Here is a 136,302-nt window from a genome sequence, read left to right on the forward strand (position 1 = left end):
GGCTTGCGGTATGTTTTGAAAGGCGACAGGCGACGATGAGTTACTGCCCAGAGAGCAATCACTTTAACTAGCGTACTTTCCACTTCATTACTGGCCCCATGCATCTGCTAAATTGATTTCGACCGTTGACTGTGTTTGTTGTTGACAGCCTGCAGTAGAGGTTATCACATTTATAAGAATGTAATTGAATGTGAATGCTGAAATAATATTAATAAAATGGTGGCCCTGTTGTTATTTCAGTAAAATATTGATGGGTGGTCAAGATATCAACACGGCAGTGATATTTTGTAAAAGTTACCGAAAAAGTTGATTGATTAAAAATTGGGCAAAGAAACACACGCCGGCCACGGTGGTCTCGCGGTTCTAGGCGCTCAGTCCGGAACCGCGCGACTGCTACGGTCGCAGGTTCGCCTCCTGCCTCGGGCATGGGTGTGTGTGATGTCCTTGGGTTAGTTAGGTTTAATTAGTTCTAAGTTCTAGGCGACTGATGACCACAGATGTTATGTCGCATAGTGCTCAGAGCCATTTCAACCACTTGAAACACACGTTGAGCGTGCTGACAATGCAGAACATGAACTGATGGCAGCACAAATATGTAAAAAACAGTTAACACTCCCCTGTATGGCGGGTGGTTGACAAAGACTAACGTTTATCTGACAGCACTATTTACTATGCCTCAAAATATGGATAACGCAACGTGAAATTATAGAGCAGACTTTGATGGATTTATTCAACACAGAAGTTGGTGCAGCTAAGAACAAGTTGTTTGCTCTAACAAGCCGGAGCAGCCATACAATACCGCTTTTCTCGATGTGCGCCGCTGTCACAGGTGACGTCATCTGTTAGGTCGCAATCACTCTCTAATGAAGCCCTGCAACCTTGACAGGTTCTAGCGTGTGATACTCCCGTTCGCCGGTCATACCATGGAACGGCAGTGTGCATAAGGAGATCAAAGGTCATGGCGGCAGACCTGTCATGAAAAACATTGCACTCGGTCCAGAGAATTGTACGAGAAGACTGACGTCTAAATTGTCGGTACAGCTAAGTCCGCACCACGAGCTCCCCTGTCAAGACCTGTGCTAGTGCCAAGCCACACTATGCACATAAGTCAAGACCACAATCCTCTCCAGTCTGGAGTCGGGATCAGAAGACCCATTCCAGTCCGAGTCTGATTCGGAAGACCAAGTTTTCCTCCCCTCATTTTCCATCAAACCTCAGTAAACACCACAAAAGAACTCCCGCAACATCCCTCACGGCGGCTTCTAACAGTCACAAGCCTCCATGGCTCCCAGCTAACTCGTCTGCTTTATTCATTGGGAAATTCTGATCAAGCGTAACAATATTTTTCTCTTTTCAGGAGAAGCTGCCAGTTCCTGACTCACAAATTCCCACGAAGAGAGGTGGAGATGTTGTGGTCCTGACTTGTTTTTTATAAGTCCACTTTAGGCAGCGTGTGTTCAGTTTCTGTACAGATATAACGTGAACAACACATTTATCATGGATATCATTATCAGGATAGCCTGGGCGTTACTGCATATCTGACCAGAACCCCAGATAAACTAAGAGAAGTGCTTTTGTGTCCCAACATAATCATTTCAGGACCGCCATAAATGTTGCGTCCCTTCTAAAATTAATTTGAAGGCTTGATGTTTCCCAAAAAAAACTCTGCGGGCCGACGGACGGCACCACCTGATGGCTTTCTCCATAGCTTACAGTCCATGCTGAACATGGAAACGCCAGCCGCTGTGGTCGAGCGGTTCTACGCGCTTCAGTCCGGAACCGCGCTGCAGATACGGTCGCAGGTTCAAATACTGCCTCGGGCATGGATGTGTGTGACGTCCTTACGTTAGTTAGGTTTAAGCAGTTCTATCCTTGGGTAAAAGAAGAAATATTGAATTTAATTGATGAAAGGAGGAAATATAAAAATGCAGTAAATGAAGCAGGCAAAAAGGAATACAAACATTTCAAAAATGAGATCGACAGGAAGTGCAAAATGGCTAAAAAGGGATGGCTAGAGGACAAATGTCAGGATGTAGAAGCTTATCTCACTAGGGGTAAGATAGATACTGCCTACAGGAAAGTTAGAGAGACCTTTGGAGAGAAGTGAACCACTTGTATGAATATCAAGAACTCAGATGGCAACACAGTTCTAAGCAAAGAATGGAAGGCAGAAAGGTGGAAGGAATATATAGAGGGTATATACAATGGCGATGTACTTGAGCACAATATTATGGAAATGGAAGAGGATGTAGATGAAGATGAAATGGGAGATATGATACTGCGTGAAGAGTTTGACAGAGCACTGAAAGACCTGAGTCGAAACAAGGCCCCGGGAGTAGACAACATTCCATTAGAACTACTGACCGCCTTAGTAGAGCCAGTCATGACAAAACTCTACCAGCTGGTGAGCAAGATGTATGAGACAGGCGAAATACCCTCAGATTTCAAGAAGAATATAATAATTCCAATCCCAAAGAAAGCAGGTGCTGACAGATGTGAAAATTACCGAACTATCAGTTTAATAAGTCACAGCTGCAAACTACTAACACGAATTCTTTACAGACGAATAGAAAAACTGGTAGATGCGGACCTCTGGGAGGATCTGTTTGGATTCCGTAGAAATGTTGGAACCCGTGAGGCAATACTGACCTTACGACTTATCTTAGAAGAAAGATTAAGGAAAGGCAAACCTACGTTTCTAGCATTTGTAGACTCAGAGAAAGCTTTTGACAATGTTGACTGGAATACTCTCTTTCAATTTTTGAAGGTGGCAGGGGTAAAATACAGGGAGCGAAAGGCTATTTACAATTTGTACAGAAACCAGATGGCAGTTATAAGAGTCGAGGGGCATGAAAGGGAAGCAGTGGTTGGGAAAGAAGTGAGACAGGGTTTTAGCCTCTCCCCGATGTTATTCAATCTGTATATTGAGCAAGCAGTAAAGGAAACAAAAGAAAAATTCGGAGTAGGTATTAACATTCATGGAGAAGAATTTACTTCTTCTTTGAGGTTCGCCGATGACATTGTAATTCTGTTAGAGACAGCAAAGGACCTGGAAGAGCAGTTGAATGGAATGGACAGTGTCTTGAAAGGAGGATATAAGATGAACATCAACAAAAGCAAAACGAGGATAATGGAATGTAGTCAAATTAAATCGGGTGATTCTGAGGGAATTAGATTAGGAAATGAGACACTTACAGTAGTAAAGGAGTTTTGCTATTTAGGAAGTAAAATAACTGATGATGGTGGAAGGAGAGAGGATATAAAATGTAGACGGGCAATGGCAAGGAAAGTGTTTCTGAAGAAGAGAAATTTGTTAACATCGAGTATAGATTTATGTATAATTAAGTCGTTTCTGCAAGTATTTGTATGGAGTGTAGCCATGTATGGAAGTGAAACATGGACTGGAAACATAACTGGTTTGGGCAAGAAGAGAATGGAAGCTTTCGAAATGTGGTGCTACAGAAGGATGCTGAAGATAAGGTAAATGATCACGTAACTAATGAGGAGGTATTGAATAGGATTGGGAGAAGAGAAGTTTGTGGCACAACTTGACTATAAGAAGGGATCGGTTGATAGGACATGTCCTGAGGCATCACGGGATCACAAATTTAGCATTGGAGTTCAGCGTGGAGGGTAAAAATCGTAGAGGGAGACCAAGAGATGAATACACTAAGCACATTCAGAAGGATGTAGATTGCAGTAGGTACTGGGAGATGAAGAAGCTAGCACAGGACAGAGTAGCATGGAGAGCTGCATCAAACCAGTCTCAGGACTGATGACAACAACAACAAGTCTAGGGGACTGATAACCTCAGATGATAAGTTCCAGAGTGCTTAGAGCCTTTTTGAACATGGAAACTCGCGAATTTTTATGAGCGCCGTTGCTGTTCATAAAGGGCATTTACAATAAACAGAGAGTTAGTTTTGAGACCTATATTTCTGTCGTATTCCTTGCCCCTGTTCTGGCAAGAGGCGCCTTACATGTAAGGCCAGGTAGGCCGTTTTTCGCCTCTTCTACGAACGCATTGTCTGCACAGTGGTGCTAGACATTCTTGCGTCCAGTACTCTGTCCCCAGTAAGTACTTCGAGATGTTCCTTTCCCTAACAGCTGCACATGGTTTTCAACAACCAAACGTCCATTGCAAGATTTACTGCTAAATGACCAAACTGCTTGCTTGTTCTCAACACCAGGAAAATACTTTTTGAAGGACAGCCACCATAAAGAGCCCACACACATTAACAACATACACGTTCCCATATGTGTCTGTACATGATGATAAACTTCTGGTCGTTTCACATCACACAATGTCTTGGGTGAAAATTTAACATTAAATCGTGCTATTGAGTATGTAAAATAGTGAGCGTCTGACTCGTCATGTACCTGCCAGAAATTTAATTTGTGCTGGTATCGTTGGAGGAGTGATAAAAAGTTTTGATAACAGCGTATTTCACCCATTTATGATATGCAGAAAAATTTAAAGAAGCCTAGTAAAGTTAGATTTTTCTTCTTTCGGAACTGTACTTATGAATGCTACTATAATTTAGAACAAACTTCATGAGACAAAGCGTGTCCTTTGCTGCTGTAATTAAAACACCTAATTCTTTAAACTACACTCCTGGAAATGGAAAAAAGAACACATTGACACCGGTGTGTCAGACCCACCATACTTGCTCCGGACACTGCGAGAGGGCTGTACAAGCAATGATCACACGCACGGCACAGCGGACACACCAGGAACCGCGGTGTTGGCCGTCGAATGGCGGTAGCTGAGCAGCATTTGTGCACCTCCGCCGTCAGTGTCAGCCACTTTGCCGTGGCATACGGAGCTCCATCGCAGTCTTTAACACTGGTATCATGCCGCGACAGCGTGGACGTGAACCGTATGTGCAGTTGACGGACTTTGAGCGAGGGCGTATAGTGGGCATGCGGGAGGCCGGGTGGACGTACCACCGAATTGCTCAACACGTGGGGCGTGAGGTCTCCACAGTACATCGATGTTGTCGCCAGTGGTCGGCGGAAGGTGCACGTGCCCGTCGACTTGGGACCGGACCGCAGCGACGCACGGATGCACGCCAAGACCGTAGGATCCTACGCAGTGCCGTATGGGACCGCACCGCCACTTCCCAGCAAGTTAGGGACACTGTTGCTCCTTGGGAATCGGCGAGGAGCATTCGAAACCGTCTCCATGAAGCTGGGCTATGGTCCCGCACACCGTTAGGCCGTCTTCCGCTCACGCCCCAACATCGTGCAGCCCGCCTCCAGTGGTGTCGCGTCAGGCGTGAATGGAGGGACGAATGGAGACGTGTCGTCTTCAGTGATGAGAGTCGCTTCTGCCTTGGTGCCAATGATGGTCGTATGCGTGTTTGGCGCCGTGCAGGTGAGCGCCACAATCAGGACTGCATACAACCGAGGCACACAGGCCCAACACCCGGCATCATGGTGTGGGGAGCGATCTCCTACACTGGCCGTACACCTCTGGTGATCGTCGAGGGGACACTGAATAGTGCACGGTACATCCAAACCGTCATCGAACCCATCGTTCTACCATTCCTAGACCGGCAAGGGAACTTGCTGTTCCAACAGGACAATGCACGTCCGCATGTATCCCGTGCCACCCAACGTGCTCTAGAAGGTGTAAGTCAACTACCCTGGCCAGCAAGATCTCCGGATCTGTCCCCCATTGAGCATGTTTGGGACTGGATGAAGCGTCGTCTCACGCGGTCTGCACGTCCAGCACGAACGCTGGTCCAACTGAGGCGCCTTGTGGAAATGGCATGTCAAGCAGTTCCACAGGATTACATCCAGCATCTCTACAATCGTCTCCATGGGAGAATAGCAGCCTGCATTGCTGCGAAAGGTGGATATACACTGTACTAGTGCCGACATTGTGCATGCTCTGTTGCCTGTGTGTATGTGCCTGTGGTTCTGTCAGTATGATCGTGTGATGTATCTGACCCCAGAAATGTGTCAATAAAGTGTCCCCTTCCTTGGACAATGAATTCACGGTGTTCTTATTTCAATTTCTAGGAGTGTATTATGTACACGGTGATAGAGAGTACGTGTTACTCTTTTGATATGCTTGTCTCAAATGCTATCTTTCTTAAATATCAGTTAGCTCAGCAAACAATTTGATTTAATATTAATAAATGAAACTAAGAAAACATTGTTAACTTAATGGCTGGTCGCTATCCAAGTCTTACACTAATACGAAGAACAAAAGTGACACAACTTGTTTATATTTATGTATATTTCTTTTTTTAATTTAAATTCTCGTCTGTATGTGTTCTCAATCGTTTTTGGTTTTTGTCTTCATTTGTAGCTCGTGCTCCCACTTTAGATTTTACACTGGTGTTGTACCATCAGATGTGCAGGAACGGAATATACTTTGGTTTCTTAAAGTTCAGATGGGTCATTTGCTGAAAAACAGCCAGTAAACCATCTATCCATATTATATGCAGCTTCCTCCATCATGCTCTGTCTATTAGGATTGGTTATAATACCTGTGTCATCTGAAAGAAGCACTGACTCTATACCATGTGTAATTAATGGAGGTTCAATAGCTGAACGGAGGAGAAACAGAGGAATATTGTACTTGGAATAAAAATTTCAGTACCAACAATAATTAATGTAGATCATCAGGTTACCTTCCAATAGGAAAGCGGTTGCATTCAACGACTGTTACGTACTATATAAATGATAGAGCGCAGCAATCAGTCGTCTTTTTTTTCCTCAGGTTTTATTACGCAAATCCAGATTTTGGCTAGTGCCCAGCCATTATCAATGCACTATTTTTTAATGTCGATGCATGTTAGTTCCCTGTTGTTCGTGCGTCAGTCACAGTTCTTTGAAAAAAATAAAAAGGACGACTTATTGCTGCGCTCTGTCATTTATAAATTAATGTTGAATTGCCATATTTCTAGAATATATTTGTCTAGGCAGCATATTAAAGTGATTAAGGTCACAGGTTAATGTAAGTGCGAAATAATCATTGCAAATATGGAATGCTGGCACATTAATAAGCGATGTAACCACCAGAATGTAGAATGCAAACTTGCATACATGCATGCATTGTGTTATATAGGTACCGGATGTCAGTTTGTGGGATGGCGTTCCATACCTGTTGCACTTGGTCGTTCGGTGCTGGGACGTTTAATACTGTTTGTGGTAGACGCTGGTATTCTCGTCCGACCATCTCCCATGTATGATCGACTGGAGACAGATTTGGTGATCGAGCAGGCCATAGCAACATGTCGACACTCTACAGAGAATGTTGGGTTGCAACAGCGGTATTTAGACTAGCGGCATCGTGTGGGAAAACACTCCTTGGAATGCTGTTCATGAACGGGAGCAGAACAGATCGAATCCGCAGACTGAAGTACACATTTGCAGTCACGATTCGCAGGATAGTCACAAGAGCGCTCCCGATGTCACACGAAATTGCACCACAAACCACAACAGCAGATGCAGGTCCAGTCCAGGCAGACAGATTAGTTTTGGCCCTTCAATTACCCTCCTTCAAACCAACACACGGCCGCCACTGACACCGAGGCAGAACCAACTTTCATCAGAAAACACAAAGACCTCCACTGTGACTTCCAATGAGCTCTCGCTTGACACCACTAAAGTCGCAAATGGCGGTGGTTTCGGGTCAGTGGAATGCATGCTACAGGGCATGTGGCCCGGAACTGTCCCTGAAGTAACCGAGTTATAACAGTTCGTAGTGTCAATGTGGCGCCATGTTGCTGGTCAGCTGCTGCAACAGATGCAGTGCGACGCGCCAGAGCTAAACGCCGAACGCGAAGGTTTTCCCTCTCGTCAATGCCATGTAGCCGTCTGGAGCCCGGTCTTCTTGCGACCAGTACTGCCAGCAATCATGTGCAGTTTCTGCATTCCTGCCATGTAATTCTGCAGTATCGCAAAAGGAACATCCGGTTTCTCCTTGCCCTATTACACGATCTCGTTTCAACTCAGCGAGGCGTTGATAATAGCGTCTGAGTCGCCTTAAGGGCATTCTTGACTAACATTAACACAACACGACCAATCTCAAGGATAACTAACGCCAACGACCATTAAAACGTGGATTTAAGGCAAATATCATTCGTATCCTCATAGTAGCGGTAACAGCGTCTCCCTTAAGCAAATGGTGTGAGATTTGAATAGATATCATCTTTCAGATGTAGAAGCATACCCACCATGTTTCGTTTATGTTGCATAACTCCTTTTTTGTCGTGCGTTTTTTTTTTTCATATGAATAAGTACCATGTCTGCAGTTTATCAATGACACAGTACCTCTTTCTGCTCTCTTTTTGGTAAGCATGAGAACAGCCACATACTATTTGTACCGTCAGTTCCATAAAAACTGGTTTATGTAACTTGTGATGTACACAATCAAATATTCTGTATATGCAGCAAAATATACCGACTGGTACTGTTTTGGCATTTAATCATTGTAAAATTTTGTGAATCAATGCTACAATTTTATTACGTCTTTGTATACCGAATCAATTAATCAACGATGTTTCATTCAAATACTATCTACTCGTCGTTCACAAGCCGTTGCTGAACTTAGGATAACCGGGCAAGTAATGTGTGGATATATGAGGCATATGGCGACATTTTAAAAGTACTTGTAAGTAATGTCTTCATTAAATATTAATAAGTATTACAATTAGATCGTTTAATAAATTTAAGGATTTGGCATTTGAAGAAAAGTGTAAATTAGATGTTTTCGCGAGTGGGGAGATAGCATGATGTGTTGCGAGAAACAATTACTACTCTTTTACAGCGATCTCAGCCTCGAAGATTGACGTCAGCCGTTGAAAAGGTCAGTTAATGTATTTGTAAACATACAGGGTACGTTCCGAAAGTAATGCAATTGAATTTCCCGCGCCGCTCCTAGTAGTCGGAGTGGGAGCGGGCCACATGGAGTAGGTGGGGGGGACGCTAAGCTTTGCCGCGAAACCGGTTTCAGTGCTCTCCGAGCTGTGGAAGCGGCAGGACGTCTGTTATTGTAAACCTCTGCGCGCCGACCGTGTCACGGAAAAAATGGAATCGACGATCGAGCAACGTTACGCGATTAAGTTTTGTGCTAAACTGAACAAATCTTTTGAGGAGACTAACAAAATGATTCGTGAGGCTTACGGGGACTCTGCTCTGTCCTACTCACAAGTTTCGAGGTGGTTAAAGGCCTTTAAGGAAGGCCGGGAAGAGGTTCACGACGAACGACGCTCTGGGCGGCCGTCAACCAGCAAGTCCGACAACAATGTGGCAAAGGAGTGGTCCATAAGGTGTTTGTTCCTCAAGGACAGACAGTTAACGCTGCCTACTACGTGGATGTGCTGGAAAGACTCCGCAAAAGGGTCGTCAGGACGAGAAAGGACATCTCCGCTACCTGGCAACTCCATCACGACAACGCGCCTTGCCACAACGCGCTACGAGTCCGCGAGTTCCTGGCCAAACACCAGGTGCCAACGCTGCCCCCCCCCCCCCCCCTATAGTCCTGACCTCGCCCCAGCTGACTTCTTTTTGTTTCCTAGGATTAAGTCAGCCCTGACAGGAACCCGTTTTTCGTCCATAGACGAGATCCAATCCGCCGTGACGAAGACCTTGCGAGAGGTCCCAGAAGACGCCTTCCAGGGCGCGTACCGGTCATGGCAGAGTCGCTGGAAAAAATGTGTAGAGGCCCAAGGACAGTACTTTGAAGAATTTTAAGTGTTTGTACAAATCTGTTCAATAAATTACTTAAAAAAAATAATTGCATTACTTTCGGAACGCACCCTGTATAACATTTGTGAATTGAGAGGGAAATGCATAACAACGGTCTTCAAATTGCATTAAAATTTCACTGCAACCCGAAATGTTGCCAGAAGTGGAAGAATACCTTTAAGGAAATACTCTAATTTTACCATCATCTCAGCATTTATAAGTTTGTAAATTAAAATAAAGAAGAAGAGAACGAATCAGCTGGAATCATATGGCGGTAAATGTAAGCTTTTATTAAAGTGAGATTGGTGAAAACCGTTTCGTGGTCCGAGTGAAGGATCACGAAATATTTGAATTTTAATTGTGCTGAATGATCAACATTCATGGAAGCTGCTAGCACCCACTCATAGCCATTTCCATGGAGATGGGCAAGTGAGCATGGTGAGAATTCAAACTTAGGTGTCAGGAAGGTCGAAGGCTGATGTCACAATACTAATGGTGACTGAAATATAAAGAGAGTTTTCAGGGGCGGACATCCCTCTGCTGCGACCTGGTCAAACAGTCCAAGGGATTGCAGAAGGCGAAAAGAGAATAAATCTATGATAAAACAACGGACTGTCGTAATTAGGGGATACGAGAAATCATATCACGTACGATTTTGCTAGTGTGTCTACTGCAGCCATCGATGGAAGCTAATATAACAGAAGCGATAATATTTCTGAAGTGGACGGTCTGCCATCATTGCAGCCCAGTATGGGTAGCTTAAGTTGGGGTGTGGGAATCGGAGCGGGGGCTAAAGCGTCCTTATTAGAGACAAGCCGGCTGTTACTGGGAAAAGTCGGACGTGCGGCGACCATCAGCTCTACCTCTGTGCCATAATAGGCTTTGCTTTTGCTGATGATGAGTTACCAAAGCCTAATCAAGTACAGTCCCAAAGACAATGAATTTGATTGGTGTTGACAAAGTATATTTTGTATTCCATAATTAACTGCCTCGGCGTCGTGATTTTTTCGTCACTGATGAACACTCGGTCATGATGATTGAATGTATTATTTTTGTGCGTTGGAGAAATCGTGTTATTTATTGCCAACAAATCCCAAACTATACCGGCGCTGTGGTTTGAAAAGCCGCGTGAAAGGTATCTTAAATCATATATCGCACAGCATGCTAGAGTTGTGGCAGCTTATAATTATAAATTCTTACGCGAGTCATGTTTTCTTTCGTATCGGTGGTGTGGATAGAAGAACTTGTATCTTCGTGAAAGTGATGCCATTACTGTGCACCTACAAAACTGAAGGACATTGGACCTCAACAATATATTAAGAGTTTACCACATTCTGCTTGTAGGAGTAACAATCTCACCCAGAATGGTGTTGTCTTAGAGCAATTCATCATCTAAGTTCATATGTTGAAACACGAAATACCCGTAGTTGCACTGCTGGTATGGTCAGGTAAAGGTCGAGGATGTGCTGATGCACATGGAAGACGCAGGTCCAACAGTCTGCGAATCAGTTGTGTCACGCACCATTTCAGACATCGGCCATCTTATACAGGCAATTGGTCCATGGTACGTTCTTTTTTAGGGCCTGAACATCCGCTGTTTTCACTTAACGTAAAATGATGTGTTTTAGTCGATTAGCGCCAAAGTGGATACATCGAATGAACGGCAAGTACGAGGGGAACTAACAGAGATGTTTCAAACATACGCATCTTATTTCTCACAATGTGCACGAATATAAAGTCAATTTGCAGGATGTAAATATTGAACCAAGTAACACCGTTAAAATAGTATACGATTTTCAATACAGCTGCAGCAAAATACACTGTAATCCAGGAAATCGTTTATGCCTATATCTCAGGCACAGACGACAATATTTTACGTAGAAAATTACATTATTTCCACTTATTTTTTCTTCCGCTTCACGTAAGCTTATTCTGAGACTCATACGAAAAATGTGAAGTACACTTTACAATAGGTCTATGGAAAATATTTGATTATGCCAAGTGTGTTCTATCTTCACTGGATATACTCGTCCTTATGCTTATTTCAGTGTGTACTTTTCCAACAACTGCAGCGTAGTCTTCCAACAAATATACCCCATTAGTGCAGTTTTGTGTGTGGATAATGCTACCAGCAGCTTATTAGTAGTCGCTATCAACAATGTTCTGTATTTATACCACTGAATGAGTGCATTTTTCGTGTGCTTGTAGCAACTGTTCCTTTGTGTCATTGTAGCTCCCGACCAGCAGCCTTCCACAAAGCATTGTTAAGGCTGCTAGGGCCATACCCAAATAGTAACAGGCATTGTTTGAGTCTAATCAAACATAATTTAAGATGCATTTGCTGATTTGTGTCCAACTAATTAATAAACACAGAGGACTCGTGGAATAAGCAAAATGGCAGTTTTATATGCGAGCAACAACTAAAAGAGCCTTAAGCTATTCATTGGTCTGATGTTCACTTTTAGGTGATGGAACAGTAATCGCTACAACAGTTTTTGTGTGACAACTCTCTACATCGGGTGGTTGTTTTGTTATTCCAGATAAGAGAATTCTTTTATGGTTGTTTTACTCTCGAGAACTGTACAATAGTCGGCCGGAGTGGCCGTGCGGTTCTAGGCGCTACAGTCTGGAACCGAGCGACCGCTACGGTCGCAGGTTCGAATCCTGCCTCGGGCATGGATGTGTGTGGTGTCCTTAGGTTAGTTAGGTGTAACTAGTTCTAAGTTCTAGGCGACTGATGACCTCAGAAGTTAAGTCGCATAGTGCTCAGAGCCATTTTTGAACTGTACAATAATACCTTATGTTAATAGTCACTTTTAGTAGGCACAGTTGTAAATTCGTGTAGTAGAAGTCTTTAAGTATAATTACTAAAATATGGTCATTTAAGATTTGAGGGGACACTTTTGCTTTTTGCTGTACCTGCTGTTTGCCCATTCTAAGATCAGGACATCTCGTCAGGTGAGAAAAGGATTGTTAAGTACAAAATAAAAAAGGTAATGAAATAGTAGGGCTAATACTAAATGAAAAAAAGGAATACGGATATGCTTATAAGAAGAACTTAGTGAATGCATTATGGTGACTAATATAGTGTGGAGTGAAACTGAATTCTGAAGCACAGTCGAGTTTTGTCCCTCCATGCAGGACATAGCGGTGCTGCTGCAGCCCTCGCAGTTTCTACAGAAGGCGCAGTTCGACGCGTTTGAGTCACAAAAACGAGATTATCTGGGGTGGCGCGACATGGGGGTGGGCAGTCAGCTTCATCGCATAGTAACCACAACACCATCTCTAGGATAACACTGCCAGTAGTTGAGAGGTATGACACAGTAACGTGGAGTCATATGCACCAATGGGTAACCACAAGATCATCTGGAAGACAACGCTGGCGTCAGATGAGATGGCGTGACAGGGGAGTATGGAACCAGATTCATTATGTGGTAACCACAGCATCATCTGAAGGCCAGCGTGGCCATCATCTGAGATAGCGTGACTGAGGAGTGGAAAGTAGTGTGACAAGGGCGTGGGAAGTCAATAACACTAGGTGGTAGTCACAATATCATCTGGAGGCTCGAACTGCCTTCAGCTGACATGCCATGTGTATTGGAAAGTAAGCTGGTTTACCTATATGGGTGTATGCCTGTAATCCTTTGAAGAAGAAAGAGATTTAAGCAGAACAGACTGGATGCCATAACACTGTCTTCAAAGAAAAAGAGGAGGTAAATAACTTTAAGTCTTGAACTATCATCTAATAATCCAGTCCAATGATGTTTGGAAAGTGCCTCGCAGGGCATACACTAGCTGACACCCACGCTTCCAAGCCAACTCACTATTATTGTGCCTCATGTGCGGCTTTAGAAAATTTCTATCGTAATTATTATTCTCAAATTGTTAATCAATCACTAGATATGACATTTTAATGGGAATCAGATGCAATGAGTAGTGACAACAACATCATTTGCAAATCAATGCTGCTATCAGCTAACATGATGTGACAGGGGTGTGGGTAGTCTTTTGTAGCGAGTGGTAACTACAGCATCATCTAGAGGACAGCACTGCTGTCACCAAGATTAGGACGAGATGGGAGTCCACAGTGAGCTCAACGAATGGCATCCATAGTACCATCTGGAGGCCAGTGCTGATATCTAGTGGGCAGATGAATACAGGAATGTGCAGTCAGTCGTGTTAACCACAAGATCGACTGATGCCAATGTTGCGATCAGCTTGGCTTTCATGAAAAAGGAGTGTGGTTTCATCTGCACCAAACAGAAACCATAACATTATGTGAATGTAAGCGTTGCCATTAGCTGAGGTGGCGTGACCTAACAGAGGAGAGTCAGCTGCTCCGAGCACTAACCACAACTCCTTGTTGAGAACAGCACTGCTGTGAGCTGCAGTAGCATGATGGGATACAGTTAGCCACTTTCATCAAGGCGAAACTACAACTTAATCTGGACCACAGCACTACTCTCAGAGGCTGTGACATGACACAGGAGTATGGACATAGATGCCTCAGTGGTAACCACAATATCAACTGGAGGCCAGCACTGCCAACAGGTTACGTGGTGGACAGGAGTAGGAGGTCAGCTGCACTGAGTGGTAACCACGATATCAACTGGAGGCCAGCACTGCCAACAGGTGACATGATGGACGGGAGCTGGAGGTCAGGTGCCCTAAGTTGTATGAACAAAATCATCTGGAGGCCAGCTCTGCCGTCAGATGGGTTGGCGTGACGTGAGAGTCAGCTGCACCGACTGGTAACCTCAGAAACATCTGAAGATCACAGTTTCCCTGAGCTGATTTAGAGTGTTGGAGAAGTGGGGTGGAAATTTCATGGAGTAGCATCTGCAGAAACCTCAGCAGGGGAGAAGTGCTGTTAGCTGGTTTAGCGTGACATGAGTGTGAAGAGGGAGCTGGATTAAGTGCCGTCCACAACATCATGTGCAGCAAGAGCTACCATCAGTTGAGATGGTGTGACCGAGTGAGAACCACGTCATCACGTGGAGGTGACACAGGCTTCAACTGGAGTGAAATGATGTAGGAATGGGGAGGCAGTTGCACCTAATTGTGACCACATTATCTTGATGCTAGTGGTGCTGTCAGCTAAGAAGGTGTGCTGTGAGGTTAGCAGTCAGATGTACTGAAGAGCAACCATAACATAATCTTGAGGCCGGCTCTGCATCAGCTCAGATATAGTTACAAGGGGCTGGAGAGACTGGTTACCTGAGTGGTAACCTCAACAACCAGTGTATGCCATTGCTGATGTAAGCTTAAATGGCATGAAAAGCGAGTGGATAGTTAGCTGCACCAAATGATAACCGCAATATCATTTGGAGGCCAACGCTGTCGCCATCTGGGATGGTATGACAGGGAATGGGAACAAAGCTTCACTGACTGATAAACATCACATCGTCAGTAGGGCAACACCATTGTCTGTTGGGATGGCACGAAAGGGGAGGGTGAATCAGTTGCAATGAGTGATAACCGCCATTATCTGGAGGCCAGCACTGCATTAGCTGGTGTGGTGCAACATGGGAGTGTGGGGTCAGCTGCCCCAAGTAGTATCGTCCACATCATGTGGAGTCCATAGCTGCTGTTCGCTGAGATAGCGTAATGATGGGTTGTTGAGTCAGCTGCACTCACTGTAACCACAATATTATCTACAGGTCACCACTGCCGACAGCTAGAGAGGCATGTCATTGGATTGGGCATTCAGCTGCACTGAGGGATAACCACAACATCATCTAGAGGCCAGTGTTGAAGTCAGCTGAGGCGGTATGATATGAGGTGTTTGAAGTGTCTGGCGATGACTTGCTCCACCCCAGGGCCAGATGCAGAGACTCGAGTTCCAGAACCATAAGGTATAGCTGGTTGCTGAATGATCAGCAATTATCCGATAGTGCTGCCTAGTGAGGGCGAAGCTGCTCGGCCGAACATTAGACTTTCAGCTGACATGGAGTCCAGAAAACAGTTTAAGGTCAAGGACACGATGTGCTGATGGCTGAGCGACAAGCACTTACGCGAAATGTTCTGCCCACTTGTGTTGGAGGAGCCCGTTTCTTGTCACGTATGTAGCTACAGCAGTGCAGCGTTGAGTCATGGCACATAGCCACTAGAGCAGACTGCGGCATTACAGAATGCTGCACCAACAGTATTTTAGCACCCAGCCGGAAAATGTGACAGGTGCCTCACCCTAACAATCCTCAACAAGTTGCGAACTGTGGTATGTGTCTGATGCAACACCACCTAATTTACACTCTACTGCCTCCACTATTCCATCTCTCAAGACCACTCATTTGTCTTCTATAGTGTTATTTGCATCACTCCAAGTCAATTGTGGCCTAATGCTCCCTTCGAAAGCTTCAATAATCTCTGGTTCTTTCAAATTACCAAAGTTCCGTTTCTCCTGTAACCCACCTTTCAACAAATTCATCAGTTCTGATCTGCAATTCATTGACAACAATTTATGGCTAGAGGCCAAAATAGTTTCTGAAATGTTTTGCAGTTCAAAATCTGGTTTTGAAATCTCTGTTTTACCATTGTTGTTGTTGTGATTGTTGTTGGTATTGTTGTGTGGATTGAATAAGTATTGAAACTTGCTTCCTTCTGAATCTGCTTATTTTATTTGTCTCCTGGTCTCCCTCCATGATTTCTACGCCCTTCCCTCCCCCAGCCTAGTTACCTCCAACACTAATTTGGTGATCCCGTGATGACTCAGAATGTATTATGTCAACTGAAGCCTTCCTCTAATCAGGTTGTGTCACAAATTTATTTTCTCCCAGTTGTGTTCAATACCTCTTCATTATGCGATCCAACCATATATTCTTCAGCATTCTTCTGTAGCACCAAATTTCAAAAGATTCTGTTCTCCTTTTATCTAAACTGCTTATCGTCCACATTCTATACACAGACTTTCACAAAAGACTTCTAAACACTTAAATCTATTTTCGGTGTTAACAAGTTTCTATTCTTCATAAACGTTTTTTTATCGTTACCAGTCTCAATTTCATATAATCTCTTCTTCAGTTATGTTACTGCCCAGATAGCAAACCTCATCTCCTACTCTAAGTGTCTCGTTTCCTGATACATTAACTTGGTATTAAAATTTGATTTAAATGTTGAACGCGAATCAATAGCACATTTAGCAAGCAATGGAACATTTGTTTGTCATTAATAATAAACGTGGTATTTATAAACGTTTAGGTACTAAACTGACTCACAGGGATTGATGGCGTAGTTATTTTCTCTGTACCTACATTTTGTTTAAACGTTGAGTATCCTACTCTGAAAATCACGTGTAGTATCTCAGAACGAAGACTGATTGAAACCTTAAGAAATCTACTACTCCACAATAGTAACTAAACACTGTTAGAGCATGAATTTATTTTTGCAGTTCAATAAATTAGGATACTTTGAAATGTTGCAGCACTAGGAAAACGATCCTGTACTAGTACAATGACTAAGGATTAATTAAGGTTTTCCACAAGTGCAGATGAAGCAATTAAATGTGCCCTGCTAGGTTACAGTACTCAACTTCAACTTGACTTTACGATAAAGTTGGTGGCTGCGGCGAGCATCTACAGCTAAGATAAAGGCGGCAAACGTATTCATGGCTCTTGAAGTATAAAAGGCTCTGAACGTTATCTTCTTGGAGCGAGCTTTTTGTGATTCAAAACTAGCCAATAAATGCCATGAATAATTACCCAGTAATCTTCCACATCTGAGACATTATTGTTCAGTTTAGCCGCTTTCCTTGTGTCACTCAGCATACTTGACCTTTCACTGAAGATTTTACTTTCAGTCTGAGCGCGAGAATAACAATTATGAAAAATTGTTACTTCCACCAAATGGATGCTTTTGGCTGCGTGAATTTTTACGCAGTCCGGCAGATCAACACAAACACTATTTACAATAAGCAAATTTTTCTGGCAATCTATTTGAAACACGATTATTGCTATGTTCACTTAGCAGAAGAATGATCGTAGAGATGCCCATTTCCAGTGTTGGCAGTCTCTTATGCCCCTTTCACTATTTACTTTTTTACTTATAAAGCTGTATCTCATTATCTAATGCAGTCCTTTCGGTACCATTCCATTTTATGAAACATCTACTTCATTACATACACAATTAGATCATTAAGAATCTGTAACTTACAGATTCATGTTAGTAAAATAACAAGTCTTCAAAACAGTGTAATATGAAGCTACAAAAACAAATGTTCGTGAGAATAAAACATTTTACAATATTTTTCTCAATATTTTGGTCAGGTTTCCGAACAGTGTCAGCCATTGTGAGGCTAGCTGAGGAGCTACTTGACAGAAGTAGTGGTTCCGGTCGCTAAAACTGACAACGGTCTGAAGAGCAGTCTGATGATCACGTGCTCCTCCATATCCGCATCCTGTGACGCCTATTGGCTGAGTACGACACGGCGGCCTGTCGATACCAGTGGACCTTGTTAGACCTGTTTGGATGGGTTTAACTTACTTCCAAACAGTACTCCGTTTTATTCTGTTCTGTAGACGTATTACTTCTAATCCACTATTTTGCAGACACCTAGTGGTTTCTTTAATTTTGGGTGCATCATAAGATGCGATACTGTGAGTTCTCTGCACTTCAAACTAATTATTGAAAATATATTTAAATTTGAAAACAAACTTTCCCCACACCTTCTATTATTATATTTAGTGTAATTAAATTTTCCTGATAACACGTCTTGAAGATTTCTAATTTCATCACTGGGGATTTTGTGTATATATGTACGGAGTTTATTTGGCTTTTGATGTGAAAGTCTTTCATCGTCCGGTGGTCTTTCTTCCTCAGTTCCCTGTTCACTTGTGCGTTTTGTTTTGAAAGACAAGGTACAAGACAATTTTTCGTTACGTCCTTATTTATTACTATCGCTTCGATACATTCTTCATCCAAGCTATCTTCAGAATCCGACCATACTTGAATGCTGTATGGTTTTAACAGAAACGCTTTGCTCAGACAGATTTCAAATACCTCCTCTGATTTTTAGCATATCTTAAATATTCAGGGTAGCGGTTTTCCCCTCTTGCTATCACTCGTCGTCAGAGCTGCCAATCTCGTCTGTTCCAATGATGTCAGCTTTTGCTTCCTATTCTGTGTAGCCGTCGTCGACTTCGGTAATTCGTAAGCAATTGTCAGAGTTCATCTCTTCTAGGCTACTGACAACAGTTTGTTGTGTAGGCGTTTCGTCAGTTAGGCATCCTTCGTGTCTTGAACTCTGATTTCAATTTCCTCCATTCTTCTCCTCTTTGCAACTGCACTTATGCCCCTACTCTTGATCTGCATGTTATTGGCAGCTCACGTACATCGAGCAGCACCATTTTATTCACTATTTACCATCTCTTTAGTATATGCCGCTTGCGGTGCAAGGTCGTGCGGCGTTAATTCTTTTAAAAATCTCCTTCTCGCATTGCCTTAGACCTTTGTACGGATAGTCGGTCTGTTCGGCCAATTTCCAATTCCTAATAGCTCATTTTTACAAATTTTTTGATTATTTAAATTGTTGTCGGCCCAAGAACGTGCTCGTATTTTCTCCTGCTGGGGTATCATTAGCTATCGAATCAAGCTCATTGCTGTCAAATGTGACGTCATCACTCTGTTTTGCTGCCATTTCTAAGGCTTCTGCATTGACAGCTGATCGGTCGGATTTTTCTGTAGCTGACAAGCGCTCTGTTCTCAAGCTCGGGGTTCGTTCCGTTGCCTGGGTGATAGACTCATCCATGGTCACACCCGTCGCTACTCTGGTTGTGGACTGCAATGCTTCGCAGTGTCTTATCTTGTGTATAGAATTCATAACGTTTATTTCTGTGTTGCTTCTTATGTTCGAGCCGTGAAAACCTGTCAGCTTCAGTTTGGCCCGCAACATACGCCGTCCTTAATTTCCACGTCGTTGCTGTCTTGTTAATGTCGCGATATAAATTCTCTGACGCCAGCGGCTGAAGTACCTCGACCCCTGCCGCTTCCGCATTGAGTCGTGTTAACTTGATATTTATCGCTGTTGTTGTCCACTGCCATTGTGGTTACCACGACTGCTGTTACTATTCTTGTGATAATCACGATTACCTCGCTAATGATCTTGATCAATTCTTTCCAGATATTCAAAAAACCTTTAATGATTGTCTCCCACGTATCTCTTCAGATCCTCTGGCAGGTTTTTCCATAGCTTCTAAATAATCTCAGAATCGGACTGTCTGCTTCTTAAGCGAGTCAGTTGTCGGTACCAGGATCGGCAGAAACCTTTTATGGAGTTTCTGCCCCTATTGTCATACATTCTGGCCATAATGAATTCACATCAAAAGCAGTCTTGTTTCTGATCTGATGATTTTTCTTCGGTAAACTTTAGTTTGAAATCACTAAAAGCAATCTGATCGGTGTTCAGCTTTAGACCCTCTCTCTTAGCATCACCCGCTAAGGCACTGATTACCACAAACAGCTTTTCGCGATTAGTCATATCTTCAGGAAAAATCCTTTCGCCATTTTGAGGAAGGCGGCAAATGTGCTCATGGATCTTGATTTACAGAAAGAAGGAAGGAAGGAAGATTGGGTTTACCGTCCCAACGACATCGAGTTCATTAGAGACAGAGCACAAGCTCTGATTGTGTCAAGGATGGGGAAGGAAATCGACCGTGCTCTTTGAAAGGAAACATCTCGGAATTTACTTGGAGCGATTTAGGGAAATTACGGAAAACCTAAATCTGGGTGGCCGGGCGCAGGTTTGAACCGTCGTCTTCTGCAATGTAAGTCCAGTGTGCTAACCACTGCGTCATCTCTCTGTCTGATGCATAGAAGGCTCTGAATGTTATATTCTTTGTGCCGGATTTTTGTGACTCAGAGTCTGTCAATTAATACCATGAATAATCAGTCAGCAATCGTCCACATCCGAGGCGTTATTGTTGAAGGTAGCAGATATCTTTGTCTCATTCAGCACATTTAATGTGAATATTTTGCATGTTAGCCACTAACTGTTTGTGACTCTCTGTGCCCCACATAGACTCCTTACTCTTGTACCACCTATTTTACGTTTTCTGCTCCCACCAAGCGAGTTTTGTTGCGGAGGGACTTTCCTCAAGGTTTTACATTAATAAACACTGAAGAGCCAAAGAAACTAGTACACCTGCCTAATATCGTGTAGGGCCCCCGCGAGCACGCAGAAACATCGCATCACGACGTGGTATGGATTCGACTAATGTCGGAAGTAGTGCTGGAGGGAACTTACACCACCAATCCTACAAGGCTGTCCATAAATTCCTAAGAGTACGCGGGGGTGGAGGTCTCTTCTGAACTACACGTTGCAGGGCATCCCAGATATGCTCAACAAAGTACAAGTCTGGGGAGTTTAGTGGCCAGTGGAAGTATTTAAAGTCACAAGCGTGTCCCTGGAGACACTCTGTAGCAATGCTGGACGTGTGGGGTGTCGCATTGTCCTGCTGGAATTGTCCAAGTCCGTCGGAATGCACAATGGACATGAGTGGATGCAGGTGGTCACACAGGATGCTTGCGTACGTGTCATCTGTCGGAGTCGTATATAGACGTAACAGGGGTCCATATCACTACAACTTCACACGCCTCACACCATTCCAGAGCATCAAACAACTTTAACAGTTTCCTGCTGGCATGCAGGGTCCATGTATTTATGAGGTTATCTCCATACCCGTACTCGTCCACCCGCTCGATACAATTTGAAACGAGACTTGTCCAGGAGATATGATTCCAGTCATCAACAGTACAAGGGTATAACAGTGGCCTTCGCCTCCGAAAGCCCGTATCGATGATATTTCGATTAATAGTTTGCAAGCTGACACTTGTTGATGGCCCAGCATGGAAATGTGCAGCAATTTGCGGAAGGGTTGCACTTCTGTTACGTTGAACGAGTCACTTGAATCGTCGTTGTCCCGTTCTTGCAGGGTCATTTTCCGGCCGCAGCGATGTCGGAGATTTGGTGTTTTACCAGATTCCTGATATTCACTGTACACTCGCGAAGTGGTCGTTAGGGAAAATCTCCACTTTATCTCGGGGACGCTGTTTCCATCGCTCGTGCGTTCACTACAACATCACCTTCAAACTCACTTAAATCTTGATAACATACAATTGTAACAGCACTAACCGATGTAACAACCTCGCCAGATAACTGTTGTCTCACGTAGGCGTTGCCGACCGCAGCGTCATATTCTACCTGTTTACATAAACTCCAGGAAATGGAAAAAAGAACACATTGACACCGGTGTGTCAGACCCACCATACTTGCTCCGGACACTGCGAGAGGGCTGTACAAGCAGTGATCACACGCACGGCACAGCGGACACACCAGGAACCGCGTTGTTGGCCGTCGAATGGCGCTAGCTGCGCAGCATTTGTGCACCGCCACCGTCAGTGTCAGCCACTTTGCCGTGGCATACGGAGCTCCATCGCAGTCTTTAACACTGGTAGCATGCCGCGACAGCGTGGACGTGAACCGTATGTGCAGTTGACGGACTTTGAGCGAGGGCGTATAGTGGGCATGCGGGAGGCCGGGTGGACGTACCGCCGAATAACTCAACACGTGGAGCGTGAGGTCTCCACAGTACATCGATGTTGTCGCCAGTGGTCGGCGGAAGGTGCACGTGCCCGTCGACCTGGGACCGGACCGCAGCGACGCACGGATGCACGCCAAGACCGTAGGATCCTACGCAGTGCCGTAGGGGACCGCACCGCCACTTCCCAGCAAGTTAGGGACACTGTTGCTCCTTGGGAATCGGCGAGGAGCATTCGCAACCGTTTCCATGAAGCTGGGCTACGGTCCCGCACACAGTTAGGCCGTCTTCCGCTCACGCCCCAACATCGTGCAGCCCGCCTCCAGTGGTGTCGCGACAGGCGTGAATGGAGGGACGAATGGAGACGTGTCGTCTTCAGTGATGAGAGTCGCTTCTGCCTTGGTGCCAATGATGGTCGTATGCGTGTTTGGCGCCGTGCAGGTGAGCGCCACAATCAGGACTGCATACAACCGAGGCACACAGGCCCAACACCCGGCATCATGGTGTGGGGAGCGATCTCCTACACTGGCCGTACACCTCTGGTGATCGTCGAGGGGACACTGAATAGTGCACGGTACATTCAAATCGTCATCGAACCCATCGTTCTACCATTCCTAGACCGGCAAGGGAACTTGCTGTTCCAACAGGACAATGCACGTCCGCATGTATCCCGTGCCACCCAACGTGTTCTAGAAGGTGTAAGTCAACTACCCTGGCCAGCAAGATCTCCGGATCTGTCCCTCATTGAGCATGTTTGGGACTGGATGAAGCGTCGTCTCACGCGGTCTGCACGTCCATCACGAACGCTGGTCCACCTGAGGCGCCAGGTGGAAATGGCATGGCAAGCCGTTCCACAGGACTACATCCAGCATCTCTACGATCGTCTCCATGGGAGAATAGCAGCCTGCATTGCTGCGAAAGGTGGATATACACTGTACTAGTGCCAACATTGTGCATGCTCTGTTGCCTGTGTGTATGTGCCTGTGGTTCTGTCAGTGTGATCATGTGATGTATCTGACCCCAGGAATGTGTCAATAAGGTTTCCCCTTCCTGGTACAATGAATTCACGGTGTTCTTATTTCAATTTCCAGGAGTGTATCTCTGCATTTGAATACGCATGCCTATACCAGTTTATTTGGCACTTCAGTATACATTTGCGGTCTCGGTGCGCGAGCCAGTTCTAAGGATATTATTTTAACATGTCAGGGCATTTACGTACATTAACAACATTGATATAAATTGATGAGAAATGCAAATAAAAACTTACAAATCAATTGCACCGAAGGACAGGGTGAAACGCATGTCATATTGAGCGGAAGTAGATATAGAAGTTACACTACTGGCCATTAAAATTGCTACACTAAGAAGATGACGTGCTACAGAAGCGAAATTTAACCGACAGGAAGAAGATGCTATGATATGCAAATGATTAGCTTTTCAGAGCATTAACACAAGGTTGGCGCCGGTGGCGACACCTAACACGTGCTGACATGAGGAAAGTTTGCAACCGATTTCTCATACACAAGAAGCAGTTGAGCGGCATTGCCTGGTGAAACGTTATTGTGATGCCTCGTCTAAGGAGGAGAAATGCGTACCATCACGATTCCGACTTTGATAAAGGTCGGATTGCAGCCTATCTCGATTGCAGTTTATCGTATCGCGACATTGCTGCTCGCGTTGGTCGAGATCCAATGACAGCACAATATGGAGTTGGTGGGTTCAGGAGGGTAATACGGAACGCCGTGCTGCATCCCAACGGCCTCGTATCACTAGCAGTCGACATGACAGGCATCTTATCCGCATGGCTGTAACGGATAGCTCAGCCACTTCTCGATCCCTGAGTTAACAGATGGTGACGTTTACAAGACAACAACCATCTGCACGAACAGTTCGACGACGTTTGCAGCAGCATGGACTATCAGGTCGGAGACCGGGGCTGCGGTTAAGCTTGACGCTGCATCACAGACAGGAACGCCTGCAATGGTGTACTCAACGGCGGATGAATCCAGGTTCTGTTTACAGCATCATGATGGTCGCATCCGTGTTTGGCGACGTCGCGGTGAACGCACATTGGAAGCGTGTATGCGTCATTGGCGTATCACCCAGCGTGATGGTATGGGTGCCATTGGTTACACGTCTCTGTCACCTCTTGTTCGCATTGATGGCACTTTGAACAGCGGGTGTTACATTTCAGATGTTACGACCCTTGGCTCTACCCTTCATTCGATCACTGCGAAACCCTACATTTCAGCAGGATAATCCACGACCGTATGTTGCAGGTCCTGTACGGGCCTTTCTGGATACAGAAAATGTTCGACTGCTGCCTTGACCAGCACATTCTAGAGATCTCTTACCAATCGAAAACGTCTGGCCGAGCAACTGGCTCGTCACGATACGCCAGTCATTACTCATGATGAACTGTGATATCGTGTTGAAGCTGTACCTGTACACCCCATCCAAGCTCTGTGTGACTCAATGCCCAGGCGTATCAAGGCCGTTATTACGGCCAGATGTGATTGTACTGGGTAATGATTTCTCAGGATTGGTACACCCAAATTGCGTGATAATGTAATCACATGTCCGCTCAAGTATAATATATTTGTCCAATGAATACCCGTTTATCATCTGCATTTCTTCTTGGTGTAGTAATTTTAGCGGATAGTAGTGTACTTGAGATAGGTACAGGTGATATCGGCATGACTGTTACAGATTCAGCCAGTCGTACTGCGTCATTCTGGACAGAGGACTAGGAGCGGAAGGCTGACCAATGGTGAAATCACTGCTCTGGCCGAGCGCCCACATCGTGCTAAGAAATTTGCACCCCTTACGGAAAAGCAAGAATGTTACGTGTGCTTTCCCCGGAATTTCATGAACTTAGCAACAATTCTCACACATCAAGTTGGCAACAGCATCCCCTCCGAGCAGGTTTTTTGAAGTCAGCATGTGGTAGACGATGAACTGGCGTTGTGTTCCGAGTCGTCGAATGGACAGCAATACCTGCGACATCTGTACGATAGTGGATAATGTTCGCTAGCTGCTTATGCGGGTGTAAGTAGTACAATTGCGTTCAAAATCTATATCCTGCACGGATCGGTACTTACTTACTTCGCCACACAACTTGTACTGCTCATTTTGATGTTATTTGTGGCTGCTTGTTGAACTTTATCCTCTGTTACGAAAGCTGCCCATATAAGCAGATCTTGTGCACTAGCTCCATGTTGTCTCTGTGATGTGCGCGATCCCTTAGCCAACGATAAATACATTTTTACCTCACACAGGTCGATGGTAGGCAAAATCGACTGTCAGACGCGACTAGCGCTAAGTGGAGTCTGGGAAGAGCTTGAGTTTGTAGTCCATCGAGTTTGGATGGAGGATTGAGCTATGCACTGTGTCATACCAGCTGAGTGAGTCCGCACAGCTGCGGATTCGACTTCGGCAAAACATTATTGATTAATGACATATGGTATTTCTGACCAGTGTTTATAATGGTTTTGGTTCTAGTGTTTGTCGTATATTTGCTTTCGTGTCAACCGCGCCAGCGACCCACTGAACTGCATTGGTGATTGTGTGTGATAACCATTGTTACAGCGTGTGACCCAATACTAAAATATACCGGTTTGTGATAAGATTAACGGTAATTAGAAATGGGTGACGAAAGTAGTGTCTGCTTCATATTATGTCTACACGGAATATATCACTCAAACAGTGTAAAACATATTGGCGTTAGTCACTGCAGAACCTTATGTATTATGTTGAACATTTATGAGTAGCCGCACCCTGATTAGAACCTACTCCCGAAGTAGCTAAATCCGATTAGCATTTACCTCTTAGGCCATGGTCACATCAAAATTAGACTTAGCCTGTTGTTTCTGTTAACAACAGTCGACGTCTTATTAATTGGGAGTGCAAGTCTTCCACAATTTTTTGGTACCTCCCACTGTGTTAGCATCACTTTGTCATATAATTTTAACTATACATAAATTTGCTATCTGTTAATCTCGTTGTCATTCATGTCAATGATTAGAGCAACTAATCTCAGTCTTGGCTTAGTTTTCAAGATTCTTCGACTTGTCCTACAAGATGTCCAATATGTCCTGGTCAAGTGAATTTTGAAAAATATTTACAACCAGTTGTATTGAAACGCATCAGGCAGAGACCAGACAGTCGATACACTGTGGTTATGATTGACTTATCCATCAGTCATGTGACAGTTAGGACTTTTTTCTCAGTAATTCAAACTTTGATATCAAATTGAGTGAGACATATGATAAGAGAGGTCAGTTCATCCCTCTGTAAAGTAGATATGGTTAACTCGGCGTATTTATTGTGCATATTGTACTGGGCTGGAGAATTTGGCCGAGGCTTGCAGAGCCACACAGCTAGGAAATACTTGTTAGCGAGGGCCAAGGAGGTGCCCCCAAGAAACTACTTAACCTGTGATCTAAGAGACACACGCGCAGTGCAGAGCAGCGCCCTGTAGCAACACCGACTCAAAGGAAGTCTCGGCGCTTGTTGGTGACGTCACGTAAGCTAGGCACTGCGAACGCCAGAACTGTTGCAAGCAGAAACGCCTGGGCGTGCTTATCACTATAAATCTCTTATTTTTGGACAAAATGTTTGGTATTGTTTTGGATTCTGCAGTTTTATTTAGATGAAAGATTTTCTTACTATCGTAAAACTACATATGAAGATCATAGTTCTGTATTACTGAATTCTGTCGAAACAAACGTAGATCAATATGAGAAGATGCTTTGCCCCATTGCAAGCTTCGGAAATTTTACATTCAAGTAATTATATTTACCTGATCCATTTTGCTATCGAAACTTACGCCAACCCCTTACAATGAACTTGTTTCTTTTATTTATTTTCGTTTTATATCGTCACTGCAAATGTGAACTTATTTACGTGTTTAAATGTCCAACTGGTGCCAGTCATTAGATTACAGTCGTTTTCAACGAAAGGAATTCTAAACAGGGAACAAAATATCTTCATACATCGAAAATACTGCTGAGTTTAAACTTTTTTAAACATGCACATTAGAAAAGATAAATATTCCCCTTTTGAAACTGAAAGGAGAAACTTTATAAGATAAAAAAAATTTATTTGATAAAACAAGTATCTCTCTTTTGCCTCTTCCTCTGTCCCCCACCCCCTCCCCCAACGTGTACAATCGCAAGATATTTCATTAACATTCAGTGCTCCTCACCCCATAGTCAACCAAGATACATAAAGAAAAGCACCAATATGTTCACAGTTTCTTGTGAAAGCAACCCAGTACAAACGTAACTTCCTCAGATTTACAAATAAGGTAAAGAAGCACGAATGCCGTTGCTGCTGGACCATGAAGTTGTTTTTGTATGTCAGTCCTTAAAACAGGTGGAAATTTAAGTTCAGGAGTACACTATTTGTCAAGAAGTGCAATGAATTGAACAATTAATTGATTGCCGAAATCTCTCAGAACAATGTGTGTTGGTCAACTACCGCCAATAGTTTCTCATTTTCTTGTGTCAGCGAGGGAGACACCACCATCATGAGTGTGCCTGCAACAGACCTGGCGTTCGCGGTGCCTAGCTGACGTGACGTCACGAACAAGCGCCGAGGCCCTCCTTTGAGTCGGTGTTGCTTGCAGTGACTTGCCCCCTAGGCAGGCGGTCACCGGAACAATGCTATTATGTGCCCGTTGTTGAGGTGGGAAAGGACGCTGGCTGTTTGGAGAAACTGCAGAGAGAACTGGTGGACGGACCCCACCGAAGAGCCCTTGGCAAGGGACACTAAAGAAAGAACTAGGATAGTTTAATAAGAATTGTGTATTTTGTTTGTGTGCTGCCCCATTCAGCTAGACCGGATGTTCCTCATTACAGGATGGCGTTACGGTGCTCGGGAAGGTACACAGCGTCGTATTTGGCTCGTGAAAGAACACAATTCGTGTTTTGGAATGGAATGTAGGGTGCTATGTAAAGACCCGGTTTGCCGTCACTCTATCACCAGTCAATGGAATTGGTTGACCGTAGCACTGCAGAAAATAGTGGGAAGAAATATGATTGAACAGTGCTAAAACGAGGAGCTTGAGTAAGGGATCAGACGCCGTCTACAAAGAAAATACGGCCCAACTGCTGCTCCCTATGACTAGCGCAGAAACTTTTCTCAGGATTGGGAGACGGCTGCTAAATTGTTAATTCTTCGCTTACGTGAGAAAACAAGAGATTTATAGTGATAAGGGCTAGTCTGGTCTTAAGGTTTACTATCTGAAGAAGACCTAAAAAACTTTGTTACGGGAAGGCGAGTCTGTTTTGTCCAGGCTTAAGTGAAAAACTGGGAGCGGATAGGATTTTTCAGACACGTAGGCGTTGGCTTCTAGACTTCGCTTTGGGCTTTTGGACAAGGAAGTAGCGACCTGTTTGAGAAAGGCTTCAATTTCGTTTAGCTCTTATCTTTTAGAGGAAGAAGTATCGGGGCAGTGGAGAGAGGCACATTCGAAAACTGCAGTTTTGAGATGGGGCTCACATAGCACATCTAAAACTCAGACGTGAGTGGCAAGATGGCGTATGCAGTCCACATCGAGGTGGAAGGGAACAACGTAAGATCTCTTTGCAAAGATGAATGGGAGACGAGATAGGTTAGGAATTTGTAGGTGTGTATCAATAAATTAATGATACCTTATTTCAAAATTGTACTGAGTAATTGGTGGATCACTAACGATTCAGGTACTTTAGGGTCATGCTTGTGAAACTCTTTACCTGCCGCTCCAAATCCTCAACGGAATCGTGTACTTCTTTGTTTGTCTCGTGAATTCTGAGTTAATAATCCGAGTCTTTCCTTTACCCAGTCCCCTTCGTTTTGTCGTACCACTTCCGCATCTCATTGAGCTTGTTTGGAGATTTTATGCTTCAACTGCCGTTTATTTCCCATTATTCGGGGCCGTGCGGGAGAACTGTGCGGTCTAGGCGCCTTGCCACGGTTCGCAAGGCTACCCCCGTCGGAGGTTCGAGTCCTCCCTCGGGTATGAGTGTGTGTGTTGTCCTTAGCGTAAGTTAGTTTAAGTTACATTAAATAGTGTGGCAACCTAGGGACCGATGACCTTATCAGTTTTGTCACATAGGAACTTACGACAAATTTCAAATTACCCATTATTCGGAATTAATACTGTACTATTATCAAGCCACGTTTCTTTCCTTGACTGAACTTACGATTATAATAACTTTGGATTACTTTGGACCACTTTTTAATTTCAGTAGCCACATAACCCATTTCTTACTATTGGACCACACCCTGGAATCATTTGTTACGGCTGTTGGTCTTGTAACACTTCACATTTGACACTGCTGGGAGTTATCGGCACCTCGGTAGGGCCCAGTCGATGCAGGTAAGAGTGGCAACTGCCAACCGGCTTGGACCTTAAAATATTCCAAATTAGTTCACTTCGCTGCGACGGCCTTGTCCTTGTGCACCGTGATCCACAGTTAGGATTACTATTCTCTCAAAGCAACGATCACTGCAGTCATCCGCCTTGTGTCTGTACGATTTAGTTGCTGCAGGTATTCTATATTCCTACATAATTGTAAGCAGTGTAACCATAATATAACTTAAATATTTCACACTTCATCAACGAAGCCATAATCACAGTACATAAAATTTTTCTTCAAGAAACTCCGTTTTTAAAGAAAAAATTTATGTACTATGACTATCCTTCACTATTGTAATGTCAAATAAACATTTAACCTGCAGGTATTATTTTGCCCAAGAAACGAGCATTGCATTCGCTCGTCTTATATCAGAATAAGATAATTTCAGCTGATAGTGTCAAAGAAGAATTGCACTCGCTCTTTCTCCATCAATCGGCTGCACTATAGAGTTTTGTTGCGTGACAGCTACGAGCATTGAACGATTATGCAAAGAAACTACCAATGTGTTTCGTTCGGGAAGGTCGCTTAATGTAGCGTAGAAAAGCGTCTGGGACCTGGAGCGACTCATATTATTGGTAGTTGCCCTTATTTATTGTTTACTCAGTTATTACTTTGCTGTTTACAGAGTAGTCGGTAACCCAGAGCACGCATCAGTTAAAGGCCCGTGCGACACAGACAGCTGTGAGGGGCACCAATAACACAAAATGTGTAGACAGGCTCTATCATAATAAGCTGCGAAAGCTGAAACGGTTGAAGGTATACGGTAATACAAAATAACACGCTCAAGTCAACATGGGTCTGAAACGGATCCTTTTACGACATAACTGCTAGTGTGTGGTTATGAGCGGCCCTTAACTTCACTGTCACTTATTGTCATAATAGTTTTAATCTAACTCAGATGTAAACTTTTCGACTTCCTCTGATCTGATCGACCGCAAATCTCACGCAAGGCTCACCTTAAACAGAAACACAGTACTTCTTTAGAGCATTACATGGAAATGGAAATGCTGTGTGGCTAGGGCCTACCGTCGGGTAGAGGATTCGCCTGGTGCAAGACTTTCGATATAACGCCACTTCGCGACTTGCGTTTCAATGGGTATGAAATGTCGATGATAAGGACAACACAACATCCAGTTCCTGAGCGGAGAAAATCTCCGACCCACCCGGGAATCGAACCCGGGCCGTTAGGTATGACGTTTTGTCGCACTGAACGCTTAGCTACCAGGGGCGGACAGAACATTACATGTTACAGTGGTATATACATGTCGTCTTGACATAACTGTTAACATCTTTACCACACACAAATTTATGTTTTACTTTTCAGTTGCCTAAACAGTTATTCCCAACACTTTTATCAATTTTCAAGTGGTTCTGTCATCAATTCCTGAAAATTGACTTACTAGGGATATTTTTTTCAAATGTAAAATACAGGTAATGTAGCTCAAAACTGTCTCACATCTAACAAGCGTATATAAAATTTGATGATGTTTCTTGTGTTTTGTCCTACTTTCCCCAGATTAAAAGGAAATCAATGGCACATTATGAAATGAAAATATGCCACCACCAAAGCAAAGAAAATATCAGAAATTTCATATATTCATTTCGCCCCCCCCCCCCCCCCAGTTTAACAGCTAGTATCTTTTTATTGATACTTGAAGAATAGAATAGGCCTAGTGCTTCCCGATTTTACTAGAAGTTTTTAAAAACATTATGAAAACCCTTAAATGCAAATAGTCCCTCCTGTTAATGTTTAGGAGCATATATGCCACTTGAAACGTCGAACGAATATTTGTACCACAGCTAGGATTCAAATCCAGGTGTCCTGCACACTATGCAGATGCGCTCCTAGTTCTCATCCACATCTCAATCCACTTTGTACTCCCCTTCATGTGGAATAGCATTACTTAGATGTCTGAGATTTGAAAATTTGAGAATGTCTCTGGAAGCATATCGTTTCTTTTGGTTTAATGTTTAGGTGTAGAAGACGATTAAAAATTTTTTTCTGTTACAAGAGATTGTCTATGGAGTACTTATAGAAGAATAATTCTTTTTTATGCTCACCAGATTTAGAATTATTTCTGTGGATCTTACCAGAAGCACCAGGAAAGATACCTAATGTCTCAAGAAAGGGCTGAGCGGGCGGGGTATGATCGAAAAATATACCAACTCTGTGAAAAAATATTCTCGAAACAGGGCTCCACTGTCCTTGCATTCATGTTGGCTTAAGAAGAGTAAAAACGTCACCACCCTCCCACTGACTGTAGAGGTAATTTGGCTTAGGTGACTTTGTACTTGGTAGACTTAATTTTGATGATAACGTGGTTGTGTTCGTAGTAATCTAACATCTCCACGACCAGTATGTGTTGAGAAACAGTATTTAATAAGAAGTAAATATATTTTTAGTATTGAAGTAATATGTTACTGAGTGTGTACAGTAACATTAATTATGAAAACGCTGTCGGCCATGTTACACATAGGAATTATTTTCATTGTCTAATCAAATCAATGTGTTTAGTCTGACAACTTCAGGTTACTGTTAATTCCCTTGACATGTTTGAAGGGTTATTGTGGGGATGGATCTGGTAGTATTTTGAATAAGAAATGCTCCCTGATACAGAATTTCGCTACTTGTGATAAAAATGTGGAAAACAGTATATTCGACGTTTCCTCATATGATGGGAGAAGGAATTGCAGTAACTGAACGTGACTGCATTAACTGTACTGGTGAGAGACCATTATAAATGTTCTTAAAGGTACATACTACTCCAGTAGCGAAAGAAGAATTGAAGATCAATGTAAAAGGAGGTCATCAAATGTGTAAATTCACCTTTGAGTACAAAATCATACATTTTCCTTTTACATCTAATTAGTGAGTTGTAAACAAGTGTTGAAAATATTAGGTACACACTCAGTTTCTGAGTTTCTGAAGGTGGCAGTGACCGTTCTGCTGGGGTGCATGTTAGCAAACTACTTTATGGTAATTATATTTATTCATTATAAAATAACTGTTATTCTGAGTACCATTTTCAATTGATAACAAATAAAAGAGATTCAGTGTGCCAACAGCCGTAATCTAGCGGTGAAAAAAGAGTGGATTAAACAAGATTTGTTTTATTTCCATAGAATATATGTATTTTGTTCAACGATTATTTTTATTGAGTTATCCTCTACAACACACAATAGAAGGAGTTACTACATTTGTGCCAGGAACTAATACGAGAAGGGAAACAATCGTTTGTGCACTGTCTCAGAAATAATTACTTGATATCTTTCGAAGTGCGGGAAAATGCAAAGAGACAAATAGCACATTGGCAGCTGTACTCTTACCTGATTGTTTTGGTGCACATGAGGTGCTGGTCGGTGGTGAGTCGGCAGCGGAAGACTGAGGCGATAACATCCTCTGAGTGCTTTGGTGGCAGTAGCAAGTGGCTGCAAGTTGACCGCGCGTCTACTGGCTATTGATTACTGGCAGTAATCCTCATAAACAGACTTTCATGACATAATTGGCAGGCGTTGTTGATGCATTTTCCGCACTGAGAGACTCCCTCCACCAGTATTCTACAATATTTGCTATATGCATGTCCGTACCTCTGACTGGACAGCTCTGATTCTTCGCCTGTCGGTCCATTGCTACCTCTTTTCTCGGGTCAAAAGTAAAACAGATTCGATAAGAAAGATCGTTTTCCACACAATTTCTGAAAACTCCATGTCCCGTTGAGTTATAAATTTGTCGTCTCCGTTCCATTGTACTACCATGTTGAGCTAGAGATGAAAACAAATACTGGATGCCTCTTCTCCGCAAAATTACAAGTATGTAATCTTGAAACTTCAGCTGTCGTCAAGTAACAGCGTAAACGAACTTCTATTTGCAGTACGACACTGGAGATACTTTTATTCTTCCTCCGCCAAGATGAAGATGTTCCTGCTGTTACTACTTCCATAGCAATGTTGTAAAACAGTGTGGTCTTGTCGACTTCAAGAAATCTTTTCTGGTTTGCATACACTGGCACTGCATAATCTTAGTGTAGGTTTTGCTAAAACATTTCCAGCTGAAGTTCTCTTTAGTTTAATCTTATATACCGCAATATTTTCTCTGTAAAGTGTGCTTATTCGTTATGGAACTTAATCACATTACAGAAGATTCCATTGTAAATTTCCATACAGCAAAGAACTTCGGCTATAGAACACGGCGCTTCATTTATTTGTAGAAACTGAAAATCAAGAACTTATTAAAATATAAAAATATGAAGTGGGTTAGGAAGTAAACTGCATGAGCACTTAAATTTTCTAAAGAAATCTCGATATGGACAATGCACATCTCAATATTCTTTAATCGTTATCGCTCAGAGATTATACAGGATTAATTTCTTGTAACTACAAACTACAATGTATGACAATATTTCACAGGAGACGCTCATGAAATTGTTAGTAGACTTACATGTCTCACAGGGCTTGTAAAAAAGCGGAAAATAAAACTAGAAGTAAAACGAGAATAAATTCGACTTCGGTCCTATGTTACACGGTTTTCGAACATCTGTGGTACCTGTCTTAAGTTTGTTCAGGTGATTTCAGGTATACGTTGTTTATGTTGAGAGTGTTCTCTCTCTATCTACCACGTATCGTAACTTCCTGTGGTACAAGTGTCGTTCTTCAAACAACTGCTGTCAAAACAGAGGTGTTTAACTAAGAGGGAGCAGGTCGTGCCAGAATTTCATATACGGACCAAACACATTAGTGCCGTTTTTAAGAGGTGATGTTATCTCTAAGCAGAACTGAGACGATTCATCGTACTCTTTCCACGTCTGTGTTAGAAGTGATTTCTGTTCCGGCGTTGGATCGCTGAAATAACAATAAATATATCAGTTAGGCAAACATATTCTGAAACTTAACTTAATTGCAGAAAAACTATTCCACATGCTATACATGAACACATTGATAATAGCAGTTCTATTCAGGAGCTTGGTTACGTACTCAATACAAATAAGCAAGTTTGGTCTTTTATTCCAATTTCTGAAAGCGTTTAACTAAGATAGGAAACATTTTCGTTGGTGCATCACCGTCTACAAATTTTACTTGCTGCATATTGCATGCTTACGAATACGGCTAATAAGAGAGAGATATTCATCAGTGTAAGCAACATATAAAGACAGAAATGTGGGCTAACTTCGCCAAATATAGGTAAGTGTCACACTTATTTTATTTTATATTTACTATCTTGCACATCGGAATTTAACGGTAACAATCAAATATTTTCTTTTGTATGCTTAAAAAGAGGCTTCACAACTAATGACACTTAAGTGTCATTCACTAAATTTCTTATATTCCACACAGAAGTAGGCAGTTAAACTCGGGCACTTTGCTTATCATGAATACTACTTTCCCTTAACATATCTCACTAGACTGGCTATCGGTTACATGTTTATCTAAATGTGATTTTAAGCATACAAAAGAAAATATTTGATTGTTACCGTTAAATTCCGATGTGCAAGATAGTAAATATAAAATAAGTGTGACACTTACCTATATTTGGCGAAGTTAGCCCACATTTCTGTCATTTGAGCCTGGATTATGCCTGAAGGAGAATCGGGTTCCACCTCATTACTCGCGAACAGGTATTGTAGATCATCTCCATGCGCCGCTCCTACACACAAAACATGTATTATAAATTGGGCTGAATTGTTCCGATAATCAAGTCCAGATTGCTCAGTGCCAAAGTTTGTTTTCGCTGTGGAGCAGAATAAAAATAATGCAGAAGATTAGTTTTTATAAAAGTTGCCATTTTAATTTAGATATTTGAAAATAAATACATACATCCACTAGGAGTATCCGAGCTCTAATAAGACAATGTTTCTTAAACTATGTTTAAGTTTGTACTTTACAAGAAATCGTTTCTACATTTTTTTACTTTAGATTGCACTTTGTTAATAAACCAAACTTTAAATTAATTTACTGTATTGTATAACTCATGTTAATTACTTAATTTTTTAGTTTGGAATATATATGTAAGTAATCAAATTCTGTGCATTCTGTTCTCTAATATCGTTACAACAATGCTACCATAAAGAGAAGTGAAAAGTAAATCAGCCTGATCGGTTTGAACGACACCTGTTTACAACTGGCTGCAAAGATTTCCAGTGATCATACCATCAGACAAATGCAAATGGACCATTAAGTCAGATGACAACTACATCTGCGTTTATTATTTGTTATCGACCTTAGAAGTTCTGCCTGATAAACAAATCAAGGGTACTCATCCCCACAAAAGAAAGCTTGTGCCACATGACTTCAGCTAAATTTCAAGAATCTTTCTCTTTTAATAAGAGCAGTACTTTGCCTCGACTTAAAGAAAAATCTGAATGAAAATGTATACTTTAAGAGGGAAGATTTTGTTTCACCTACCATCAAATGATTAATCCGAATCATTAACTTATCTGTGGTTAATTATGTTTTTGACTACTTCTCACAGCTCTACCTTCCCCATTAAGGTAAATACCGAAATACGATGCCTGCTCAATAAGTAATGAAACACTTATTTTTTCTCGGGCGATTTTGGTTGAGAAAATGCGGAATTTGTTTGCGACATCGTAGAATATTACCGTTTCAGCCCCTATATTTTCATGGTTTCGACAGCTGGTGGCGCTATATATGCAACTTTAAAGTGACGTCTATAACGGAGGTGCGTACCATGGAGAGAGTGTCATTACGTTTCTTTCGGCGGTAAACATCGTTGATATTCTTAGGCTCTTGCAGAATGTCTACGGAGGCCTGGTAATAAACAAATGCATGGTGAGTCATTGGGCGAGGCGTCCGTCATCATTGCAACGAAGTCGCGCAAACCAGTCCCATCTCCCGCTTTGCGGCCGCTCGCACACAGGTGCGGCTCCTGCAAAGCTAAGACGTGCGGACACTCTCATACAAGGTTACCGACGGATCGAAATCAACCGTCTGGCTGTTCGCCTGAACGCCTCTGTTAGTAGTGCTTACACACGCAACCACCAGTTGTGATAGGTACCTGGATGATGTTGAAGTTACTGATTTAGCAAGACGTTGACTCCGACGTCGACCAGTAGACCGGTCTCACGCGAAGATACACGCTCTGCCAGTGAGGTGGAAGGTGGTGTAATGCCGTCACAATGAACGAGGTTATGTTGAAAATAAGGTTTTGTAGCTGAAATAATGTCGAATAACATATTGCACTGGAATCCCGAATAAAACTAGCCTGCTTTCTGAAGAAAAATGTGTTGCATTACTTATGGAACGCTGCCCTTGTACTTCCCCGTTTCTCTCTACACCTTAGATGTTTTCCAACCTTACCACATTTGACATGATTCCGGAATGTTGTTCATGTAGCATGAAACTATTAAAGCTAGTTACTTTGTTGATATTTTTTCTCGTGAAAAATATACTTCTGCTAATTATAACTATGTTTGTAATTGTTAATGTAATGTTTTTATACCCATGAAAGGACTGTAGGAAAACACACAAAATTAAAATTTGAACAAATTGTAAGTAAGCTGTAACAGAAATACTGGGATGGTGTGTTAAGCAAGTAGCATGGGGAGAAAATTATTTATTTGTTTCACACTATCCTTCCTCGCATATATGTGACAAGTAATCATGACCCAAATTAAATCTAACACATCCAACCTTCTTATGAAAATAAACAGCTACACATATAATGGTTGGTGCCTAAGTTTTCAGTAATTTTAATAAACACGACATATGCACATAGCAGCGACTTTATTCATCAATGATGTATTCTATATACATTCCCGGTCACCATTTACATCAGTGTGCCAACGCGGAGGTGACCTTCCGATTTCGCGCCTGTGGAAATCACCTGGTTGTGAGGCGGAGAAGTTGTCGGGCCATGTTCCGACAGCAGTTTCATCCGGAAAAGAGGTTCCTTGAAGGTTTTTCGACTAAGAGCAGAAAAAATGAAAATCTGAGGACTCAAGGTCAGTTGAATAAGGTAGAGATGGAATCACTTCCTAACCCAATTGCTGATGAGTAAGTTATCTGCAGATTTTTGTGATTTTTGCTTCGGGTGTGTGATACCCGTAGACCCTACTTCGTAACCAACCTTCCCCACTGCATGAAAATGTCGCACGATAGCGGAATGATCACAGCTCGTCACATTTGCCAGTTCACAAATAAACTGACACGGATCATTTTGGATTAATGCGTCTGAACGTCCTTCACCAAGACCCGGAAGCCTTCCTTCTGAAACTGATCTTGCGCCACCTGATTTGCTTAACGCTATGTTTCATGTTCGTCTGATTGTCTGTCTTGAAAGGAACAGTCGTATTCCGTGCATGAAAAACGAAGAGCAATGTTAGAACAGGCCCATTAACATGGTCACCTTGACCTGTGTAGAGAGCATGATGTTTATTTCACCAAGATCGCGTTGGTAACTGCGAAAATGATCCATCAATATTACAGCACACTACATTACATTCCACTTTACGTTTTACGCCATTTTATAGCAGTCTGAAGTTTTGCTAAAACCGACAACAATTAAAGTATACTATTCTGACGTAACATAATAGGCTTTATCATCCTCTGCAAATTGATTACTTAATTAATGAGAAAGTATTAAAGAGTGATTAAAGAAGAGAAACGCAGAAATTTTCGTCCTGCACTGTTTGCGTCACTTACCTGCACCGCCAGGGTATGAGCTGAGAGGGCCGTTGAATGAGAACAGGTAGTAGTAGACAGGCTCTGTGGAGTAGCGGGCCACACTTCTCACCATGGCGTCGACACCTTCCACGAAGAAGAGGTGCGAATCAAACTGTAAAACGTAATAGAGAATGTGGCGCACAAAATAATAAGAACGATTATACGCAGCGAATTACGTTTCATCTGGCATTTGTTAGATGGCTACCGTCTAAAAAAGTGTCGTTTAAAGTGTTATGCGGAACAAAATCCTATCTCATGATTTACCTCCTGAATATGAAGTAACACAATAAGTGTTTTATGAATGCTAAGTTGGCATAACAACGTCACCGGTAGTGACAGCTGCCTATGCCATTATGCTCACACAGTTCTCGATACATAACTGTGCACTTTGATGACTAAGATGAGGGTTCAGTTCCATTTACAGAATGCAACTTTATGTAAAAATATTTTGGCATCTATTCACTCATTTATCCTTTACTTTATAGTCTTCGGTTCATCTTTAAATTTCCGGTTCATGCCAGTTCCCATAATGTCAGCGAATAGCTGCAGGGAACTGTTACTAGAGGCTGTAGTGCGTGTGGACTCACCAGTGCTGTGGTGTAGCTGTCCTCCAAGGTGATGTCACTGCCACTGTAATAGGACTGTTTGACAGAATTAGCGGCGTCCAATTGCTCTTGCCTCGTCGGAAGTCTGATATCGCAACCCACGATCGTGTCAAAGTTCTCGTTTAAATTGCCCACTTGTTCCTCTGTGGATAACACTCCGTTTCCTGTCAGAATGGAAAAGTTGAAATATGAGAGAGCACAGCATACGCAGATATTGAAGCAAAACAGGAAGAGAAAAGGAAAGAAAGGAGAAAATTTGATTTCTCTGAGATATACGGAAGTAAACCACTACGGGAATTCGTTTTGTTATATGTTACACATGTGTTAAAACATGTTTCTTCTCTAGAAGAAAATTTGATGCAAAGTTATTCGGCTATTACATGATTGGGAATGGGAGATATTTAACATGACTATAAGATAACACTCTTATCGAGGCATGTCTGTAAAGCTAATAATGCGTTCTGCGCGCAACCATTGAGAGATTTAAGAACGCACTCACTTCTGATTCGATGACATGCCACTTAATGTTCTTAGGGCTGGCTCTTGGCTCTGAGCACTATGGGACTTAACAGCTGTGGTCAACAGTTCCCTAGAAGTTAGAAGTACTTAAACCTAACTAACCTAAGGACATCACACACATCCATGCCCGAGGCAGGATTCGAACCTGCGACCGTAGCAGTCGCGCGGTTCCGGACTGAGCGCCTAGAACCGCTAGACCACCGCGGCCGGCAGTGTTCTTAGGAAAGATGATCTTTATTACGATCTGACTTCATACATCATGATACAATGGTGGGCAGTAGCTAACGCTCTTGCTTGTGTGCTCTAGGGGAGGAATGGTGGTAAGCTTTACCTGCATTCAAAATAATACGGTGCTGACTTAAACGATTGCAGTAAAAGCATACGGGGACTGATGGCCGAGGGAAGCGCGATTTTTTTCGCGAAAACTAAGGGAAAACATTTCTGGACTGCCGCCTTCCACGGTCTCATTGTGCAGACACGTTTGGATGATGCCGGTCGGTCAGCGGTCACGTCCAGGTAGGCTGACTAGCGCCGAGGAGATGCTTCCGCAATGGCCAAAGTTTTGAAGACCGGCAATAAAGCAGAGGATGGGCCCTGGTTAGGCAAGAAGTCGATGAGACGACTATGAGGGTTCTGTGAGTTTCTGTGGGACAGGTCACTGGCACCCATACGTCCACTCTCTGTTACAAAAACATACTTTGGAAGGCAAGAGGCTTTTAGCGAGTTTGCAGCTGTTCTTTGGAAACTTCGAAATGGACGCGACAGGAGAGATAACAATCTTTTTATGGAGGGCTGTGGTTCCATCCTGGTCATGTTGTTAGCAAAATACATGGCGTAAAAGCGTGAGATAGAGGCCGTGACGCTGAATCTTTTTTTTTTCTTTTCTCCCAATTGACTTTAAAGTTTCTAATTGGTATATGCAGAGCAAGGAACAATCTACCATCTTCGAATGCAGCACTCCAGCTCGTGATTGGCTTGTGCTAAAGTGAGAGTAGTCTAAGATACAAATTGGCTTTGTTACTGAACTGGCGAGGAAAGCAGAGAGAAAGAGAAGAGGTCACTCTTGTACTGGTGCTTCGATAGTAAAGAATTGCAGGTCTCTACCTAAACAGTGAGACTAGTCTCGTTTGCTAGTGTGCCGCTTAGAACCTGTGCCAGTCACTTTCTGAACCATCAGAGGTACTACTTCTAGCATCACGCACACAACGAGTGATATTGGGTGTACTTATTTGTCTTGAGTCGGCTGTCTAAACATTTGACCTATTCTGTCACATATAATCGTAGGACGGAGTCAAATTGGTTTAGCAGACCAGCAAAGAGGTCCACCTGCACACTGGAATCCTCCAGGGTTTCAGAGACTCATGGGGAAGTACCTGCGTTCAGAATTATCTGAACGTGAGACCGTGTACTTGCAGTTTTCGGTCGCGCGCCATTAATAACAGGTTGCTGCTGTCCATGACTTCAGTCGCCGAACGCATTGTGGTGTGCCGCCCTGATAGCAGAAGGTTAAAGTATTCGCTGCTGCCACGTAGCTCTCTAATATATGTCTCTCAGCACTCTGTTCTTTCGAACCATATTTTTCTTTTCAGTAGAGTATATAAGTTTGATGGTGGCGTAGTTTTTGTGCCGTAACCCGGATTCACGTGTATGAAGTCAGATAGAGTGATTAGTGTTCTAGTAGGGTCGTGTGTCGATCCTCAGCTGATCACTTTGTCTACCATAGGCCCCATATTAGTGAAAGCGCTTGCCAAACGAAAATGTTTGTGTGACGTTTCTTTAGTCATTTTTTGTCTTATGATGTTAAGAATGAATAAATCTATTATTATATAGATCACACCTCCTTCCTGTGTTCTGATGAACAGTACCTTGCCACTTCTATTAAAGTACATATTATAAAAGAAAGTAGCAAGCTTGCACCATCCTAAAACTGAGGCACTAAGAGGCTTAAGAGCCTAAAGGAAACCGTTACCGATTTTCAGAATGTACCATGTATCTATGCTCCTGACATCTTTTATTCTTATGGTGAACCAACATTATGTGTATCTGTAGCCCCATACTGCAGATATGAATGCTCACGAAAGCCAGGTTTCGAGAGGGTGCGTTTAAGGATGAGGTATCGAATATATTACTTCCCCTACTTATACCTCCTGAGGAGATCACGAACGTAATATTAGAGAGATTCGAGCGCGCCACGGAGGCTTTCAAACAGTCGTTCTTCCCGCGAACCATACGCGTCTGGAACAGAAAAGGGAGGTGATGACAGTGGCACGTAAAGTGCCCTCCGCCACACACCGTCGGGTGGCTTGCGGAGTATAAATGTAGATGTAGATGTAACTGCCATCTGGTTTCTGTAAAAATTGTAAATAGCCTTTCGCTCCCTGTATTTTACCCCTGCCACCTTCAGAATTTGAAAAGGGATTCCAGTCAACATTGTCAAAAGCTTTCTCTGAGTCTAGAAACGTAGGTTTGCCTTTACGTAATCTAGCTTCTAAGATAAGTCGTAGGATCAGTATTGATTCACATGTTCCGATATTTCTGCAGAATCCAAACTGATCTTCCCCGAGGTCGGCTTCTAGTAGTTTTTCCATTCGTCTGTAAAGAATTCGCATTAGTATTTTGCAGACGTGACTTTTTAAACTGATAGTTCGGTAATTTTCACATCTGTCAACACCTGCTTTCTTTGGGATTGGCATTATTATATTCTTCTTGAAGTCTGAGGGTATTTCGCCTGTCTCATACATCTTGCTCACCAGATGGTAGACTTTTGTCAGGACTGGCTCTCCCAAGGCCGTCAGTAGTTCTAATGGAATGTTATCTACTCCCGGGACCTTGTTTCGACTCAGGTCATTCAGTGATCTGTCAAACTCTTTACGCAGTATCATATCTCCCTTTTCATCTTCATCTAAATCCTCTCCATTTTCATAATATTGTCCTCAAGTACATCGCCCTTGTATAGACACTCTATATACCCCTTCCACATTTCTGCTTTCCCTTCTTTGTTTAGAACTGGGTTTCCATCTGAACTCTTGACATTCATACAAGTGGCTCTCTTTTCTGCAGAGGTCTCTTTAATTTTCCTGTAGACAGTATCTATCTTACACCTAGTGAGATAAACCTCTATATCCTTACATTTGTCCTCTAGCCATCCCTGCTTAGCCATTTTGCACTTCCTGTCGATTTCATTTTTGAGACGTTTGTATTCTTTTTTTGCCTGCTTCATTTACTGCATTTTTATATTTTCTCCTTCCATCAATTACATTCAACATTTCTTCTGTTAGCCAAGGATTTCTACTAGCCCTCGTCTTTTTACCTACTCGATCCTCTGCTGCCTTCACTACTTCATCCCCTTAAGTTACCCATCCTTCATCTACTGCATTTCTTTCCCCCATTCCTGTCACTTGCTCCCTTATGCTCTCCCTGAAACTCTGTACAATCTCTGGTTTAGTCAGTTTATCCAGGTCCCATCTCCTTAATTTCCCACCTTTTTGCAGTTTCTTCAGTTTTAATCTACAGTTCATAACCAATAGATTGTGGTCAGAGGCCACGTGTGCCCCTGGAAATGTCTTACAACTAAATCTTTGATTTACCATTTTATAACGTATCTGAAACCTGTCAGTATCTCCAGGCTTCTTCCATGTAGACAACCTTCTTTCATGACTCTTAAATCAATTGTTAGCTATGATAAAATTGTGCTCTGTGCATATTTCTACCAGGCGGCTTCCTCTTCCATTTCTTATTCCCAATCCATATTCACCTACTACGTTTCCTTCTCTCCCTTTTCCTACTGCCGAATTCCAGTCACCCATGATATTTCTTTTATTTCACCATACATTTCTTCAATTTCTTCGTCATCTGCAGAGCTAGTAGGAATATAAATTTGTGCTACTGTAGTAAGCGTGGGCTTCGTGTCTCTCTTGGCCACAATAATGCGTTCACTGTGCTGTTTGTAGTAGTTTACACGCACTCCTTTTTTTATTCATTATTAAACCGACTCCTGCATTACCCCTATTTGCTTTTGTATTTATAACCCTGTATTCGCCTGACCAAAAGTCTTGTTCCTCCGCCGGCCCAGGTGACCTAGTGGTTAAAGGCGCTACAGTCGGGAACTGCGCGACTGCTACAGTCGCAAGTTCGAATCCTGCCTCAGGCATGGATGTGTTTGATGTCCTTAGGTTAGTTAGGTTTAAGTATTTCTAAGTACTAGGGGACTGATGACCTTAGAAGTTAAGTCCCATAGTGCTCAGAGCCATTTTTCTTGTTCCTCCTGCCACCGAACGTCACTAATTCCCACTATATCTAATTTCAACCTATCCATTTCCCTTTTTAAATTTCATAATCCACCTGCCCGATCAAGGGATCTGACATTCCACGATCCGATCCGTAGAATGCCAGTTTTCTTTCTCTTGATAACGACATAAGTCCGTAAAAGTACGACGGGGTGGAGATCTCTCCTGAACAGCACTTAGGAAGCATCCCAGGTATGCTCAATAATGTTCATGTCTGTGGAGTTTGGTTGTCAGCCGAAGTGTTTAAATTCAGTAGAGTGTTCCTGGAGTTTATAGCAATTCTGAACTTGTGGGGTGTCGCATTGTACTGCTGGAACTGCCCAAGTCTGTCGGAATGCTGAATGGACATGAGTGGATACAGGTCATTAGACAGCATGCTTACGTACGTGTCTCGTGTCGGAGTCGTATCTAGACGTATCATGGTTCTCATCTCACTCCATCTGCACACACACCATACCATTACAGAGACTCCACCAGCGTGAACAGTCCCCTGCCGATATGCAGGGCTCATAGATTCATGAGGTTGTTTCCATACCCGTACACGTCCATCCCCTCGATACAATTTGAAACGAGACTCGTCCGACCGGGCAACATGTTTCCAGTCATAAACAGTCCAATGTTAGTTTTGACGTGCCCAGCCAAAGCGTAAAGCTTTGTATCGTCCAGTCACCAAGGGTACACGTGTGGGCCATCGGCTCCGAGAGCCCACATCGCTGATGTGTTCGTTGAATGTTTCGCACGCAGACACTTGTTGATGGCCCAGCATTGAAATCTGAAGCAATTTACGGAAGGGTTGCTCTTTTGTCACGTTGAACGATTCTCTTAAGTCGCCGTTTGTCCCCTTCTTGCAGGGTCTTTTTACGACCGCAATGATGTCGAGATTTGATGTTTCACCGGATTTCTGATATTCACGTTATCCCGTGAATTGGCCGTACAGGGAAATCCCCACTTCAGCGCTACCTGATACATCTACTTGCTGTGACCCATTGATCGTGCGCCGACTGTAACACCACGCTCAGCCCCTCCTAAACCTTGATAACCTTACATTTTTGAAGCAGTAAGCGATCTAACAACTGCACAAGACACTTGTCTTATACAGGCGTTACCATTCCAGAGCGCAGTGTTGTACAAATCTCTGTATTTGCATACGCATGCCTATACCAGTTTCTTCGGCGCTTCAGTGTACAACACTAAAAAACATCAACTATAGTATGTCTTTATCTATTATTTTATTATAATGACTCGAAGCTAAAACGAAGCGTTTCCAAGGAATTTTCCATTTTCTGGTTCTTTGCAACAGCTTATATTCGTACCAAGTCCTATACGAGAAAGAAAACCCACCCAATACGAGGGTTAACGCCATACAATCTGGCGGCTCCGATGTTCTGCTTCTGGCGAAATACGACGTCGTATCTCATTTTCCACGTTCCTCTCCACGAGAGAAAAATCTTACGTTCCGTATCCTTCATTTCACGTTCCTCAATGTAGTGGAACGTAGAAATTCCGCACTGTGACGTCACCAGCACCTTGTCCACGTGCGTTTCGAAGCCCCCGTCAGAGGACGCCATGAAGCACTCTCTGACTGCGACGGTGGTAGGCTATAGAAAGGTGACAAATGGAATTTGTATCTACTAGTTTGTCTGTGGCGGCACATCTCAACACTCCAGTAAAGGATTTTCTTAGTACCTGAGTTTTCTGTTCTGTCACAGAGCAATTGATGGAAGTTCTTCAGTTTCTCCATGTTGGCAATATCAGCGCCTTGCAAGAAGATTTTTTCAAAATCACTCTGAGCACTATGGGACTTAACACCTATGGTCATCAGTCCGCTAGAACTTAGAACTACTTAAACATAACTAACCTAAGGACAGCACACAACACCCAGTCATCACGAGGCAGAGAAACTCCCTGACACCGCCGGGAATCGAACCCGGGCGTCGGAAGCGAGAACGCTACCGCACAACCACGAGCTGCGGACATTTTTTCAAAAGCTAGCTATGTAATAAATGATCATGGTACTCCTTTAATACAAAAATTGTTGAAAAGATTTTGTTCGTAAATATAGCACATTTTTTGAAAATATCGATTTGTAGCTTCCAAAGGATGTCGTTGTCCAAATTAATGAAGATTAATTCCAATACTTTAAAGTTATTATGCTAAAGTGAAAAAGTCACCATAAAGTCGTACGGTACTTACGCTGCGTTTGTCTCAGCTGCTCGAGGTCAAGTGCTCCTGCGAGGTAGGGATCTTTATTGAAGCGACCCTCAGCCACAATTTTCTGCGGCTCTTCAGTCAAAAATGCGGAATCGTTTTCTTGTTCAACACTAGGTGCCCATACGCAGCTGAACAAACTTACACTATCCTGTCAGAGGAAATTACTAATTTATTACTCTGTTAATGGGCGTACATTTATTCTTAATTGCATATATAACGTAAAAATAGTTGACATTATTGAAAAAGCAGTAATCCAAAATTACTGTAAAGTAGATTAAATTTTTTTCCAATTTAATGATTTGTTGTTACTCAGACGTTTCTTAATATTCCGCTATTACAAACTCCGATTACTTATTTTGGACAAGACACGTTAATGGGCTGAGCTAATAAGCTAATTATCGGGATTAATCATTTTTCTATTTGGGATGAGATGCCACTTCAGCAACTAGAAATAACTGTTGTCAAAACAACATAATCCAGTATACTTTTTTTTACAAGACACGAACTGTTAAAGCCTCATACATTTGCAGGTGACATGACTCGACAAGTGTAGTCAAATGAACAACGCTAAGACTTGACTTTAGGTTATGTGCTCTATCCACCTGTCGCGCTGTCTTAGAGACACAGAGGTGAGTCAGACGTGTATTCGATTTGTGTCCTCGGTGCACCGACGACACCGACTTAAGGATGTAGATAAATGTCAAAATTCCTCTAGGCAAATGTCTGAACATTCCTCACATTCGTCTTACGAAACTCGACATACAACTATTTAAAATATTATAATGCATGTAGACATTGACTGAATACTAGTGATGGATCGGCGCGCTATATGTCTGATGGTAACATAGTGTGTCTTATATATTCAAACACATTTACTCAACAACATTTCTAATTACGTCACAAGAGCATAAAAAGCTTCGTTGATGCAATTGATTTTTAATTGCTGATAAATGTGAAGACATTTTCATAGCAGATCAGCACTTCATTAGCCCCTATGCCCAGGGAAAAAGTACTGAAACTGTAAAGGTTTTCAAAATCGTTCTTACATATCATCATAACGGCAAAATGAAATCAGTAAACAATGTTATAAAATATTAAACGCCGTTTTTTTAAAGTAAATAAACGGTGTAGTTTACTGAAGATTCATTTTACTTTTATGGCGTGTTTGAAAAGTTCGGTAATACTTGAAGAAATTTGTTGTAGCCGAATGATTAGCATTACAAATTAACAATATACATAATTTCTTTTTTTCATTGCAGGTGTGACGTGTAGTTCCATGTATGGCCACAAGGTAGTATCACATTCGAAATGGCGCTTTTTGAAGCTGACAAGGCTTTCTGATTTTACAAGAAAATGAGTGCAATGGGTGTCCAAGGAAAATTTAAGATGAAGTACGGGAAATCAGCAGAAAGGCAATCTACAGCTGACATGTAAAGCTAGTTTGTGTGGCCGGAAGAGAAGTGGTCGACCATATGTGAATGCAAATGATACTGAACGAGTGAGAGAAGACAAGGGACGTATCAAAATCTCTACGCTGAGCCTCTAGTGAGTTGTAAAGTCAACTATTACTCAAATTAAACATGAAACTAATACAGACTACAGTCAGTGCAAAATTTATATCGGAAAATCAAAGACAGTGATTCCAGTTTTTTTGTGCATTGCTGGTCGAAGGAGCCTTACAATGAGCAGAATAAAGGGTTTTAGTTAACTATTACATTTGGGTTGCATTCCAAATGTATCATCGGAGGTGGGGGTATCATCTGGAGTGTCACAGGTAAGTGTGGTAGGTCCGCTGTTGTTTTCTATCTACATAAATGATCTTTTGGATAGGTTAGATAGCAATGTGCGGCTGTTTGCTGATGATGCTGTGGTGTTCGGGAAGGTGTCGTCGTTGAGTGACTGTAGGAGGATACAAGATGACTTGGACACGATTTGTGATTGGTATAAAGAATGGCAGCTAACTCTAAATACAGATAAATGTAAATTAAGGCAGATGAATAGGAAAAAGAATCCTGTAATGTTTTAATACTCCATTAGTAGTGTAACGCTTGACACAGTCACATCGATTAAATATTTGGGCGTAACACTGCAGAGCGATATGAAGTGGGACAAGCATGTAATGGCAGTTGTGGGGAAGGCGGATAGTCGTCTTCGGTTCATTGGTAGAATTTTGGGAAGATGCGGTTCATCTGTTAAGGTGACCGCTTATAAAACACTAATACGACCTATTCTTGAGTACTGCTCGAGCGTTTGGGATCCCGATCTGGTCGGATTGAGGGAGGACATAGAAGCAATTCAGAGGCGGGCTGCTAGATTTGTTACTGGTAGGTTTGATCATCACGCGGGTGTTATGGAAATGCTTCAAGAACTCGGGTGGGAGTCTATAGAGGAAAGGAGGCGTTCTTTTCGTGAATCGCTACTGAGGAAATTTAGAGAACCAGTATTTGAGACTGAATGCAGTACAATTTTACTGCCGGCAACTTAAATTTCGCGGAAAGATCACAAAGATAAGAGAGATTAGGGCTCGTACAGAGACATATAGGCAGTCATTATTCCCTCGTTCTGTTCGGGAGTGGAACAGGGAGAGAAGATGCTAGTCGTGGTACGAGGTACCCTCTGCCACGCACCGTATGGTGGATTGCGGAGTATGTATGTAGATCTAGATGTAGCTGATGATTTTGTGAATTCGGTATTTTTTTTCGGGAGAGGCAACACTGCATACAAATTGGAAAGTAAACAGTCACTATTGTGATTTCTTTATATAGGGTTATGTAAAGGGCCTTGTCTACGTCCCTTCTCTTCCAGGTGACGTTACGGAATTGAAAAGGATGGTTTACTTTTTCAAATTATGTATAGTGTTATTCTGAAATTATATTCGTTCGGCTACAATAAAAATGTTCCCAGGTTTTGATATACATTGTGTAATATTTTATGCTTGAGCACTTACTTATTCAAAGAAACAAAGCAATAGACTGATACATACCTCTTCCGATAGAGCCGAGGTTGCATTTACTACTAGTGCTCTTGCCTCAAAAATTTTCAGAAAATCTACAAGTTCAGTGGAAGTTGTTCCGTTGTATCCCAAAGTTTTGGCATATCGTATAGCTCTGTCAGTTGCGTTTTTAGAGAATGTCCAAGGGTTTAACGCTGATCCGCTCATTGATATAGCATTCTTGTACAGTCCTAGTGGAGAGTGGGGTATCTGATTAGCTGTAGCGATCACCAACAGCACAACTGTATTATAAAGTTCACAGCCAAATTTTATATTGGAAATTAAAGTCTATGTGTAACACAAGTGATGGATTTTAGACTGTTTCTAATTATATAGTTAAATATTGTAAAATTGGTATATAATGTCTACAACTTTGCTTTTGCTTTTTGCAATAGATGGCAGTAGCGATAAGTGGCATTACTGATAGTACGTCGTAAGTGTCGTACAGTAAGTTTTGCCGGTTGTAAACATAGCCCCATCAAAATATTAAACGATTTGGCATTGCATCATAAAGTTATTCTCGACTGAATATGTCAACTTAAGAACCCAGTTTTCGTTATTTAGTTTTATTTTTATGCACTAGAAGGAGAAACCTAAGGCTGAGGGTCTTAAAAATCTGGGTAAGATCTGCGGTGAGGCAACGTCTGGATAATGATTTCAACACTTCAATGACGGTGATTTTGATTTAGAAAACAGGAATAGCAGTGCAAAAGAGGTTTTCGAAGTTATGGAAACCGACGGAAACAATCCCAGGCGATCGTTATCGAAAGCAGCTGATGCGTTTGAGCCGAGAAGTAAAAGACAAACGACCATACTAAAGCGACAGACACGAATCGATGCTGCATGACAAAACATACTTGAAAACGAGCATTTAAACACGGTCTGAGTGACCAGCACTTCCGGTCATATGAACAAATTCAAAAGTGTATCGATTCATGGATCTCCTCAAAAGACGCCCAGTTCTTTCCTTGCTGAAATGTGTAGAGGCACCTGTATTTAAGAGGTAGAAGTCGAGTTGTGGCAGTAAATTTTCAACATCCGTGCTTTGGTCAGTAAGCATGGTGCCACCCCACAAGTGGTTATGAGCCTTAAAATCTCCCAAAAGTAGGAAATGTTTATGGAGATGATCAATCAGTGCACCCAATGCGTTCAGGGGTACTGCAAACTCTGGAGGAAGATATATGTTGCAGACAGTTATTTCCTGCGTTGTCCTTATCCTGACAGACACAGCTACAAGAGGGGTTTCAAGGGGCACAAATTCACTGCATACTGAATTCAGGACAGAGACACAAACACCACTTGACGCTGTTATAGTCACAACAGTTCTAGTAATATCTCCTATAGCCGTTGAGGGCAGGGGTCTGCATTTCCGGGAACCAGGTTTCCTGAATGGCAATGCAGTAAGCAGGTGTAATGCTTAATATTTGCTATAGCTCAGCCAGGTGGTGGAAAAAAAGCTGCAATTCCATTGGATGGTGACGTTATTCTGAGGCTGGGGAGGCGTGAAGTGCACAAGGGGGCTGGTTATGCCTCAGGGTCACCTGCTGCCATCGATGGAGTATTTGTAGCCATTTCTATGGTAGATGAAATAGCAGTGAGATCCAGGTCAGCAGGGGACGCTATGATCTCCACTGCATCCTCAGATGCAGAATTGATAGGGAACGGTGGTGTTGGGGCGACCAGACGGCCCTGTTTCTTAGCAGACTTCTTTTTAGTTTGCATGCTCTCTCACTTCTCTTTAGCGGCTTGCTGGAAAGATTTCTCCAAAGCAGCTTCAGGCACAGAGGAAGACCATGAAGCTCATCATCCAGCAGCTTTTGGCTCCTTGAGCCACTGGCGAGTGTCCGCCTTTGCATTAGTGGAGACCTTGGAAGAGAGTGCCACGAGGGACCCATTCTGCATAAGAGGAGCCAGAGGAGGGTATTACTTCTCCGGCAAGGGGGAGGAGACCGACGTCCCCTGCATTTGGAGGTCTTGCTACTAAAGGGAGCAGCGGAGGAAGACCTGCCGCCTACCACCAAGGGGGCAGATATATTCTGGTGGCCCAGAGGACCCACTGTTTGTGGCACTGACTGAGAAACAACTGGCACTTGGGACGACGGTGGTGACATAGCTGCAGCATATGTCGACGTCAACCGAATGGGGTGTAATCTTTCAAAATTACGTTTAGCCTCTGTATAAGTTAACCAGTCCAGAGTCTTGTACTTCATGATTTTCCGCCTCTTATGGAGTACTGGGCAGCCTGGTCAGCAGGGGGAGTGGTGCTCTCCACAGCTGATGCAAGTGGAAGGAGGCGCATATGAAGTATCTGGATTCAGTGGACGTCCACAGTCTCGACATGTGGCGCTGCAAGTGCAGCAGGAACTGAAAGAACTTCCAGAAATTAATATTTGTGTTAAGATTTTATTGGTCCAAACTGCTGAGGTCTTCGGGTCCCTAAGCTTACACACTACTTAATCTAACTTAAACTAACTTACGTGAAGTACAATACACACATGGGACTCGAACCTCCAATGGGGGCAGCCGTGTGGATCTTGACATGGCACTCCAGACCACACGGCTACACCATGCAGTTAAAAGGACCACATAGGGGGAGGGATGTATGGTTTAACGTCGCAGCGGTAAGTCGTCACCTTGATATATTCAGGCAATGAATCACCCTCAAAGGCCAAGATGAAGGCACCAGTAGCAACCCTGTTGTCTTCGAGTCCCATGTAAGGGCGCCAGATGAAACGAACACTCTGCCGTTCTAAATTGGCAACAGGAGATCACGATGGATAATGATCCCCTGTACCATGTTGAAACTTTTATGGGGTGTGATGGAAACAGGAACATCACCCACCTTGTCACGGGCGAGCAACGTTCAGGATTGGGCTGGGGATGATGTCTGAACCAAGACCGCGCTGTTTCACATCTTGGACAGCGCTATCACTTCTCCAAACGTATCTCAAGGTTTTCAATGAAAAACGGAGGATTTGTAGGTAGGAAGGAAACCTCATCAGTTCTGCTACAGACTAAAAACCGAGGCACATACGTCTCTCTGCGTTCTGTAGCCCTACCTTCCTCCCATGGTCTAGCGAAAGAGGGAGACAATTTTGGGTCATACCTGTCGTAAATGTATTCGATCTTGCTCTTCTTAGGGACTGTTGGTTCCCGACGGTCACCGGCAAGAAATGACTTAGTCCGCATCGTTGCGGGTCTTTCGCCCTGATGCCACCAACTTCGATCAGGGGCTCTCCCCACTGGCGCCACCCAGCCACACCAAAGAGCAACTGGCATGATGGCTGTCGCAGGGAGTCCAGATGCCTCAGGCAGACAGGCATCTACTCCTTGGCATACGTGGGGAGTTTACAGCTCAGACATCAGCAGTGCGATCTCTGTGTTGTCAGAGGGCTACCACCAAATGGACACATTACAGCCCCTCCACAACGGACTAGCTACCGTGCTGGATATTGAGCGCAGAGAAAGCCAGTATTGTCATGGGGGCGAGAGGGACAGGAGACAACGAAAGAAGATGACATAGCCCGGAAAATGTCTTCACCCAAATAGTTGAATCGCAGGTGGAGATGCAAAGCCATGACAGGATATTCAGGAGATCGAATCTAAGAGCACTAGCTTGCCGTTGTGGCCGAGCGGTTCTAGGCGCTACAGTCTGGAATCGTGCGACCGCTACGGTCGCAGGTTCAAATCCTGCCTCGGCCATGGATGTGTGTGATGTCCTTAGGTTAGTTAGATTTAAGTGGTTCTAAGTTCTAGGGGACTGATGACCTCAGAAGTTTAATCTCATAGTGCTTAGAGCCATTTGAACCATTATGTAAGGGCACTGTTGATAACTCGTGCACCACGTTATATGTCCTTCGCCATATGGCCCTCACTTCTGCATAATTTTGAAAGTGGCATATCAAACCATAGAATTGGACCTCAACTCATAGGGCCGAAAAGTGTGATACTCCTTTTAGTCGCCACTTACGATAGGCAGTAATACTTTAGGCCTATTCTAACCCCCGGACCCGCAGGGGAAGTAAATGAGGATAATGTGTATGTTCACTGGTGCCACGAAGGATTGTCATGGACATAAGTTGCAATTATTGAGCATAGTGCTTCACCATTTTTAACGATTACATGGAGAGAGCGTCGCCAGGTATGGTACAGTTTGTCACCCATCAACAATCAGACTGTTACCATGCTGCGTTCTAAGCAGTCTTACTGTTAATAAATATACAGTTACATTGACTGAATGTTAGTGGCTCATTGTCGTCACAAAATAGACGTGTCATCTAACCCCAATTGTTCAGAGTAAGGTATTATCAAATAGATTATTTTGTAACGTACAGCTAGTAAGGATTTATAAACATCTATATTCAGTTTAGTATTACTATGTGTCAAAAAATTAACTTTTTTGTTCGTACTTGTTCCAGATCATAGAACTGTAAACAACTACCAACTGTTTCCTTTTTATGTCATCTCTGCCTATTTGTGCCTTTACGTATGACCTGATGTCGTTTATTTCAAATTTATTGTTATGTTCATGTAGCTAATTGTTGGAGCGTTCAGATAGCGCAAATTATTTCTTTTTCACAGCTGCTAAATATCATCAATGTTTGTTTTCATTCTGAGGTTCGTTCTGAATCAATATTTCTTAGTCAATTACTGCATTTCTTTGACTTTTCGGGTAGTACCGGCAATCATTGCAACTCAGGTTTGTTTGATTTACATAAATTGTTAAGGGTTTCCTTCTATTGTATTTGTTCTTCATTACCTTACATCAATAGGAGAGATGATCTGCAGTGACGTCTGCAGTAATGAGCCAGGTTTCTTCACCTGAGTAACGATTTACGCTGAAGTAATAAAAGTCACGGGGTACCTCCTAATTTCGGGTCGGACCTCCTTTTGCTCGGCGTAGTGCAGCAATTTGCTGTGGCGTAAACTCAGCAAGTGGATTGAAGTCTCATGCAGATATATTGAGCCACTTTGCCTCTATAGCCGGAAATAATTGCTAAGGTGTTGCCGGTGTAGGATTTTGTGCACTAACTTACTTCATGCCTAATAAATGTTTGATGTGATTCATGTCCGGTAATTTGGCTGACCAAATCATTCGCTTTAATTGTCCAGAATGTTCTTCAAAACAATGGCAACTCGGTACATAGCGCCTTGTCATCCACAAAGTTTCCATCGTTGTTTGGAATCATGAAGTCCGTGAATGGCTGCAAATGGTGTCCGAGTAGCTGTACAGAAATATTTCCAGTAAATAATTGGTTCAGTAGGACCGGGGGACCAAGTTCACTCTCCGTAAATACTTTCCACACCATTGTGGAGCCTCCACCAGATTATACGTTATTTCACGCAGTGGTACTTGTCTGTTAGCGCTGACAACTGTACTCAAACGGTGCAGCTCTTGATCGTTAAGCGAAGGACGTTGGCCACTGCTTTGTCCGTGATGAGTGGTAATCTCTGAAATTTTGGTACTCTTGGGACATCCTTGACACTGTGAATGTCTGAACACTGAATCCCTCACGATTTCCGAAATGGATTGTCCCTTGCGTCTAGCCATAACTTCTGTTCCGCGTTCGAATTCTGTTAATTCCCGTTGTGCGGTCATAACTACGTCGCAAACCTTCTGACGTGGATCACCTAAGTACAAATGGCAACTACGCCAATGCACTGCGCTTTTATATCTCGTGTTCGCGATACTACCGCTGTTTGCGTACGTGAGTATCTCTCATGACCTTTGTCGCCTCAGTATATTTAATTTACTGTTAATCATGAGTTTAACTATCTACGTGTTTTAGTAAAATCTATAAATAGATGACGACTGATTTCGTCACGCATTACAAAGGGACTTCCTCTTCAGCAGCTGGAGGAATAGTAGCAGTGTAGGCTACCCGCGACAATGAGGCAGGCAGTACATCGTGAAAACATTCGTACGAAATGTGTTCACTCGTCTCATCGGTAACCTCAGCGTTTACTAACATATTAACATAAGATCACAAATTATATAAATTTTCTTTCTCCTTTTCTTCATACCTGTGATTTAGCAAAGGATTAAAATAGCTACATGTTGACTTCCAGTCGTAGCTTGAAGCTTATACTCTAGGCTGAAGAAACAGATCACATTGAAGTACCACTCAGCTGAGATAGCTTTGCTCAGTGGAGACATGAGGTGGTACTGAATGGATGCTCCTCCGGCGCTTTGGCCAAGTAAGGTCTCCCGCTGCGGGTCGCCGCCGAACGCCGCGATGTTTCTCTGCACCCAGCGAAGGGCCTCCGTCTGATCCTTTAGACCCATGTTTCCAGGAACGACTTCATCACCAGTGCTTAAGAAACCTACAAAAAAATGCCACTGATTAACATTGCGTGCCACAATATATATGCAGTTAACATTACACAAAACAATATATGAGTGGGTGATACATGATTCGTGAGCGTTACCATTTATTTAAGAGGTATTCCTATGCAGTGAACTGAAATATGACCTTCTCATATATTAACGGTCGTTATAAACCATGACAGCAGTGTATCTACCAGAAAGAAAACACGCACTTTAATAACTTTTCTGAGGAACTGACCACACTATTGATTATTTCCTAAACCACCTTGCGATATCCGTCATTTTCAAAGGCTACATAAAACAATACAAAACTGGTATCAGAAAATGTGATAATATGTTACATTTGACCATTGTTTAGAGACAAAGTATACGTTTTCCCCATATCTCCGATAATATTCCGTTGCAATTATGACCAGTGGTGTTATTTCTTTATCGTTTTGAAGGTTTAACTTTGGTTATAATCAACCTTAACTTGTTGTTATGGTCTTCAGGCCTGAGACTGGTTTGATGCAGCTCTCCATGCTACCCTATCCTGTGCAAGTTTCTTCATCTCCCAGTACTTACTGCAACCTACATCCTTCTGAGCCAGCTTAATGTACTCATCTCTTGGTCTCCCTCTACGATTTTTACCCTCCACACTGCCTTCCAATGCTAAATTTGTGACTTCTTGATGCCTCAGAACATGTCCTACCAACCGATCCCTTCTTCTCGTCAAGTTGTGCCACAACCTCCCCTTCTCCCCAGTTCTAGTCAATACCTCCTCATTAGTTATGTGATCTACCCATCTAATCTTCAACATTTCGAAAGCTTCTATTCTCTTCCTGTCCAAACTATTTATCGTCCATGTTTCACCTCCATACATGGCTACACTCCATACAAATACTTTCAGAAACGACTTCCTGACACTTAGATCTATACTCGATATTAACAAATTTCTCTTCCTCAGAAACGCTGTCCTTGCCATTGCCAGCCTACATTTTATGTCTTCTCTACTTCGACCATCATCAGTTATTTTGCTCCCCAAATAGCAAAACTCCTTTACTATTTTAAGTGTCTCATTTCCTTATCTAATTCTCTTAGCATCACCCGACTTAATTCGACTACATTCCATTATCCTCGTTTTGCTTTTGTTGATTTTCATCTTTTATTCTCCTTTCAAGACACTGTGCATTCGGTTCAACTGCTCTTCCAAGTTCTTTGCTGTCTCTGACAGAATTACAATGTCATCGTCGAACCTCAAAGTTTTTATTTCTTCTCCACGGATTTTAATACCTACTCCGAAATTTTCTTTTGTTTCCTTTACTGCTTATTCAATATACAGATTGAATAACAGTGGGGAGAGGCTACAAACCTGTCTCACTCCCTTCCCAACCGCTGCTTCCCTTTCATGCTCCTCGCTTCTTATAACTGCTATCTGGTTTCTGTACAAATTGTAAATAGCCTTTCGCTCCCTGTATTTTACCCCTGACATCTTTAGAATTTGGAAAAGAGTATTCCATTCAACATTGTCAAAAGCTTTCTGTAAGTCTACAAATGCTATAAACGTAGGTTTGCCTTTCCCTAATCTTTCTTCTAAGTTGAGTCGTAAGGTCAGTATTGCCTCACGTGTTCCAATATTTCTACGGAATCCAAACTGATCTTCCCTGATGTTGGCTTCTACCAGTTTTTCCATTCGTCTGTAAAGAATTCGTGTTAGTATTTTGCAGCTGTGACTTATTAAACTGATAGTTCGGTAATTTTCACATCTGTCAACATCTGCTTTCTTTGAGATTGGAATTATTATATTCTTGTTGACATCTGAGGGTACTTCGCCTGTCTCATACATCTTGCTCACCAGATGGTAGAGTTTTGTCAGGACTGGCTGTCCCAAGGCCGTCTGTAGTCCCGGGGCTTTGTTTCGGCTCAGGTCTTATAGTGCTCTGGCAAACTCTTCACGCAGTATCGTATCTCCCATTTCATCTTCATCTACATTCTCTTCGATTTTTATAATATTATCCTCAAGTATATCGCTCTTGTATAGACCCTCTATATACTCCTTCCATCTTTCTGCTTTCCCTTCTTTGTTTAGAACTGGGTTTCCATCTGAGTTCTTGACATTCATACAAGTGGCTCTCTTTTCTCCAAAGGTCTCTTTAATTTTCCTATAGGCAGTATCTGTCTTACCCCTTGAGAGATAAGCCTCTACATCCTTACATTTGTCCTCTAGCCATCCCTGCTTAGCCATTTTGCCCTTCCTGTCGATCTCATTTTTGAGACGTTTGTATTCTTTTTTGCCTGCTTCATTTACTGCATTTTTATATTTTCTCCTTTCATCAATTACATTCAATATTTCTTCTGTTAGCCAAGGATTTCTACTAGCCCTCGTCTTTTTACCTACTTGATCCTCTGCTGCTTTCACTACTTCATCCCTCAGAGCAACCCATTCTTCTTCTACTGTACTTCTTTCCCCCACTGCTGTCAATTGTTCCCTTATGCTCTGCCTGAAACTTTGTACAAACTCTGTTTTAGTCAGTTTATCCAGGTCCCATCTCTTTAAATTACCACATTATTGCAGTTTCTTGAAGTTTAATCTGCAGTTCATAACCCTTAACTTACAGCGCATAAATTAATAGCATCAGTGAAAGTTCTCAGAAGCCAATTGATAAAATTGTTTTATTAGGTGTACCGATGAAAACACAGTTGTAATCAAACAAACGCAGGGTATGTCGCGTATCCAGACCAGCCTAACGGTTTGGTCCACTTGGCTTCCAATTCGTCCCTTGGCCGCAGTCTGAACTCGTCTCAAGACTAAGAATGTTGACGATGTACAATGTATCTAATCAACATTTGTATATGATTGACATACATCTACATCTACTTGGATACCCTGCAAATCACATTCAAGTGCCTGACAGAGGTTTCATCGAACAACCTTCACAATTCTCTATTATTCCAATCTCGTATAGCGCGTGGAAAGAATGAACACCTATATCCTTCTGTACGACCTCTGATTTCCTTTATTTTATCGTAGTGATCGTTCCTCCCTGTGTAGGTCGGTGTCAAAAAAATATTATCGCATTCGGAGAAGGTTCGGATTGGAATTTCGTGAGATTCCGTCGCAACGATAAACGCCTTTCTTTTAATGATTTCCAACCCAAACCCTGTATCATTACTGTGACACTCTCTCCCATATTTCGCGATAATACAAAACGTGCTGCCTTTCTCTGAACTTTTTCGATGTACTACGTCAGTCCTATCTGGTAAGTATCCCACACCGCGCAGCAGTATTCTAAAAGAGGACGGACAAGCGTAGTGTAGGCAGTCTCCTTAGTAGGTCAGTTACATTTTCCAATTGTCCTGCCAATAAAACGCAGTCTTTGGTTAGCCTTCCCCACAGCTCTCATATGGATGACCTTACACTTCTCGTTATTTACGGTCCACTTCCAATTTTCGCACCATTCTGATATCTTTTCTAAATAGTTTTACAATTTGTTTTGATCTTCTGATGACTTTATTAGTAGATAAACGACAGCGTCATCTGCAAACAACCGAAGACAGCTGCTCAGAAGGTCTCCAAATTCGTTTATATAGATAAGGAACAGCAAAGGGCATATAACACTACCTTGTGGAACGCCAGATAACTTCTGTTTTACTAGATGACTTTCCGTCAATTACTATGAACTGTGACTCTCTGACAGGAAATCAAATATTCAGTCACATAACTGACACTATATTCCATAAGCTCGCAATTTCACTACGAGCCGTTTGTGTGGTACAGTGTCAAAAGCTTTTGGGAAATCCAGTAATAAGTAATGGATCTGAAACCCCTTGTCAATAGTACTCAACACTTCATGGGAATAAAGAGCTAGTTGTGTTTCACAGAAACGATATTTTCTAAACCCATGTTGACTGTGTGTCAATAGACCTTTTACTTCGAGGTAATTCATAATGTTGGAACACAATATATGTTCTAAAATCCTGCTGCATATCTACGTTAACTACGTGGGCCTATTATTTATTGGATTACTTGTACTACCTTTCTTGAATATTGGTGTGACCTGTGCAACTTTCCAGTCTTTGGGTACGGATCTTCCGTCGAAAGAACGGATGTATATGATAAGTTTGGAGCTAATGGGGGGATTGGGGTTGTTTGGGGGAAGAGACCAAACAGCGAGGTCATCGGTCACATCGGACTAGGCAAGGTTGGGGAAGGCAGTCGGTCGTGCCCTTTCAAAGGAACCATCACGGCATTTGCCTGGAGCGATTTAGGGAAATCACAGAAAACCACTGACTGGAAATGGAAGGATATGGAACTCGTACTGATGTTCACAATGTTGAGCGTCCATCAAATGAACTTCATCACCACCATCTACTGTACAGAAAACACAATGCGGTAAAATATGGTAATGTTTTTCCATTTTTAAAATTTTCTTATGCACAGTAATGGGACCACACCCTATACTCCGCTCTTCACAGATGGCCGTACACATGATAGGAGGTCACGGTCTCCAAGTATTTACCAAACTCCAATCGTTGCATAAGACTGCCACAGGTTATAACATGATTCATCACTCGAAATCACTGCTTTCCCGTCATCAGCTGTCCAGTAGCTGCGCTGGAACACTATTTAAAGTATCACGTAGCACATATTACAGGAATGTACGGCTTATGAGCAGCTGTTCGATCATTGTATCCCATTCCATTAACTTCCTATGCGGAATAATTATTCTAGATGAACTGCTGGTGGCACTTTGCAACTAACGAGTGATTCCTTCTGCTGATTTCACGCGACTTTTTACATCCACCATTCTGCATCGTTCGACGGTTCGTGTCCATCAGTATATGAGCTCTGCCTGTCTAGGTTTACCAGCGACTGTTCCCTCGCGCTTCCACTTCACAGTCATATCACCAACAGCTATCTTGAGCAACTTTACACGGGTTGAACCCGATTCGACTGAATTATTCCCACGTAACAGTCACCAACAATTTCACGTTCGAAGACACAGAGTCATGCTGACCGACCCAGTCTGCTGTTTACGCTTCGCACTTGACATAATTCTCCTCGCGTTCTTTTATACTTGCGGACTCGCCTATCGTGACATATAGTGTCCACCTTCTCTGTACATAAAGGTTTCAGGATACTTTTTATCACATAGTGTACGTCAGTCACGGCAAACATCGGTATCTAAAAATTAGTGTTTATGTAGTAAATTGATATTGCTACACCAATAAGAAACGCAGATTGTAAACGGGTATTCACTGGACAAATACATTATACTAGAACTGACATGTGATTACATTTCCACGCATTTTAGAGTGTACAGATCCTGAGAAATCAGTACCCAGAAGAACCACCTCTGGCCTTAATAACTGCCTTGTTACGCCTGGGCATTGAGTCAAACAGAGCTTGGATGGCGTGTACAGGTACAGCTGCCCATGCAGCTTCAACACGATATCACAGTTCATCAAGAGCAGTCACTGGCGTATTGTGACGAGCCAGTTGCTCGGCCACCATTGACCAGACGTTTTCAATTGCTGAGAGATCTGGAGAATGTGTTGGCCAGCGCAGCAGTCGAACATTTTTTGTATCTAGAAAGGCCCGTACAGGACCTGCAACATGCGGTCGTGTATTATCCTGCTGAAATGTAGGGTTTCCCAGGGATCTAATGAAGGGTAGAGCCACGGGTCGTAACACATCTGAAATGTAATGTCCACTGTTCAAGTGCCGTCAATGCGAACAAGAGGTGACCGAGACGTGTAACCAGTGGCACCCCATACCATCACGCTGGGTGATAGGCCAGTATGGCGATAACGCACACACGCTTCCAACGTGCGTTCACCGCGATGTCGACAAACACGGATGCGACCATAATGATTCTGTAAATAGTACCTGGATTCATCCGAAAAAATGACGTTTTTCCATTCGTGCACCCGGGTTCGTCGTTGAGTGCACCACCGCAGGCGCTCCTGTCTGTGATGCAGCGTCAAGGGTAACCGCATCCATGGTCTCCGACCTGATAGTCCACGGTGCTGCAAACGTCGTCGAACTGTTCGTGCAGATGGTTGTTGTCTTGCAAACGTCCCCATTTGTTGACTCAGGGATTGACATGTGCCTGCAGGATCCATTACAGCCATGCGGATAAGATGCCTTGTCATCTCGACTGCTAGCGTTAAGAGGCCGTTGAGATCCAGCACCGCGTTCCGTATTACCCTCCTGAACCCACCGATTCCACATTCTGCTAACAGTCATTGGATGTCGACCAACGCTAGCAGCAATGTCACGATACGTTAAACCGCAATTGCGATAGGCTACAGTGCGACCTTTATCAAAGTCGAAAACGTGGTGGTACACATTTCTCCTCCTTACACGAGACATCACGACAATGTTTCACCAGGCAACGCTCTTTGTGTATGAGAAATCGGTTGGAAACTTTCCTCATGTCAGTACGTTGTAGGTGTTGCCACCGGCACCAACCTTGTGTGAATGCTCTGAAAAGCTAATCATTTGCATATCACAGCATCTTCTTCCTGTCGGTTAAATTTCGTGTCTGTAGCACGTCATCTTCGTCGTGTAGCAATTTTAATGACCAGTAGTGAACTTGCGGACTCGCCTATCGTGACATGTAGTGTCCAACGTCTATGTACATAAAGGTTTCAGGATACTTTTCATCACCTAGTGTATGTCAGTCACGGCAAACATCGGTAACCATTACAAGGTTACTAAGAATTAGCGTTTATGTTGTAAATTCATATTGATTACTTCCAATTTTACTTGCATTTCACCCTCACTGTATACACGTATTTCATATATGACCGTTATCATGAATTCTATTATGTGTTTCTTTAATTACAGTAGTAAAACGTTGGAGATTGTTCTAGCGAAGTATCGGGGCATTTTTCTGTAGTGATTTATAGGAAAACCTAAATCCCAGTAGCCGAATACAGGCGTGACATCATAATTTTGAGACGTTATTGCTGTATGCTGGTATTCTTCCACCTGTTTCGAATTTCGTATATCTCTTTGGCTTGTTTTCAACAGTTTGATATGAGAGACATACATTCTTATATGAGCAATGTGAGCCACTTACCTGGAAACGAAGATCTTTCGAGGGTGGTTTTGCATATGGGACGCCTTCGAACTTGAACATGGGCTTCCCTGTGTACGTCTCTGTCATGAGGCCCCTGAGGGTGCCTTCTTGTGTGTCCACTGTTACATACTCTTGGGCCTGAAATCAAGAAGAGGGAAACATTAGCACAAAAAGAACGTAACAATACTGATAAGCAAATAAAGTAAAGGAAAATTGAAATTACGTGCAATACTTCGAAAACATTGTCATTAACAATCCCATACTACTAGAAAAACAAAACAAAATTACTTCAACAGAATTTAAAGAATGAAAAATAATAAGGCTTCATACTTTAATTCAGCAATAACACAACTATGGATCATATTTCAGGAGAAAAATAAGAGTCGTCCCTAAGGCCATATTCAATACACAGGGTAAACCGCCTAAAACTTGCACCGCAAATATTGCGGAAATGCAATGCACTATCGATGTTCGGCTTACACAGAATGGATTGGTTGTGTGGGGCTCGTATTGTTAACAAATCAACAGATACTAATAATAGTTAGGAAGTGAAATTTTTGTGGAGCCATACAATTTTTAAATGGAACAATACCTATTGCCACTAACAGATGAAAAGTACAGTAAATTAGAACGTCAGTGGTGTTTGTTGCAGGACTGAAGGTGCGAGTTGCTTACGAGATAGCGTATTCTGAAAAGTTCGCACACCGACACTTGTGAAATAGCTTTGATAGCCAACACTAAAGAATACCACAATTGTATACACTAGTTATATGCATTCTGACCAGTAACGAGACGACTGACCATCACAGGTTGCGTTAAAAATGAACGCCGCAGCGGCAATACACGCATCCAATCTGATACGGAACGACTAATGTACATGTGCTAGCATTTCAGCGGAGATGTCAGAGCAAACTGTACTAAAATCGACGGGTGTAGTTGGTATGTACTTGTAGTCAGCGTCTTTCAGCTTTCACCACAGAGAAAAAGGGTACAGACCTCAACTAAGGGGAATAGACCGGCCAAAGTACAGGTCCTCTGTGTCCACTCCAAAGATTTGGAAACAGTTCGTGAAGACATGCTGTGGTAGTTCGTGCACTATGGACTGGGCAGCCATCATGTTGGTACTACAGGTACACCACATGTTAACACTCCGTGGACGTTTACATTCCACCTGACAAAGCCTATGTGGATTCTCAACAGACCAATAGCGCTTGTTACGGCGGTTTACCTAACCACGACTGATAAATGTGGCTTCACCACTAAACAAGACACACGATACATCTCGAATATCATTTCGTAATGTCCATGTACATAAATTAGAACGATACTCTTAATCGTTTCCATGCTGCTTTTGATGGAGAAAGATGTATAGGGATGGAATCTATGCCGATGGAGAATGCACAGGACACTAGCCCAACTCATGCCACTTCCTCTGCTATTGCGAGGGAATTAATATGCTAATCAACTGCTGTGGTAGCAAGAACAAGAACATTAGTTATCCCCTTTTATGTGTCGATTGTTTGCTTCTGTTATGTTATCGAAGTGTTGCACCATCGCTTTCACGTTGATAAATAATTGATGATGACGTCTGTTGGGATATCTTATTGTGTACGCCTTACAAGAACGTAGTGCATTCTTCCTACACACTCCGTACGCCATGAACATGTCGGCTTTTTCTGCATCGGTAAATCCTATCGTCCATTCATGACCTACTGCTTGGACTGTCACACACTGAATAGCAAGTCGCATTGCACTTGAGGAACACAGAAGCACAAATGTAAATAATCATAACAAAGCCATACATAGTGGCTACACAGGTTTAATGGCACAAACATGCGTCATCGTGGGAACTTGTCAAGATGCAATATCTCGTAAATGTTTCCCACGTGACTCCTTGAACAACACTAGTGACATTATAATTTACCCTACTGCCAGTTCTATAATGTCAATAGGCAGTGTTCTGCTTGAAAAAGTACATGTTGCCACGCAGAAATACACCTAAGTATTACTACAATCTGTGTGTTGGCTAACAGTACTGGCCCCGAGGTACCAATCCTTTCTGTGAAAATCGAACGTCAATAGCACTTTCCGCAACATTTGGGATGCAAGTTTTAGGTGAATCACCCTGTGTAGCAGAAAGATCAGCTACAGGAGGATTGGGGGCTAGAGGAGAGGAAAGGCAAAACGGGTAAACGACAAGATCGTTGTATAGCAGAGTAATTTAACTGTACGTGTTAACTCTACTACGTGAGCTCAGTTCAGAGAAGGTTAGTTATGGTAGACGAAGTCTAGACAATACATATCGCCAATGTAGCAGACGGTGGGACAAGATGCAAGCATTGTCACACAACCTCGGAGCGAGGCAGGCAGAAATGCACACGTTGCATTGTGGTACAGCGAGATAACACTACTTAACTTCAACACCCAAGCACAACGACAAAATCTAGTGTAGGAAGAATGAACTACACTAATTACTGAGTTACCACAGCGAGGCAAGGAGCGCTGGCGGGTGTGCTACACGATGGCAGATGCACTAATAGATGCAGGCTGAGCCCTATAGATAACGAAGCTTTCGGAGCTCAAGGACAGATTCCGTCATGCTGCCATTCTATCTTGTCGCTAAGGCCGGAGAGAATAATAGTCTATTGAGTTTCATTGAAACAGCAACAAGCTCGTAAATGACGGTCTACTACAGAACTGAGATGCAGCCAGCCTGATTATACAGGAGCTGTGTATACTGCTGCTGCCTACTGGGGCATCGCACATGAAAAGAACGGCAGACAGCCAGCTGTCATCCACTATTGGTCATGGGGAATGATATGGATACCGATCAGGTACTGTGCGTCTGCACAGACTCCTGGCCGACTCTTGAATATCGGCTGAAGGCTTGGTCGATCCGTCGATCTGTAATGAGTGACCAGAGCCTAGTCTTCACGGCAGCTGCCATCCTGGACCAGAGTCTGCAGTTTCCACCTGAGCACATTGACACGTTGTCTTCGAGAGCGCTGAGGTGGAAGCCACACCATGTGATGGAATGTTTCGGCGGGTGATGCCTCCTTCTCCCGTAGTCACCAGCGGAACACTTGAGCGTGTCACTGATCTGTGGGGTGACTCACGAGTTCACGATAAATGAATTTATGTCTGGTCGCCAAGCACAGCTCTGAAGATCTTATAACTCCGTGTATGTTACACGATAAATAAATGTTGTATCAGATGTCACTTGCACCTCCAGTCATGAACTGGACTACTTATCTACACTCCATGCTCATCTTCCTCTCCGCTTCCCGCGTCACAATGTTGGTGCCAGGAAATAGTCGCAACATTTGTGTCAGAATTGGCTGTCACCTAAAGACTTCCATGGCAGTGAGGCTATGTCTGCAGCATCGAATGTGGTCTGGCAATACCAGCAGAGTGTGGTGTACTGAGTGAACTATTTCTTTGCTGAATGCGTTTTCACTGATATGTGTATCTAATTTAGGTCATGTGAGATTGCAGAGACATCAGCAGCAGCCTTAACGTTCACTTGTTAACCCTCAAGAGCCTATGTATTTGTTATTGTGTAGCGGTGCGTTAAGGAACAACAGGGTGGTGTAAGTTTTGTAACCTGCCAGAGCATGAATTGTGTCATTCATGTACAATACTAGACTATTTGGGCGTTTGCCACAGGAATGTTCTGGGTCCCTTTGAGAAACGATACGCCGAAAGTATTAATGTGTTTTTGCTAAAGATATGCATCGTCTGCGTTTCACAGTGTCTGAATGGCACTACATAATGTTCTTCGGACATGCATGCATGACCGAAGGAACAGACATTGCAGACGATATACAGTGATTTTATAATGAAGCAATGTATTCGTAAATTTCGGGTATGATTATACATCTCCTGTGCAAATGATTAGTAACTTATGAAAATTTCTGCCAAACTAGGACTCGTATCCCAATTGCCCATGTAGCGCGAGCTGTCACGTTAACGGAATGTTTCAGAAAATATCGTTCTTGTTGTGAAACGCAACTAGCTCTTTATACTCATGAAATAATAAGCGCTTTCAACAGGGGATGTCAAATTGATTTCATATTTTTAGATTTCCAGAAGGCTTTCGGCACCGTTCCTCACAATCGTCTTCTAATCAAACTGCATGCCTACGGACTATCGCCTCAGTTGTGCGACTATCGTGATTTACTGTCAGAAAGGTCACAGTTCATAGTAATAGACGGAAAGTCATCGTGTAAAACAGAAGTAATATCCGGCATTCGCCAAGGAAGTGTTGTTGGCCCTCTATTGTTCCTGATGTATATCAACGACATAGGAGACAAACAGAGTAGCCGTCTTAGATTGTTTGCAGACGAAATTCGCTAAATTTCAGTCACACAAATCTGAAGGCTGTAAATTCAACTAAATACTCGGGGATTACAATTACAAATAAACTAAGTTGGAACTATCACATTGATAATATTGTGGGTAGGGCCAACCACAGACTGTGATTCATTGGCAGAACACTTAGAAGGTTCCACAGGTCTACTAAACAGACTGCTTACACCACATTTATCCGCCCTATGCTGGAGTGTTGCTGTGCGCTGTGGGATCTGCATCAGATGGGACTGTCGGATTACATCGAAAAAGCACAAAGAAGGGCAGGTCGTTTTGTATTATCGCGAAATAGGGGCGATACTGTCACAGATATGACACGTCAATTTGAAAGCCAATCATTGAAACAAAGGCGTTTTTCGTTGCGACGGGATCTTCTCATGAATTTTCAATCACCAGTTTTCTCCTCCGATTGCGAAAACATTCTGTTGGTACCCACCTACATGGGGAGAATTGATCATCAAGATAAAATAAGAGAAATCAGGACTCGCACAGAAAAAATTAAGTGCTCCTTTTTCCCGCGTGCCGTTCGAGAGTGGAACGTTAGAGAGACTGCTTGTAGGTGGTTGATTGAAAGCTCTGCCAGGCACTTTATTGTGAATAGTAATCACGTAGATAGATGTAGGTTATCTGTACACGGCTTCTGGACTGACCCAAACCTACATGTATCACAGTGTGCACATCCTATACGCGCATACTTCTCATGTGAGACCAACTTGGCGAGAGAAAGTATAATTCTTGGCTTGTTAGCTTTCCTCGGCATACAGTACAAGTCTACAATGTCTGCATTTTTGAATGGTACTGTACAGTGTCCTTCATACATATATAAATGCATACTTTAATTTCAGCAATTTTCAATGTCTCAGTTGTACTATACAATGTTCTTCGGATATGCATGCATGTCCAAAGAACATTCTGTAGTACTATTCAGACACAATTAAATGCAGACTGCAAACCTGTATTACGTGCCCAACGAAGTACACATGATGGGAATTACAGTTTTAATTGTTAGAAAGCGTTCTGTAATTGAAGCAGAGGTGCAATCGGTATAAAATCCAATAAAAACAGTATCGCTAGCTTTTCTATTCGGTAATACCCGGTTTCGGCCCTTTCCTCAGACTACCTTCGGGCTTTTCCCCGCCATTGCGGCAGCCGATGACTGCACATGCAGTGGGATCCGTAGAAGAAAGGATGTAATCATTTGTACGTCTAATGTGTAATCATATTCGCCATCTGCGAATAAGCTTCTTCAGTGTATAATTATTCTTTATGTGTTTGGAGTGCAGTTTCTCTATTTTTAGTTACTGTTGTAAAATGGTAGTTGTAGAGTACGAAAACTCCACTCACACTGCAGATAGTGTCAGGAATGAATTGCCACGAAGAGCAAAAATGGTTCAAATGGCTCTGAGCACTATGGGACTCAACTGCTGTGGTCATTAGTCCCCTAGAACTTAGAACTACTTAAACCTAACTAACCTAAGGACATCACACACATCCATGCCCGAGGCAGGATTCGAACCTGCGACCGTAGCAGTCGCACGGTTCCGGACTGCGCGCCTAGAACCGCGAGACCACCGCGGCCGGCCCACGAAGAGCAGGAACAAGAGGAACTACATAGGCAGGTAAAGGTTTTACAAGCTGTGGTTCAGCAGTTGCAAGCGGGATATTGGGAGGCCCCTCTTTCGATCCATCGGCAGCTACCTTAGTAACAGACTCTTCTGACAAGTCAACAGAGGACGTAATTGCGTTCGTTGACAATTCTGAGGTTACCGCAAAAATGAGTGGTTGGTCAGACGAGATTATTCTCTGTATGGCTATGATTGAAAGGCGAATAAAAGTCGTACGTGCTGTACTCCGAGGTTCTCAGTAAGGCGCTGCAGTGTGGAGCCGCGCAACCTGCTACAGTCGCATGTTCGAATCCTGCCTCGGGCATGGATGTTTGTGATGTCCTCAGGTTAGTTAGGTTTAAGTAGTTCTAAGTTCTAGGGAACTGATGACCACAGATGTTGATTCTCATATTACTCAGAGCTATTTGAACCATTTTCACAGTAAGGCCGAAACATTCCAGCAGTTTGCTGTCGTTTAATGGTAACATTATCAGAAACGGGACACCGGGTAAAGCATTGTGGGGAATATAGATGGAGAAAACATCAGAAGCAGCCGTTAAAAGCAAAAGGGAGTGGTTGAATCATAGGAAGGAATTCTCAATAGATGTAACACTCCACAAATGGATGCACAGACCAAATGCTGCTTTTCAGGCTTTGTGAGAGGCGAGGAACACAAATTTCTGGTTGAAACAGACGCGCAGTTGTCAGCCGTCAGTGTGGACCTCGTAGGCAGAAGGAGACTGGGAACCCCCCTCATAAATCGGGGGCAGCGGGTGATGGGAGGGTTGCCCACAAAGTAATGCACCGCATATTTTTCTCAGTCCAAAACAATGCTTCGAATGCGAAAAGTGACGTATGTAGTGTATGACGTCTCCTGAGAGAGCACGCCATGATTCCGTCTCTTACAACAGATAATGTAGCTGCAGGACCGTTTCAAAATGGCGACTGTAAATGGTGTATAGTAGAAGCAATATGCCGTCATTGAATTTCTCACTGCAGAGAAACATGGTGTGGGAATATTCACAAACGCTTGTGCAAAGTCTATGGAGCAGTGCTGTTGGCAGAAGTACAGTTAGTCGTTGGACACGAACGGTATTCGGCGGAGCTCCAAGATTTGCAGCGGTCGAGGAGATCATCCACAGCTGTCACACCTGACATGTTCCAGCGAGCTGGGATAGACGCATTACATCTTGACAGTTTTCGCTGCATCTGTCAGTCAGCAATGTAAATGTGGATGCAATTATCCGCGCTATTGGATGTTCAAAAGTATGTGCAAGATGGTTACTGCGGTGTCTAACTATGCATCAAAAATCCCACAGAAAAAAAAAAAAACATTTGCCTCCATTTGTAGCAACGTTTTGAAGCTGAGGGGGAAGCCTTCTCGGCCTGGATTGTGGCTGGTGAAGAAACCTAGGTTCACCATTTTGAGCCCAAAACAAAACGAATCCCCAAAGAAGAAAAAATTCAAAGCAGCTGCTTCCGCCGGTAAGGTCATGATCAGCGTGTCCTGGGACTGAAAAAGTGTGATTCTCATTGATGTGATGCCAAAAGGCGGTACCATTTATTCAGATGCATGTGTCAACACATTAACAAAACTCAAGACGTGCTTCCAGTGACTTCGGCGACACAGCAACGCTGGAGATGTTTTGCAGCAATACGATTACTCTCGGCCCCACACAAGTATGAGTATTTCTGAACACATCGCAAAATACAGTTAGATTTCGTTACCCCATCCAACCTAGAGCCCTGATCTTTTCCCCTCGGACTCCCTCTTGTTTAAGCCATTAAAGGATTCCATTCAAGGAAGACATTTCGAGGACGATGAGGAGGTGATTCACGCAGTGAAGCAATGGCTCCACCACCAGGACAAGGATTGGTAGGGTGTGTAGATAAAACACCATTACTTCGTGTGTGTAATTCTCAGTATGTTCAATAAAAAACTGTTAAAGAAAAAATGCGGTGCATTACTTTCTGGGCAACCCTCGTAATTTTGTTGAGATATTCGGTATGAGACTGGTCAGTTTCAGTATCTTGTATGAGTGTTGGAACTATACCATAAGTGGGTGTAGGGTAGTCAGCAATTACTGGACTAAATTTCGTTACCCCATCCAACCTAGAGCCCTGATCTTTTCCCCTCGGACTCCCTCTTGTTTAAGCCATTAAAGGATTCCATTCAAGGAAGACATTTCGAGGACGATGAGGAGGTGATTCCCGCAGTGAAGCAATGGCTCCACCACCAGGACAAGGATTGGTAGGGTGTGTAGATGAAACACCATTATTTCGTGTGTGTAATTCTCAGTATGTTCAATAAAAAACTGTTAAAGAAAAAATGCGGTGCATTACTTTCTGGGCAACCCTCGTAATTTTGTTGAGATATTCGGTATGAGACTGGTCAGTTTCAGTATCTTGTATGAGTGTTTGAACTATACCATAAGTGGGTGTAGGGTAGTCAGCAATTATTGGACTAAATTCTCTTGACAAACACCATGTCAAAAACTATCTTTCGCAGCATACAGCAGATCAGTGTGACAAGGCGTACGCCTCACGACAGTGTTGATGACCAAACTGCGAATATGCATGCTAAAGATTGGTTCCCATGATGATGTACCAACAGGTACAGGAAAGTTAGTCTTTGCTTCCTTTGATACTGCACTGCATTACGACGTGAATCATTGCACGTGGTAGAGCCACTAAGGAAAAATGAAGAACTAGACAGAATGCATCGTTTTCCGCGCAAAAGCTTATAGCGTTTAAGTAACATTATTGGTGATTTTATTATTCCTGTAAGCTTGAAAAATTTCGGCATGGACATGGTTAGGCTCTCGAAGGCCATACAGATCGCCATATTACAGGTATCATGTGATGAAGATGTTGATGGCTCATGTGATGATCAGAGCCGTAAGTTAAATGTCGAATCAGCAGCGTTACGTGAAAATGTGTGGTGTCACTTGCGAGGCAGATATCGCCAGGTAATGGAAGCTTTGCAACTACGGTTTATGGATTCATTTAACACGATGAATCCTTTGCCAGCAACAACAGTAACACAGCACCGTATATCTACAGATAATAACGTTCGGGTTTACAGAAATCTGCACCGATAGCGAAGCTTCTTCACCTATAATGGAAGAGTTCATAGATCAACACGAAGCGAGACGTTTAACAGACGCAATGATAGTCCATGACCGGCCTCGGTGGCCGAGCGGTTCTGTGCGCTTCAGTCCGGAACTGCGCGACTGCTACGGCCGCAGGTTCGAGTCCTGCCTCAGGCATGGATTTGTGTCATGTCCGTAGTTTAGATAGGTTTAAGTAGTTCTACGTTCCAGGCGACCAATGACCTCAGATGTTAAGTTCCATGTGGTCAGAGCCATTGGCACCATTTTATGATAGTCCATGGGACGATATATGGTCCTCGTGAGAAAATAGTCATGAGATGGTAATAAGAAGAACAGATATCCGATCCCCAATGTTACGGAAACGTTAGACAATCTTGTAACAGTGACTCCATGAAGCTACTATCGACAAGTAGAGATAGTCCTCGAAGACAGAGCGAAGACCCTTTCAGAGTCCCATGATGATATTATCAGTATAAAGGGAGTCATTGGGACTGAAAAACGCGCCAGTTACGTTCCAAAGTTTATTAGACGGTAGTTATGGGCAAAGCTGTTTCTTTAGCCATCGGTTCAGCATGGCTCACCAATTACTTGCTAAGATAAGTGTAAGTAATGCGCCTTCTCTTTTTAATTCAAGATCCCTGTCCTATATTTTTACTTTATTACAACAATTTTTGGTAGAATTGAGAGGAAGACTAATAGTTTTCCATTACCTTTCTTATGTCTTTAAGATTTCCTAAATTCCTACATTTCTCCTTCAGTAAAAATTTAAAAAAACATTACAAAATTCTGAATAAGTATTTGGGAATTATAAAAAGATTTCGTTCTTATTAGTTATTCATAAGTTTATTGAAAACAAAGTGAACTATAAAAACTGAATAAGGGGAATTACGTTTTTACTACCTAAAATTGTCTACAGTTTTTATTTATAATCAGTGTAACAATGTATGTCTAGTTTGACAATTGCTGCAGGTCCCCAGGCGATAGTTTCCTTGTAGCTGACTGATGTTCCATCGAACTCATTCCAAATTGAATAATTTACACTTTTTATGGTGGTAAATTGTAGTTGATTGGTTTTGCTTTTCATTTCCTCACATTTCAGCAAGGCAAAAGGACTCTTACTGAAACTGCCAGGGGCTGTATCTGTGAGTGAACCAAGATCACAGTGACTCATGAGTCACCTGCAGTCAACTCTGTACAAATTCGGGAGTGGTAGAGTAGCTAAGCATTTCTGCTACACATAGAATCGACGCCCGCTGTGAACTGTCAGATGGGTTAACATGGTAGTTCCTTGCAAGATGTCTGTTCAAATCAGAAGCTAAATAAAAGTGGGGAATGTTCATACTGCATTAGTACAATGTTCTGAGGGAGTGGCCTTTCTTTGCTGTCTATTCTTTTGTTGGCTGAGAAAAGCCCCTTAGAACAGTCAAGTATATAAACATGCGTATAATACATGTATAGTGTATTTGTTTTCAGTAGAGTCTCCTTCAGAGTGAACACTTATGCAAGTCTGGTGGTCCGCCGTTGCAGCAGCTTAACCTAAAACCTTCGTTCCACACAGTGACATCCCTAGAATTGCTTTACGTACCTGAAGAGCTAACGTCCCTTTTTTCCGAGTCACCAAATGCACACTCCTGAAAGGATCTGGAGCTGTCAACTAGTTCAGGAGTCGATCGCTCATCTCTGTTGGATAGGGTTTTATGTGGTTTAAATTTTAAAACTTCGTTGGTACATTTGTGTGATATCATTATAGTATCAAAGGTTACGCCAGAGCATGTGAAACGCTAGGAAGATGTATTTAACTGGCTACAATCTGCACATCTGATGCTTAGCGAGACCAGGTGCTATTTTGCACAAATGCAGGTAAACTACCTCGGGCATATAATTAAGTTGAAATGTGTTCAAAATGATTCTCGGCTTACAGAAGTGATCTGGAACTTCGTAATGCCCCAAACCACAGAACGACTACAGTCACTCCTGGAGACATGCAATTATTTTCAAAAATTCGTAAAGAAATTTATACAAATTACAGAAACTTTGACTTGACTGTTGAGGAAGAGCAGAAAATTCCAGCGATCAACAGAACGTCAAACACCATTTCAAGCTCTGAAGCAGCATTAGTGCCAAATCCAGGACTTCGCCGTTCCTTATTTGAGAAGGAATTTATCCCCTCGCATGAAGCCAGTAATTGGCGGTTCGTGGTATTTTGGACCTGAATATGAGTAGTGCAGGCGCGTCCAGTAGCGTATGGGTCAAGGCGCCTGAGCAACATGGAGCGCAACTACGAGGGACGTTTGAAAAGTCCGTGCAAAAAGAAAACCTACTTACGTGTTTGTGGTAAACCTTTTTTATTTTTCGACATAGTCTCCTTTTAGGCTTATACACTACGCCCAACGCTGTTCTAATTTGTTGCTCACTTCCGAATAATAGGAACTGTCCAAGTCTGGAAAATAGCTATTAGTTGCTATAACCACCTCCTCGTTTGAATAAAATCTTTGTCCTGCCAGCCATTTCTTCAAATTGGGGAACAAACAGTAGTCCGAGGGAGCCACGTCTGGAGAGTAGGAGGGATGTGAAACGAGTTGGAATCCTATTTCCATTAAATTTGCGATCACAATTGCTGAAGTGTGTGCTGGTGCATTTCCGTGACGGTCCAATAACAATGAATAATAAATGGTTCAAATGGCTCTGAGCACTATGGGACTTAACATCTGTGGTCATTAGTCCCCTAGATCTTAGAACTACTTAACCCTAACTAACCTAAGTACATCACACACATCCAAGCCGGAGGAAGGATTCGAACCTGCGACCGTAGCGGTCGCTCGGTTCCAGAATGTAGCGCCTACAACCGCACGGCCTTTATTGAGTGACTTAAGTTGGTTCACTACTTCAAGGATATTTGCTTGTAAGTTACTCATGTCGACAGCTGTTCTTTTTTCGAATTTCTGGAACATTTACTTCATCTTCCTTGGTGAAGAAATTCCGGAAGGCTGTGCTTAATAATTCTGCTGTAACAGCACTGCCGTCGACAGCATTTACATTGCTGTCGCATAGCTACTGTAGGATTTAGAGCAGGGCGTTCTGAATAGCACCTAATAGCACGTGATTTAACTAGGGATTTAGCACATTACACTCGGGATACAAGGAAAACAGTTAACGGTGGTTTGGGGGAAATACAAAAACGACGGAGCTAATTTGCCATCGTAATACAAATACTTGCAGACTCAACGATACGAGAATTCGATTGGGGTCGTTACAGGAAACAGTCTCTCATGCGAGAAACTGAGTTCTTTATTATTTCCACCACAACAATTCTTGATAGGGTTGCGTCTAATAGAAAAATAATTCTCGGCGCAGTTGCGACACGTGACAAAGTTGTCCGAAAATAACATAGAAATGTTTTACCACATAGCAACTGTGGAAGTAAATACAGACAGACTAAAACTGCATGTATAGGTCGAAATACCAATGTTTGGATGACAACGCAGTATCGATGTAATATGGTTCACTCTTATCCGGTAAGATGGGCAGCAACGGATAAACGCAATAGGTGTTGCAGATCTTTTAGTGACATAAGAGCATGAGTTTCTTCATGTTCGGAAATTAGCAAGACTGTTTGAAGGAAAATTGCACCAGTTGTGCACCCAGAGATGTGTAGACTAATGCACTAACTATATCTGGACAGAACAAAAGCAACGAATGTCAAAAGAAACATTGGCACCACAACCTCATTTCAGTATGTAGGAAGGTACTCAAATATTGCACCAGGAACTGTGATCATGAATTATTGTTAGAACGAGAAACATCAACATGTACTCGATTTCCACAATGCTGATATCTAGGTGAATGTATCGACTTCGGAGATAGCCAACTTGAACTTCCACCACCCATCTACGCTCACAAGTAAGCCTGTATTCCAGCTAACTCATTCTGATCTGTAATGAGTAGAGAAATCACTGGAAGTGCTGCCAACGCAAAATCTAGCGTACTATAACAACACCCAGCATCCTAATCTCACACACTCCTTAGATACACTAATAGAATCTCAACAAGGCCATATTTCCTTGAGACAAATGTTGCGACATATTCAGAACACGAAGGGAACCAACGTCGAAATGTTGTAATCATAAGCAGTATATCCATTGTCTTCCGTTCTTTTGATAGCAATTTGTGCATTTTACTTTTGTTTCAGACGTATAAATACCGATTCTCCACACCTGTTGACCGTTAGATACCTGTCCACTGGTTAACTAACATAAACCAAGAAACATATACTAACAAAATTATAAAACTAGTATAAATTATAAAAAACAGAAATAAGGAGTAAACAAACAGACAATGGATGTAAGTTTGTACAATGGGCACAATGTACAATTCTGGAAATAGATCTATGACATTAGTGCAGATAGTAATCAAATGCAGAATTCGGGACGGACGTTTTTGAACGAGAGGAGGGGTATTGTACAGCAGAATAATTTAATTTTACGAGCTGAAGTGTTTTAACAGAGTCAGAGTTCTGCCAGGTGAGTTCAGCGCAGATAAGATTAGGCCTGCTCCAAAAAGCATGTCACGAAGGCTTACTGCCAATATAACAGATGACTGGGAAATAGGTGGGCATTGCCACACAACCTTGGAGTGAGGCAAACATGAACACAAACGTTGCCATGTTTCCTAACAAGACGATGTGAGGTAACATAACGTAACTTTAAAATACGATCACCACGGTAAAATCAAACGTAAGCAGAAAGAACGGAGCGCGCTGATCCAGAATAAATATTTAATTACCGCAGCGAGGCAAGTTGTGCTCACGGATATGATAAATAAGGGCAAATGCGCTGATACGACCAGAGCCACAGCGTCATATGTGTGAGCTCAGACCTTTAAATGACGAGGCTTTCGGGCTTCAAAAATACATTCAGTCATGCTGCCACTCTTCCGTATTGCTAGAATCAATTGTTGTTGTGGTCTTCACTCCTAACACTGGTTTGATGCAGCTCTCGATGCTACTCTATCCTGTACAAGCTTCTTCATCTCTGAATTAACTACTGCGACCTACATCTTCTGTATCTGCATAGTGTATTAGTCTCTTGGTCTCCCTCTACGATTTTTACGCTCCACGCCGCTCTCCAATACGAAACTGGTGATCCCTGGATGCTTCAGAACATGTCCTACCAACCGATCCCTTCTTCTTGTCAAGTTGTGCCACAATCTCCTCTTCTCGCCAATTATATTCAATACCTCCTCATTAATTATGTGATCTACCGATCCAATCTTCAACATTCTTCTCTGATATTCTGTTACGTTTCAGTGAAACTACGATAAACTGGTCGACAACGGCCTGCCTGCTACCTGCGTGCTGACTTCAGACCTGCCAACTGATGCATATCTCATCCATGGTTTGCCGTTGCTGCCTACTGCGTCACTGGATCATCGCGAAAGCGAAATCTGGTGTGTGACCTGCTCTCCTACACTACGGATCATCGCGGATGATTTGAAGCTGCCATCTACACTCTGACCAGGTATGGCGCGTTTGTGCTGTCTCCTGGATGACTCGTGAGTATCTGCAGCAGTCTTAATCAATACATGGTGAATGTCCAGGACCTAGTGTTTGCGTTATAGAGATCCTGGCCCAAAGTTGGCTGACTGCAGCCAAATGCTGTCTGCGAGAGCACTGGGTGGAAGCCGCACTGTGTCACGAAATCTTCTCGACGGGCAGGCGATGCCGCCTTGTCCCCCTGCTGCCACCACACCGACCTGCAGGGTGACCTCATGACTCGCTGACAAAGCATAGGCACTTCTTTGCACCAAGCACGTTTACGCCTGGCCGCCGCCGACTTTTCCGAAGATACTTATTACTCTGTACACTGTACACCGTAGATGAACAATATTCCAAATATAAATGTGAAAGCGGTAGCCCTGGACGTGAACATGGAACACTCACCCGCACTCCCTAATTGGCTTCCTATTCACTACGCTACTCCTGCTCCGTGGATCGCAACAATATTACTGACATACGAAATTATGCGTCTGTCCGTTCTGAAACAACCAGAAGATAAATTTAAAGAAAATAAACTAAGCAGGGGGACGCGAGAGGTTCCCGGACAGGCCATTGAGATATAGGACACATACTCAATCTGAAAACTGTAACATCACCTCCTGTGGCTGGCAACATGCGTTTGCACTTACTTGTATCAACTTTTGCAGAAGGTTGGGATGCAGGATTGCGACTAGCAAATATCACAAGAAATAAGATTAATCACTTAAATAAAGTTCATGTTAACATCCAATAAAATGGTAATGCATCACCCAGGGGAAGCACTCTTACAAACTTTGTTTGAAAAACATTAGGCGTTTTCAAAAATTTGGGTCTTAGTTGTACAAAGTCTTTAGAAATGTGCTGATAATTTTGATTGTCAGTGTAGTTACCGAAATACATTGATGCGAAAAAAATACGCAGTACGAAAAAATAATTAACGTAGAGTAATGCAATTTCGAGACTATGTCTGAATAGGTAACTTACTGAATTGATTAACAGTGCAGATTCCTCCTGTGGTTTAGAAAACATTCCGTTGGCACCCACCTAAATAGGGAGAAATGATCATCACGATAAAATAAGAGAAATCGGGGCTCGCACAGAAAAATTTAAGCGCTCGGTCTTGCCGCGCGCGCTGTTGGAGACTGGAATGTTAGAGAGACGGCTTCAAGGTAGTTCATTGAACCCTGCAACATGTACTTTGTTGTTAATAGCAGAGTAATCACATAGTCGTAGACGTAGACGATCACAGGTTAATATGAGCTTGACGCAAGTCACTGCAAATGTGAAATGTTGGAACATTAATAACTGGTGTAACGGCCAGATTATTGATTGTAACCTTGCAAAGTGGCATGCATTGGATTGTAGACGGCAGTTGTTAGGACTGAATTCAATGTTTGTTGGACTCTGACGATCAATACAGTGACGATTAATGCTGTTTGTACACGACGCTGGAGTTATCGTCCGATGACGTTGCATATATGGTCTATCGGAGACAGATCTCGTGGTCGAGCTGGCCAAGGCAACATTTCCAGACTCTGTATAGGATTTTGCGTTACAACAGCGGTATTTGGGCGAGCAGTATCATGCTGGAAAACACTCCCTGGAATACTGTTCATGACTGGCAGCGCTACCGGTCAAATGAAAAGAGTGACGTAGAGATTTGCAGTCAGAGGGCATGGGATAATCATGAGAATGCTCCCGCTGTCATGCGAAATCTAACCGACTGACACCAAGGCTGAACCATCTTTCAACAGAAAACACAAAGACTTCTACACTTCCTTCAAATGAGCTCTGGCTTGACACCAACAAGTCGCCAACGGCGCTGATTTGGGGACAGTACCATTAAAGAACCTACATTCCTGCCCAGTCTTTCTGGAATATCGCAAAGTAACACTCAGATACTCATAGTCCTATTACACTATCTTGTTCAAACTCAGAGGCATGTTGATAACAGAGTCTTTGTCGTCTTCGCTCCGGTCGCTGGTTCGAATTCTGCCTCGGGCATGGATATGTGTGATGTCCTTAGGTTAATTAGGTTTAATTAGTTCTACGTTATAGGCGACTGATGACCTCAGATTTGGTGCTCAGAGCAATTTCAACCATTTTTTTTGTCGTCTTAAAAGAATTCTTGACTAACATCAGGTCACCACGTCAAATTTCTCAAGTTAACTAACGCTCAGCGTGTATTTAAAGGAAACCTGATTTACATCCTCATAGTGCTTCTACTAGCGCCACTCTCATGTGAGCCGTGGGAAATTTGAACAAACACCATGTTTTCAGTGTTACGAGTATATTGGACAACTCATTCTTGGTGTTGCCATTCTTTCCCGTCAATGTATCTTACAGTCAAACCTATACTAATGTTCATTTTAAGTAGCACAAGTTTCCCATTTCACTATCTGTGTCATGTCTACTGAAAAAACGTGAAATGTTGTAAAATAAAACACACTGTCGAGTCGTCACTGGTTTGACAATTTTGTTGATATTCCTGCATCGAAGACTAAACGTATATCTCCATTAGGCTTAGTTACGGCTAAGAGAGGGCTGGAGTACTCCGACGTTGAAGTTTCGATTATACCCCAGTCTAACATCCTTTTTATTTCCTTCGTTACCACTTCACTCTTTGACCATGGGACTGAGTATGTCGTCTTGCAGAGTGTGGTATGTGAGTAAATTTCGATGTTGTACTCGAAGTTTTTTATTATCCCTTTTTTATTAAATACTGTTAGATATAACCTCAACACTTCTCTTAATTCTATCTGCTGCTGTATCAATAAATATTTTGATTCTTTAACTTTATCATCGATTGCTCAACATATCAGCTTCAGCATTGGTTGACTTAACACAGTCATCATCTATGTAATGCGCAAAGCATTCACCGGAATACAGTTGCCAATTAAATGATAACCGTATTTCCCTAAAATCAGTCTTTTCTTTCTTAGCATTATCTTTAATGGCTTATCATTAACAGTTAACATACAAACAGCTACCTTAATGTCAAGAATTGCTCTATATTCATATAAAAAAATCCATCCCCCATATGCACAGTGTAGTCATCTTAGATACTATCAAGAAATTACATTCTAATTTAACTTCTTCTAGGTCTATTGCTACTCGTACTTGTTTAATTATCCTTTGTGCTTTCGCGCTAAAGGTCCCCGATACCGTGCATCCTGACACTGGCAAAGTGAGTAGCTTCGGTTGTCTACTAACCATATTTAAACAATTAATCGTCATTACACTGACCGTTGCACAAGTGTCAATCAGAATATTTGCTGGAATGTTATTGATCTTCGCTACCACAATAGCCTGTAAGGTATATTCTCCCTTATTAACTTCAGCCCTTGGGTCATTCACTAAATCGTCTCTGATGTCGAAGTCATTGTGATACTTAAGAAGTCATTGTGATACTTACGGACATAGATGGACTCGTGAAGTTTGCCTCCCTCCTCATAACCAGCATTCCGAGGAAGGCCTACAGTGACTGGCTCTCGTTTGACCGCCCGTCACTTAAGTTTCTCGGGGGTTCGTGTATTTCGACTAGATGTACCGCGTTCACTTTTGTCTACTATTACGTTTCTCCCATCAGGTAATGGTATAGGTCAATTAGGGTTAAAGGACGTGCTGGTAGCTTTGGTATTACTCCAACCTCCATTGTTCATTTGGCATGTTCCCTAACTGGACTTGTTAGGCGGCTCCAGTTGTTCTGCCGGCCATCGCCACAGCATTGGTGGTTTTGCGATTGGCGCCCCCCATACTTCCTCTTCCTATTCAGTGATACTACATTAACTCTTTCGAAATCGCTTTGTCCTGGCATTTGATTACTGTTCGGCACGAAGGCACCTTTATGAAGGTTATAATTCGGGTTCCAATTTTGATTATCCTTTGGCCCGTGATCTATTTGTGCGCTACCGTTTTTGAAATTCTGATTATTCTGGCAAAAGGTGGTAGAATTCTTATTATTATCCTGCCTATTTTGATTACACTGACTATTATTTCCATTATTCCTATGATAATTGCTGTCATTGCTGTGCCATTGTCTGGCGTCCTCCATTAACATATTAATTGATTAAATTACAGACAAAATTGTTCTACATCGTTGTCCATTAGGTGAATGAGCTTTTCTCTTATATTGAATGGCAACCTTACCTTCAATATCCTGATGACTTCACGACTGGAAATGGGTTCAGTCCAGTATCTAGTCTTATTAAAATAACGCTCAAAGTATTGCCATAAAGTCTCTTTCTTAGGGTTCTAAAACTGAGGTTGGTAAATCTCCTTCCGCAAACGTTCTTGACGACTTAAGGACCAATATTTCGCTAAGAAAAGCCTTTCGAACTCTGAGCACGTATTACAAGTCTCACTAATTTCCGTGGCCCACAATCCAGCTTCTCCTATGATCTTAGACATTATAAATTGTATCTTATCAAATTAAGTCCAGCTGCGGGCAAATATTCTCTTAAACGAGTTTATAAATACCTTCAGGTTGATGTTATTTTTCTAACTAGATAAGGTTGGAAATTGCCTACTCTTAAAGATGCTGTGTCCACCTTTAAGGAAGAAACACAGCTCCGTTGCATATATGGATCATCATCCAATTCCACTTGTGAGTTTATTTTCCAAGGATCACTAGCATACGTGTTGGATTGTATACGCTGACTTTCGTCTCGCAGATTGGAATAAGAATTAAAATTCATGGAGAATAAATAAAAACTCTCAGGTATCCCGATGACATTGTACTTTTGTCAGAGACAGCAAAGAACCTGGGAGAGCAGTTGAACGGAATTGACAGTGTCTTGAAAGTCGGATATAACATGAACATCAACAAATGCAAAACGAGGATAATGGCATGTGGTCTAATTAAATCTGGTGATTCTGGGGGAATCAGATTAGGAAATGAGACACTTAAAGCAGTAGGTGAGTTATGTATTTGGGGACCAAATAACTAATGATTGTCGAGGTCGAGAGGACATAAAATGTACACTAGCGATAGCAAGAAAAGCCCTTGTAAAGAAGAGAAATTTGTTAACATCGAGTATATATTTAAGTGTCGGGAAGTCGTTTCTGAAAGTTTTTGTATGGAGTGTAGTCATATACGGAAGTGAAACATAGACGATAAATAGTTTAGTCAAGCCGTGAATAGCAGCTTACGAAATGTGGTGCTACAGAAGAATGCTGATGATTAGAAGGGTAGATCACATAACTAATGAGGAGGTACTGAATAGAATCGGGGAGAAGAGGAATTTGTGGCACAACTTGTCTAGGAGAGGGGATCGGTTAGTAGGACACGTTCTGCGGCATCAAGGGGTCACCAATTTAGAGATGGAGGGAAGCGTGGAGGGCAGAAATCTTACAGGGAGACCAAGAGACGAATACAGGAAGCAGATTCAGAAGGATGTAAGTTGCTGTAGTTACTCGGAGATGAAGAAGCTTTCAAAGGATAGAGTAGCAAGGAGAGCTGCATTAAACCAGTCTCTGGACTGAAGACCACAACAACTGCATACTGTTTCCAGCAGCAACGAACTCTATCGAATTCCCGTATCGTTGTGTCTGCAAATATTCGTAATATGTTGGCTACGTTAGTCTGCTGCCAGTTGGTTCAGTCTTTTTTGTCCGTCCTCTAAATCTCTGTTCAGCGTTTTCATTGTAACCGTGGGTGCACTGCGCTAAATCTATGGTTAACTCGCGTGCTGTTTGGTGCGATTCAGAACGCCCTGCACTAAATTCGACAATTGCATGTTATGCGATAGTAATGTAAATGCTGTCGATTACAGTGCTGCTAAAGCAGAATTAGTAAGCACAGCCTTTCGAAACTCCTTCGCCAAAGAAGTCAAAGTAAACATTCCAGAATTCGGAAAATGAACATATGCCAAGATGGTATCCTCAGAGTAGTGAAGCAACTTAAATCACTCAATAAAAGCAAGTCCTCCACTCCAATACATTTACCAGTTAGGTTCGTATTAGGGCATCCTGACGCAGTAGCTCCATACTTAACAATCATGTACAACTGCTCGCTCGACGGGAGATCTGTCCCCAAAAAGTGGAAAGTACCCAAAGAATGTAAAGTTGCACAGGTCACATTAGTATTCAAGAAATGCAGTTGGACTAGTCGGATAAATTACAGACCACACCATTAACGTCGATATGCAGCCGAATTTTGGCACATGTAATGTGTCCGCACATAATAAATTACCTCGAAGAGAACGGTGTATTGACGCACAGTGAAATGGTTCTGAGCACTATGGGACTTAACTTCTGAGGTCATCACTCCCCTAGAACTTAGAACTACTTAAACCTAACTAACCTAAGGACATCACAGACATCCATGCCCGAGGCAAGATTCGGACCTGCGACCGTAGCGGTCGTGCGGTTCCAGACTGAAGCGCCTAGCACCTCTCGGCCACCTCGGCCGGCGACACACGGTCAACATGGATTTAGAAAATATCGATCTGTTGAAACATAACTATCTCTTTACTCACACGAAGTGATCAGTGTATCGACAACCAGTTTCGGATTAAATCCATATTTCTAGGTTTCCAGAAGGATTTTGAAACCGTACTTTGCAAGCGGCTTGTAATTAAACTGCGTACTACTGGAATATTATCGTAAGTATGCGACTAGATTCTTGACTTCCTGTCACAGCGGTCACAGTTCGTAGTAAATGAAGGAAAGTCATCGAATAGAATAGAAGCAATTTCAGGCGTTTCCCGAGGTAGTGTTATAGGCCCTCGTAAGTTCCCTACCGATATAAACGATGTAGGGAACAATCCCAGCAGCCGTCTATAGGTTGTCTGTAGCACCACGTTTCGAAAGCTTTTATTCTCTTCTTGACTAAACTATTTATAGTCCATGATTCACTTCCGTATATGACTACACTCCATACAAATACTTTCAGAAACGACTTCCTGACACTTAAATCTATACTCGAAGTTAACAAATTTCTTTTCTTTACAAAGGCTTTTCTTTCCATCGCTAGTCTACATTTTATGCCCTCTCTACTCCGACAATCATCATTTTGCTACCCAAATAGCAGAACTCATCTACTACTTTAAGTGTCCCATTTCCTAATCCAATTCCCTTGATTTAATTAGACTACATTCCATTATCCTCGTTTTGCTTTCGTTGGTGTTCATGTTATATACGACTTGCAAGACACTGTCAATTCCGTTCAACTGCTCTCCCAGGTCCTTTTCTGTCTCTGACAAAATTACAATGTCATCGGCAAACCTCAGAGTTTTTATTTATTCTCCATGAATTTTAATTCCTACTCCAAATTTTTCTTATGTTTCCTATTCTGTTTGCTAAAGAGAACTTAGTTCTGGACTAATGTAACCACAACAATTCTTGGCAGGGTTGCGGCCAGCAGTAAAATAATTTTCTGCAGAGCTGCGTCACGTGACATAGTTGTCGGAAAAGAACATTTTACCACACAGCAGTTGCAAAAGTCAATACAGACAGACTAAAATTGTATGTGTAGGTCAGACGACCAGTAGGACGATGACAACGCAGTATCCAAGTTGTATGTGTAACACCCTGACGAACCCCAAAACCCAATTAGGAAAGACCATCAAGATGTAAAGTTGGGAAAAGTTATCCTGACAACTTTGCCGATGATATAACACCAGAAAGTCTTGATCAACACCAACATTAAGCATTACAAAGTGTGTTTTGGTAGAAAGGAAGAAGAAAGAAAGGTCGTCTTTAGTTATTCGCCAAACATCTAAGTAATAATTGCAAATTAATACCATGAACGTTACATCGAGAGATAACTTTTATGTGGAATACAGTTGTAGACGGAACGAAGAAATTCAATGCGTCTACAATACTCACTCACGGAAAAAGTAAGTTGCTTGCTAGCTATCGTACTATCAAGTCATACGAGAGGAGCTCTTGCCATAGTTGAGCAAACGGAGCGTGACGAGATTGTTTTACTTTCAAGAGTCGTTGTTGCGTGACGTAGATGCACGGATTTTGGTAAATGGTATTCAGACTAGAGACTTGAACCGAGATAGTATGCTGACTGTTTGTACCGAGTTGTTGGACTTTATTAACGGAAGTGGGCAATATTGGACTCAACATTCATATAAGTGAATTTATAGAAAGGATTTTACAAAGTTTCTGAAGGCTATCATACACGTTTAGTCTCGAGTAGGAGACATTGACACGAATACCTGAAGAAGATACAATTACGCAGAGGTTTAAAGCTGTCCTAATTGTCACGATACTTGTAACTAACAGAACCGCCAGTGCTAATTAACCATGTGTGCGTGTCGCGGGACGTTTATAAAGTATTTAGCGAAAAGAAACAATAAAATTGTTCATCAAAAGTGGATTCAACGTGGACATACATAATATTACGACGCAAGATAATTAAGACTTTGTTAAAGAGGATCTGTGGATCCCGCGTCATATAGAGCGAACGATTTTACTTATAAGGGAACCTCCCCATCGCACCCCCCTCAGATTTAATTATAAGTTGGCACAGTGGATGGGCCTTGAATAACGGAACACAGATCAGTGGAGAAAACAGGAAGAAATTTTGTGAAGCTATGAAAAAGCAAGCAAAATATACAAACTGAGTAGTCCATGTGAAAGATAAGCAACATAAAGAACAACGTGAGCTAACGAGCGCTGTGGTCCCGTGGTTAGCGTGAGCAGCTGCCGAAGTAGAGGTACTTGGTTTAAGTCTTCCCTCCTGTGAAAAGTTTACTTTTTTTTTTTACTTTCGCATAGTTATGATCTGTCCGCTCGTTCATTGACGTCTCTGTTCATTGTCATATGTTTAGTGTCTGTGTTTTGCGACCTCACCGCACCGCAAAGCCGTGCGATTAGTAGACGAATGGACGTGCCTTTCCAATGGGAACCGAATACGTTTGATCGCAAGGTCATAGGTCAACCGATACCTCACAGGAAATCACGTCTACTATATTCTATACGCCACTGGTGACGGCATGTGCGTCACATGACAGGAACATGTTGTCGACCCACCTAACTTGTACACTTGGCGAATGGGTAAAAGGATTCTTCTACCTTGCCCGATTTAGGTTTTCTTGTGGATGACATAATCACTCCCAAAAAAGTGAAGAAAACATAAGAGTTTGTCACGTAAACTGAAAAAAGTTAAACTTTTCACTCGAGGGAAGACTTCAACCAAGGACCTGTCATTCCGCAACTGCCCACACTAACCACGGGACCACGCCGCTCCGGAACTCACATTCTCCTATATGTTGCATATATTGTACATGGACTACTCAGTTTGTATATTTTACTTATTTTTTCATAGTTCCACATAACTTCTTCCTGTTTTCTCGATTGATCTGTTGTTCAAGGCCTATCCACTGTGCCACCTTATAACTAAATCTGAGGAGGGTGCGATGAGGAGGTTCCCTTGTTAGCAACCAGGGAGGCGCAGAAAGCTATGCGCAAAAGACAACGTGTTTTCTCAGTTGTGCGCATGACGTCACGGTGGAAGCAGCTGTGCTAGGCAATACACAGTTCGAATTGTGTGTGATTGTTTTTCTTGTGATGTTATGTGCTTGAAGGAGTATTTTGATTGAGTTCTTTCTTCTGAGGTACTGAGTCAACAGCGGAAACATTCGGAATTCGGTTGTGTTAACGGTTTTTGCTGTAATTGATATTTGATTCGGAACTGAAATAGTTAGCGATAGTGGACAGCGGGATCAACATTGTGTTCGCCACCTCTATAGTTTGTGGTTCGTCCTGTGAAATTCTTATTGGAGAATCTAAAAGTGAGTGAGAAAATTAATTTTTACAATGCCAGGCTGTGCTGTTACGGGCTGTATTTCCTACAACTGGAGCACAAAGGGAACTGACGTAATGTATCACAGTTTCCCGCGTAATGAAACATTACAAAAACTGTGGTTGTTGAAATGTTGTAGGAAAGACAGTGTAGATATTGCGCATGCACGAATATGTCCTCGCCATTTCGCAGAAACTGATTTACAGTCTGAATTGCTTAATTTGCCCCGAAAAAGAATGCTCAAGCCAAATGCAGTTACTTCGTGCAATTTGCCGTGCAGTAGTGCGACTGTCTATGTGTCACCCGCAACAGAAGACAGAACCAAACGGCATAAGAAACGAGAACTACACAAGAGATCTCTGGAAACTATGGAAAAGCTGTCACCAAATAAGAAACATCATAATAAGAGCACATGTACAGATAACAATTTTTTTTCAGACACAGATAAAGTTACATTGATGAATACTATAGCAGCTTTAGAGAGAAGAAATGTTGTTCTTACAAACAAGTGTTTGCAAGTTCGAGCTCTTAAGCAAATTCATTTCAGTGCGATTAAATGAGTAGTTTCTGATTTATTTGAGCAGAGGTTTCGAATTTCAAGTGTGTGTCAGTGTAGTTGTGATCTGATATTTTACCGATGTGTGAGGCATAAGCTGCGAAAGAATATAACTCATCAGTTTTAACTGTAATATTTTAGCAGTTTAGACATCTCAGTTGTGGTATAAACAAAATCTTCCGCCAAAAACTTGACGTAAACGCGCATGCTGTGTCGTCTGCTTGTGAGCGCTTGCTTCCACGCTGACGTCACTAGGCCAGCCAATGGCAGAGCAGAGCGCTTACTGCCCAACCTCATCATTTAGTAACCTTGTTAGCAACGAACAAACAACGACCAATACGATCTGCGATGGAACTTTTTCCTCACTTTTCGTGATGTGGACGATTCACATAAGGGAAGATGCACGAATGATTGCAGCAACGTTTTAACCGGGCACATAATAATTCAACTTTAAACCACAAGAGCCAATCAAAGTGTGCAGTTCGCATTAATAAGGAAACTCTGCGGACTCGCAATAAAACTTTAATCATTACGCGAGGAACGATTTCTTAGGAGCTTTTTCAGATCCAGTCTCTCGTTAACCGACGGAGACATCCATCATCGCGCAACGCGTCTCGACCCCACCGATCGAGCTGTAGCAGTAACAGCTCCCGCCGTCGACAACACCAACACGCGGCGGAGAGGGGACGCCACATATGGATCAGTCTTATGCAAGAACATCGATAGCGACAGATAAAGGAGTACAAGTAAACTCGCAAGACGTGTTAATAACTTCTGAGCATGGAGAAACTCGTGCTCTTCATCACTAAGGAGCCTAGAAGAGTGTTTCAAGGAAGATATCATCGCTTGTGCATTCAGAGAGGTGCAGACTGATGCAGAGACGTGTGAAGTGTGACTTTTTCTGAGCAGAACAAATGCACCGACATGTTAGAAACAAATATTGACACCACAGCCTCATTTTCAGTATGTAGGAGCACCTTGAGTATACCCAGGTTTTTGCACCAGAAACCGATCATGAATTACTATTAGAACGAAACGAAAAACCCCAAGCCATGGTTCTATTCGAGTTACACAATTGTCATATTTTCGTGAACGGCACGCCTTGTGAGATAGCCAAGGCGAACTTCCGCCACTGATATGTGCTCACAGGTACGATCGTAATCCTGCTAATTCATTCTGCATTGTGTAGGTCAGAGAAACCACTGTAAGTACTGCCAAAGCAAAATCTTGCCTAGTTTAACAACACCCTGAATCCTAATCTCATACGCTCAATAGATATACGAATAGTAACTCAACAACGTTAAATTTCCATGAGAGAAATGTTGTGACATATTCAGAAAAATGAAGATAACTGACGCCGAAATATGAAAACCATAACAATTTAAGTCCATTGTCTACAGTGGTTTTGATACAATTTTCGTATTATAGTTTTCTCACAGACGTAGAAGTATGGATTCTCCATATCTATTGTCGCATCAGATACTTGTCTAGTGGTTAACTGACATAAACCAAGAAACATACACTAACAAGAAATAAAATTAATATTATTTGTAAAAACAGAAATGAGGATAACAAGGCATAATTGTGAAAAACGTCCATCTAACCAAATTAGTAAACAAACAGGCAATACATGCAAATTTGTGCAATGAGCACAGTTTGCAATTATGGAAATTAGTGCAAATAGTAACCAAACGTAGTGGAATTAATTTATTCTATGTGCTTAAATGTTTTGACAGGGATCTGCCAGGTGAGTTCAGCAGCGGAAAGATTAGGTCTATACAAAAAGGCATGTCAAGAAGGCACACTGTCAATATAACGGACGACTGGGAAACAAGGAAGCATTGCCACACAACCTTGTAGGGAGGCAAACAGAAAAACAAACTTTCCCACGTTGCTTAACAAGACACTGTGAGGTAACACAACACAACTTAAAAAGCCCGATCACCAATCCGAAATCAACAACGGGCAGAAAGAACGGAGCGCTGTGATCCAGAATCATTGTTCAAATACGACAGCGAGGAAATTTGTGCTCATCGATCAGGCAAATAAAGACAAGTGTACTGATACACACAGAGCCACCGCGTCATAGATGAGACCTCAACCCTTTAAATTACAAGGCTTTCGAGCTCAGAGACACAATTAGTCATGCGGCCATTCTGTCTGTTTTGCTATATGCACAGAGAATGAGATTCTGTTAACAACCTATTTCACATTCCGCACAACTGCAGCTGTTAAAAGCCATCGTGTTAGGAAGAACTCCGCATATGGCCGGTAAAACTGTTGTTTATTAAAACATGGCCGGTTCCGTGACTTCCTAACATCAAACATTCTGTTATGTTTCTGTGAAACCACGATAAGCTAATCTGCAACGGGCTTTCTGTTATGTGCATGCTGACTTCAGACCTTCCAACCCGATGCATACCACAGCCGTGGTCTGCCGTTGCTGCCTACTGCGTCACTGGATCATTGCGAAAGAGAAGACCGGCATGCGACCTGCTCTCCTACACCGCGGATCGTCGCGGATAATTTGAAGGTGCCAACTACGACCAGGTATGGCGCATTTGTGTTGCCTCCTGAGTGACTGACGAGTATCTGCTGCAGTGCATGGTGAATGACCCGGCAGTAGTCTTTGCGTCATCGACACCCTGGACCACAGTCAGCAGACTGAAACCAAACGCTGTCTTTCAGACCACTGAGGTGGAAGCCGCATTGTGTCGCAAAGTATCCTGTGTGGGCCGGTGATGCCCCATTGTCTGCCCCCCCCCCCTCCCCTCCCACCATGCTGCCACGACTTCGTAAGTTGGTGACAAGGTATCAGCACTTCTTTGCGGCATACACGATACACCCGGCCGCTGACCGCTGTTCTGAGGACACTTTACACGATAAATGAACACTATAACAAATTTACTGTCTAACCAGTAGTCCTGGCCCTGTCCTTCTTTTTAGAAATGGTTGCGTGACTCGTCTGCCGACTTTAGCAGATGATGCCGGAGTGATCGCTATAGCAAGTAGAAATATACTGTTACCAGTATTTCTGGCCCCTCGTTTAGTCAAAACCGAGATAGAATCTCCATACACGTCTGTCATGGGCATGAAGATGTAGTAAAACGCTGAAACTGGTTACCAAATAAAATAAGTTAAGAAACTAGACGGCTGAAGGTGTTTAATTTGACGTACACTTGATTAGCTACGTTAAAATACTCCGACTGTGTACAGCTTATTTTCCAAAAACGGTATTTCTGAAACTTGCTTCGTTACACAGGTGAGTATGTGGCTTTAAAGCTTCTTTAATTTATGTTGTAATAAAAATTACAAAGCAAATGGTGTCCAGTTATTTTGTGAAGTTTCAAATTATTGCGTTACTGACTACATAGTTTTCAGGAGCATTAATTACATATCGATTTTTATACGAAAAATATTTTTTATGTGTCATTGTTTCCAACGTATTCTCTCTCTACTTAAAATGCCTAATTACCTTTCAGGGTTTGTTTCACCCCTTACAGGTGAAACTGGGTACAAGCAGACAAATAAGTATCATACTATTTTCTGCCCTCTACATACCCACCATGTTTTATCAAGATCGTTTACTGACATTGGGGAAAGTCCTCTTTTAAGGCATCTTGTAACATCATACGATATTGTATTTTTAACGAGACCGAATTACTGTGTCTGAAGAGGATAGTAAAATAACAGCCCCGATAGATATGCTTCAGTCGGTTACTTAAAACCATATATTACCCTCTTAAAGTGTGCAATCAGCAAGACACTTAATCTTTCACATCAGTTACTATCTGAAGTAGGACTGGTGATGAAGTGATTTCGCACGTATTTCACAGTGTCATTTATAGATAAGACGGTTGCGTCCTCACGGACCAGCTGAGTATATTTAGTTCCGTTTTTTCTGACCACTATACCGTGTCAGCAGCTCTTAGACAATATGAACCTCATCGAGTCACTTCACTTCGTTGCTGTAGTACAGCTCTCTGTGCAAGAACTCTCTGTAACTGTAAGTTGATTACCGTGCCCCGCTTACCAATGTGTTGTATTTTACAACATTTCACGTTTTTTCAGTAGACATGAGACAGATAGTGAAATGGGAAACTTGTGCTACTTAAAATGAACATTATTATAGGTTTGACTGTATGGTACATTGACGGAAAAATGTGGCAACACCAAGAATGAGTTGTCCAATATACTCGTAACACTGAAAACATGGTGTTTGTTCAAATTTCCCGCGGGTCACATGATAGTCGCGATAGTAGAAGCACTATGAGCATGTAAATCAGGTTTCATTTAAATATGCGCTGAGCGTTAGTTACCTTGAGAAATTTGACGTGGTGACCTGATGTTAGTCAAGAATTATTTTAAGACGACAAAAAAAGGTTGAAATGGCTCTGAGTACTATGCGACTTAAAATCTGAGGTCATCAGTCGCCTGTAACGTAGAACTAATTAAACGTAACTAACCTAAGGACATCACACATATCCATGCCCGAGGCAGGATTCGAACCTGCGACCGGAGCGAAGACGACAAAGACGCTGTTATCAACATGTCTCTGAGTTTGAACAAGATAGTGTAATAGGACTATGAGTATTTGAGTGTTACTTTGCGATATTCCCGAAAGGCTGGGCAGGAATGTAGATTCTGCAATGGTACTGTCCCCAGACCAGCGCCGTTCTTTTGATGGAAGTGTAGAGGTCTTTGTGTTTTCTGTTGAAAGATGGTTCAGCCTTGGTGCCATTTGGTTAGAAGGAAGCCTGTCTGCGTGTTAGAAGCACTGGACCTACACTTCGGGTTATGTTCTGGGATGCGATTTCGCATGACAGCGGGAGCATTCTCATGATTATCCCAGGCCTAATTACTGCAAAAGTCACTCTTTTGATTTGACCGGTTGCGCTTCCAGTCATGATCAGTATTCCAGGGAGTGTTTTCCAGCAGGATAACAATCGCCCACATACCACTGTTGTAAAGCAAAATCCTTTAAAGTGACTGGACATGCCTTTTTTGTATCTCACCTGGAAGGCGGCGCGTGGGTCTGCTCCTGTAAACTGAATCGGTACGCCGAATGGCGAATGCGAGTAGGAGAAGGAAAAGGTAACAATCTCTTGGCACTGCAATGTGAATTAAAATCACCTTTACTTTATCGAGAAGGTGAATACATTACCTTTCACTGAGGTGTGAAGCCTTAGATCCGTCGTAAGTAAAGCGAAGCTCAAGCAAAGTGTCCCAGCCATCTGCTCTTGATGAAATGGAGTGAATCTGGAGTGGAGCTCGTAGAGCTCCACAACGCCAGCTAGAGGACGCTGTCTGTCTTAGTGCCAACTTGTCAGCGTGTCGAATGAAATAAAAAGGAAACTAAACCTATCTATTTTGACCTCTGCAGTATTGCCATATTTTAAAAGTAATTGGAAATAAGTCAAAAGATATCAACTTACACACATATACTCCAATAACATCCCCTGGTTCCATATTCACTTGTACATACCTAGTGGCAAAAAGACTAATAGCTAACTGGTTCCTAGGAATGGATTTTTTTCTGGGAGTTTCAAGTGAAAATTGAGCTAGATAATGATAAATGTTATCTTTACAAAGGCGATAACGTAAATTCAGTTGATTTAATAAAAACGAAGTCTTGTGTGAATAACCAGTTAGCAGAAAAAGTGAGTATCTATCTGACGTACCCAGAAGAAACGACAGTTTTATACGGCGTTCCAGGGTAATGTAGAAGAAATGAGTAATTTGACAGTCATACTGAAACGAGAACTAGGTACATTGTTTTCGCAATATTTGTCTGTTTCTGAAAAGAAACCAGGAGTAATTAAGGGATACGTCTGCCATACAGAAGTGGACCCTTCACGAAACTTTCTGTTGTACGTCATATGCAATTCACTGAACAAAAAAAGAGGCAGTAATAAAGGAGATCAAACATATGATTAACTAGAATGTTACTGAACCATCCCGCTCACCATGATGTAGCCGAACCCAATGGAAATATACGACTTGATTTGGTTGCAAGGGTAATTAACATCATAGCAACATCAAACCAGAAAACCCATAGGAACAATTATTAAAATTCCATGGAGTATAATTCCTGACAATAGTAGATTTAAAAGCATCATACTGGAATATGTCTGTAAAAATGGTGCAAATGGCTCTGAGCACTATGGGACTTAACATCTGAGGTCATCAGTCCCCTAAAACGTAGAACTACTTAAACCTAACTAACCTAAGGACATCACACACACCCATGCCCGAGGCAGGATACGAACCTGCGACCGTAGCAGTCGCGCAGTTCCGGACTGAAGCGCCTAGAATCGCCCTGCCACATCGGGCGGCTAATATGTCTGTAATGGCAGAAGTTATTTCACGTTGTACTATTCAAACTTGCTGTAAGTCCAGGAGCATTTATTACGCCTTTTGATAAGATGCTGGTCCCAAATTATTGAGTCAACTTACAATCTGTGTGGATGACTGACTTATTGCTACAGCTGAATGGGATGAGTATTCGTACATATGAAGAAGTGTGTTAGACAAATTTTCCATTTATAAAGTCACAGAATTTGCCAGAAAAGAGATTAAGTTTCTGCCTGATCCGCACAAACTAGAGACAATCAAACATTTTTCTACAAAGTTAAAAACGTTAAAGCATTCATGGGCTCAGCCTCAATCTCCCGTAAGTATGTGCCCCACCAGCTACTAAACAGTCATGCAATTCTCAATCTTTTGCGAAAAATCCACACATGCCTAAGGAGGGAAAAGTGTCAAAAGCACTTTCACGCCATAACACAAGCTTCAGTAAATTCTGACATAGTAGTACATTCTAATATAACACAATTTGCACCAGTACTGATGCATCATTCCACAGTCAGGGTGCAACAATGTGTCGATGAACCAATAGTATGAAGGTAAATATGTAAATATAATCAGATTTGCTAGTCGCACACCGACAGAATGCGAAAGATCTTATTCCACAACTGAGCTATTGTAAATCGTGAAATAGTGCGGACGTATTTCAAATGTCTGCGACGCGTGTAACTGAGGCGGAGCGTGGGGACTAGCCCGGTATTCACCTAGCGGGATGTGGAAAACCGCCTAAAAACCACATCCAGGCTGCCCGGCACACTGGCCCTCGCCGTTAATCCGCTGGGCAGATTCGATCCGGGGCCGGCGCGCCTACCCGAGTCCAGGAAGCAGTGCGTTAGGGTGCTCTGCTATCCTGCCGGGTTTTGATAACGATTACATGAATACACAGAAGTTTTAGAAAAACATCCGACTTTACGATTTCACTCACGTATTATGGTTCGTAGAGGCCACATTGTGTGACACGAATCAGTTTCAATAGCTGCTCGATTGAGCAAGGCAAGGCAATGAATAACAACTACTGACGATACGGACTTGGCCACACATTATAAATTACATAATGGAATTTTGTTTTACATGCGAACGCGAAGGTCTAGTATGTGGTGTGATTGTTTACGTGAAGCACATGCATATAGTACTGCCAGGTAAACTCGTAATTTGTGGGGTCACGACGGTGTAGCCAAGTGTGCTCAGGCAATAATGTCATACATTGTTTCCGTAAGATTGGGCGTAGGTTACAACAAGTCATCAAGAAATGAGTGATTTGTCGAAATACCAAACACTTTAACAGATCACAGTTCAACGAAGTACATTCTATTATACCAGTAAATACACTTGACTTCGTATCAATCGATGCGATAGGACCTTTCCCGAAGGCAAAAGGAGGAGAGATGTGTTCTCTAAATATCTGCAGGTGTATGCCGCTAAATCTCTAACGGCGGGGGCTATAATTAAGTGAATCATGAGAGAATATTTTGTGAGAGTGCGTGAACCGGAATCTGTTGTGACTGATAGTGCAACTAGCTTTACAAGTGCGAAGTGGAAGGAATATGTCGTGTCACATAACATAAAACATATGTTTCTACCCAAATTTCATACTGAGACCAGCACAATAAATTGAGTATTTCGTGAGTTTAACAGGTTAATCAAAATTTATATACCACGCAGACAAATTAAGTGGTTTTAATGTGTGATGCCTTCTCAGCAGACAATAAATAATTTACCACACTAATCAACAGGTTTTACACCAAATCGAATCACTGTACAACCAATATAAAATACACTCCTGGAAATTGAAATAAGAACACCGTGAATTCATTGTCCCAGGAAGGGGAAACTTTATTGACACATTCCTGGGTTCAGATACATCACATGATCACACTGACAGAACCACAGGCACATAGACACAGGCAACAGAGCATGCACAATTTCGGCACTAGTACAGTGTATATGCACCTGTCGCAGCAATGCAGGCTGCTATTCTCCCATGGAGACGATCGTAGAGATGCTGGATGTAGTCCTGTGGAACGGCTTGCCATGCCATTTCCACCTGGCGTCTCAGTTGGACCAGCGTTCGTGCTTGACGTGCAGACCGCGTGAGACGACGCTTCATCCAGTCCCAAACATGCTCAATGGGGGACAGATCCGGAGATCTTGCTGGCCAGGGTAGTTGACTTACACCTTCTAGAGCACGTTGGGTGGTACGGGATACGTGCGGACGTGCATTGTCCTATTGGAACAGCAAGTTCCCTTGCCGGTCTAGGAATGGTAGAACGATGGGTTCGATGACGGTTTGGATGTACCGTGCACTATTCAGTGTCCCCTCGACGATCACCAGAGGTGTACGGCCAGTGTAGGAGATCGCTCCCCACACCATGATGCCGGGTGTTGGCCCTGTGTGCCTCGGTCGTATGCAGTCCTGATTGTGGCGCTCACCTGCACGGCACAAACACGCATACGACCATCATTGGCACCAAGGCAGAAGCGACTCTCATCGCTGAAGACGACAAGTCTCCATTCGTCCCTCCATTCACGCCTGTCGCGACACCACTGGAGGCGGGCTGCACGATGTTGGGGCGTGAGCGGAAGACGGCCTAACGGTGTGCGGGACCGTACCCCAGCTTCATGGAGACGGTTGCGAATGGTCCTCGCCGATACCCCAGGAGCAACAGTGTCCCTAATTTGCTGGGAAGTGGCGGTGCGGTCCCCTACGGCACTGCGTAGGATCCTACGGTCTTGGCGTGTATCCGTGCGTCGCTGCGGTCCGGTCCCAGGTCGACGGGCACGTGCACCTTCCGCCGACCACTGGCGACAACATCGATGTACTGTGGAGACCTCATGCCCCACGTGTTGAGCAATTCGGCGGTACGTCCACCCGGCCTCCCGCATGCCCACTATACGCCCTCGATCAAAGTCCGTCAACTTTACATACGGTTCACGTCCACGCTGTCGCGGCATGCTACCAGTGTTAAAGACTGCGATGGAGCTCCGTATGCCACGGCAAACTGGCTGACACTGACTGCGGTGGTGCACAAATTCTGCGCAGCTAGCGCCATTCGACGGCCAACACAGCGGTTCCTGGTGTGTCCGCTGTGCCGTGCGTGTGATCATTGCTTGTACAGCCCTCTCGCAGTGTCCGGAGCAAGTATGGTGGGTCTGACACACCGGTTTCAATGTGTTCTTTTTTCCATTTCCAGGAGTGTAGATGACTAGATTAAACCATCACCTAAATTTTCTGAGAAACAGAACGCCATTAGAAGAAAAGATTATGTAAGCCTTAATAACAATCAAAGCAAAGGCACACGCAATTAAAAAAACGGTATGATAAAAGAATAGGTCGCACAACTACTTTTCACTTTGGGCAAGAGGAATTATTGTACACACATCCTCAATCTAACAACACAAAAAGCTTAGCGGAAGGTTTTACTTGCTGTAAAGAGGGCTGTATATTATACACAGAATACCAAACCTGTGATACTATTTGTTGAACAATCCAAAGATAGGGAACACACGTGGGTTGTATCCATATAAAGTATTCAAAGAATTCATACGGTAAACATAAGAGGTCAACACACCTCTACCGCTTTATCGCATACAGCCCTTTCAGAAAATGCAGTAATCTATAATCTTTATAACAGAAATTTGGAGAGTCCATCTAATGGTAAAAAATGATAACACTTATAGGTTGTGATAAGATTTATTGTCGCTTAACTACATGCAAAATGTCATTATTACTATTGAAACAACTTGATAATCTCATAATGAATATTAGACTATACATAATCGAAGATAGGTCCGAAGATTCTTTGAAGTCCATTTTCAGAATTTCATTATTCTACTCGGAGCGAAATAACAGGATACGAACTGTACGTTAAATTCAGTTTTGGGAACAGTGCATCTGAGCGACTACAAAGCAGTATGGCAGCCGGCACTTGGCACAGCAGGAGGGGAGCTCTTAACTGAGTTGTGGGTGGTAAACAATCCCCCCCCCCCACTCCTCTACCCACTTTTGACGTAGTGTGCAGTAGCCATACTCCCCCATGCGTGATATGCCCAAAGGCGCTAGCGCCCCACTGACCAAACAATAAGAGACACGGTGTGTGGTTTAAACATTAACTACTGAAAATTACTAAATAAAACTTAATTGTGCAAAGAGAATACCATGAAGAAACTGCAGTGAGTAAATGCTAACACATACTTAAGATCAAATTTCATAAATTCGACCAAATGAATTGCCGGTAAACAATATTTTAACTGATGACGTATCCATTTTGCCACGACATTATGTGACATACTTCAAACATTTCACTAAAGATAGATCAAGGTATGAAGCTATATATATATATATATATATATATATATATATATATATATATATATATATATATATATATATATATATATATATAAAATTATTTACACAGAAAGAGATATGGTCACGAGGTAACAACCATAAAGTTTACGATTATACTAAAATAATAAATAAAACAAGTGTTAAAGGGTAAGCTACGAGAGGAAACGGCTACTGAATACAGTGAAGGTACTAGAACTTAGTGCGACTTTGGTAGGACTATCTACACCTACTTATAATAAGGCAGAATTCCGCTATTTATATAAAACTGCAATAGATTAAGTTATGACAACCTTACAATATTTTACATTATTCTATTGAAAACTACGTCTACATTAAAGTGAATACGAAAAACCAACGCACTGTACTAAAAACAAGTGAAGAAGGAAATTAAATAAGAAATACGTGATTAAAATGGCAAAGCTTTGCAGAGGTAGCAACTACAGTACTCAAGTTAATTTAACACAGTGCAACTGGTAAGTTACTGTCAAAGAGCGTGTAAGGAAGTACGAAATATTGATAAACATATATTCTGAGAATATGAAGACGAATTGTTACTAGCAAAAATATTAAATGTACCGAGTTGCAATTCATGGGTTTGTAGTTGTTAATGAACACGCTGACTCACCTACAGGCTGTTATGCATAATTACAAAGCTGTCTAATAATAAGAATTTTGTAGGGAATGATACAAAGCAAAACGTCCTGATTGCTGGAGGGATTGAATTGTAGGTGGATGGCACCAAATAAAAGAACCCCACCCCACATATTAGTGTACAGGTTATGTATAATTGTGATTGGGTGTGAATTTGTGGATAAGTAGGTACTTTTCTATTCAGTACTTTCAAACAGCTAAACACGAGTGTAACTCTGCTGGTTGAAGAGTAATGCCAAGTACACTCGATCTCACATTAACTTAGACTGCGTGTTAAGTGATTACGTTAACCTTTGAGTGCTATGTCCAATGCAACACGTACATGGTTATGCAAGCCACGATTGGGGGTGAATTAACACTTACGTTCGCGTTGTGCAAAGAGTAATGAAAAACTAGCGTTATAGGAACACTTGATCACTATATTCAGGCACAGGGTTGTTAGTAAACTTAAACACAAAGTGCAATGAAAACACACGGCTTCAACAGTAATTAGCTGAGTAAAAAATATAAATATTAAAGAAAAGATTTTGAGACATTGATAGGAATATCAGAAACACTATGTTGTGGATTTGTGACCAGAATATGGAATTAAAACCACTATTTCACTTGCCCTCGTTGCAGGTGGCGCAAGTTTTTTTTTGAAAACAGATACTAGTACAAGAAGGTGATTGGTGTTTATCTTAAACAGAAGTTCCTTGATGAAATTCCTATGTTTTTCTTTTCCTCGTGTGTTGGGGTAATTGCTAATGTCTGTGTTGATGATAATATTAGCTTTCAGGTTGTTATTTGGGACCTAAGGATTTTGAGAAGTAAATTCTTCACTTATTGAAAGAAATAAAATGGGGAACATTTTCTTAGAGTTAAAAATAAAGATGTCAGCAGAAATTAATTATGAGGACCTCGAATTAAAATACAGATGAAATTTTTTTGTAACTCTGCTTATATGACTTTTATTTGTTTCATGTCTTTGTAAATACGTTCACTTATATTTTGTAAACTTGTTAAATCATTCTTACACGATATCAGACGTATCAGAAAGGCAAAATACGTGTGACAAATATGTTCATGCATTATTGTCAATCTGTGAAAACAGAAAATAGAGTGGAAGAGTGTTACGTGAGTTGTGGAACGTACCTCAAAAATGTGGGGTGCGGTGATTCACGCTCACTATCGCCGAGTGATTCATCAGTGCTGTGCGAAGATTCAAGTAAGCAATCACCAACTAATTCACCATCTACAATGCAGAAAGTTAAACGAATCAGAAGTGCGGCTCTGAATAAGCAGAACTGTGCCAGGTGTGTGCTACTGGAGAGGTGAAGTCACACCAAAATGTCGACGAAGATTTCATCCACACGTAGCTCGTCCAGCAGGGTCCTTCGGCCTCAACATGCAATGGGGACCGCCATAACTTACGGAATCTGTAGACAGGTGTGAACAGTTACGCTGAATGGACACTACGAACTGTATACATACACTGCATGGTGCTTAAAAAAATAGCCACCAGGTACCAAAAAAATGGAGTCATCTCACGCTGTAATTGAAAAGATCGTGAAATTTACGACTGTTTCTGTGGTTCTTCCATTTGTTTAAGTTTCAAAGGCGGCTTAACTCCATGGATTAGTATACTGATTGTTTAATACTGTTAGTTCATTTTATTGGGCTCTATCTTGGGTATAGTTATTGTTTTATGTTATTTCGAATTGTTGTAATTTTGAGACCATCTGTTGTTCACCTGGACATGCTCGTTTTATTTCAGGCTGCTAAAATTTGAGTCCCCTCCCTGTTTCCTACCACAACAAAATGAAACGAAGATTTCTTATTTTGTTTATTCCGAAGCGGCTATTGTCAGTCCTTTAAAATTCTGGGTCTGAAATAAAGGTGTTATTCCTTTTAATGGTGAATGATCTTATAATTACCGAAAGTCCAATCCTTTCTCTCAATAGCATATACAGACGCCGGCTTGGACGCTATTACCAGACTCAGTAAAAACGTATTTACAATGTACAACACAGTCATGAGCAGTACAAACATCTATTTTATTGAAATTTAAAAACATTACCCTCCAGAATATCTTTTCAATATTGGCTTTAATAGTCTATCTGTTCCGTTTCTACTCTACTACACGTCAAAAACTGCTCAGTGAAATCAAACTACACAGGAATATTATCAAAACCCAGTTACAAGTTAAACACATTTTGAGATAGAATCTATTGCAAACTAAAACCAATTTGTCTTGTGCTGGCACCCAGCCTACGTTGAACAGCGTCCATAATATCCTCATCATCGTCTTCACGTATCGAACCCTCGTACCGGTAATGAACACTACGTAGAGAACATGTCTCCCGTAACATTCGAAATAGTTCGATAATGGTTCGTCCATTCGGAATCCTACGAGTTTGATAATGTACGCGATATTTGTTAACTGAAGCCTGTAATGGTTCTCTATTTACGTGACCATTACGGCACTTCTACCGCAGTTCTTGATACCAATAATATCGTACTACTTTTCTGCGAAGTAACAGACATATTTTTGTGACAGTATTCACATTTGGTTTTATTAATGTATAGGTACTCCGATGTATCGATATCTTACAGTGATATGGTTCTTGTGTGTATTCATTTCTGTGAGACTGTCATAATCTTTGACTTACTTGTAACCATTTTGGCGCGAATGCACACAGAGCAGTCTTTGTTTCACTTTGGCAGAAGTTAAGTTGTTATTTAGCTTTGTAAAAGAACAGTCTAGTATTGTGTTTGGTTGAAGTGGAAATTAAATGTATGAAGATATGATAATAAACTGTTTTCTTGGTGATGTGACGATTAAGAAGTAGTATATGTGAATTTACAAGAAGTTTAATAAAATTGTGGATCGTGAACACCAAGCCAAAAATTACTTATACCATACAATTGTTCTGATCTGGGATTGTTTGATCATAAAGAATTTCCTGAAAAACGCATCTGTTAGGTCTTCAAATATTGCTAAAATACAGATCTGGAACTTCTAGCAGTCAAAGTGGAATCACCCTAGAATCAAGAAGATGAGCCATAACGACTTTGACTAAATCTACGTGGAAATCCATTCAAGATAAGCGCCAAATTAATGACTTTTTTACAGTGACCTCATTATTTCCAATCTGACTCTACCATCCACAGTCAATAACTTTGTTGTTGCCCGATAAAGCGAACATATGCTGCGTGAGCAACATTATTAGTCTGATTTCTAACCTACTTTGCAAGTGGTGGTATTGTTAGAAGCCGTAGAACTACTATCACATTTCCCATAAATAAACATCATATCGGCGTATTCCTCTGTCGTAAATTTGAAAGGAATACGTATTTCATAAATAATCAACAAACTACAACAGTTACTATGGGGATTCACTTAAATGCACTGTTGTTATTGTGTTCTTTCACTGAATAATACAGAAAACTAATAGTTCCCAGGTTAGGAAATGACTGAAACAAGTCACCAACGGATGCCAAGAAGGCTATAAACTTTTCTACATTTTTTATGGAAAGTAAATAAATTTACATGTATAATAATTTTTGCTTCAATGGATGATCTGTAAAACTATTGCAGATACACGTCTGGGACATGTTTTATTAGATTCACCGGACCAATAACAACATAAATGGAAATTGTGCTTTACTTTAACCTCGTAGAGTTTTGCAATAGCTTAATATTAGCGAAGTTGCTAAATTTCAGGCAAAGTCTTTTACTATCCGTAACTCCGTAACTAGACATTTGGGGACCTATGTTTATATGAACTTTTTTATTTAGTTTTACTTGTAGAATAACATATTAAATTATTTGCATATCTTCGTGATTCACCCTGTATAGCTTTTTACTTGCGATAAAGTTCAGTATCCGAAGAATCACCAGTGTACTATGAATCACTTGAATGTGTTATGTAGCACTTGATTGTGCCGAACAGGATATATTTCCAAATTCTGCAGAAAACACATCCTCATGTGTAGCAATAACAATGATAGTAGAAAACGGCGAACACTGTATGGCTCAAATGGCTCTGAGCACTATGGGACTCAACTGCTGTGGTCATCAGTCCCCTAGAACTTAGAACTACTTAAACCTAACTAACCTAAGGACATCACACACATCCATGCCCGAGGCAGGATTCGAACCTGCGACCGTAGCAGTCGCACGGTTCCGGACTGCGCGCCTAGAACCGCGAGACCACCGCGGCCGGCACGCGAACACTGTATTTGCAATCCAAAGTGTGCAGTCCTTCATGTGATTCTAAAAAATCAGTCAGTAGACCGAAGTACCGACCAAAGTCATGATGTTTTCCTGTAGTAACAGACTCTGATATTGTTCTGCAGGTGTCACAGGTGTCGGAGATCGATACGGACGTGCGGCCCGCAGCACCGGTGGCGCTGCAGTCTTCAAGCTGTTACCTCTTAGAAGTGATCCGGGAAGAGGTCGCGTCCCCCAGAGCTCACCTCATGTCACCTAGCAGGACACTTTCACCTCCTGTCGGGTGTAACCATCCACTTGCCGCGCCGGCTTCTGCGCTTTTTCGGTGTGATGTTCATTGCACTCACCACTGTCTGTTGACGACTTCAGTTTTGATTTCGGTCTACGTATGGATTGTAATGCTGACTGGCTGTCTTACGCCTGTGTGACACCGATCATATGCGTTATTGTCTTTACTGTGTTGCTTTACTGCGTCAGTGTAATAAGCAAAATGAATTTTCATCATAACTGCAGACTTCCACAATGACGACGGATCTTTTCGAATTCTTCAGAGCGCCAAATTTTTGTACAACATGGACACAGAGTTTATGAATCACTGGCTCCAACAACAGCAGGAACAGTAACTTCTAGATCGGCACTTACTCGGACAACAGCAACAGCATCTGGCATTACTACAACAACAAATAACAGCTTTGTCTATCAGCAACGAGACTACTTTGGCAGTTGCACCGTTTCTATCGTTTGTGGACGGACAGGTGTTGGGAAATGTACTTACGACGCCTCCAACACCACTTCACTGCCTACACGGTACTGACTCTTGTCGAAAGCGGTCATTTTTGCTTTTATGATCCATGCATAATATGTGGAGTTTTCATTATAAACTGTAGCTCAAGAAACATCCTGGTAGTTTGTCTTTTGTTGAATTTTGTTATCTGCTGTCGGATCATTATAAGTGTCAATTCTGTGTGGTATTTGCCAGTTTGAAACTTCACCGGCATTGTAAACGCCCATTGGAAACCTACAAAGACTGGCTCAGTGACCTTCGGCGTCGTAGTCTTCGTTTTGAATTTCTATGCTCCGAAGGCTCTTGCCGCCGATCATTTGCCGACTCATTGATTCGGGACTTGCTTCTCCAACATTAGTACTATAAGAAAGTCCGCTCACAGCCGCGCAGACACGTCCTTAGATGAAGTCTTTAAAACTGGTCAGGCCTTAAAAATCACACAGGAAACCGAAAGCCACCGGGACTCTCAGCCCACAATCTCCGTCCCCATCACTGGTGCTACGGTAAACACCTCCCGTAGGCACAACAGGGAATCACACGATGGTGTCGGCCGCACCAGCGCACAGTCGTCTCGATGACAGAAAAGTTTGCAAAAAATGAAAAAAAGCCTTATATTTAAACGTAAATTGGAATTTAACGGTTAGCGAGGTATCTGGTTATGAATTTGGTATTACAATTACAAAGTTCAAAATAGCAGATTCGATATGGCCTAACATTTCAGTTAAGATTGTTTGGAATCTCGTTTAAATAAGTATGTAATGGTTTCTTATGTCGTTAATTACAAATTCCGTATTATAATTACAGAATTAAAAATGGCAAATAACGTTTCTAATGCTACATCTGGGAAATAAAAGCAGTTAGTTTTTGAATGATTTTTATTGTGAAACTTGGTGAGGTTGTACCTATACACCAGCTATCTACAGTTTAAAAAATAATTAAATAAGAAAACATAGTAAAGATCTGTCAGATGTTTGATATCAAAGTTTGTGTCATGCTTATCAGAAATCTCTATAAAAATTTCATCATCAGGAAAGGTAAAAGTTCTAGGGCGACCACTAACAATGTTTTATTTTTTGTGCATCTCAATTTTCTGAGGCCGTAAGTAAGCGGACTCGTAGATACTAGGAATCAATAAAACACGCCTTCTTGTATTTCCCGGAAAACTCTTCACAATATTTCCTGGTATTCTTGTTTCTGGCTTACCGAGCGCCTCCAGACAATTGCCCAGTTGGTATTGCAGTTGGTTCTCTTATCTGAGAACCGTGCGTTAAGACTTTAAGCACCGTCGCAGACATGTAATACGAGGGAAACTTCTCTACGCAGATTTTCGCAGTATCTTGACTTTGTCTTCGAAAGTTGTCGAGGTTCATGTCATAGCCACATGAAATGACCTGCAATATAACGTTAAATCGATGAATGAAACATTCATCTAGCCCTAGGATTTGAGCAACCACTCATTATTTTAAAAAAGGGAGTCGTATTACCATCATTGGAGTTCCTGTATCCAACTTTTGGGCGATCAACGAGAAGCACTAGCAGCATTTGAAATTCATAAATTCATTGCCGATTTTTTTTCCGACATTCGAAACGGGCTTTATCTTCTGTTCATCAAAATTGTCTGTTTTTTTGTTTTAGGTTTATATCCAACGGGAGGTAAATACTGAAAGAAACGAATGCGTGCGTATAAGTTTGATAATCCATACATAAATTCGAGATAATCACTATACTTTTTAAAAAATCGAGATTATTAAATTGTTTTGACATCGCTCCACACAAGTAACATCGCAAAGATGTATTGTAAAACTATAAAAATGGCAGCTGCGGTTATTGGCGTCGACCTGAGTCAATCAAAGCAGCTCCCCATCTTGGTTCGACGTCCTTTCTTTCTTAACTCAAAAGTATAGGGGCAGAATTTTCTTTTACACTCTATTACGAAACGCCGTATGCCACATGCTCCATGTCGGAAAGTCCTGAATAACGCCGAATACATAACTCTTTTGCTAATTTTCGGTACAAGGGATATCATTCCATAGATACATATTTGACATTTGGTTATAAACCTCAGCAGTATAAATTAACGAAAACATTATGCACCCTAATACTCCATCATACATGACTCTAATAGGACACTCGAATAAATAGTGACACGCAGGCATAACGGTGATGTTTCGGAGCTGCTACACGTCGTTAACTCTATGTCGAGAACAGTAACATTGAACTAACGTAGCGTCTTTTTTTGAGATCCAGACAACTGTCCAGAGTAGTGGCCTACAGACATGTGAACTGGGTGGTGACACTTTCAAGAGTCATCGAACGTTCTCTCTCTCGTAATTCAATTTCAGAATCGTTTATGAGTACCTCGTACGTACTGAAGGAACTCCAGTTGTTTCGTCCACCTTCGTGTCCTCAGTGTTGAATCATTCGACGCCCACAACAAGGGGTAAAATGTGGGACAATGCGGAACATTAGTAATAATGTTACGAGTGAGTGGTTTTGAAGTCCATTTAAAGGTGGGTACTGGCTCATTCTCTTTTGTTATCAATGGTTCTATCTACGTTGGATTAGGCTAGGTGCATTGAAACAGTTTGGGTTTTCCATTTCGCAGAACGTGTGTTTGCTTTCCACAGCGATCCCATTACAGAGTATTGACGACTTAACTGCCTCGTATTTGGATGTGTTCACTCCTGGGCTATTAAAACCCGAGACCGTGCCTCGCTTTTCGTATCCCGGCTCAATTCCACATGTCCTGTGGGACAAGGCGGAATTGGACATACTGCAGGTCCTCCAGGTGATTTCTCCTATCTCACCGAGGCAATGCGTCTCACCTCTTGTTATCGTGGAAACATGGGACAGGTTTCTCTACCTATGTGATGATTTTAAGGCCGTTAACTCCTAAATCATCATGAATACTTTCCCCATTCCCCACAAGAATGACCTGTTTTCCAAGTTAAAAACAATGTCAATTATACTGAGGTTGATTCGTCGGAGGCATACTTACAGTTTGCACCGCATCCGGAATCTCGGTATCTCTTGGTGCTCATCACATCCTTTGGCCTCTACAGGTACAACAGACCGCCATTTAGTATTTCTAGCAAGCTATCGGACGTCCAGCATTACTTGGAGCAACCAATACAAGACGTTCTTTCGAGCAGCAATTATTTAAATGGTTCAAATGGCTCTGAGCACTATGGAACTTAACATATATGGTCATCAGTCCCCTAGAACTTATAACGACTTAAACCTAACTAACCTAAGGACATCACACAACACCCAGCCATCACGAGGCAGAGAAAATCCCTGACCCCGCCGGGAATCGAACCCGGGAACGCGGGCGTGGGAAGCGAGAACGCTACCGCACGACCAGGAGATGCGGGCAGCAATTATTTAGGTGACATAATAGTTACAGGGACCTCAATTGATTAACACCTTCAGAACTTGCAGTTGTTGTTTTGTTTCTTTTAACGGAAGCTGATATCAAATGAAACGTCCAAAAACGTAAATTTTTCCAACAGTCCGATGTGTACCTTGGTTTTATATTACCAAACAGGGTATCCGTCCTACAGAGCAGCATGTTAATTCTAGTATAGAAAATATCCCCAGGCCGAATCGTAAGGAACTGCAATCCTCTATGGGAAAATTAACTGTTATGTGCTCTTCATTCCCCATGTCACAAAATTGTCCTATCTGCTCAACACGTTGAGGGAAAAAGGGATTCCATTCCGGTAGTCTTAAACGAGCTGTCCAGATAGCACCTTTCCTAGTTCCATTTTCATTGGGAAGCCGTTTCCTTCTTGTCACAGATGCCTCACAGCGTGGGGTCTGCGTGCTCCTACCGACAAGGAGGCAGATGCCTCTGAAAATGCTGTTTCTTTCATATCCAAAACGATAAATGCTGGCCAACTCTAAACACTGAAAAAGGTCCATTGGCCTTCGTTTAAGCATTTAAGAAATTTCACATCCATCTATATGGCGTTATATTTCAGCTACTGACTGACCACAATCCATTAACCGCATTGTTTGGACCGCCTTCTTGTCTCTTGGACAGGACAGTGCAAAGGCTGCAATATTCCGCATAGTCTTCATTAACCTATACATATGACACCCATATACGCTGATCATCTGCCACGTGAATGCCAATGCTTTGTTCTGGCTTCCAGCGGACTGCAATCTGAAGTTTGGCACTAAGGCAGTCAGCTGGATTCGAGCTGTATGTTACACTGACTACAGCCCAGAAAAGATTGGACGCTAAATTTGGCACTGTGACCAAGTAGGTTGTGTATGGGTGGGTGCTACAACTCTGTCCTTTACCTTGCAAAACCAGCTCTTCCCCATGATGGTGATCTTCAGCTGCAAAGGGAACATGATAAGCCTCAGGCCATTATCCCCTCAGGTGTGAACCCCGGGGTTCTTGCACACCTGCACATGGGTTACTGGGGCATAACCTGCATGAAACAGCTGGCATGCAATCATGCCTCTTGACCAGCCATCAACAACGCTGTCTATATAAGGGATCAGTCTTGCACCACTTGTGCTCAACAGCAATCTGCATACCCGAAGGTGTTCTTGTCATGGCCTCCATCAGGCCCTTGGGAGTCCCTGCACATAGACTTCGCTGATCCTTTCTTGTGTTAGATGTGGTTAGTTGTATTAGACTCGTACTCCACATTTGCGGAGGTTGGAAGTTAAATAGTAGCAACACTGCTGTGGAGACACTATGGAATGGAATCTACTATTGTCGCCGATAGCACACGTTGTTGACATAACCTACCTTACCTCAAAGCAAATGGAGTCTCCCGTCCCACGTCACTATCGTGCGCATAATCGAGGGGAACACAGTCACTCTTGAGCGAGCGGTCTAACGTAACGGTGTCACTATGTTTCCGAAACATGAAGAACGAGTTGGATCAATCAATGTGCCAGAGGTCGAACAGCACGACAGTGTCATCAAGGCCATCAACAGGCGCGCTGGAAATCGGCATTGCCGTACAGAACAGTGGCACGTTGGGCAAAAGCCTTCAACAGAGGTCGGCTAACTGTGACAGGCATGCGTTGGGCAGATCGTCCTAGCGCCTCTGAAGAAGTGCATGCTGTTGCCGCGATAGTGGACAATGATCAACGCCATGCGATATGTGTGCTCGCCCACGAAACCGGATTAGCGCATACGACTGTGCTTCGGGTTCCGCATGACTTGACGGAAATACAGAAATGGATGCGTTACGACGCTTTTCAGACGCACTTCGAGCGTTATGAGCGCGAAGGAGAGGATTTCTTAGGCCGTATCCTAACACTGGATCATCATACGAGCCACAACTGAAACTCTGATCCAACGAATGCTGTCATTATGGGTCGCCGCGAAAGTCTAAAGTGTGTCAGAGTCCCAGTATGGTGATTCTTGTGTACGACTGTGATGGTGTTATGATAACGCATTACGTTCCTCAAAGACAAATCGTCAATGTACAGTATTACTATCCTTTTTTGTTGCAGCACCTGCGACCAGCTTTACGAAAGAAGGGGCGACACTTTCTGAGGAACTCACCTATCATTTTGCACGACAATGCGCGGGCGCATACAGCGCGATCTGTGGCTGCACTGTTCGATCAATGGGACTGGAATGAACTGTGCCATCCACCACACTCCTCGAACTTAAGTCTTCGTGACTTTTGTTTGATTTTCAAGATGAGGGAAACCACTTCGTGGCCGACGCTTCAGAACTGTTCCAGAGATTCGACAGGCAGTAGACTGCTTCATTCGCACCATCAACAGAAAAGGGCTGTGCTTACGGTATACTACGCCTTCTACATCGCTGGCAACGGGTTCTACACAACGCTGGTAACTACTTTGAAGGACAGTAACAGGTGCAAACTTGTAAATCTTTTGTATCGGTTGCGAATGAATAGTTGCCACTATTTAAGTTCCAACCCTCGTACATAGATCTGTTCCCTTAGACTCCACAACAATAATGAATGTGATCAAGGACCTTCCCCAAATCTTTCCCTCCGAAAACCTTGTGTAGGCTCTGAGAATAGGCAATAAGCGCGGAGCCCACATAACATGACCTTACCGGACCCTATGATCTCCGACCAGCTATAACCACGCACCTGCTCCACAGAGTGCTCATTCTCTTGTGTGCTCGCTTGACGGAATGTTCACTGTACCGGCCGTTATCTGTTGACGACTTTGGCTTTGATGTCGGTTTGTGCCTGAACTTGAATATTGGACAACTACCTTGTGTTTGTGTTATTGCCTTTAGTGTGTCTTTCTAGTGTGTCAGTGTAACAAGCCAGATGAATTGCGCTCATAAAGGCATTCTTTTACATTTCCTAGATACACTATCCTCTAGGTGTAGTGAAAATTGACATAGAGTTATAATAGCACTACTGTTTAGGAGTATGGTGAATACTCCATATATATAAACAATTTTGCGCTATTTTATTTCAAAATAAAGTAATTTTTCCAAAATCATATTTCACGTAAGATAATAAATTTTTTGTGGGAGAATCAAAGTCGAAAAACTGTAATTCTTTCACTGTACACAGTCTTTAATTTAACTAATGACAGAGTTAATCATCAGTCGAACGTATATACTGTTGTAATGCCACGTTAGGAACAATGGGTGAATCGTCACTAAAACCCATTAAATTAGGTGCTACCAATGATGTAAATAGGTTACTGATGAATCTGTAATTAGAGGTTTGATTTTAAGGATTCTGGACCTAAGTGTTCATGAGAGCAGAGTTCATCTAATTAAGTAAGCTCCTAAAATCAGTAGTTTGTTAATCTGTAAGTTACTTACCCAAGTTAGGCGAAGGTTAAGCAAAACAAATGCACTTCGCTCTAAAAAAACATAAGTTTAATCGATCATGATTTGTATTTGAATAATGTCACTGATCAACTGTAAACAGACTTCAGATTTTTCAAGCATGTTGAAGGAAACAATTCAACTGTACGTTATTGCAAATGAAAGTAAGACGTTTTGTGCACGACCGTTCGCAAAGCCGACCAAAGTTACAGTATATAATCTTGCAATAATAAAGTCAAAGGATAATACCTGTTTTAAGTACCCAGTTTTAGCCAGAATGTTTATTGAAGATAAGAATGTACAGTTTTAAAAAAATTGATCATCGGCCGTCACGGCAGGGGCTAGGTCCGAGTCGTTTACTTGAGGTGGCGTAGGGAAGCAGCCTACTTACGCCGTATAAAATTCACAGCAGTCTTTCCATTGTGTGCCACCAGTCCGCTGTAACTAGCTCTGACGTCATAAATGTTGTGCAATACTTTAAAAATCAAGTAAATAACCTGAAACGTTTCTAGCATGTCAGGAGCAATACTAAACCAATATCTGTTGAATATCAGTTCAATAGCTTTAACCATTTTCAAGATTTGGATGTTTCTCTGTAAAAATCATTGGCCAACAGAAAAGAGCTAGAAACTTAAAAATTTATATTTAGATTCCTTTTGCATAATAATTTAGTAGAAACAGTAATCTGGATCTCACAAATTAAAATTTTAGTTGAAATTCATAATTTTCTGGTTTTCGTCTTAAAAATTAAGGAAGCAAGATAGATTAAGTAGTTGAATAAATAAAGGTAGGATGTTTAAGTTGAAGTAGAAGGGAGATCCGCTATGTTAATAAAGATGTGAGAAGTTTCAACTGGAAAACTATAAAACTATAGCGATAGCGTATCTCCAAAGGACAAGTTCAGAGCTCGTCTACTGCGTGTAATGTAATTTAAATAATTCTCTCGCCCAAAATATTGGACTTAGCCACGTCAGACTTTTATTATGATTACTTGTCTGTGTGCTGATTGCACATTTAAATTGAGAGCTTCATTGGCCATCAGCTACGGAAGCAATGATTTATTTGATAACATAAAGTGGTGCATTACTAGCCCAGCGGCTAGTCGGGACAGCGGATTTAATCAGGCGTTCCCTTATCCATCCGCACCGTGGCTTTATATATAAGAACGCTGCGCGACAGAGAAAGGCCCCAGTTCTCTCCAGACGCTGATCAGCGCACCACCTGTGCCGGGAGTCGCGTCGCGTCGTTATCATTGCTATAAACAGCTTCGGATGCCGTAATAAGTTACTCGGGATACGTGTAACCATGAAATCATTTTCGAGTGAAGTGTTAATTCTGGGATTGACTTTAATGATATATCTTCATTTCGCGTATGTCGTATTTTGACGTGCCGCCGCGGGACAGACATTCTACCATTATTTATCGTGGCGTTTGGTGAAGATTATCATCAAATTAATGCGAGTATTCACTTCAACATCTAATTTGAACAATTATAGTTGCATCAGCGCATTAGACTCTGAACTGCTCTGGTAGTTGGATTGTGTAGATTCTTTTTGGTCTGTGACTTTCAGAATATAGTGAACCTTTTAGAGTGAATCGTTTTTGATTATGAGTGGCAGACACTCTAATTCCTCAGAGCTATAAGCTGTAGCTATAAGTGTATTTCTCAGTTGAAGTGGGCACTAGGAATTCTAATTACTGGCTTCACGTTTTGCAAATCTCTTTCTGGTTGCCAATATTGTAGTTAGAGAGCCAGTGTTGAGAACGGCAAACAACAGCATTAATTAAATCATAGGAACATTTCAATAACAATAAATTCCATACGCCGCCCCACATATGGTGCATTGACCGGGAAATAACGAAAAGAAACTGAATAAAAGTGAAAGTGATTTCTAAATATTCGGATTCGGGAGTGAAATGCGACACGCAACTGAGTAATAGAACAGTGATAGTGTTACGTGTGCATGTGGACAACGCAACTGGATTAACAACGCATCTGGATGGATGGAGTTGGCACTGAGTCTAGTGGCGCTGCCGGCATTGCGAGAAGCCATTTTCGCCACACTGCAGCAACCGAGCTGTGTCCTCATTTGCGGGCCACACACACACACAGCAGCCTTCGAAGTGCCATCTGCAGTTCAACGCGCTGAGTCGCATCAGTAATCCTGGTACGCCGTGTCGGCAACGCCATACATCGTGCAGAAGGAACTAAGTTAAGTGAAAAGCTGTTAAAACTTTTACTAACCTGCACTAAAAGACTGTCGGCAATGGAACTGCCAGAAGAAAACGAGGTTAAACTTAAATCAGAACCTATGTCTGTTGAGGGAACTGTAAATCCAGGCAACGGTTCAAGTGTAAATATGTATGAAAAAAGTAATGTTAAAGTGAAATATGAAGTATTGGCTCCTGACAGTAGTGTGAAAAGGGGCAATGATTCAATAATAGAGACCCCTGTAGTAAATCAGAAATCAGAAATTGTTCATTTATTGGATGATAGTTTATCTGATGAGTTAAAAATGACGCAGTCATTAGCGGTGGTAGAGTTTAAACAGGAGAAGTTACATATGACTGATCAATCAGAAATTTCATTTAGTTTTGATGATTCTGATGTTGGACTTAGTTTTTTGTCACCTGAGTGTGATAAAAAGCCAGCTAGTGACCAACCCAAAGATACTGTGGCTACGGATTTAAATGTAATATTACAAGCAGTAGCTGCCAGTAATTCTAGAATGACAGCTGAATTAAAGTCTGAAACAACTCATGTCAAAAGCAGTATTGCTGAGTTAAAATCTGATATAATTGAGGTAAACAACAGGATTGTGGCCAGCCAAACCAATTTTAATAAACGCTTTGAGGCAATGGACAATAAATTAGAATCCAATAAAGCTGAATTAGAAACTTTCTTCTAGGCTGGTTGAAATAAGTTGAAAGAGGATCTGGACAGTTTGAATTATAAAATTGATTGCAATCGTGAGGATATTAAGAAAAAGGTTGCTCAACAATTTTCTGATATGTATAAAACAGTAAAATCCGAAGTAGCTGAGGTTTGAAAAGACTTCCAAATGGAAGATGCGATGCTGGAGCACAAGTTAACAGAAAAGATTGAGGCGGAGTCTGAACTGTGCTCAGATAGGTTTAAAGATGTTAAAGCAGAAGTAGACACAATCAAAAATGATACTACTCATATCATGCAAAGAGTAGATAATGTTGAAATGAGAGTAGAAAATATTAGAACTAACGTTGCTAACTCTGAGAGTAAAGTAGCTTCAGTAACTTCTGGCAATGGTAGTATGCAACAAGTTCTAGCTGCAAACGCCGCTTTTATCGGGTGTCGGCAGTTCTTGCGGTTCGATCCAGATAAAAATATCCACCCGCTAGTTTTCTGGAACGATTTTGAAAACGTGATTCCACCAACTTGGTCTGAACGAGAGAAAATCTCATTTATTAGAAGCCATTTAGCAGGTGACGCCATGCGTTGGTCAGCTGATGTTATGTTGAAGTGTAAAACATTAGTGGAATTTAAAACAGCTTTCGTTAATGAGTATTGGTCTAGTAATAAGGAAAATGAAGTGTTGAGAGAATTTTGAAGTGTGAAACGCTTCAATGTAGGCAAGGAATCTATTAAAGACTTTGTTAGGTCATGGATCTCACGTTTGTCACATTTGGCCGAAAAGATAAAACCTGAAATGATAATACTAGGTCTTGAAGTCAAACTGCCATGGCATTGGCAAAATAGAATTATATCTGCTCCTAGAGACAATCTGGATCGTTTCATTGAATATTTGGAACGTGTAGAACGTGTTGCTGCCATTGAGGGGCAAGCACGTAATAACAGAAATGCTAATAACATTAGTAGTAATTTTAAGAACGAGCAGAATGGCAATGTAAACATCAGAACAGTAGGTGTTCGCCATCCTAAGAGAGGTAGGAATTGGAGAAATAATTATCAGAAGCAACAATGGCATCCAAATGATAGTAATTTTGTTCCGAAAAAATTATGCAGGTAAGCAACAGTGCGGAAAGCAATGCTGTTCCAGTTAACTATAATGGAAATAAAGGAAACAGTAGTAGGCCGAGGCAGGAAAACTAGTTCCCGACTATGAGGACACTGGCGCTCACCAGGCGGTTACTTTTCCTAAGCAAGTAATTACAGTGATTGGTAAGACAGATCAGAATACTCAGACTGAACATGTGGATGAGAGGTCGGTAGCATCTAAGGATACAGCAGAAAAATTAGATCACACACAGTATTTAATAGATACCGTGTTACAGACGCTTTCTAAGTGGGAAGAGGAAGAGAAGGCGCAGCAGTGTAACGGTAGGAAAGAGCTACAAAATACTGAATTGTCAGGTGAAGAGGCAGAAGAAATTCATGCTTATATTTACGATGAGGATGATGTGCTCTTACCTAAAGTGTCTGTGCAGGATGTTGATACTGTAATAATAGATTTAGGACAGCAGGTAAGTGAGAATGTAGAGGATAGCCTATTGGGGGTCGATGAACGCAGTAGCTGTGACCAGTTGTCACTTGAGAAGGAACCCGACGATAATGGTGAAAGTGGTTTAGCTGTAACTAGTGTTATGCCCGGTCTGGAGACGCAGAATCGCTCAGACTACAGTAATTTGGGTCACGTTCAGCAAACTAAATGTAATGAAGTCATGCGGTGTTTCGATTTGAAATTAATAGACCGACTGGAAAAGGCAGTTGAAAATGTAATTCAGGAAACCCCTACAGACTTTGACCTAAATGTAATGAAGACAGGTGTCGATCACTTTAGTTGGAGACAAATTCAAAAGGAACTGTTGGATGAGTTTGAGGAACCATCTGTACAAACTAGAATAAGCCACCCTATAATAATAGTGAATATTTTGGGTATCAATGTACGTTGTCTCTTAGACAGTGGAAGTGAGGTGAGTGCTATATCTCAGTCCTTCTTTGATACATTACCTGGTAAAGACAAGCTTACAGTAATGAGGGTATCAGGACTAAGAATAATTGGTGCTACTGGCAAGGCGTCAAAAACGGTAAAGCTTCTTGCCACAATCCTGTTGTTTACCTCAATTATATCAGATTTTAACTCAGCAATACTGCTTTTGACATGAGTTGTTTCAGACTTTAATTCAGCTGTCATTCTAGAATTACTGGCAGCTATTGCTTGTAATATTACATTTAAATCCGTAGCCACAGTATCTTTGGGTTGCTCACTAGCTGTCTTTTTATCACACTCAGGTGACAAAAAAAACTAGCTCAAACATCAGAATCATCAAAACTAAATGAAATTTCTGATTGATCAGTCATATCTAACTTCTCCTGTTTAAACTCTACCACCTCTAATGACTGCATCGTTTTTAACTCATCAGATAAACTATCATCCAATAAATGAACAATTTCTGATTTACTACAGGGGTCTCTATTATTTAACATTAATGGTAATTTAATTGATCATCCATGCTTAATTGTAAATAATCTCAGTATTGAGGTTTTAATTGGCATAGATTTCTTGTCAAAATATCAGAGTGTTGTTGACTTTGAAAGAATCCAGTTAAACTTGGTCTTGCCGATAACCGGAGTAATTATGGTACCTTTTATTGATAAACATGTAGTAACTAATGATGAAACTTGGAAGTGGCCTATACGAGTTCTGAAAAATGGGAGATATTGGGATGGAGGTGTTAATCTTAGTAAATACCAAGGAACTTTCAGGATCATAGGAAAACCACATGCCAATGCATATAGGCCAGAGTACCCTAAGACTAAAAAGCTATTAGGTCTCAGGAACGTGATCGACCTAAAGAAGTTCATAGATAGTGAATGAATTCTGTAGGGAAGAGGTTGTTCTGTAACCTCTACACAGTGTGTCAGCTGTGCAGTACCAGCTGTGTGAGATCTTCTTTTCGTTTAAGGTCTCACTCATTCTTCATCTTTCCTATCTACAAAATTTTCAACTTCTTCATTGCAACACATTAAATTTTCCGTTATGGTTATGAAGCCAATAATAAACTAATGAATTCTGTAGGGAGGAGGTTGTTCTGTAACCTCGACACAGTGTGGCAGCTGTGCAGTCCCAGCTGTGTGAGATCTTCTTTCCTTTCAGATTTCAGTCACTCTTCATCTTTCCTATCCACCTAAAATTTCGACCTCTTATTTCCAACATTTTAAATTTACCGTCATAGCTATCAAGCCACAAGTTCTGTAACCATTCTATGCACCGATTAGTGAAGAAAATACCTAATGTGACAAACCTAACAGTAACATAAACAATAGAGAGGTATGACGTACTTAAGATACAAATGTATTTGAGTAACAAGTATGTATAGAACCCTGGTAATATTATAAGTACAAGTTGTTGTTTTGTTGGAAATGGTCCACCAACAGTAATTTAAAAAGATATACAAATTCATGTACAAGCTGGATCTGAAGTGGCAGTGAAACCTATTGTATGCTGATAAATAGTAAAAGAGAGTGCTTAGTGTTATGAAAAATATGCAGATAAGTTGTAAGAATGAACTCACCTTGTGCAGCAAGGAATGGCAGTGTAAGAGAATGTGGTTGAGAATGAAGGACATGTCCCTGAAGTATTTATAAGGTTGGAGCTGGTCATTATTTTGGTGTAGTGTGTGACAGGACACACCTACACGTATTGAGGTTATGAGTTGGAGGCGTGAATGCGACCATAGGTATCCTTATGTTAGATGAGACAGAGCAGCTCACGGTGTCCTATAGGTTTAAGGAATTTAGCATTGCGCTCGTCCGTAATTACTTAATGCACTTTAGTGGTAGGTCGAGAGAGACTACCTGTTGTTTCAGCGTCCGATCGAATGGAAATGCATTGCCACGTGAGCGAACTGATCAGCGGCAGTACACTATAAATTTGAAATAAATGTGCTAGCCTATGCTTTAAATGTTAATAGAGTCAGTGTTAAATAAGTACATACACTAGCAACATAATTGAGTAACATAATGACAGACGTGAAACATTATTTATAGCTCAGCATAAATACACTTCGATGAACTACATAATTGCAGATGTGGAACTGACATAGCAGCAGAGGACCAATAAGTGGATTTAGTAGTCAACTAAACGTAGTGTGTTTTGGACACTCAGAACTGTACTGTTACCACAAGTTACGCGCATGTACAAAGAAGCTGAGAAGACAACTACAAGTCAAATATACTCATACTATCTCTAAGAATAAGGTAATCGAAGATGAGTCAGCTACGTAAATAAAATACAAATGTATCAAGAATGTACCGAGCATTGGTTCAGTGTTCCGACCCAGAAATAATAAATTGAAATTAAATAGGATTTATGATTGTATGCCTTAAGCATAAACTTTCTCTAGTACGTGACTAACGGCGTTTTCAGCCATTTGTTTACCGATTTTATGACAGTTAAGTAACCAAGAGAGTAAAATTGAAAAAGTTCTGTTAACTTTGTTCCAATGAAAGATAAAATGTATATATCCCCATTTCATTGTGACCCACCCTTAGATATTAAGTGAACAGAGTCTGAGGCACTCTTTTTGTTTGATCTACAGGACAAACCAGATAATGGCAGCCTGGTAGCTGTGTGAAATCGTGGAGTGAATTGGACACAACTCACAGTGACCCCTCCCCTTTCCCCGTGTAATTTAGAGTGAACGTGAAGGACGCACACCATAGCGATTTCCCCTCCTCTACACTTGTGAATGGAAGTGTATAACGCCAGCCAAAGCGGCTACAACCACGTGTGTAAAAATGAAATTGTCTTGATTTGTGAAATTCTCTTTCAGGTTTAGAAAAGACTGCTAAGATGTAATTACCTGTTTACGTATCGTGAATAACGGTGTTATTTTCTTTGAATTTGTGTATGTAAAGATGTATTTAAGACTTTCATAGTTTTACGTGTTTTATGTGTTTGTCTGTCTAAGGCAATATGTATGCCAAAGTGTTTCATTGATTTTGTTTAAATTTTGGGTGATAATGTTGCTTAAGAGGCAATGAATATGCCAGCAATTTAAATAATTGAAGTAGGTAATAAGTTTTTTTAATATTTCCAAGTGTTTACATTTCAAATTTTAATTTTCATAGGGAGCTAAGCTGTACTCTTGCTTCCATTTTTGTAATTAATTTTTTTATTTACATTAAAAAAAACTAAGTAGAGGGTGATGTAGGGAAGCAGCCTACTCACGCCGTATAAAATTCAGAGCAGTCTTTCCATTGTGTGCCACCAGTCCGCTGTAACTAGCTCTGACGTCATAAATGTTGTGCAATACTTTAAAAATCAAGTAAATAACCTGAAACGTTTCTAGCATGTCAGGAGCAATACTAAACCAATATCTGTTGAATATCAGTTCAATAGTTTTAACCATTTTCAAGATTTGGACGTTTCTCTGTAAAAATCATTGGCCAACAGAAAAGAGCTAGAAACTTAAAAATTTATATTTAGATTCCTTTTGCATAATAATTTAGTAGAAACAGTAATCTGGATCTCACAAATTAAAATTTTAGTTGAAATTCATAATTTTCTGGTTTTCGTCTTAAAAATTAAGGAAGCAAGATAGATTAAGTAGTTGAATAAATAAAGGTAGGATGTTTAAGTTTAAGTAGAAGGGAGATCCGCTATGTTAATAAAGATGTGAGAAGTTTCAACTGGAAAACTATAAAACTATAGCGATAGCGTATCTCCAAAGGACAAGTTCAGAGCTCGTCTACTGTGTGTAGTGTAATTTAATTAATTCTCTCGCCCAAAATATTGGACTTAGCCACGTCAGACTTTTATTATGATTACTTGCCTGTGTGCTGATTGCACATTTAAATTGAGAGCTTCATTGGCCATCAGCTACGGAAGCAATGATTTATTTGATAACTTAAAGTGGTGCATTACTAGCCCAGCGGCTAGTCGGGACAGCGGATTTAATCAGGCGTTCCCTTATCCATCCGCACCGCGGCTTTATATATAAGAACGCTGCGCGACAGAGAAAGGCCCCAGTTCTCTCCAGACGCTGATCAGCGCACCACCTGTGCCGGGAGTCGCGTCGCGTCGTTATTATTGCTATAAACAGCTTCGGATGCCGTAATAAGTTACTCGGGATACGCGTAACCATGAAATCATTTTCGAGTGAAGTGTTAATTCTGGGATTGACTTTAATGATATATCTTCATTTCGCGTATGTCGTATTTTGACGTGCCGCCGCGGGACAGACATTCTACCATTATTTATCGTGGCGTTTGGTGAAGATTATCATCAAATTAATGCGAGTATTCACTTCAACATCTAATTTGAACAATTATAGTTGCATCAGCGCATTAGACTCTGAACTGCTCTGGTAGTTGGATTGTGTAGATTCTTTTTGGTCTGTGACTTTCAGAATATAGTGAACCTTTTAGAGTGAATCGTTTTTGATTATGAGTGGCAGACACTAATTCCTCAGAGCTATAAGCTGTAGCTATAAGTATATTTCTCAGTTGAAGTGGGCACTAGGAATTCTAATTACTGGCTTCACGTTTTGCAAATCACTTTCTGGTTGCCAATATTGTAGTTAGAGAGCCAGTGCTGAGAACGGTAAACAACAGCATTAATTAAATCATAGGAACATTTCAATAACAATAAATTCCATACACCGCCCAACAGTGGCCAATAAAGGCGATCGCCCCTCAGAATTCTAAGTCGGACGATATGCACTACGAGACAACATTGTAGTGTCTGGAGGAAGTGTTGGTCTTTCCTCGAGAGACTGAAAGGTCGCGTAGTGCCAGCACGGTAGCCCATCGTGTTTGGTCAGAGGGTTAGCTGCCCTCTAAAATAAAAAAGAGAACTGAGTGAACTGATAGACGATCAGTTTCAACTGGTGTCATTGGACGGCCAACCCAGACAAATGGAGCGAACAATAACGAACAATGTAATTCTTCAATTTCTCTAGGCGTATTTTATGACGAAATAAATCTCGGGTGAACAGCCTGGTATGAATGTGCAGAGCCGAGATTTATTTCGTAATAACGAACAAGATTACATCCTAAAAAAAGTGGCAAACGTTCGAAGTGTAGCAGTGAAGTCGATATCTTATCCTTCTAATCCACTCCACACAAGTTGTCAGTCTGCTGGAGCTCAAAAATAAGCCCAAATTTCTAACTCACCTCTAATACCAGAAATCTAAACAACAAATCCGCCACACTGGTCGTGGCTGTGTCAATAACCACATTACGCTCTGGAGTCTCCTCGCCCTACAGCGGCTCCGGCGGCCAGCTATCGGCAGCACGCCACTCGCCAACTTCGTCAGGCGTTGTACTACAAGGTAAATTATGGCGTTATGTTTGTCTTTATCAACTGTCACTTTCTAATTAGAAGTTCTTTTATCCTGCAGGCACATTTTGAATTTTGTGCGCTAGACATTTATGAACGTTGTTCAAGAGTTGTAAAATACAGAGTCACTTTCTTCCACTGCGTACTAACGTTAGGAACTGATCGATGAGAGGATACAAAATGAAAAAGGTCTAATGAAGTTATGCTCGGAAACTCATGGTTTCCATGCTAGAGAGAATTTATTCAATCATAGTTTGTTGCAGAGATCGCATATGCGATGTTCTTATCAGTCGCAGTTACAGTATACATGGTACCCTCCTAGAGAGTGGTACTGCTCCTCATGTCATGCGCTAGCGCCCTCTCCTGCCGTAGTAATTGATTATGTTGTGTCCGATTCACTTCTCTTGCTGACTCACCTGATGTGATACAGCGTTGTATTCAATGGTTCCGTATTCGAATCGAGAGCTTGCCGACATGGTGTTTACTTACGGAAAGGCAAGTGACAACGGGCGGCGGGCAGCTTGGTTGTATCAGGAGACCTATCCCCGCCGACAACAACCACAGGATTCAATGTTGGCAACAGTGATACGCCCTTTGTATGAGACAGGGTCGTTTCAGAAAGCAGGAAATCATGAAGGACGTACCCGAAATGTTCGGACACCAGACTTGGAGCAAAATGTGATAATACTGTGGAAGGGGACCACCGTTTCAGTACCAGGCAGATGCCCTGTCAGTACAGCGTAAGCCAGATGACCGTGTGGGTCATTCTCGCTGACAACTGTTGCTACCGTTATCAGTTACGGGCTGTGCAGGGAATACTAGCGACAGACTTTTCACGTCGGGAGCAGTTTTGTCACTGGTTTCTTCAGCAGACAGCCACGATTCTGGGATTTGTGTCATCAATCCTATTCACAAATGAGGCCACCTTACGTAGTGTGGTATCCTCAACTTTCATAACAGTCATCTGTGGGTAATCATCAGCATTGGTATGTGTGGGCCGGGATAACTGGCGACCGTACTTTGGGACCAGTTTTCCTTCCACGTCACCTAACAAGCCGGAACTATCGGCGTTTGTTGCGGCAGACTTTGGCTCTTGTACGGGAAGAAGTGCCGTTGATATTAGAAGGGCTGCTACATGTTGGTTGTAAGTAGGCTGTTTAGGTTTTCTTATTGGTAACGCCGCTTAGCGCTCGGTATGAAAAATCACTGGCTGTGCTGTGCGCAGTCTGTGTTTAGTTTGCATTGTTGTTTGCCATTGTAGTGTTGAGCAGCGGCAGCTGGATGCTAACAGCGCGTAGCGTTGCGCAGTTGGAGGTGAGCCGCCAGCAGTGGTGGACGTGGGGAGAGAGATGGCGGAGTTTTGAAATTTGTAAGAATTGGTGTCATGAACTGCTATATATATTATGACTAGTGAGGTAAATACATTGTTTGTTCTCTATTAAAATCTTTCATTTGCTAACTATGCCTATCAGTAGTTAGTGCCTTCAGTAGTTTGAATCTTTTATTTAGCTGGCAGTAGTGGCGCTCGCTGTATTGTAGTAGCTCGAGTAACGAAGATTTTTGTGAGGTAAGTGATTTGTGAAACGTATAGGTTAATGTTAGTCAGGGCCATTCTTTCGTAGGGATTTTTGGAAGTGAGATTGCGTTGCGCCAAAAATATTGTGTTTCAGTTTAAGCAAAGTCTTGTATAATTTTTTCTAAGGGGATGTTTCATATGTCGACTCTTAGCCAAGGATACCTCACTTGAATCTTCTAATTTTTTCCTTGTAGTTTGTGTAATTAGTGTAGCTTTTGTTTATTGCTAGCGCGTAATCATAGAGAGAATTTCCTTTGTAGTTGCAGTCTTTCATTGTTGTACAGTAAAATAGTTGTAGCATGCATGTAGTTTTGCACGAAGTATTTCGCAGCTGCGCTTGCAATTAACTAGATATTATTTTCACTGCTATGTTAATGTGTTCTCTTATTTTTGTTCTTCAAATTGTGTTTTTCTGTGTTGTCGTGTGAAAAATTGTGACAGTAATGGCGTGTGAAAAACGTAACACTAAGCTCCAAAGCAAACTGAGAAATGACAGTGAAGACGAAAGCTGTGTGTTAGTGTCACCATGTAATGAATTCACTAACGTTCAAAGTAGTAATTTGGTAATAGCGCATAGGGAAATGGAGCGGGCTGCAAATAATGGTGTAGGCAGTGAAACAATTAGTGAACAGGGAAGCATTATCGATCGATCGGTCGGCAACAACTCGCCTCAGGATTCCGAAATGACAGGACACAATCTTGCAAATACTGTAGATTCAGATTTTGCGTCCTCACCGTTTTCTCAAATAAATCAAGACACATTTTCTGCTTTTCAAAATGCGAATATTGCCGGTTCAAATGCGCTGCCGAAAAGCACTGAGGAACATGTTTCAGACACCAGTGCACTGTTATTTCAGTTAATGAAACAAATGGGACAAAGGCTACAAAAGTTAGACACAACGCTTGAACAAAATCAGAAACAAATGGGACAAAATCTTCAAAAGTTAGACACAATGGAACAAAATCTTCTGAAGTTAGACAGCACACTTGAACAAACACGTGACGATTTAACTACTGAGTTACATAAGATTGAATCGAAATGCCAAAAAATCTGTAATGACGTAAAAACACAAATTTGTGAGCATTTTCAACCTATTTTTTCGCGGCATGAAAATGCATTACAGAATCATGAAGCAGCCATAAAAGAACTGCAAACTATTGTTCGTGAAAATCACGATACCTTGCAAGCTAAAATGGACTCAGTTGCATCCACCGATTCGGTTACGCAACTTGCAAGAACTGAGGAAAACTTAAAGGTCACAGTAGATTCGATGTCAACACAAATGGACACTCTGAAACTTGGTTCAGAAAAACACACTGAGGAAATGTGTTCACTATCGGAGAAAGTAGCCGAACTTTCAGATCAGTTCACTAACTTATCTACGAAGGTAGATGATAATCTGAATGACACAAAACCGGTAGTCTTTAATGACACAGAAGAGTTCGAACAAATTAGGAAATTCAAACAAAATCAAAATCAAATTAATACGCAACACCAAAGAGAAATCCGGGAAGTACAAGATCAGCTGACACAGGTAATACAAGAATTACGTATTTCAGAGGACTCTCGCACACCAATACGGGAAGAGGGACATAAAAATGCGGAACTGCCACAAAATAATAACACAGGGCACTTTGGAGATTATGAAAGAAATTGGCAAAGTACACCGAATTTTGAGATGGAACCGCCGAAACGACGTAACAATGACCGACATGCGACCCGCCGACACGATTATTTTGACTATAAGCTGTTCATTACTACACGTAAATTCAAAACATTTAAGAATTCTGTCAATGACATTCATCCACAAGCGTGGCTTCATCAATTCTCTCATTGTTTCCCCCCCAACTGGTCATTAGAACACAGATTAGAATTTATGTGTGGCTACTTGGAGGATGAACCAGCTGTAAGAATGCGATCGGTCATTCACGATTGTCATACTGAAGGAGAATTTTATCATGCCTTCCTCTCAGCATATTGGTCTCAAGCTACACAAGACCGAGTAAAACATAGCATCATAATTATGAAACATTTCGAACAATCAGAATTTTCCAGTCTTGTCAAATATTTTGAAGACATGTTACATAAGAATCAGTATCTTTCAAAACCATACAGCCCCTCAGAACTCATCCGCATTTGCTTAATCAAATTACCGGGACATTTACGTCATATTATTTTGGTAGGACGTTGCAAAGACGACACTGAAACTTTTCAGCGACTCTTACAAGAACTGGAAATTGACACTGACAATCGCGGAAAGCGAAAACAAAAGCACAACAATTACAGGTCATATCCGTCGCAATTCCGCGATGAAAGAAATAATAACTGGACACGACAAGGCTATTCTTACAACGCAAATCGTGAACAAAACAGACACCACCCATTTGACAACCGTTGGCAGAGTAATAGTTACAGAGGAAGATCGCATTTCCGTAATAATGAATATCACACAGACAATTAGAGAAACAGGCAATATGGGAACCAAAATAAATATTATCAGAGGAGACAGAATAACTTTAGACGCAACGGTCCAGCACGCAGTTACGATTCAGGGAGAAATTCTCCACCACGTGACCGACAAGAAAGAAATTACAGAAATTACCGACATAACGACAGACGATATGGTCGTAACGACAGACCTGAATTGCATCAGAACTGGCGAGCTTCAAACAGGGCAGGGCCCTCTCGGCAAAGTGAATTTGTAGAAGTTAGGTCTCCTAATCCCGATAACGACGTGCGCCAACAAGGAAACAGACAATGACTCGCACGCAGGCAGCCGCGTGCGCCGGCTAGCTCAGAGAAAAATAACATAGACGCTCACCTTGAGAAAAATTCCAGTATTCTCTACCGACGTACGCCACACGATAATTGCGTTCAAGTTAACTCTGAGCACTAGGAAGAGTAAAGGTTGTACTACATTTCACATGTAAAACCGTTTATTGAAAGATAATCTGCTTTTTAACTTTGTCTTTGCCATAAAGCTGTTCACATCACGTCACTAGTATACTTTGTCACACTAAGAATCTGTTAACATGCAACAATGTTTTGAGGTTAACTATCCAGTCTAGAACTTAGACAACTTATTTAGACAGTATTTACGAGTGCATTGTTATAGTGAACAGACGTCACAGTGTTATTGTGTGTGTACATTCTGGCTTGTTAGTTGCACGATTACGTAAGGACTATAAGGCTTACATACTTAGAACATTTACCAGTACTGCTAATGAGATTTTAATGCAACATTTTGGTTTACTTGAAAACACATTCTTTATTTGAAGTTCATTCGGTGAGATTAAAGATGACTTAGCATTTGGTTTCTCTAATAGCTACACGATTATATCACGACGCTACTAATATGTGACACGATTTACATTGTTGCTTTTGCGGTGTATCTGTTTAATATCTGCACAGTTTTTCTGTATTATTCTGGAAAGTAAAACATGTTTTAGTAGTAACTTTTGTGGTATAGCTACAATGAGACAGCCTTTATCGTAGCACAACAATACGTTACATTGTAGTACTTTCTTGATCACGGTAAGGTACGTAATAACTACGATATCTATACGGAAAGCATTTCACCTTTGTTTATCATGAGGTAAATACATTGACTTCAACAGAACGTTTCTTACAGAGGACGATAACTACGACAGTTCCACAGAATTATCTTACAGCAAAACGCACATTTAGCACTACAGGGCACGCATTTGAGTGATTAATTTGGTACTTAAACCATTTATTTATCAATATTGTTGAATTAAAAAGGAAGTTTTTGTGATACATTTCATTCCATTGCTGTAATCTGTAACACCTGAGGGTATAATTACATTAATCCTCAGGGGGGTACACGCTTACTTTGTGTACCATGTGTCTGGCAAACACAAGGAGCCCTAGCTAATATGGTATTTACTTATACAACTTTACACATCGGTACCATATTTCTCTAACACATAAATTACACAGCTATCTGGTTATTTAACTGAGAGAGACAAACATTTATTTTACTACGTCAGTGACAGATGTTTACGTAGTTGCACCGTTGGATAACTTCACACTTATGAAATTGTATTTTGTCTGTACTTTGTGAACAGTTCATATTTTTTCGGAACCATTGTGATATTATGAGAGCTTTGAATGATGTATTTGGTATGGGATCATGATTTTTAAAGTACGTTTGAGGTTGATGACACTTTTGACATGAGCAGACAATTTTTTTAGGTTTTGAAATTATTGGAGGAACCTACGACGATTTTGAGAATTTGACTGAGATGTTATGATATTATTACGACGACGATGTGTATTATGCTGTTGCGGTATGTTTATGATAAATAAACTGATGCTATTTGATTATGCTACGTATCTGCCATAATGAAATATTGTAGAAGTGTGGACGAATAAGGTAAGGAATAATGAGTAGTGGTTAGGGACTCTGGTTTGTGAAAAAGGTTGTTGGAAACCAAGAATCTTACTTTAGGAGTTACGGAATGTGTACATGCGTGAATGTATTACAATGCTGTCGAAAAATTTTTGGACTCTGTTAAAGTTATAGGATTTTATTTTCTACACATTTGTAACGCAAACTCTCAACCTGTGAAAATATTTTTACATGAGACTGTCACTGTAGCGGAAACTGCTGTCGTAAATATTTCGGTAAGAAAGGTAGGTGACCGTGACGTAATGCGTTGCGAGCGGCCAGGTGTGCAGGCCGCCTTGAGAAAAAGTCATTAGTGTGTGCCTTTCAGAGGCACAGGTGGAGAAAAAAAGGAGGCCATTAACCTCGCTATTGACATTCCTTTGTAGAAAGCATCGCAAATACGACACGCCCAAACTTGAAAACTTATGATTACACTGTGAAGCTCTTAATTTATGATATTTACTCAAATGAAATGATGAGAAACATTTTATATCTATTGCCTTTCTAGCTGAGAGATTGCTCATTTTGTTTAATATCCAGTTTCTATCTGCACTGCAGCATTGGTTAAAATAAAATTTAATAGATGTACTAATATCACTATTTTCTGTCTACAGACCCAGTAAAGAATCATTTTATGATGTACTTTCTTAGAAAAGAGAACACAAATAGACGTTTACCTTCACAGGAACTGCAAAAATAATTTTTTTACGATTTGGCAACTTATCTGCTAGCGTACGTTGTCGTGATGCATCACACTAATGTTAAGATGTGACATAGGTATTACACATTTTTACTGTAATATTTTTTCTGCTTCAGCTTTGTCATGTTTAGATATAAGTTATTGCATTTGCTGCTGATTGCTTTCACAATTTCCATTTTTGTCATTGTTGTTTGTGTTAATTGTTTTGTGCTGCTGCATTGCGTCGTCCCTTAGTTTAGCATCTGAGCTCAGTAGATTTAAGTTAGCTTAAGAGGGGGTAGACTATATGAGAATCTAGCTATGATGAATTGGAAAAAAAGCATTGAGTAGCTATAAGAAAATGGTTTGGCCAAAAAAGTAGTGTACAGTGAAGAAAAACTATTTTTGAAAGAGGATGTGAACAGAATACAGAAAGCATGCTTGGATAGGATTTTTTTTGGAGGAAACAAATGTTGAGATACGACGAAAGATCTACAGAATGAAGTTTTGGGTTGAACTGCAGTACCAAATGTTACTCTGAAAACAAACCCTGTTCTTTCCTTGTGTTGTCTCACTATGCGTTTGTGTACCCTTGTGAATTTATGTTATTCCTGTCTTTATATGTTTATCTGATAAGACTTACATTGCAGATTTCTTCCAGTACTAAGCTACATTCACTATGATGAGGAATACTGTTATCCTCAAATATAATTTGCATTAGTAACATGTTATTTACTTTGTAAAGATGTTTACACATTATTTATTCTGTTTTGTTCTAATGCTCGTGTGTGAAGTTGATGTTTCAAAAGTTATTCTGATCTTCTATGTATGTACTTATGTCATAATTTTTGTAACACTGATGTATTTGTTATTTCGATTCTTTTGTAAAGCCTGTATTACTGCAAAAGTTATCTGTACTGTTATGTTCTTTAATGATATATTTTGTACCTTTTTTATTGTATTCTTATGTTACAAAATTGTAATTGACACCAGTTCATCAAATTAAGTAACTTGTAAGTTACATTTCACTGCACACGTTTCTGTTGGTCATAGTATATGGACAATATGTGAGAAGTAGGGACTGATAGTGTTTGCACATGTGTTAATAATTCAGTAAGGGACTGGATAACAGCATTGCTGGTTGGAAGGACATTTCAAAAACAATTTTTGTGAGTGCACAAGTGGTGGTTATGGACTTGCTATATTATCCCCAAGACTCTTCAATGGTGATTGTGCGCCTGCACAGTCAAACAGATGGCTGCTGGCCATCTCTACAAGGACTACAGTGGGTCTACACCTTTGATGACCGACCAATACCATTATTTCTACAAGGACTGCAGTGGGTCTGCACCTCTGGTGGCCCACCAATAGTAATGTCTACCAGGACTACAGTGGGTCTGCTCTGTGATGACCTACCTACCGATAGTCTTCAACGTCGACTGACTCTGCTGTGGCCCATTACCTGTCTGCATGTCAAGAGTCAGCACTGTCTTTCGTTGGAAGGACAACACTATTTCTTCAAACTGCTTAGAAATACACTACTTCCAAGTGCAATTTCTTTTATTGCTCAGACTTTGAAAAAAACACTGCAATTTTAATGTGATGAGCGATCAGGACTGTCTTTATGGTTTGTGAGAGATTTTTATCTTCTGACCAACATTGTATCAATAAGTGTGTGCATTTGATATCTTTGTTATAGTAATTATGAAAAATTTTATCAAATCATTATTGGCCACTGCCCAAAACAATTTGTAAAAATTTTTTGTGGAGAGCATGGGGGCTATGTAAGTAGGCTGTTTAGGTTTTCTTATTGGTAACGCCGCTTAGCGCTCGGTATGAAAAATCACTGGCTGTGCTGTGCGCAGTCTGTGTTTAGTTTGCATTGTTGTCTGCCATTGTAGTGTTGAGCAGCGGCAGCTGGATGCTAACAGCGCGTAGCGTTGCGCAGTTGGAGGTGAGCCGCCAGCAGTGGTGGACGTGGGGAGAGAGATGGCGGAGTTTTGAAATTTGTAAGAATTGGTGTCATGAACTGCTATATATATTATGACTAGTGAGGTAAATACATTGTTTGTTCTCTATTAAAATCTTTCATTTGCTAACTATGCCTATCAGTAGTTAGTGCCTTCAGTAGTTTGAATCTTTTATTTAGCTGGCAGTAGTGGCGCTCGCTGTATTGTAGTAGCTCGAGTAACGAAGATTTTTGTGAGGTAAGTGATTTGTGAAACGTATAGGTTAATGTTAGTCAGGGCCATTCTTTCGTAGGGATTTTTGGAAGTGAGATTGCGTTGCGCCAAAAATATTGTGTTTCAGTTTAAGCACAGTCTTGTATAATTTTTTCTAAGGGGACGTTTCATGGTGCTCCAGCCCACTTCGCTATTAACGTCTGCACGCATCTCAATGGCGTCTGCCCTGGTCGATAGATCTGACGAGTGGATCCAGGTTCATGACCTGCTCGTTCACCGGATATCAACCCGTGCAGTTTCGCTTATTGGACCATCTGAAAAGTAACGTATATGCAGAGCCTATTCCAGATGCGGAGACACTGGAGCAGCATATTCGTGCTACCTTTGACACTGTTCGGATGCCGCCTAGCCGATATGAACGTGTGAGACTGAACATCCTACGATGCGTACACACATGTGTTAAGGCAGATGGAAACCATTTTCAGGACATAGTCTAACGGTGGCTGCATGGTACAGCGCGTATTGCTCTGCAGTTTTCGTAACAATGTATGATTGAATTAATGGTCTCTAGCATGGAAACCATGCATTTCGGACATTTTATGGTTTCAGGAAACGTCGTTCGTTCTGTCATGATTCATTTTCAACGTTCGGGAAGTATCGATAACTGCCATATTTGATGAACCGTGACCATTTATCCTTATAACTCCACTTGCATTCAATAGTTAAGTTTCAGAAATCGGATGTAGGGGTACAACAGGACCTAATTGCAAGCAACAAAAATCAAAAAGGTGACTTACTAAAATTTAGCTTCAACTTCATCATTTCACTCATTGGGAATTTTTGTGCAATATTGTTATTTGTATCTATCTAGTTATGACGCGTTTATGTTAACTACTTGATAGGAAATCGATGACTGAGCTCTAAGGAAACACATCTCCACAAGCAAAGGGAAGTGTGAACACAGTGTTTTGCAGCTGGTGGCTCAGTAAGAGTGTTGTGCACTACGAAACCCTGCCCATTATCCTGTCTATCGCCGCTGGTATTTGTTGCCAACAACTACAAACTGTAATTCAGCTTAACCCTGGTAACCTTAGGACGAAAATCTATTTTAATAAAACACGAAGTACTATAACACGAATGTGCCTATAACAGCACGATTGAATAAGATATTACTCAACCTGGACTTCGAAACGGTCTGTGTTTTTCTGTTATCCTATGTCAAACTGAAACAGCATGCAAATTTGGCATTTCATAGTTACAATTTATTCACTTTGGATACGACTACCTGTAGCTCTGTTACGAAACAACTACAAATCTTGCCTTCAGCGAGACTGGAATGTTGGCCCAAAGCAACCCTCACTTCAGAAGCAAACATGTCGTCTTCGTGGCATTTCTTTAAAAATTTTATTTTCGTTACTATAGGTGAAGGAGACCTGTCGAGTGGGTTTAAAAAAAGATGCCGAAGGGGGATATCGAACCCATACCTCCCAAATAAAGAAACTAGGATCAGTCCACCAGATCATCTTTTATAAGAAACTGTCTCTATTTACTTACTGTGCAGGTTCGTTATCCACTGCGCAAACCTATCCTTTCTTTTTTTATAAAAGCCTGCCTCATGAGTAAAATTTTCAGATAAAATGATAAGGCAAATAAAAATTTCTGTTGTGTAAAAATAACAATATGTTGTCTATAAAATTAAATATATCCAATAATTACATTCTCATACGTGGTACACACCAATTGGGTGGTGGATCAAGCAAGGCACTCTCTAAAAATGCTAGCGTATTATGTTCAATATCTCGGACTCTGTATAATCAATGAGTGACGTTCTTGTAGTAACACCATAAAGTCTTGCACATTCCTACTGACCTCTCGGGAAAGGTAAGGTACAGTCACACTGTAAATCTAACTCACTGCATTAGTCTTCGTTCAGGGAAAAAAATCTCATATGTGGGAGAAGTAGTATCTGTGGTGTTGTTGCTTGAGGCAGCACCGAAGGAGGTAAACGATCATTTTTTGCAACAGACACCACAGTGCGCAGAAGGTTTCATATAAAATTGGACTGAGGATACAGTGGCGTATACGTCATGTGGATTTATGTAACCTGGATCGAGTCACATACACTCCTGGCCATTAACACTGCTACACCACGAAGATGACGTGCTCCAGACGCGAAATTTAACCGGCAGGAAGAAGATGCTGTGATATGCAAATGACTAGCTGTTCAGAGCATTCACACAAGGTTGGCGCCGGTGGCGACACCTACAACGGGCTGACATAAGGGAAGTTTCTAACCGCTTTCTCATGCACAAACAGCAGCTGACCGGCGTTTCCTGGTGTAACGTTGTTGTGATGCCTCCTGTAAGGAGGAGAAATACGTACCATCACGTTTCCGATTTTGATAAAGGTCAGATTGTAGCCTATTGCGATTGCGGTTTATCTTATCGCGACATTGCTGCCCACGTTGGTCGAGATCCAATGACTGTTAGTACAGGTGATACGGAACGCCGTGCTGGATCAAAACGGCCTCGTATTACTAGCAGTCGAGATGACGGGCATCTTATCCGCATGGCTGTAACGGATCGTGCAGGCACGTCTCGATCCCTGAGTTAGCAGATGGGGAAGTTCGCAACACAACAACCACTTGCACGAACAGCTCGACGACGTTTGCAGCAGGATGGACTATCTGCTCGGAGGCCATGGCTGCAGTTACCCTTGACGCTGTATGACAGTCAGGAGCGCTTGTGATGGAGTACTCATCAACGAACCTGAGTTCACGAATGCAAAACGTCAGTTTTTCGGATGGATCCAAGTTCTGTTTACATCATTGTGATGGTCGCATCCGTGTTTGGCGACATCGCAGTGAACGCACATTGGAAGCGTGTATTCGTCACCGCCATACTGGCGTATCAGCCGGCGTGATGGTATGGGGTGCCATTGGTTACATCTCTTGTTCGCATTGACGGCACTTTGAACAGTGGACGTTAACACTTCAGATGTGTTACGACCCGTGGGTCTACCCTTCAATCGATCCCTACGAATCTCTACATTTCAGCAGGATAATGCACGACCGCATGTTGCAGGTCCTGACGGGCCTTTCTGGATACAGAAAGTGTTCGACTACAGCCCTGGCCAGCACATTCTCCAGATATCTCACCAATTGAAAACGTTTGGTCAATGGTGGCTGAGCAACTGGCTCGTCACAACACGCTAGTCACTACTCTTCATGAACTGTGGCATCGTGTTGAAGCTGCAAGGGCAGCTGTACCTGTACACGCCATCCAAGCTCTGTTTGACTCAATGCCCAGGCGTATCAAGGCCGTTATTACGGCCACAGGTGGTTGTTCTGGGTACTGATTTCTCAGGTAGTATGCATCCAAATTGCGTGAAAATGTAATCACATGTCAGTTCTAGTATAATATACTTGTCCAATGAATACCTGTGTGTCATCTGCATTTCTTCTTGGTGTAGCAATTTTAATGGACAGTAGTTTGTGTTCCATTTACTACCTGATACCTCAATGCGTGCGTCTCGGTTTCAAGGTATAGGTGGTGCACTGTACGCCATACCATTGACCATGTCATTAATGACTGCTGCCGTCCTATGGCATTACTTGGCCGACGTCGAGTTGCGATGCGATATATTTCAAATGTCATTGCCATCCTGGTAATTGGTAGTTCTATATGTACATAACTGTGTCCGACAGAAAGGTTTCGCTTGTGGGGAAGCGATAGTGAGATGTAAGCCACCGCCACCGGTGTCAGACGAGATGATCTTGCCACTTTGTCTATCAGCTGGCACCCTTGTCTGACCGAACGTCAGATGGTGATGGGCCCCACCATGCGACCACTGGTGACCAGTCTTAATTGGGCGCAGTGGGATAGTTGCAACTGCACGTGACAAAACTCCGTGGAAACTTTATTTGCACCAGCGCTTCCACGAGACAGGCGGGGCTCACCCTGTCAAAGGCGCGGTCAATATCCATCGTCACTAGTGAACCCCGGAGACGACAGATCGATCACACTACGGTAGTCGCTGAGTGCCGTTTGTATATTGCTATCCTTTCCTAGCTGTATTGGGTCGAGTGATACCACTTGGCGCGGTGCGCGTTTGAAACCTGCTGCAAGTATCCTGATGTAGATCTTGCAGTCGCAATTAAGAAGAGTCAGTGGCCGGTAGGCCTGCCTCCCTGTGCCACCGGATGGTTTGTGAATAGGGATGATCATTCCTTCCACAAAGACGGGTGGAAGAGGCACATCGGGGGACATCAATTCGGGTACATGCCAGTCCATCGCGGGGTCACGAGGTCTTTCACTGTCCGGTAAAACACCATCGGAAACCGGTGGGGTCCCGGCGACTTATTCGACGATTCCTTATCGGGCGCTTCTATTACGTCATCCTCTCTGACTTCCCCCGTTAACTCTAGTTCGGCCTTAGGGTTGAGGCACGCGGATAGCGTTCGTGGAACATCGTGGAAGGCTGCCGCATCGTGTTCCACTTCGTCATGGGGTGATCGTATTGTTGCACAAAGGCGTTGGCAATTTCTTTTTGCGATGTCGTACGGCGACCATCCAACAGTACGGCCGTCTGTGTTGAGGCTGTGCGGCTGCGATTTTTTATCCAATAACGTGATACATCGACGGCGATTCTCCACGGACTCGCTGAAAGCCTCTTGCGCGAATTGCGACCCCTCCAGACGGCGTCTCATTATAAAAATTGTATGGGCCTGCGCTCGTTTTATTGCAGCACTATGATCCTGTGAGGGCGCATGGGTAGAAAGTTCGCGAAGCATCGTGAAATAAAATTCTGTCCTGTGACGCCTCTAGGTCATCTGCTCCCTTCCGTATGCGTTCAAGGCCCGGCGCATTGCAGGCTACGGATTCCAGCCACTATTGTAAAGTCGTCGGATATGTCGACCTTCAGGTTCCCTGAGGTGCGCTGTACTCAATTTAGATCCGAAAATACGACAGGCCATAATTCTGCATCAAGGCTGGAAGATTCGAGAGGAGTCTGCTGCAGTTTTTTTTATAAGGAAAGCTTAAATTTTTAATTTTGGCTTCATCATGTGTGCTCGTAATTTTGGCTATTACCTGCTCGCGATGTAACTTTACAGATGTTAAAATTTCACTCTGATGAATATTCCTTAGAGGCGTCGATAACTAGGATAATGTAACAACTAGGACAATATACTAGAAAATTATTTGCAAACGATTGGCTGTGTAATTTTTCCATTGATCACAGAAACACCATATACACTGTGTGATCAAAAGTATCCGGACACCTTGCTGGAAATGACTTACTAGTTCGTGGCACCCTCGCCTTGATGACAGCTCCCACTCTCTCAAGCATACGATCAGTCAGTTGCTGGAAAGTTTTTTGTGGAATGGCAGCCCATTATTCACGGAATGCTCGACTGAGGAAAGGTACCGATGTCAGTCGGTGGCGGCTGGCGCGAAGTCGGCGTTCCAAAACATCCCAAAAGTGTTCTGCAGAATTCAAGTCAGGACTCTGTGCAGGTCAGTGCATTACAGGGATGTTACTGTCATGTCACCCTTCCGCCACAGGCCGTGCATTATGAAGAGGTGCTCGATCATGTTGAAAGATGCAATCGCTATCCCAGAATTGCTTTTCAACAGTGGGAAGCGGTAAGGTGCTTAAAACATCAATGTAGGTCTGTGCTGTGAGAGTACCACGCAAAACAAGGACTGCAAGTCCCCTCCGTGAAAACACGACCACACCATAACACCACCGCCTCCGAATTTTGTTGTTAGCACTTCACACGCTGGGAGATGACGTTCAGCGGGCATTCGCCATACCAAAACCCTGCCATCGGATCACCACATTGTGTACCGTGATTCGTCACTCCACACAACGTTTTTCCGCTGTTCAGTCGGCCAATGTTTACACTCCTTATACCAAGCGAGACGTCGTTTGGCATTTACCGTCGTGATGTGTGGCTTATGAGCAGCCACTCGACCTTGATATCCAAGTTTTCTCACCTCCCACTTAACTTTCATAGTACTTGTAGTGAATTCTGATGCAGTTTGGAATTCCTGTGTGATGGTCTGGATAGACGTCTGCCTATTACACATTACGACCCTCTTCAAATGTCGGCGGTCTCTGTCAGTCAACAGACGAGGTAGACCTATACTCTTTTGTACTGTACGTGTCGCTTCACGTTTCCACTTCACTATCACACAGGAAACAGTGAACCAAGGAATGTTTAGGAGTGTGGAAATCTCGCAAACAGACGTATGACAAAAATGAGACTCAATCACCGGACCAAGTCCGTGAGTTCCGCACAGCGCTCTCTCTAGCGACGTTTAATGACTAAAGAGGTCGCTAATGTGGAGTACCTGGCAGTATGTGTCAACAAAATGCACCTAATATGAAAAACGTATGTTTTTGGAGATGCCCGGATACTTTTGATCACATAGTGTACTTTCTACTGTTATTCAACAGAAGCTAGGTTTATCTGCACAGCCGGCCAGTGTGGCCGAGCCGTTCTAAGGGCTACAGTCTGGAACCGTGCTAGCGCTACGGTCGCAGGTTCGAATCCTGCCTCGGGCATCGATGTGCGTGATGTCCTTAGGTTACTTAGGTTTAAGTGGTTCTAAGTTCTAGGGGACTGATGACCTCAGAAGTTAAGTCCCATAGTGCTCAGAACCATTTGAACCATTTTATCTGCACAGGCTGATAAAAGTTCTATTCTCCCAGGTAAGGGTCTCTGCTGCATGAAAAATTAA

General features: G+C 42.0%; 1 protein-coding gene across 1 annotated transcript; it reads right to left on the reverse strand.

Moving 5' to 3' along the window:
- Window positions 1–34,317: 34,317 nt before the first annotated feature.
- Window positions 34,318–67,834, reverse strand: LOC126335790 (bile salt-activated lipase-like). The gene is made up of 8 exons (XM_049999253.1): window positions 67,814–67,834; window positions 62,326–62,463; window positions 55,043–55,270; window positions 45,921–46,086; window positions 38,905–39,086; window positions 38,297–38,429; window positions 35,159–35,279; window positions 34,318–34,477 (listed from the first exon to the last, which is right to left on the reverse strand). Exons 1-8 carry the CDS (start codon window positions 67,832–67,834, stop codon window positions 34,318–34,320), a joined length of 1,149 nt encoding a protein of 382 aa, XP_049855210.1.
- Between the last annotated feature and the right edge of the window lie 68,468 nt (window positions 67,835–136,302).

The sequence above is a fragment of the Schistocerca gregaria genome, chromosome 2 (assembly GCF_023897955.1).
Source record: "Schistocerca gregaria isolate iqSchGreg1 chromosome 2, iqSchGreg1.2, whole genome shotgun sequence".
NCBI classification, from domain to species: domain Eukaryota; kingdom Metazoa; phylum Arthropoda; class Insecta; order Orthoptera; family Acrididae; genus Schistocerca; species Schistocerca gregaria.

What these genes read in the sequence shown, in the direction of transcription:
- LOC126335790 (XM_049999253.1), bottom strand. Translation starts at nt 67,834, where the DNA reads ATGGCGGGGAAAAGCCCGAAG. An exon ending in CAGCTGAGTGGTACTTCAAT is followed by an intron (nt 46,087 to 55,042) that starts GTGATCTGTTTC and finishes TTCCTCTGACAG; the next exon opens with GATAGTGTAAGTTTGTTCAG. An exon ending in GCAGCTGAGACAAACGCAGC is followed by an intron (nt 39,087 to 45,920) that starts GTAAGTACCGTA and finishes CCATTCTGACAG; the next exon opens with GAAACGGAGTGTTATCCACA.